The sequence below is a fragment of the Gopherus flavomarginatus genome, chromosome 2, assembly GCF_025201925.1.
Source record: "Gopherus flavomarginatus isolate rGopFla2 chromosome 2, rGopFla2.mat.asm, whole genome shotgun sequence".
NCBI classification, from domain to species: Eukaryota; Metazoa; Chordata; order Testudines; family Testudinidae; genus Gopherus; species Gopherus flavomarginatus.
This window is the reverse complement of record NC_066618.1, coordinates 19,275,858-19,420,036: the sequence shown is the minus strand read 5'-3', so window position 1 is coordinate 19,420,036 and position 144,179 is coordinate 19,275,858. Positions and strand designations below refer to the sequence as shown.

At 43.1% G+C, this 144,179-nt stretch overlaps 1 protein-coding gene across 1 annotated transcript; it reads left to right on the top strand.

The window, feature by feature from the left end:
• The first annotated feature begins 29,998 nt into the window (after positions 1-29,998).
• On the top strand, positions 29,999-126,795 carry PAXIP1 (PAX interacting protein 1). The gene is made up of 21 exons (XM_050940405.1): positions 29,999-30,395; positions 35,818-35,952; positions 40,956-40,999; positions 49,604-49,667; positions 51,066-51,179; positions 60,335-60,970; positions 65,765-66,494; positions 67,175-67,269; positions 75,269-75,364; positions 82,814-82,951; positions 90,424-90,545; positions 91,152-91,336; positions 91,491-91,534; positions 93,366-93,433; positions 96,228-96,330; positions 110,380-110,548; positions 116,114-116,214; positions 117,910-118,044; positions 118,136-118,211; positions 125,013-125,077; positions 126,038-126,795. The coding sequence occupies exons 1-21, from the start codon at positions 30,309-30,311 to the stop codon at positions 126,047-126,049; spliced, it is 3,219 nt and encodes a 1,072-aa protein (XP_050796362.1). The 5' UTR covers positions 29,999-30,308; the 3' UTR covers positions 126,050-126,795.
• Positions 126,796-144,179: the final 17,384 nt, after the last annotated feature.

The following is a 144,179-nucleotide window of genomic DNA, read 5'->3' as shown; positions in this document are numbered from 1 at the left end:
TGCGTCGATCTGGAAGCCTACTTTTGCCATCTCTGACTCAAAGAATACTTTCAGGACAACACTGAACAGCGCACTGATACACAGGTACCCTCCCACCAACAGCACAAGAAGAAGAACTCCACATGGACTCCTCCTGAGGGTCGAAATGACAGTCTGGACCTCTACATTGAATGCTTCCGCCGACGTGCACAGGCAGAAATTGTGGAAAAACAACATCGTTTGCCTCATAACCTAAGTCGTGCAGAACGCAATGCCATCCACAGCCTCAGAAACCACCCTGACATCATCAAAGAGGCTGATAAAGGAGGTGCTGTTGTCATCATGAACAGGTCTGACAACCAAAAGGAGGCCGCCAGACAACTCTCCAACACTAAATTCTACAAGCCACTTCCCTCAGATCCCACTGAGGAATACACTAAGAAACTGCAGCATCTACTCAGGACACTCCCTACAGTAACACTGGAACAAATCAACATACCCTTAGAGCCCCAACCAGGGTTATTCTATCTACTACCCAAGATCCACAAACCCGGAAATCCTGGATGCCCCATCATCTCGGGCATTGGCACTCTCACTGAAGGACTGTCTGGATATGTGGACTCCCTACACAGACCCTATGCCACCAGCACTCCCAGCTATCTCCGTGACACCACTGATTTCCTGAGGAAACTACAATGCATTGGTGACCTTCCAGAAAACACCATCCTAGCCACCATGTCTGTAGAGGCTCTCTACACGAACATCCCACACACAGATGGAATACAAGCTGTCAGGAACAGTGTCCCTGATGATGCCACAGCACAACTGGCTGCTGAGCTCTGTGCCTTTATCCTCACACACAACTATTTCAAATTTGATGACAATCTATATCTCCAGATCAGTGGCGCCGCTATGGGCACCCGCATGGCCCCACAATATGCCAATATTTTTATGGCTGACCTGGAACAACGCTTCCTCAGCTCTCGTCCACTCACGCCCCATCTCTACCTACGCTACATTGATGACATCTTCATCATCTGGACCCATGGGAAGGAGACTCTGGAAAAATTCCACCACGATTTCAAGAGCTTCCACCCCACCATCAGCCTCAGCCTGGACCAATCTACACAGGAGGTCCACTTCCTAGACACCACGGTGCAAATAAGTGATGGTCACATTACCACCACCCTATACCGAAAACCTACTGACCACTATGCCTACCTTCATGCCTCCAGCTTCCATCCCGAGCACATCACACAATCCACTGTCTACAGCCAGGCACTGAGGTACAACCACATCTGCTCTAACCCCTCAGACAGAGACCAACACCTATAAAATCTCCACCAAGCATTCTCAAAACTACAATACCCGCACGAGGAAATAAGGAAACAGATCAACAGAGCCGGACGTGTACCCAGAAGCCTCCTACCACAAGACAAACCCAAGAAAGAAACCAACAGGACTCCACTGGCCATCACATACAGTCCCCAGCTAAAACCTCTCCAACGCATCATCAGGGATCTACAACCCATCCTGGACAATGATCCCACACTTTCACAGGCCTTGGGTGGCAGGCCAGTCCTCACCCACAGGCAACCTGCCAACCTGAAACATATTCTCACCAGTAACTGCACACCACACCATAGTAACTCTAGCTCAGGAACCAATCCATGCAACAAACCTCGATGCCAACTCTGCCCACATATCTACACCAGCGACACCATCACAGGATCTAACCAGATCAGCCACACCATCACCGGTTCATTCACCTGCACGTCCACCAATGTAATATACGCCATCGTATGCCAGCAATGCCCCTCTACTATGTACCTCGGCCAAACTGGACAGTCGCTACGGAAAAGGATAAACGGACACAAATCAGATATTAGGAATGGCAATATACAAAAACCTGTAGGAGAACACTTCAACCTCCCTGGCCACACTATAGCACACCTTAAGGTGGCCATCCTGCAGCAAAAAAACTTCAGGACCAGACTTCAAAGAGAAACTGCTGAGCTTCAGTTCATCTGCAAATTTGACACCATCAGCTCAGGATTAAACAAAGACTGTGAATGGCTTGCCAACTACAAAACCAGTTTCTCCTCCCTTGGTTTTCACACCTCAACTGCTAGAACAGGGCCTCATCCTCCCTGATTGAACTAACCTCATTATCTCTAGCTTGCCTGCATATATATAACTGCCCCTGGACATTTCCACTACATGCATCTGACGAAGTGGGTATTCACCCACGAAAGCTCATGCTCCAAAACGTCTGTTAGTCTATAAGGTGCCACAGGATTCTTTGCTGCTTTTACAGATCCAGACTAACACGGCTACCCCTCTGAGATATGATGATGATTACTTAAAATCTTATTTCATCATATAAAAGAAAAAGTTCTCCTGATCCCAAAGGACCAAGCCCCAGACCCAGGTCAAATGATAACTTAGATCTTACCCAAAATACATGCTTATAGCCAATTCTTATTAAGTAAGCTAAAATGTGTTAGAAAAGAGAGAGAGTGTTGGTTAAAAGATCAATATACACACAGACTTGAATTCAATTCGTAAGGTTCAGATACATAGCAGAGATGAGCTTGTAGTTGCCAAAAGTCCGTTTAGATATAGTCCATAGGTTATAGTCCAATGTTCATATTAAGGGTGACTCCAGTCAGTGACTGGGAATCTCAATCCTTATGGCTTAACATTTCCCCCTCTTGAAACCCAAAGCAGATATGAGATGAAGAAGAATAGTATCCCAGGGTTTTTTATACATTTCCTGCAGCCTTTTGGCCTGAGAAAACAATAGGTTTAACTTGCCTTCTCCTAACCATCATGGCAATTAGCACAGGATAATTTATCCATTAAACAGTTCAGATACAGGTTACCACAACCTTCAAAGAGACATACAGACAATAATACAATTTCCCTCCAGTGTCTTCCTAAATGTTAATATTCCTTTTTTGATCTTTGAATCAAAGCTATAGCAATAGACAAGACTTGTTTGCTTACATCACAAGACCTGAGCAAATTTCTACCCCTAACAATACAGACTTTCATTTCTAAGTTCTATTCATTTACATATCTTCCTAACCAGTTTGGCCATAGGTCAGGTCAGTCTGTGAGTTAATTAACTCTTTCTGGCCCTGTCACCTTTCAATGAGATATTATATTACACTCAGAATGTCACACCTGGTTGTGGGGGCGGGGAGGGTATAAGAACTGTTTTTCCTGCTGAAATTAACTCCTGAGTGGTGTTAAGTACCTGCAACTCTCATTAACTTATCATAGAATATCAGAGTTGGGAGGGACCTCAGGAGGTCATCTAGTCTAACAGACTGATCCCAGACAGATTTTTGCCCCAGATCCCTAAATGGCCCTCTCAAGGATTGAGCTCACAATCCTGGGTTTAGCAGGCCAATGCTCGAAGACTGAGCTATACCTTCCCCTTCTTTACTGGTGGTAGGAAGTGCTCATCACACACAAACCCCTGTGCACATATGGTGATGCTCAACCAGTTTGTGATGAGCCCATAAGAGGCAATTATGATATATTTGTCTCATGATCCTTCTGTAAATTTCCTGCAGGATAAGCCAACTAAAGGCAGACTACTGCTGCACACAAAAATGCACACATCTAAATGCTGAAAGCTGTTGTCCATATTCCTTTTAAGTTTAGTTTTTAAATAGCTTTATTGAAATGAATTATGCTTTTGAGAGCAACTAGCATGCTGGAGGTCTATCAACATAAGTATATTTCACCATGTGTCACTCTTTTAGAATAATAGACACAGAGAGAAATATTAAGAAGAAATTGTATGCAGGAAGATGAGGTATCTTTAGCTTAATACATGAGCTTTGACAATCAAAGCTTCCAGTACAAACTGTCAAGAATCTTCCAGGAAGATGACAGTAGTGACAGGAAATGGATGGATCTGTAAAATGCAGTTGTTATTCTTACCCTTTTCCCTGATGACAAAGTTGTAGAAGAGATTTGTTTCTCACAAGCTTTAGGTGTTTTGGTGGCAAACTGGCATTGGTACTAGTAAATTGTTGAAACTGTGGGAAAGTTTGTGATGTCACTAGACTGCAAATGGACTTCTTGATGTGTGTTCTCCTGAATGTCATTCTGCTTCATCCCAGGCAGCTGATTACCTATATTTATATAAATCCTTTCGGACTGTGACAATGTTCTGCAGAACACCAGAGTAGAAATTATATAAGTTTTAAGACCCTTCTCTAGCCAGTCAAGATGTCATCCTGAAGGTCTGATTTCTTTACCCTTTTATGGAGGATGAAGACAGAAATCATTCTAAATAGTTTTCTGTGTTGGTCTTTGGGGTTCCCCAATGCTCTCGAGTTGGTTTTGTTATTATAACGCAGTATCAACCTGCATAGTAATGAAAGAACCATTGACGTCAGAAGTAAAATGTAGATGTCTTCTAAGGGATATTTTTTCCCCATCTCTAGTCCCTTAATTCTCGTTTCTTGATATGCAATTGAAAGCTTTCTCATTACTTGGCAATACCATTTCCTGAACAGCCACTCCACTATTGCTTTGTTTACCTGCCAAGTGTTTCTGTTGGCATAATCGACTTATCACTGTGCTGCCTTCCCACATTGTGGATTGCTTTCAGGAGAATAATCTGAGATCCAGGAGATGGATCTGAGATGCACCAGATCAACAATCACATTTTTTCCTGTAGCTATGGAATGTGTGCTTTCTTGCTTGACTCTTAAGTAGAGGTTGTCAGTTCGCATCAGACTTATAGATTTCTCTGTTGCAACCTTTTGATATTGTGCAAATTTCTGTTAATTTAAGTAAGTTAAACACTCTGTGTTCTGAAATCACAGTACTGAGACATGGTGAAGTACCTTCATGGATGCATTTCATTAGTGGGTGAAGTGATACCTGGGTAAATTTTGTGAAGCTATTCGTTTAGACATTTAGATCAGTGCCCGCCACAGAAGCAGCTGGGGGCTTTATACAACTAAACCAGTCATTCATAAGCTAACAACATATTAAACTGTAGGGTCTGATCATGCAAACTTTTTCTCACACTGAGTAATAATTGGGTCTAGTGGTGAGTAGAGACTGCTTATACAAGTAAGGGTTTGCAGGACTATGTCTCACATCCATAGACAGTAAATTACAGCTAATTCCATCAATAGATCCATGTAAAGATGTGGTTTTTTCCATATATTATGCATGTAAATACTATGAGACAGATTTCCTTCTCGCACAGAAAAAATAAAACAGGAAAGCTGTAGGGAGAAAGAAAACTCCATAAGGTTCCCAACACAGGGTTCACCTCACACTATCCCATCTGGTGGGAAGGGGACAGCGCATGGATTTTGGAGGCCAGCCCCAATCCCCCAATATAGCATATTTTAGGAATACACAGGGAAGGATATCCCCACTTTTGCATTGAATCTAGAGCCATCCTTGTGGGCCCCTGGAAACACAATTTCTGCTGGAGCTGTTCTGCTATGGAGAAGACCTAAATGGAGACAATACAAAGTGTTAGCACCCACCAGCATTTCTTTGCAGAAATTTTGGATGCAGAGCAGAGGCTAGTGCCATGGTACACTCTCCTGTGCTGCTCCTCCTCATGTCCCCAGCACCCCTTTACACAGCTCCCCCAAAGTGGGCAAATAAGTAGGGCCAGTTGAGGGGACAGTGCTGGAGAGGTGGTTCTGTCCTGCTTCTGCATGGAAGGCGGGGGCTATGTATGAGGAGCTCTTTCTCCAGGCACAGATCTCTGGGAGATTAGACAAGTGCATGTGCGGTTCGATGGAGGCAGATTACAAAAGCCCACAGTTAAGTCAAAAACATGGAGACTTGGGAGAAGGGTTGGAATCTGGAGGGAGCATTGGTCATTTAGCAGGCATAAGGGAGAGACCAGAGAGAACATACAGGGGAAATCAAATCAGTATCTTAGATTTGGGGGGAGGGATAGCTCAGTGGTTTGAGCATTGGCCTGCTAAAGCCAGGGTTGTGATTTCAATCCTTGAGGAGGCCACTTAGGGATCTGGGGCAAAATCAGTATTGGTCATGCTAGTGAAGGCAGGGGGCTGGACTCAATGACCTTTCAAGATCCCTTCCAGTCTAGGAGATTGGTATATCTGCTATTATTATTACTAATCTGTATACTAATGCAAGAAGTATGGGGAATAAGCAGAAAGAACTTGAAATCCTAGTGAATAAATGCAACTATGACATAGTTGGCATCACAGAGACTTGATGGGACAATAAGAGGGGGGGGCGGGAATAACAATAACAGAAAATGTGGAAATGGCAGAAGTGCTAAATAACCTTTTTGGTGAAAACTGAAACAAAAAATGTCATCAGTGACTGGATGACTAACATAGTGAATGACACTGAAAATGAGGTAAGATCAGAAGCTAAAATAGGGAAAGAACAAGTTAAAAATTACGTAGACAAGTTAGTTGTCTTCACGTCAACAGAGCCAGATGAAATACATCCTAGAATACTCACGGAGCTGACAGAGGAGATATCTGAGCCATTAGCAATTATCTCTGAAAGCTCATGGAAAATGGAAGAGATTCCAGAGGACTGGAAAAGGGCAAATATAGTGCCCATCTTTAAAAAGGGGAATAAGGACAACCCATGGGATTACAGACCAGTTAGTTTATCTTCAGTACCTGAAAAGATAATGGAGCGAATAAGCAATCAATTTGAAAACGTCTAAAAGATAAGGTGATAAGTAACAGCATGGATTTGTCAGAATAAATTGTGTCAAATCAACTGAATAGCTTTCCTTGACAGGGTGTAACAAGACTTGTACATAGGAGGGAAGCAGTAGATGTGTACATCTTGACTTTAGTAAGGCTTGTGATACTGTCTCACATTACCTTCTCATAAACAAATTAGGGAAATGCAACCTAGACGGATCTACTATAAGGTGGGTGGGTGCATAACTGTTTGGAAAACTGTTCCCAGGGAGTAGTTATCAGTGATTTACAATCAGGCTGGAAGGGCATAATAAGAGAGATCCCACAGGGATCAGTTTGGAGTCAGTTCTGTTCAATATCTTCATCAATGATTTAGATTAGGGTAGGCAGCCTATGGCACAGGTGCCAAAGGTGGCACGCAGGCTGGTTTTCAGTGGCACTCGCATTGCCCAGGTCCTGGCCACTGGCCTGGGGGCCTCTACATTTTAATTTAATTTTAAATGAAGCTTCTTAAACATTTTAAAAACCTTATTTACTTTACATACAACAATCATTTAGTTATATATTATTGACTTATAGAAAGAGACCTTCTAAAAACGTTAAAATGTATTACTGGCACGCAAAACCTTAAATTAGAGTGAATAAATGAAGAATCAGCACAGCACTTCTGAAAGGTTGCCAATCCCTGCTTTATGGGTATCTCAGTTAGCACCTGTTGGAATGAATGGGGCAGTATTTTTTCAGTAGCTTTGCAAACTCAAGCAGATACCTCTGTATCGGTTATGCTCGCTTCACTGTTTTGAAGGTTTTCTTTGCAATCATAACAGCTAGAGACTTATTTTTTTAATGAAAGTTAAAACTGGAGAACAATAAATACATTTATCTGTGCTCCCGAATAGTCCTTAGCACCCTCTGGTGGCATGCCCCACAAACACTGCATTATAATAATGGCTTAATGGTAGCAGTATTACAAGAGCATAATGGGTTGTGGAGAATCACAAAAAGATGGCTAAGGTGCATCTCACAGACAGTTATTTATACATACAAAGATGGATTGTTTTATGCTTTGGTTATGTATGTGAAATAATCTTAACCATCAATATGTCTTGTTTTGTTTTATGGAAATGCAAGGTAGGTATTCTCTGTGAATATTAATAAAATAATGAGGTTGAGATTTTCAAACAGAATAGGGGATTTGGACATGTCTTCCATTAAAATCAGTAATAGACTATTATTTAAAAATTAATATAAGGCCTCTTATTAAATATTATTATATAAATATATCTAGTTTTTGTATGGCTCTTTTCATCAGCTGATCTAGATGTGTAAATTCCCTAGACTGCTTTGAAGATCTCAACCTGCTATATTTGTGTGAATTAATTTTTGTTTCCTTTAGCGGAATTGTAGGCTTGTGGTGAGAAGACTACATTGCTTATAGCCTTTATCCAATCAGATTTGCAGAGTCTAGGGTGACCAGATGTCCCGATTTTTATAGGACAGTCCGATTTGGGGGTCTTTTTCTTATATGGGCTCCTATTACCCCCAATCCCCGTCCTGATTTTTCACATTTGCTGTTTGGTCACCCTAGCAGGGACTAGGCTGGATATCTACAATATGTTTGACCATCAGGTGCCAGGCACACTTTTCACAGTATTCAAGAGGCATGTGGAGGCTGGTCTTTTTCTAGGAAAGATGGATATTTTTGTATTCCGTGATTAATCTGACCTATTTACACAGGTATTGATCCAAGTTGGGATTGTTATAATTTAATTTTGTGAGCTTTGTTTGTATGGCACAATATAAATCATGGGTAGAACTCTTGGGACAGATGCATATGTTGCAAATAGAAATAAATCAAAATGGATCAGTTTTTCTAAGACCCCGTTTCGGCAAAGCATCTTTATTCAGGACAGCACTGTGTTTAAGTTTAAGCATGTGCTTAAGTCCCAATGAAATCAACAGGAGTTAAGATGTTTAAAGTTAAAAACATGCTTTAGTGCTTTCCTGAATCAGGGACAAAGGTTGGGGAAATGATCATGCAATGAGGGAGACAAAAATCTTATATTGTAGGGAAAATGTGGACATGGAAATTTCCCTTCCCTTTTGGAGGAAAGAGTAGAAATGAATCCAATTCTCTTAGTACGTGGACAAGAAGCACTAAGAAATATACTTTACCACCAATTTAGAATGAGTTAAATCTATTGACAGCCCTGCAGCAGCAGAGAAAAAATATATAATTACAACTGTGAGCAGCAAAGTGGTTTAGCCTAATTGTTAAACATTGATAAGCACCAGAGTGCCTAATAAATTGCAGCTCTCATTATCTGTTTGTTATGTGCATCATGAGATAACTGTTGAGGTTGAAAAGTATAAAAATTTGATTTAATTCACTGACATTTTGGCTACAACGGGGTCAGACAGGTCTTATAGCACATAGCAGCTTGGGGCCTCTGAAAAGAAGTATAACTGAAGATAAGGCTATAGCAAAATGAGTGAAAATGTAAGATAGTTCAAGGATACATTAAAGCAGATGAATCCTACCTTCACACTGTAATCACCTACATGGGCCATGAGGCAAATTGCAAATACGTTTGACACCCAGAAGGAAGATTATTACCGCAGTGGTACATTCTGCCAAATGTTACAATTTCTTCCATTCAGAACTCTTGAGAATCCAGTACCAAACTAGACAAGTCCTTGGGCCCTGAGGCTTCTCTAACTTATTCAGGGTAAGGCTTCGAACCTCCCCAGAATAATTATTAATTTATTTTTTTTTACATTTTTTAATACATCTATAGCTCCACCCCTACTTTAAAAATTACAACATAAACCAAAGACTGCCCATAAATATGTCCACCTTGACCCATGCCCTCTTCAACAACCTTAACAAAGAGGTGGGGAAAGATGGCCGTTGCAACATGCTCCTAAGGCAAAGAAATCCATCCAGACTCTGGCATACCGGAGGGGGGAGGGAATTCTAAAACTGAAGCACCCTCACAGATGACTCCCTGCCAATAGCTCATTCTTGCTTAGATGGGCAAGCTCCTGCCCAAGTGCTTCTGCTGATCTCAACTGTAGCAGTATATCACGAGAGGGCTGATCTCTCAACTAACCTGGTCCTAAACCACTGAGAGTTTTATAGGTTAAATTCAATACATTGAATTCTACCCTGAAAACATTAGGGAGAAAAAAAGGTGACTTAAAGCCAACTTCCCCCTACATCCCTCTCTTTCTTTCTTAATTGCAAGGATGGAGGAATTGAGAATCAGGCCCTTACATTTTTTCATTACATCTGTTGCCCACATATGTTTTATAAAAGTGTAAAATAATTGAAATCTCTGAAGTGAGAACTGCTTTCTGGGACTCTCTCTCTCTTGGTTAATACTATGAACTTGAGATCATTAAACAACGCTTACTTTAGATACCAAATCAATAATTCAAATTTTTGCATTGAGAGATAGCAGATAATTAGTGGCTAAGTGCCCAACATGCTAGTGCATAATGTGTTCTGCTTACAACATAATAAAAAGGCAGTTAGTTTTAGATCTCAGTCTAATTAATTAAGCTAAAATACAGCTCCTACGTCAAGTTACATTTATTGATTTTGCTTGTGGTATATTTTAACCAGATACAATACTATATACTACCATAAATATTTTGTAATAATGCAGCTGAATAATTAGAAGTTCTTGGTTTAAAATCTTTGAGGTAGAGGAGAAACCCCCACAACAATGGAAATCCTGTTCTGCTCCACTATAAATAATTTGTGGTAATATGAAACATTCTTGTTAGTTTAGTACAATAGTGTAAGTTCAAATATCCACTGTAGGCTTCAGCCACTAGGGGGTGACAGATCTGAGCAGCTCTGACATTCTGTTAAGAAGAGGACAGCTGTGCTCATAATAGTCTGAAGGAGGACAAATAGGTGTGCATGTGTGTGCATGCATATTCATCTATGTATGCATAAGCAACATTGCTAGTGTGTCACATTTTAATTTACTGACATACTGCAGGGAAGCAAGAAAAATGAAAAGCAAGAAGTCTTTCAAGCACCCAGTAAGTGTCACTGCACCATCAATATTTGGGAGGGAGGTGAGGGAATAGGGGTCGTGAACCTGTCATTGTGGCTATTTTAGAGGAACAGTTTTACTCTGTTATGTTACTAGGAGGTCAGATCACATGATCATCATGGTCCCTTCTGGCCTTAGAATCTATGAAATCTAGAGAAACTGCACTGAAGATGATCGAATTATTGCCTATGTACACCTGTGTAAATGAGAGCAGAATCTGGTCGTCACAATCATCTTGTCAGAACTCTTTATCTCTAGTTGTAGCACCAGAACTGTGAGTGGGTTGGCTGTCGCTCATTCCTTTACTGTGAGAAGAACAAAGAAAGTAGCCTGGATGATAAGGAAATCTCTACCAGAAAAAAAAAATGATGCAAGAGACCAAATGTGATATAAAGATTTTATCAGCATGAGTTCAGCATGTTCACATGACTCACAAGAGGCAAAGCTGTGAATGAGTTATGCAGGTCATCCCAAATCACATCCACCCCACACTACAGTGTGCTCTGTAACTCCACCATCTTTAATTGAGTTTCTCTGGATTTACATGCACAGAGTTTCACAATAAGCAGAGAATTTAGAATCATCTGGATCACATAGTAAGTTACATGCACAAATGGAATGAAGTTAGTTATTTTCTTGATAAATCCGTTTTGTTGCTTCTAAGTTTCATTTTATTTTTGCAGCTTATATAAATGGCAGCCAAACTTAAAAGCAATCTGCCACTCTGTATTGTTTTGTAGATATTAATTGGTCCATCCGCAAAGTCTCTGAATGCACGAGGTCTTAACATACCTAGAAAAAGAGAGGATTGTATGAAAAATCACTCATCTCCCTCCACTGAGAATTATCACTGAGAAACTTAAAGAATATACAGAAATTCATAATTGTATTAGTAGTAGTAGTAGAAAAAGAGAGCAAAATCAGTCTTGTAAATGATGGCTTCAAATATTGTGACAAGTTAATTTAGATGCATTGCGCCTCAGTTCTCAACTACAGCATTGGGAGAACTCCGAAAACCTTAATTACACTCCTCTCTTCCTCTGTACTCAAACAGGGACAGAATTCATTTTAAATGTATTATGACTTTCAAGGCCTCTGCATCTTACATAGGGCACTTAAGTCATAACATAAAAATCGATTCACTAGTCCGCCCTAAAGTCCACAAACCAACCTTGTGCACAGTAGCATGATACATTTTGTTACACTTGGGAAGGGAGGAATAGGAGCAAGAATTATTTTATAGGCCCATCCAAAACAGCTAAGGGTGATTCTGCTCAGATTTGTAATATTATGTAACCCTTCTGCCAGGCCAATTGATAGCAGCAAGGGCTGGGTTCAATACATAGGGGTTCCTTCCCTACAACGTAATGCAAAACCAGCTCGAGCCCCCACCCAGTGACCTGGGAAAATCTTACACACACCCCTGGGCGCCTCGAAGAGGCAATACTTCCCCTCTCGCAAGCACAGAGTCTTGGTGTAGCAGAAAAGGTTTAATTACATGAGATAAACAACAAGCATTAAATTGGGAAAACACCTCAACTAGAGTTTATAGACCAAACCATGAGCAAAGACCCACCCCAGGAAATTGGACCGTGTCCTTTTCCCTGGGCTCTTGAGTCCAGCAACCCCCAAATCACCCCAAGACTCCAAAGTCCAATACCCCAAAAGTCCCTAGAGTCCAGCAACCCAAAGATCACCCACAGTCCCAAAAGTCCCACAATCCAAAAGTCTCTGTCCCGGGTCAGTGCAGCCCCAGAGTTCGAGAGTCTATCTGCAGAGGTCCCCCCCAGCCTGGGTAGAAAGGGGCACCTTACGTGGTCCGGGGCCAACTGCCCTGCCTCTCTGTGGGGTTCTGCTTCCGCATTCTCCACGAACTGCTCCGCTCCTCTCTGCTCCTCCAGCCATCCTCACAAACTGCTTGGCTCTGCTCTGCCCCGCCAGCTGCTGTGCTCCACCAGCCATCCCGTGATCCACTCCAGCTGTCTCCGCATACTGTTTGGCTCCGCTCACTCCGTGGGCCGCTCCACCCGTCCCACAGCTGCTCTGCTCCTCTCCGCCAGCTGTCCCCACAAACTGCTCAGCTCCACTCACTCCGCTCTGCCAGCTGCTCTGCTCCACAATATAGCTTCAGGCTCCCTCACTAGTTAGCACAGTACTCAGTGCTCTCAGCTCAGCAATTCCAGCTCTTTAGTGATTTCAGCTCACAGTAGGGGAGCCCCAGTGCTAGTGCACCATTAGCCCATAGTGAGTTCAGCTCAGTAACCTGTATCTAGATTCTTAAGGGAATCAAAAATCAACTCTGATATTCCACAGTGGAGAGAGGAGTAGGTGGGACTGGTGCTTCTGGCTCACACAAGGTGCCTACACCAAGAAGTACAAATCCCTCTCAATTCACTGGGTTTTGGAACCCATGTCCCTTGCCTAGCAAGTGCTATTTAGTTGATAGTGAAACCCTTTATCATAAAACAGTTTCGTAGTTCCTCATTTACTTAATCAGGGTGACAACACTTTATTCCTCCTGCCCCAATAACAAAGAAATTGGGGATCCCACAGCTGTGAAAGTAACCATTTTAGGCTGCCATGGGCTATGCTACGCGGAGTGGGTGTGCCTAAGCAAACACGATCAGCCTCTGAAATTCTTTTCCACACTCGCCATAATTCACCACCAGATGTCAGGGTAGAGCTCATCTTGACTCTGCTTACAATTAGATGTGTTTATAAAACATTTTTCCCCAACTATACATTGTTATATTAAGTATACTCCTTGTTCTTTGACATATCACAAGTAATTTTGTATCATCCTTAAAAAAAACCAAACCTGTCATAAGAACATAAGAATGACTATATTGACTCAGACCAATGGTCCACCTAACCCAGTATCCTGTCTTTCAACAGTGGCTGGTGCCAGATGCTTCAAAGGGAATGAACAGACCGGGGCAATTTTGAGTGATCCATCCCCACTTGTCCATCCCAGCTTCTGGCAGTCTGAGGCTCAGGGATACCCAGAGCATGGGGTTGCATCCCTCACCATCTTGGCTAAAAGACACTGTTGGACCTAGTCTCCATGAATTTATCTAATTCTTTTCTGTATAACTAGCTTCCTCATTTTTGTGTAGTTTTGTATTCATCTCTTGGACCAGATGCTGTGGGCCAGTTAGGACTAAATCAAGAATTACCTCTCCTCTTGCGGGTTTCAGGTCTAGCTGCTCCAAGAAGCAGTCATTAATGATGTCCAGAAATTTTATCTCTGCGTCCTGTCGTGAGGTGACATGTTTCCAGTCAATATGGGGATTGTTGAAATCCCCCATTATTATTCTATTTTTGTAGCCTCTCTAATCTGAAACCCGTGACAAACCATTTTCACTGCAACTCTGAAGCTGACAAACAATTGAGGCTGAAAGCATCCGTTTCACATGAGTTTCAGTGTTATAGCACAAATGAAAGACAAATTTTACATTTTATATCATGTTTGCCTGTGTACTGAAGACAATGGAAATGTGCATGTACATCTCAAGCCAGAGTTTAGTCCTGTATATAGATGTTTTTATAGATTTAAGTTCAAATGATTAGAAAAGATTCTTATCAATATTAACTCACACTAAAAAAATAGCTTGCTGACAATATAGGAATCATGCCTATTTTGACAACAGCTCAACAGTTTGAAACTTACAAACATCTTGGATAATATATCATTTTGTGAAAATACAGTTTATTGGGTAAGAGATATCCATCATTTGTGCACACAGATAATTTACTCAAGCAAAGCCATTTGCACATACGAACTGCATGCAAGTGTTTATGCAAATCCTATCAATCACATGTACAAATGCTAGTGTGCACACGTACATGCAAGTATCAGGGCTGGGACATCCGCACTCAGGCCCAGTGCTAAGCCTAGGGTAAGGGGCTGGGTTCCCAAACCTGCCAGGGTTCGGAACTGGAAGCTGAGTTGGTAATTAAGAGTTGGATACCAGGAATCAGATTGAGTCAGGGAACCAGGAAGTCAAGATCAGGATACAGGTCAAAAATCAGGAACCAGGAGCGAGGTCAGGTCAGAGACAGGAGTAGGTAGCACTGGATGAGCAGGGCAAAGCAGGGTAGAGCCTGCTATTTCCTATTCCTCCTTCAGGCTAAAATAGCGTGAGCAGACCAATCAGGCGCTTCAGTGTGTCAGCAATCAGGGCCTGCGGGTAGAACGGTCTATTGAAACTGGACTTCATGGAGTCTCAGTTCTAGTTGATGCCAGTAAGCTGTCAAGTGGATGGGTGAAGTGTGATGACCCCCAGGAACCGTGCAGCCCTGTTTTGGGAGCTGTAGGTCATGACAAAGTGATGCTAAAGCAGTGGTGTTCAACCTTTTATTCATCTGTGGATCTTCTCAAATGGAAGTGCCAACCCCTTTGGAAATGTTAGCCATAGTCTGTGGACCCCCAGGGTCTGCAGACCACATGTTGAAAACCACTGTGCTAAAGTGAAGACCCTTTAAAATGTGGCCATAAATGTATTCATACTTTACATTGGGATTTGATATGTTTCTTATGCAGCAAGTTTGCTATTCAGGGCACATGTGGATTTTGGAAATGTGTACAGTTTTAACTACATTGATGCAAACCCCTAATGTAGACACACCGCACCAGTGCAAAACAGGACTTGCACAGGTGTCACTTACTCTAGTAATTTATGAGGGCATATTACACTATCAGTGTTAAAACCTCACTATAGGGAGGGCCTAAGTCTAATATGTTTCTCGAACAGAGTAAGGTCACTGTTCTGCAAGGTGCTGAGCACCTCCATGGGAGTTGAGGAATCTCAGTACCTCACAAGGGAGCCACTTAGCATTACCAACTCTTATGATTGCTTCAGGCCTTCTTAACAAGTCCCAGCTGGCGTCATGCAATGATACAAGAATTTCCGGTCTCATAAATAAAACCAAGTTTCTAGCCCTCATGATTGAGGAACAAAGCTGGAAAATGTAAATCCTAAAGGCTCAAAAAAACAAAGGCAAATAACCTCATTCCCTCAAAATGTATTACTTTTTAACAAACTCATGATTTTTAAACCAATTTTATGATGGGGGGACGGGGGCCTGAGTCCAGGGGCGGCAAGTTGTATGGGCCCATGATGTCCAGGCTCCAGGAACATTCAGGGCCGGGGGCCCTGCTCCACCAATGTTTGGAGCTGGGTCTCTCCCCGGCCCTGCCTGGAGCATCCCCCTGGGACCCTGGAGTGTCCCTGCCTGACTGAAAGCGGCGTGCAGCTCTCCTTCGTCTGCCTGTGCTGATGGCTGCTGCTGCTGCACCTGAGGAGAGAGAGGAGGCACACACGTACGTGCCTGGCAGCCCCCCCCTTGCCCGGCAGCCACCAGGAGGAGACGCCGAGGGGGCTTCCTGCGGGAGACTTCTGGAGTGGACCTCACTCACCTGAGCAGCTGCTGGGGCTTCAGTGAGTGTTTGACCATGTGATCCATTCCCTAGCAGCCACCACTCCTGCCCCACACTGGGCAAGGGGATGCCCCATCCCCCTTGAGGCTACAGTGAGGGGCAGCAGGCTGCAGCAGGGGAGGAAGGAAACCATGTGATGGCAGTCCCCCCCCCACACCATGGGGGGGTGGGCTTCTGGACCTGAGCAGCTGGGGTTTGGGTGAATTTTGTGACACCCTGCCCTTGCCCACCCCACTCCACCCTCCTCAGCCACCATTCCTGCCCCACACTGGGCAAGGGGCAGCCTCATCCCCCACCCCCAGTGAGGCTATGGTGAGGGGCAGCAGCAGGGGAGGCCACACGTGATGGCAGCCCTCCCACCCCGTACCTAGCGTTGAGGAGGCGAGGGGGCTTCCTGGACCTGAGAGGGTCCCTAGGAGCATGTGCAGTGACAGAGGTGCAGAGTGAGTGTGCTGCCAGGGTGGAGGGGGGAGAGAAGGGGTCCCTCCCCCAGAGCTCACTGCTACTGTTGGGGAGATGGTGGTGGGGGGGAGTCCTCTCTGACCGTAGCCCTGGGGCAGCCTGTCTGCATCCCAAGCTCCTCATCCCCGGCCCTACCCCACCCTAGAGCCTGCACCCTCAGCAGCCCAAGCCTGAGCCCTAGCCCTGAGGCCCCTCCTGCACTGTGAACCCCTCATCTCCAGCCTCACCCCAGAGCCCTCACCTGAAGGGAAAAAACACACAACTTAAATTTGGCAGTCAGTTTGGGATATGATTGTGTTTAGCACAATACTTGATTATTTTACACCCTTTAAAGTATATAATTAGTTGTATACAGGTGTTATGAAGTGGGAATGTTCTTAATGTTTTCTCTGAATACTGTGTGGGTGCCACAGTTTCTCCTATGCATTTCTTAAGGATGTAGGTGGTGGGATAAAGGTGTGTGATTGTTGCAGAGCCCTAGAGGGCTGGTGTGATGCTGTCTGTACAGAGAATGGCCGACACCCTGTCTCCTGGCAGCTGATGGCCTGGACTCTTCTCCTGCAAGGGGCCAACTGAAGGTATTGGAGAACAAAGAGATCAGGTGGCCTCTTTGCCTGGAAAAGAGACAAAGGCCAGAGAAGGGGCTGGACGGAGTGTCAGTGCCTGTGCGGACTCGTTGCAGGAAGCGCACGGTGTGGAAGGGGATGCTGAGATGCTCTGGAACTACTCCATATGCAGTCAGTCAGGACTCTAGGGGAGCCTCCTCGCTCTGAGCATACTGTGTCCAGGACAAGAAGCTTACACCTTCCTGCGTCTGACCTCAGAGCATTCAGCATCCCCTTCCACACCGTGCACTTTCTGAAGCGAGTCTGCACAGGCGGGGCTCCTGGGGAAGCCAGAGGGCCCCGTGCCCCAACTCCACAATCAGACATGACTCTTAGTCAGCTGGTAAAACAGAAAGTTTATTAGATGACAGGAACGCAGTCTAAAACAGAGCTTGTAGGTTCAGAAAACAGAACCCGTCAGTCAGTTCCATCTTGGGGAGTCGGGAGCCCAGACACAAGTTCTGGTCCTCTCCCCATCTCCCCAGCCAGCTTCAAATTGACACTCCCTCCAGCCCCTTCTCTGCCTTTGTCTCTTTTCTGGGCAAGGAGGCCACCTGATCTCTTCGTTCTCCAACACCTTCAGTTGGCATCTTGCAGAGGAAAGTGAGGCACCACACAGGGTTCAGAGAAAACATTAAGAACATTCCCACAACAGGTACAACAAAATATAATATATTGAAGCAGGCGAGTGCTGCTTCTGACTTTCTACTTTTAATTGGCCCTTGTAATCTTGTGGTCAGCGAGTTGTAGCTTCATTTTATCCCAGCAACAAATTCTTGATCATCACAAAAGAAGGGGCTATATTTGTTTTAATTTTAGAAAGTATTTGCTTTTGAGAGTTATTGATCAAAGAGTGCTTGGTTGTTTCTGTATTAAAAAGTTTATTAATAATATTGATATTCTTAGTTAAATATTTTTTTCTTACAATAGTGATATTGTGCAATAAAGGGAAACTGTTAAAGGCTTGCCGTTTCCGGTCCATTTTTACATTATTTAATAAAATATATATTGGCTTACAAGGCAGGGTAGGGGGTGGGGAGACTTAGAGCCATTCTTGGTACCACCAAAAATAATACATACCTGCCACCCCGGCTGAGTCTTGAACATTGGGATTGGCAATACAGACAAACACCTTGAAGGATCAAGGTCTACAAATGGAAATTTAGTACAACACAGGAATACAGGAAAGCCATATTTATTGTCAAATAATCTGATTTAAAGCATATAATATACAAAAGGACTTTTCCCCGTAAATTTTCCTTAATTCCATATATATTAAGCCTGTATGAAATCCTGGTTTCATTGACACCAATGGCAGAATTCCCATTGATTTCAATGGACCTGGATTTCACCCCTGGCATTCATATAGAAGTGATGGCTGAAGTGAGTGAGGGTAGATATTTGAAAATTAGTGTTATTACATAAACAGTTTCTTGTTATGGTGTGTATTATTTGCTTATAATACATATGCAAAATATTATATACAATATATGGTATATATTCTATTGCATGTGTAACTATATATTAATATAAAATTCAACAATACAATTTATTTAATCTGTAAAGATAAATAATTACAGAATGCTGCAACTGATAAGCCTGTTCCTGGGGAAGAAGGAAATCAGTATGGGCTTTGTTTGTAGTTAAAAAATAAAACAGAACAAAAACCTTTTGACTTGATACATGTGTGTAACTTTTTCTCTCCAGATTTGTATGCCTTGTCCACGCAGTCCTGTGTGTACGTTAGCAGCAGACACCAATAGACAGGAGTGAATGGCCACTCATGCCCAGAGTTATTCCTCTAGATTAGGGTTTAATGATGATTTCACTGAATCCTCTTATTGTGAAGAACTGCCCCCATTCCAACTGAAGAAACTTGTAACTCTAACAGTGCTGGAAAGAATATATTTGTTACTGTTATTGACATCATGCTAGGGACACAGATTGGGCATGGTTCCATGTGTTGACCTGTAAACAGAGTTTGAAAGTAATATGTGGTAAATATTTGGGGGAGGGGGAGTGTAATATATTTAAAATCAGGATTTTTCAGTCTAGTTTTCTAGTCTCTCATAAAATAAGTTATAAATGCAGAACTTGATGTTGTTTTTTTTCGCTGTAAACTGGAAAATAACTTGTTGGGAGATGACTCATTGAATATATGCAGTATTAAAATAGGTTAGTTAATTTAATCCCCTCTCTAATTTAGAAACTAATTAAGGGTAGAGCCTGCATATTCTTACTCATAGATTCTAAGACCAGAAGGGACTAATGTGATCATCTAGTCTGACCTCCTGTGTAACATAGGCTAGAACTTCCCCAAAATAATTCCTAAAGCAGATCTTTCAGAAAAACATCCAGTCATATGAGTAATCTTTGTAATGTGAGTGGTCACCTTAAAGTCAATAAGACTACTCATGTGGATAAAGATAAGATATTCATATGTAGGCAGATTGATAGCCCTACTGATATTGAATAGCGCCTTAATTCATAAGTAGTCAGAATGAAATCAGTGGGGCCACTCATGGAATAAGGGTACGTCCACACTACCTGCCAGATCGGCAGGTAGTGATTGCTCTATCGGAGATTGATTTATCACATCTCGTCTAGATGCAATAAATCAATCCCTGCCACGCTCCCCGTCGACTCCAGAACTCCACCAGGGCAAGAGGTGAAAGCGGAGTCAACAGGGGAGCCATGGCCATCAATCCCACGCCATGAGGATGAGAGGTAAGTAGAAATAAGATACGTCAACTTCAGCTACGCTATTCTCGTAGCTGAAGTTGCGTATCTTACATCGATGACCTGCACCCCCACCCCCAGTGTAGACCAGCCCTAGGATACTACTCCACCTCAGTTGAGGTGTCAGTCTCGCCCATTATGAATAATAATTTACAGGATCAAGCCCTATATTTGAAGTTGGAAGCTAGAAAAAAGAGATGTGAGTATCAGGATATAATATTTAGCTAGATTTGTCAGTTGACTTCTCTGACTTCACCATTTCTGGCAGAAAAACCAGCTACAAAATAAGCCTAAAGCAAAATAAAATCCTTAATAACTGTCTGGATGGGATGTGTATGAGAATAACATTTCTTTTCTCTTATAAAAAGTACTGGTAATTTGAGAGGGTGGGCTGGGAAAGAGACTGTGTCTCAGTCATGCTGTGAAGACAGAGAGCCTAATTCTTCCTCACAAGCAGTTTTACTGCAGCACAGAGCTATTAGATCTGTTTTCTAATTGGCTTCAGTTGCATTACTTCAGACTTACACTGGTGTAAAAGGAAAAAAATCAGGCCAAGAATCTCTAAAAATCCCACAGAAATTTTAGTTTATTTCAAACATTTATAAATCTCTATATGCATGCAAAATTAATGAACCTGTCTTAAATAACTTCCTGAACTTTACATATATATTCCATTTTTAAGAGCTTCTGACAGAGACTACTGCGACTGTCATTTCAGAAATGGATTTACACAACTCTGTAAATTAGCTTCCCATGAGTCTCTCAGGCCAGCCCAACTAATAAACGAAATTTAAAAAAAAAATCTCGTATGCTATTAAAAACTCTCTCGTAAAATGCCCTGAGGAATCTTGAATTGAAAGAGAACTACCTTCTACATTAAGACCAGCACTAATGTTCCCAATCTCATAGCGTGATTCTGCCCCTCAGGGTACAAGTAACTCTCATTGACTTCAGTGGGAGACAGATATTCATATATTGTGGGGAAAGAAAGAAGCATTTGCTGACTAGTAAAGGACAAATTCAAACAAATGGAAGAAAATTGGAAACTATTTCCTTTTGCAAAAAATGTATTACAGTTTGCTACCTTCTCGCCCTCCACACACACACTTTTGTTTTAAATTTGATAGCATTCTAACAGAATTGATTAAAAATGGGAAAAAATGGAAGCAATCACTGATGTTGCAAAAGATGGAGAAAAATTTGTGATTCTCTTCCGGTATAATCTTTGGGCCCAATCCTGCTCCATCCCAATGGAGATTTTCTCATGAATCTCAGGATTAAGAACCTGAGCTTTAGTCTTCTGATTTTAGAACGTAATATTTTAGGGACAAAAGCTTTATCTATGTTTAGTTTTTATAACCTGATGGGGGGTATCATAACCTAGTCCCAGATTTGGACCTTAGCGTCCAAAATATGGGGGTTAGCATGAAACTCTCCAAGCTTAGTTACCAGCTTGGACCTGGTAAAGCTGCCACCACCCAAAAAATTAGAGTTTTTTGGGGCACTCTGGTCCCCCCAAACCTTCCCTGGGGACCCCAAGACCCAAATCCCTTGAGTCTCACAACAAAGGGAAATAAACCTTTTCCCTTCCCCCCTCCAGGTGTTCCTGGAGAGATGCACAGAAGCAAGCTCCGTGAATCTAAACAGAAGGATTCCACCCTCCCCGTTTCCAGCCTTGGAAAACAAAAGTACCGAGAGCTAATCTCTCTTCCCCCCTCACCCAGAGGGAATGCAAAGTCAGGCTAGTAAATCTAACACGCACAGATTTCCCCCTGACTTCTTCCTCCCACCAATTCCCTGATGAGCACAGACTCAATTCCCTGGAGTTCCCCACTAAAGAAAAACTCCAACAGGTCTTAAAAAGAAAGCTTTATGTAAAAAGAAAGAAAAATACATAAAAATTGGTCTCTCTGTATTAAGGTGACAAATACAGGGTCAATTGCTTAAAAGAAATATGAATAAACAGCCTTATTCAAAAAGAATACAATTCAAAACATTCCAGCAACTATACCCATGTAAATACAAAAAAAAACCAATAACGCCTATTGTATTATAATCTCAGTACTCACAACTTGGAAACAGAAGATTAGAAAGCAGGAAACAAAAATCCTCCCATAGCCGAGAGAGAGACAGGCAAAAGACCAAGAACAAAGGACTCACACACAAACTTCTCTCCACCCAGACCTGAAAAAGTCTGGTTTCCTGATTGGTCCTCTGGTCAGGTGTTTCAGGTTACTTTTTTTCAGGTGAAAGAGACATTAACCCTTAGCTATCTGTTTATAACAGGGGGAGGAAGTGTTCCTCATTCTAAATATCCAGTAGTTTGGGTTTTTTCAAATGTACCACTCCATCAGGGAGCTATTTTGAAAGAAAAAGGCTTCAGTAGAGAAACTGTAAATTACATATTGGGAAAAACTTTACAACTGTAAGGTTTTTTTTAATGCACTCTTTTAAGAGACTAAAGATTATAAAATAGATTTCTGTCTTTGGTGCAGTTTTATGGACTCTTTCCCCCTTTTTATTCACATTGCATTAAACATCCATGCCCAGATGGAATTAAACTTCATCCTGAGATCTTTATCATAATTGGCCAGGAAAAACAGTTCGGTTAAGACTGACACCTTATTAATGGGCATTAAGTGATATGTCTCAATGATTTAAACATTTGCAGCGCTCTGACCTTGCATAGTTAACATCTGATATTTTAAAGAGGCTGTCAGGTTGATGGGATTTTAAATATCAGGTGGATCTCTTATGCTCCTGATTTGTCTTGCTGAATAAATACAGTAGAACCTCAGAGTTACGAACAGCTCAGGAATGGAGGTTATTGGTAACTGAAATGTTTGTAACTCTGAACAAAACATGGTTGTTCTTTCAAAAGTTTACATCTGAAAATTGACTTAATACAGAATTGAAAATTTACTATGCAAAAGAAGAATGCTGCTTTCCCTTTATTTTTTTAGTAGTTTATGTTTAACACAGGACTGTACTGTTTCCCCCCCATCCCCCGCCCTTTGGTCTCTCTTGCTGCCTGATTGCATACTTTTGGTTCCAGTTGAGGTGTATGGTTGATTGGTCAGTTCATAACTCTGAGATTCTACTATATTGGAAGTGCACAGCTGAGCATGTGGCCCCTTGTCATAAACAGATAGCTAAGGGTTAATGTTCTTTTACCTGTAAAGGGTTAACAAAGGGAACCAAACACCTGACCAGAGGACCAATCGGGAAACAAGACTTTTTCAAATCTGGGTGGAGGGAAGTTTTGGGTGTGAGGTCTTTGTTCTTTGTCTTGGTTCGGTGACCCACTCGGCTCTGAGAGTGATCTTTCTATCTCCAGGCTTTCTAATCTTCTGTTTCCAAGTTGTAAGTACAAGGATAGTAAGACAATAGGTTTATATTGTTTTTTTGTATTTACATGTGTGTAGTTGCTGGAATGTTTTAAATTGTATTCTTTTTGGATAAGGCTGTTTATTCATTTTTTCTTTTAAGCAATTGACCCTGTATATTGTCACCTTGATACAGAGACCATTTTTATGTCTTTTTCTTCCTTTTTATATAAAGCTTTCTTTTTAAGACCTGTGGATTTTTTTTTTAGTAGAGGCTTAAGGGGATTGAGTCTGCAGCTCACCAGGGAATTGGTGGGAGGAAGAAGACAGGGGGGAAGAGAGAATCTTTTGGGTTAGATTTACTAAGCCTGACTTTGCATACCCTCTGGGTGAGGGGAGAGAGAGACTGATCTCTCGGTACTTGTGTTTCAAGGACTTGAAGCAGGGAATATCCTAGAGTACCCAGGGCGGGGAAATCTGGGAGGAGGTAAAGAGGGGGAAGGGAAATGGTTTATTCCCCTTTGTTGTGAGACTCAAGGAATCTGAGTCTTGGGGTTCCCCAGGGAAGCTTTTGGGGAGACCAGAGTGAGCCAGACACTGGAATTCTGGCTGGTGGCAGCGATATCAGATCCAAGCTGGTAATTAAGTTTGGAGGTTTCATGCTAGCTTCTCATGTTCTGAACTCTAGCCTTTTCTAATTCCAGGGCCTGCCGGTAGGTCTCCCTCTGGAGTTCCAGCTGTCTTTGGTGGTCTGCATCTTTAGCTGCTTGCTCTCTTTTGTAGGCTGCCTGTCTTTCTCTTTCTCTCAGCTCCATCTCTTGTAGTTTTTTTTCCATATCTCACCTGTGGTCTGCCTCTTTGATTTGTCTCTCTACATCCGGTTTTGCCTTGGAAGTCATGGTTCCTGTTTTCTTGTGTTGGGGTGCCCTCCGGTGTTTATTGTCTGAACTGCTGGCTCTCTGTTGTCTCCTGGGGTTTGCCTAGCAACAGTGCCTTTTTTTTTCTTCCTCTAGCTAATCTTTTAAATGTAAAGTAAACCAGAAAAACCACTTTATTTGCATGTGTGTTGTGCTGGGTACTTGACTCTCAATCGGAGTGCTATAGTTTAACAAAAGACCCCTTGTCAACCTTAATAGTTCTTTGCTTAATATGCAAGCCAAACTGCAACTAGAGAACAGAAAAAAAATTCTCTCTGGCTCTTTTTAAAACCAAAGCCTTTCTGTCTGCTTAAAAGCCCTAGCAGAGGAAAAGAAAATAATATTCCTACTGGCTTCTGGATTCTATCTTTCCACACCGCTGTCACTCATGTCATAACTCTCCTACTCAGATCTGAACCTTAGAGTTCAGAACATGAGAAGCTAGCATGAAACCTCCAAACTTAATTACGAGCTTGGATCTGATACCGCTGCCACCAGCCAGAATTCCCTCTCTTCCCCCCTGTCTTCTTCCTCCCACCAATTCCCTGGTGAGCTGCAAACTCAATCCCCTTAAGCCCCCACTAAAAAAAAAATCCACAGGTCTTAAAAAGAAAGCTTTATATAAAAAGGAAGAAAGACATAAAAATGGTCTCTGTATCAAGGTGACAATATACAGGGTCAATTGCCTAAAAGAAAAAATGAATAAACAGCCTTATCCAAAAAGAATACAATTTAAAACATTCCAGCAACTACACACATGTAAATACAAAAAAACAATATAAACCTATTGTCTTACTATCCTTGTACTTACAACTTGGAAACAGAAGATTAGAAAGCCTGGAGATAGAAAGATCACTCTCAGAGCCGAGTGGGTCACCGAACCAAGACAAAGAACAAAGACCTCACACCCAAAACTTCCCTCCACCCAGATTTGAAAAAGTCTTGTTTCCTGATTGGTCCTCTGGTCAGGTGTTTGGTTCCCTTTGTTAACCCTTTACAGGTAAAAGAACATTAACCCTTAGCTATCTGTTTATGACACCCCTTCCCTTTTTAAAGACCTGCTGCTCATGGCCTGGGACTAGAGATGACTTGGCTACATTTGGTTGGTCACACTCCACCTCAGCCAGTGTCCATGCATTGGGTGTGTGAGTGCTGCCTAATTAGAGTCCCAGACACCTTGTCTATCTGGGAGCTCTTCTGATCTTCCTGCTGTTTAAGCAGCCCATTCATCCCACAAGCATTCCAGGAGGTGGGGGTGGGGGAAAGCCACATCACAGGTATTCAAAGAGGGAGAGGAGACCAGGGGCAGGCAGGGGGAAAGTGTAACAGACCTTTTGAGCATACAGGTTATACACAGCATACAGATCACTGCTGCTGCTACAACAGGAAGCACAAAAACGAGTGAAAAAGATATATAGGGAGTGGAAAAGTGAATTGATTGGGAGAAGAATAAGGTGCAAAGGAAGGAATAGGAAGGAATGAGAGCAGGGAACAAGGTTGTGTAAGGTCTTGAAAGAGGGGACAAGGAATTTCAGTTTAATCCAGTAAGAGGCAAAATCAGCAAACAGATTCAAGGAATGAAGTGTGTGATGGAAGGATAGCAGAGGGAGAGAAACTTGACTTCAGCAGTTACAAAGGGAGAGAAGAAGTTTCAGCAATCAAGGTGTGGACCACACAGTGTGGCTAGTGAGGATAGGATGGATTTTGATGACACTACAAGGAGGACAGGGCTTAGAGCAGGGGTCAGCAACCTTTCAGAAGTGGTGTGCCGAGTCTTCATTTATTCACTCTAATTTAAGGTTTCGCATGCCAGTAATACATGGTAATGTTTTTAGAAAGTCTCTTTCTATAAGTCTATAATGTATAACTAAACTATTGTTATATGTCAAGTAAATAAGGTTTTTTAAATGTTTAAGAAGTTTCATTTAAAATTAAATTAAAATGCAGAGCCCCCCAAACCGCTGGCCAGGACCCGGGCAGTGTGAGTGCCACTGAAAATCAGCTCGAGTGCCGCCTTTGACACATGTGCCATAGGTTGCCTACCCCTGGCTTAGAGAGTGGCTATGTAGGAAGAGGAGAGAGAAGAGTCGAAGATGACACCAAGATTGTGAGCCTGAGAGATGGGAAGGACAAGGGAACTGTTAATAGTGATAGAGAAGGTAGGTAGAGGAGAGGAATCAGGAGGAAAGATAAGAAATTCATTTCGGTGGGAGGGGGGTGATGGCAGTGAAACATTCAGTACAAGATACTTGGAGATATAAGACTGGATGACAGGGGAGGAGTCATGGGTAAAGAGACAAATTTAGCAATCAGATTTGAGAGACAGCATATGAAGCCATGGAAGTGAGTGAGGTTACCAAGAGAAGAGTATACAGAGAAAAATGATGGAACTAAGGACAGAAGTCTGAGGGATACAGACAGTTGGGGAAGAGGGAAGAATGAGGATCCACTGATGATGCTGAGGGACCCATCAGGAAGGTAGGAGGAAATGCCGTAGAGCAATGGTCCCCAACGTAGTGCCTGTGGGCACAATGGCGCCTGCCGGGGCATTTATGTGCGCCGGCCTAGTGCCCAGCAGGGGAGAGAAGCCATCGCCCCGCGCCTGCCGGGGACAGAGAACTCCAGGGCCCACAGGGTGAGGGCGCCAGTGTTCTCTGTCCCTGGCAGGCACCGGGCTGCGGCTTCTCTCTGGCTTCGAAGCCGCGGCCCTGCCCCTGCCGGGGACAGAGAACTCCGGGGCTGCGGGTGCCGGTGTTCTCGGTCCCTGGCAGGCACGGGGCCATGGCATAAGCTGGAGAGAAGCCGCAGCCCCGCACCTGCCGGGGACAGAGAACTCCAGGGCTGTAGGCTTCATTCTATGTTAAAGTAAGAATAATAAATATATTTGGACCAACAATTCAACAATGTTTTACTTTTTTAAAATACATAAGATGAAAACTGTTTATGATATTTATTTTGTAAAAACTCCTTAATTTTTCTTACAAGTAGATAAAAAAGAGCAAATTCACATGGTAAGGTGAAAGAGTAATTACCAAATAATTTAATTAATACCTTTTACATGTAATATTACCCTTTTTATCTTATGGATTCATATATTATGCAATATTAAATATGATGTTTTCCATATTATTTAATGTACAAAATAAGACTTGCAAAATTGTTGGCACCCGCCACACTCTTCTAAAACATGGATGTGTGCTGCTGGCCACAAAAAGGTTGGGGACCACTGCCGTAGAGTATAGAAACTCATAAGCCAACAGTGTAGAGAAGGCTTAAGAAGAGAGAACAATAAATGGTTTTGATGATAAATAAACGTTTAGACTTAGCCATGAGAAGATTGTTAATAAGTTTGGTCAGAGCAATTCTAAAAGAGTGGAGAGGAGAGAAGCCAAAGTCTACAAACAGCAACATAACTGCTAAAATACTGATTCTTTAAGATTTGTTTTAAATAATATTTAAAAGGACTTACACCATTATAGCCATAAACCACATGTGATTGCTAATTTTGAAGTAGTTAGCATATTGCATGGAAAATGTGAATTTTAAGAAGAAAAATGCATCAGGAAGTTAAATAATCATTTTAATATAAATATTTGGGGGTGACCTGAATACAAATAGCAATTAAACAACGTGGGACAAAACAGCAAGTAAGCGTATAAGCATATCTAAACAATAATTATTTAGGATCCAATTCTGCCTCACTTACTCAAATTGAGTTGTAGCTTATTCTGAGAGAATATTATTCAATAGGGCTACTCCCAGAGTAAGATGCTTTTCAATGTGAATGAAGGCAGAATTGGGCCTTCAATATTTAATGATAATTTTAAAAATTCTCCCTGTAACTGTCCTATGAAATGTCTTACTTCCTTGTATGTTTCCCTTACATTGTATACTGTATATTATGCCTGGTGTATTGTATGTTGTATCCAGTATGTGTTTAATAAATCAATCACTATCTGCAGTAAATTTGTTTTGTTTTAAATTAGCATGCATTTGATATTTCCTACATAGTCTGTAATTTTTGTGCATGTATTCAATAACCTAATAAAATGTAGTGATTGAGTAATAATACTAGCATTATGTCCAGCTTTTCATCCAAGATTCTCAAAGCACCTTACAATCATTGGATTCTGCCACCACTAACTCTCATTGAGCAGCATCTTAATTCACAAGTCGCTTTTTCAATGAAACTATTCGGAGAGAAGTACTGTAATACTGAATGTCAAGGTAGCAGAATCTGGCCTTAAATACTTAACTGTCATAATACTCCTGTGAGGTAGAAATTGTTATTCACAATTTACAACTGAGGAAATTGAGGTCCCAGTTCAGCAAAGCACTTACAAGTTTAAAGTCTCATTGACATCAAAGGGAGCTAAGCAAGTGCTGAAATGCTTTACCGAATCAGGGCTTGAAGCTGAGGAACAGAGAGTAGCAGATCAGTAGGAGACCTGGGAAAAGAACCCAGGAGGGAATACTCTGTTCCCTGAGGCATTTACTACTGGATTGCTTGACATATTTAAAATGGTACAAATATTAATACTCATTACGACATTATCTATAGTACCTGGACTATCATTGCAGGCAATGATTAGTCACTGAATATTGATTAGGTCCCCATGGACAGAGAATGGAGCCTCGAGTAACGAAGAAGCCAAAGGTAACATAGGATTTGAATCTTCACGTGCACCAGCGTTTTAAAATTGAGTAGAGCAGCTCCAATCTCATGTTTACAGATTTCAGAGTAGTAGCCATCTTACTCTGTATCAGCAAAAAGAATGAGGCGTACTTGTGGCACCTTAGAGACTACCAAATGTTGTTAAATTTGTTAGTCTCTAAGGTGCCACAAGTACTTGTTCTTTAATCTCAGGTTTGTAACCGGGACCCATGGAATGCACAGAGCAGGGAGAAGGGCAATAAATGCGCTTGCTCCCTAGTAGCACTGGGACTGGAAAGGCCTGAGTTAGGCCATGTCTACATTAGTACTTATGTCGGCAAAACTTTTGTGTCTCAGGTGTGTGGAAAAAAAAATTGTCATGCTCCAAGTGACAAATTTTGCCGGCATAAGCACTTGTGTGCTCAACGCTATGTCAGCCCGGAGATGCTGAGTGAAATGGTTTTATTATGCGGACGTGAGCGCGCTCTCCGGTGGACAAAACGTGGCTACACAAGCATTCTTACAGCAGCACAGCTGTATCGGTACAGGTGTGCCACTGCACGCTTGTTAGTGCGGACGTGGACCTAGTGCACTCACAGAGAACACTCATTATTCTGGAACAAAGTGACATTTCTGCCAGAGCAGAGTGTCCCCAGGGGGACCTGTTCCGGAATAGCTACTGCCCAGTAACCATTTGGGTCAATTTCCCTGTGTGGACAGGCCCTGAGTGGGTAAATCTCACTGCAGGGGGTAGCAGATCTCAACGTCTGACTACACAGCGGGGAGGGAGACTGTGGGACAGAGCCAGACATCTCCCCCGCCCCCACACTAGGCAGTGTCTGTGTGAGCCGGAGCAAGCCCGGCCCCTGCCTCTGTGTGTGTGTATGGGGAGGGGGAGGGCGGGGGGAGCTGAAGGGAGGGACTTGGGAGAAAGCTGGCGGCGTGGGGCTGCGCCAGGAAGGAGGTGGGGGAGGGGACTGGGGTGCGGAGCAGGGAGAGGTACGGGGCGGACGGGGACATGAGGGAGAGGCGGGGCCTGCGAGGAGAGCGGCTTCCCTCCTCCGTTGTTCGTTACTGGGCAGGGCTAGGCATCCCCGCCGCCTGCGTCGTTCGTTAGGGAGAGTCCATTGAACGCGGGAAGAAGGGGGAGTGCCAGGCTCCGTGGCGTTGTTGAACGCAGGCGCTCGGCCCTGGTTCCGGGAGAGCCCGTGCCCTCAAGCGCGGCCGGGGAGTCCGTAGCGGCCGGGGACGCTGATCGGAACCGCTCGGCTCAATCTCCACGCCCCCCCCGGGTCCCGGCGGGGGATGGTGCCTTCCGCAGCGCGCGCCTTGCTCCCGCGGTTCGGCTGCTCTGACGGGGGAGGGGACGTGAGCTCCAGGCTGGCTCCAGGGAGCGCGGGCTGCGGCTCCGCACGGACGGGACCATGTCGGCGGGCGGGGAGGAGCTGAAAGTGCCCGAAGAGATGTTTAAAGATGTCAAGTTCTTCGCTGTGGGAGACATCGACCCCAAGGTACCGGGTCACCCCCCCCGCCGCTGGGCTCTATGGGTTCTTCCACCGCTTCCCCGCGCGGCTCGCGCCGGTGACAGCCGTGGAAGCTCGCTCCGCTTTAAAGCTCGCCCGCGCAAAGGTGGGGGGTGGGGAGACACTCGCGCGCCCTCTGAGGGGAGGGGGTGCAGCCTGTTTGTACCCCTGCGCCGCAGAAACGGCCGCCCTGGCGCGCAGGCCCCACCGCAGCCTGCCCGGAGCGGCCGGGCCGGGGGAGAGGGACTTCCTGCGGAACAGGGAGGCGGGCCGGGAGCCTGCTGCTGCGCCGGACCGTGCCAGTGCTCCAAGCAACTGGGACAGTGCTGACCCCGGCCCCTTCCGACGGCGCCAGGCCGCGGGCTCGGCCCCCCGACAGTCCCCTTCCTCCCCTCCGGGCCTTCCCGCGGGCTCGCCCCCCCCTTCTCCGGGCCAGCCGCGGGTACAGACCCCCCCACAGCCCTCCCCTCCCTGGGGCCAGCCTGTAGCCACGGCCCCGGGCCAGCTCCTGGGCACTGACAGGCAGCCTCCCCCGGCCCATCACCAGGCGGCCAATATAGATCCCACGGAGGGACCGCTCCTCCCTATGCCCGGTTCCAGGTCACAGCCACTGACCCCACTGATAGTCTTTCCCTCCCTATATGCTTAGCGCCAAACCCTTCCGACCAGGTCCAAGCCATGGGCACTGACTGCTCTGTCTCTTCCATGCTCAACTCCAGGTTGCAGGCATTGACCTCACTGACATACCCCCTTCACCACCCCATGCCAAATTCCAAGCTATAGGCACTGACTCCCCCACTGACACCCCCAGCACCTGACCATGGGCCCTGACCCCAGTGACAGCTCTCTCCCCAGCTCCAGAGCATACTGGTCTTACTTGCTTTTATGCAGAAAGTTAGCTTGTGGGGGATGGAGAACATACGGAGAACATTCTCATTGTGTTCTTGGATTTATAAGGAATACACTTAAATGTGTGGACTAGGCATGTGATCAGCCTGTTTAGTTACTATGTTTGCACATAACTTTGTTAAAACAGGCAGTTATTACTTTTTTGCATGGGAAAAATGTGTTTTGGTGGCTTTTTAGGACTTGTTATAGTTTCATATGATAAACTTGAAGCATTCATCTCTGAAATTATTAAAATTGTATAAAAAAACCTATCGTCATCAACTCCAGTAGTTGGTTACAAGAACTTAGCTCTACTTTTTTAAGTAAATCAGAATATTCTTGCAGTCTAACTTCTTTACAAAGTTTTGGCTGATTGTCAGTAAGTAGCACACAAGGCCCCAATCAGACCATTGTAAGAAATCACAAACATTCCAGGATTGAAAATAAAATTTGAAGTGCCACCTGCAGGGATACATGCTGAGGGATGGTGGGGAGTAGGTGGTGGTGTCAAGGCATGAAGTTTTTTAACGGTAGGGTGCACTTGCATCAGAGACAGAATAAAAAAATGGTAGAGTTTTCAGAAACAGTTTACCTAGATTTGTTCTGTTTTTGTAGTTATAATACTGTTAAACAAAAAAAGTTTTTTTTATTAAAGTAACAAAGTAATAAAGCACCCAAAAGATAGGAAATGCCAGAATTAATGTTGCCTATGCAACCTTAATTCAGCCACCTTGTGCATATGCATTTTGAGAAGTTTTTAATTATACGATTATGTATTATTTTTCCCATGAGAAAACTCTGCCTCATTCCTTGCTAGTATGGATGTTGCTTACTTAATGAGCGGGCTAGTCGGTATTTTGTTTTATCTTCATTGTTCAGTGTGTGTAACCCCATGCCTTATTTACTGCAGACTATTCAGACTCTGTAGTGGAGACAGAATTATTAATTTTCTCGTGGGTATTTCTGTGGTGCCTCTCACTATAGTATTAAAGTGCTTCACAAACATATATTAATTAAATCTTCACAATGCTGCTGTGAGGTGAGGGGTGGTATTATTCCCATTTTACAAATGTAGTCTTAATTTTGTCTTTTCCTAACTTTTGAGTGCTTGACTTTGCAATCTTAATAATGGTATTTCAATATAGCTTTTTATGTGTAACTTTCTAGGTTTTTAAAAAAGCAAACTAAAAAATAGAAATTCCAACATGTATTATATTGACACCCACAGTGGTCATCAGCAGGGTTGGAACCTTTAGATCCAGTGAAGAGATCTCTGTTATTGTTGGAACAGACCTCCTTTATGGAGTAACTAATAGCAGTAGTAGTTTGTCATCCTCTGTGTCAACCAACACCTTTGCCAGTTGGTTTCATAGATATTTGCTGACGATAGAGGAATGGTTAGCCTCAGGAATCATGAGTTCTCGTCCAGCCTATGGAGAGGAATGAACCCCACCAGGCATAGACTCTCTGGCAATTTGTCCCAAGCATGAGCCCATCTATCCTGTCCCTCTTTCAGTCTTGTCTCTTCCCCACCCCTACTTCCTTGTCCCATTCCCATTTTCCTTGCCCTTTCAGTCCCAATCTTCCTTTTTCAGGCTTCTCATCACAGGGTACGTCTTCACTACCCACCGTATCGGCGGGTAGCAATTGATTGCTCGGGGATCGATATATCGCGTCTCATCTAGACGCGATATATCGATCCCCGAGCGCGCTTATATCGATTCCGTAACTCCACCAACCCCAAATGGAGTTGCGGAATCAACAGGGGGAGCCGCGGACATCAATCCCGCGCCGTGAGGACGGTGAGTAATTCGATCTTAGATACTTCGACTTCAGCTACGTTATTCACGTAGCTGAAGTTGCATATCTACGATCGATTTTACCCCTTAGTGTAGACCAGCCCACAGTCTCTCTCCATTCCCACACCTTGTTCCCATTCCTCTTTTCCAGCTCCTCATCTGATCTGTCTCTCCCATCTTCTCACTGCTGCCCCCTGCCCCAGTCTCTTTACCCAGGCAGTCATAGTTCTCCCCTCACATCCTAGCTCCTTGTCAGATCTGTCTCCTCGCCCCATCCTTGTACACAGTGGTCCTACTCTGCTCTCAGCTCCTTCTCCAATCTCACTGAACACCCCGCTTCCACCAGCTCTCTGTCCCAGTCCTCCTCCAACATATCCCTTAACAGCTCTCCCCTCAGTCTGCTTGCCTAACCAGTTTCAGCCTTCTCTTCTCCTCCAGCTCCCAGTCTCAGCAGACTCCTTGTCCCAGTGTACTCATTTCCATCTCCCCTGGTTCAGCTTTTGTCTCCCCTGCATTTGACTCAGACAGCTTCCCTCTCTGTGTTGCCTGGATGCCAGCAGAAGGATGTCACTGAGAGCAAAAGAGAGACAGGCTCCCTGTTTTCTAACTTCCAGTGCTTGGCCTTACTCCAGCCCAGAGTCACAGGGAGCAGCAAGTACAGGGAAATTTTGCTTTGCCCCTGTAGTACTTGTCTGGAGCATGTTCAGTTGTTCTGTGGGGATGGCATATGTGCAGTCTGGTCACATGTAAGAGCTGGGATGGGCTTGAGCATGCTTAGTGAGGAAATAATTTTCAAAGATTTTAGTTGCCAAACTCTTAACAAGTCTCTACTTAGCATATGCCAACTGACATATTTGAGTGGATTTTTATGAAAATGGAAAAACCACATCCCTGATACAGAGGCCATCCCGTCCCAAATTTCAAGTCCTTGCTCCAAAGCGTCGGGACACTAGAGCCGTTCAAATAAAAGGTTACCAGAATGTATTAGTTACTAGTCCAGTTCTCATAAATGGCTTTGCAATGGGACTATTGCTGTTCGACATTCATAAACAATTTGGAAAAGGGAATAGAAGGTGACGTATCAAAGTTTTCAGATGATGGAAAATTACTCAAGATCGTTAACTTCAGTGGTCGGGACCCTAAAGTGGTCAATTACCCCATTTTAATGGGGCGCCAGGGCTGGCTTAGACTTGCTTAGGACCAGGACCAAAGCCTGAGGGCTTCAGCCCTGGGCATTGGGACTGAGGTTACAGGTCCCCTACCTGAGGCTGAAGTCCTTGGGCTTCAGCTTTTGCTGCCACCCTGCGCCCCTCCCCTCTCTCTCCCCCAGGGCTTGGGCTGGCTCCGGCTTCAGTCCCCACTCCTGGAGTTGCGTAGTAATTTTTATTGTCCAAAGGGGGTTGCGGTGCAATGAAATTTGAGAACCCCTGGTTAAGTCCAAAGCACGCTGTGAAGAGTTGCAAAGGGATCTCACAAAACTGGGTAACTGTGCAACAAAATGGCAGGTGAATTTCATTGGTGATAAATATGAAGTAATGCATATTGGAAAACATCCCAACTACACATACAAAATGAATTAACTATTACCACTCAAGAAAGAGAGCTTGGAGTCAGTGTAGAGCTAAGAGGTGAAAACATTATCTAATAGTTCTCTGAAAACATCCACTCAGTGTGCCAAGGTAGTCAGAAAAGTTAACAGAATGTTAGGAACCATTAGGGCAGGAGTAGATAATAAGACACAATATTATAGCGCCACTATATAAATCCATGGTACATGCACACCTTGAATACTGTGTGCAGTTCTGGTTACCCCATCTCAAAAAAGGGTGAGGGTACAGAGAAAGCCAACAAAAATGATTAGGGGTATGGAACAGCTCCCATATGAAAAGAGATGAAAAAGACTGGGACTATTCAGTTTAAAAAAGAGATTCATAAAGGGGGATATGATAGAGGTCTCTAAAATCGTGAATGGTGTGGAGAAATTGAACAAGGAAGAGTTATTTAACCCTTCACAGCACAGAAGAGTTAGGGATCACTCAATTAAATTAATAGGCAGCAGGTTTAAAACATTCATAAGGAAGTACTACTATCACATGATGCACAATCTATCTGTGGAACTCATTGCCAGGGGATGTTGTGAAGGCCAAAAGTATGACTGGGCTCAAAAAAAAGTTAGACAAGTTCATGTAGGATAGTTCCAAGTGGTTATAAGCCAAGATGATCAGGGATGCAACCCCACTCTCTGGGTGTCCCTATGCCTCCGCCTGCCAGATGTTGGAACTAGACAACAGGGCCTATTCTGTTCATTCCCTTAGAAACATCTGACGTTGGCTGCTGTCAGAAGACAGGATACTGGGCTAGATGGACCATTAGTCTGACCCAGTATGGTCATTCTTATGTTCTTATGAAATTTTCCAAAGTGATTCAGCATGAGGCAGAAACTCAGCATGTAAAATTTCAGCCAAATGGTTAAAGTTTGGCAAAGTTATAAGCAACTGAAAACAGGGTCTTTTAATGGGCAGTATTGGGCAAACTTTATGTTAGGCAGTGCTACCAACCTTGCCTACAATGTAATTATATTTTCTATAAGAAAACAAGAAGAGAACTAAGTGAAATATTACTTCTCCAACTCCCAAGGGTTGTTAGTGTTGCTACATTAATATTTTTCCCAAACCAAAAATTATCAAATGACCTTTTCATTTGTCTTGCTCTTTGGTTTTTAGGTTATTCAGCTTCTGAAAGCTGGGAAAGCAAAGGAGGTTTCTTATAATGCACTGGCTTCCCACATTATTTCGGAAGATGGGGACAATCCTGAGGTTGGAGAATCTCGTGAGGTCTTCGATCTCCCCGTGGTAAAGGTGAGTAACTGCTATATAACATGGCAGAAGTGTTAATATAATTGTTTCGCACTGTAATTAATTGTATTTTGGGTTTTAAAGTATCATTCATGTTCATCTGATGTGTGAAGAAAGTCGGGGAGGGCTGTCTAACCTGCTTCTAAATTTGGTGCCCACCTTATTTTCTGAATGACAGTTGTATAGGATTCCAAAGCTTAGTATAACCCTTTTACCATGACTGTGCTCTCCCCTCACCCCCTTTTTTTTTTTTGGTTACTAGTTGCCTGTTTGTTCTCATTGTCCTTCCCACTTTTTTTATCACCTTCACATTTCTTCCTCGGTTATATAGGGTGATGTGGTCCTAGTCACTTTACAATTATTTTTCCTGGAAAAGTCTGTCTGCAGCTGCTGGCAATAAAATACATCAGTTTCTATTATAAAAAGTCACCTTCATATGCATTTCTTCTTCACATGCACATTTTGAGACCTGTTTTTTTAAAAAGTAAAGCCTAGATAGGTTCCATATAAATCTCAGTGTTTCCAGCTTTTGTGATGTTATCATGAATCTTTTGGTGTTTTTTCTTAAAGTGCTGGAGTCTTCTGAATACACCAGAATCTCTGCTTTCATTAAAAAAAAAAAAAAAAAAGGGTGTTTCTTGTTTTCATGTTTGTGGAAGTAAGCTTGAAAATGTGAACCTAATTGTTTAAGAGCCAGGAAGTCAATATAAAGATCTTAGAATATATTATTTTAAAAATTTCATGGTTTGGGGATGAGAGGTAATGACATTTATTTATTTATTTATTTATTTTAATGCTAGAAGTTGGCAATACTGAATTCTGGTGGCTCATAATATGTTGTACAGTAGAACTGCAAAGTTTAGAACACCAGAGTTACAAAATGACCAGTCAACCACACACCTCATTTGGAACTGGAAGTATTCAGTCAGGCAGCAGCAGAGATCCAAAAAAAAAAAAAAAAAGGCAAATACGTTAACTCCTTTTGCTTAAGGTTGTGGTTATGTTCCTGAAAAATACGACTTTAAGTGAAACAATGTTCAGCGAATCCAATTTCCCCATAAGAATTGATGTAAATAGGGGGAGTTAGGTTCCAGGGAAACTTTTTTCACCAGACAAAAAACTATATTATATAGATATACACCTAGTATACGTTTTAAACAAACAATATTGTTCGCAGCTAAGCTGATTGTGAAGCTTGATTGAGGTGGTGAAGTTAGAGGGTGAAAGAGGGAGGGATATGTCCCAGGGAATGCCTTGCTGCTAAATGATGAACTAGCACTCGGCTGAGCCCTCAAGGGTTAACACACTGTTGTTAATGTATCCTCTCACACAAGGCAGCAGGAACACGAGGGAGGGGAGACAGCATAGCAGACAGAGACAGACGCACACCTTGTGTGTGGGAGAAAGAGAAATGCACACTGCCCCTGTAAGTAAGCAGACCCACTCTTCAGTCCATTGTCTTTTTAAGTGGATCAGGAAGTTGAGACAGCAGCTGCTGCCCCAGGCTCTCTCTATTTCTCTCCATCCGTGTCCCCTCCCTGCTCTATATGGTGAAGGGGCAAGTGGGGTGCAGAAGCAGTGGGGAGGGGGGCACCCTTACATTAGCCCTCCCTTCCTTCCCGCCTGCACAGCAAGCAGGAATCTCTGGGAGCAGCTCCAAGGCAGAGGGCAGGAGCAGCACATGGCAGTGGGGGGAGAGACAGCTGACCTGCCCAGCAATTGATAGCCTGCTGGGTGGCTGCAGCACAGGGAACTTAGGGGAGCAGGAAGCTGATGGGGGGCTGCCGATCCACCCTGGTTCCAAGCCCCCACCAGCTAGCTGCAACAGGCTGCTTTTCCTGCAAGCAGTGGACAAAGCAGGTGGCTGCCAAACGACATTAGAAGGAATCGTTGCACAACTTTAAACCAGCATATTCCCTAGTTGATCAGCAGCGTAACAACGAAACAACGTTAACCGAGATGACTTTAAGTGAGGAGTTACTGTTCAGTACTGTATTAAACATAAAGTTTACCCCCCATCACCCCTCAAAAAAAAGGGGGGAAAGCAGCATTTTTCTGCAAAGTACAGTTTTAAAGCTGTCTTAAGTCAATGTTCAGTTGTAAACTTTTGAAAAAACAACCATACTGTTTTGTTCAGAGTTACAAACACCTTGGGAATGTAGGTTGTTCGTAACTTTCAGGTTCTGCTATAGTACCTGAGTTTGCAAGACAGTGTAGAAGTACAAATAAACTAACAGGAACTAGTGGAAGTCAAAAATGAAATGCCAGTAGGAGCAGATTTCTATTTAAACGCAAATCAAACAAGTCCATTTTCTAAGATGTTTTTGGCTCTTTACTTTAGTAATAATGATTATAATACTTAGCTCTCTTACAATGCTTTTCATCTGTGAGGTCATTGGAAGGGGAGTATCATTTCTCCCTATCACATTCTGGAGTGCAATCCAGACTAGCGAGGAGGGAGGGATAGCTCAGTGGTTTGAGCATTGGCCTGCTAAAACCAGGGTTGTGAGTTCAGGTCTTGAGGGGGCCACTTAGGGATCTGGGGCAAAATCAGTACTTGATCCTGCTAGTAAAGGCAGGGGGCTGGACTCAATGACCTTTCAGGGTCCCTTCCAGTTCTATGAGATAGGTTGTGTTACCATCTGCCCTTCAACATCGGGTGCCTCACTATGCTTTGCTGCTGTAGCTCCCAACCTGGGCCCCTAACAAACAGTATGCAGTTCACACCCTGAGCATCTGTATAGCTGCAGCCTTCCAGTCACCTTCTGGTTTCCACCAGCCTCAGTTACCACTTGCAGGATGACCCCAACCGACTCCCAGTCCCAAAATTTCCCCAAAATGTGTGTTCTTCACTGTCCAGTTCTCTCCTGGACAGTTCAGATGTTAGAGGTCTGTTGCCCCTGTAAGGGACCAGTATCCAACAGTTTGCTTTTTAATTGGAGATATCCAAAAGTTCAATTTAAGTACAACACTGGATTAGTTTTGATCAAAGGTTAAAATAATTTTCTTTAACTACAAAGAGAGAGATTTTAAGTGAGTACAAATATAAGGCATTAAAGTCAGAAATGGTTAAAGAGGAATAAAAATAAAACATTTTCTAGTAACTAAAACTTAACAAACAAGACTTAGTTCAAGGTAAAATCCTTACACATGTTCCCAGCAATGGGTCTGACCAAATTCTCAGGTCAGAACCCTTCCAAAGTCCAGAGTCTGGTTCCTTTGTTGTCTTAGGTGAAAGAGAGCAAGAGCGAGATAGGGAGAGAAAGAAAGTTAGAATACCTGGGGTGGTTTTGCCCCTCACTTTTATAGTCTAGTCACCCTTTGATATGCATCTTCCTGAGGATGGAGACATGGAGTCTTATGGTGAGAGGTTCCATGTTATTTGTTAAAATACAGATTGATCTGTTCCTGCTCCCCTCCGGTGCCAGAGAATGGGCACTTGACCAGTGATTGCCAGTCAGCTTTGATGACACCTGGCTAGAGGTGTTAGCTTGTCCTTTGTCTTTGAGGAACAAGTTTAGTCCTCCCAGACTTGTCTGGTAAACACATTTCAGTCAAAGTTTCAGCTTATGTTCATAACTTTAAATGTAATGTTGCTACTCACACTTCACCATGATATTATTGACCAGTGAATTGTTAGATTTCAAATGATACATCACAAGGCATATGTTATGCATGATTATTACACTGATGTGTTGAGTGTAAATACAGAGTTGCATTTGGTCACATGCCCCTCTTCACAGATGGGGGAAACTGGCACAAAATTGTGTGACCTTGAGATACTTTCCTGCCAGTCACAGACAGAGCTGGAACAGACCCCAGGTTTCCAGATTCTTACCATTCCAGTGCCAAGAGGTGGGTTAGGGGTTTGTGGGGCTCTGGGCCAGAGGAAGGGGGGCCCCCCTGCTCCCCCTCTACTCCCACACTCCTGCCAGGGAGCTGAGTTTGGGTGCAGGGGCTTTCCCCGCTCACCCAGTGCTCCTGCCCCATCTGGTACTCCTGCTAAAGAGCGGGGTCAGGGCACGTGGGCTTCCCCCACTCCCCAGCAGGAGCACCAAGCAGGTTGGGGCACGGAGACACCCATTTTTCTGGGGGCCCCCCAGTTGGCCGGGGCTCCTGCTCATGGATTCCATTGCCCAGTGGCTAATCCACTAGACAGTGCTGCTTCTCTAAGTTCTCTCTCTCCTGGTAACTCAGTGCCCCTGCTTTTGTATGCAGTAGATATGGAACTGTTCAGCTGGGGCATTTGCAGACACATTGGATGCTATGGCTGATTGTGTGGAATGCTCTGTGGCTTACTTATGTATGCACAAACAAGGAGATTGCTGTCAGTCTTAGGTGCAGAGGAAGGATTTAGAAGCATTACAGTGCTTTCCACTTTCTAATGGCTTTAATTTAAATAATTTAATTTCATGTAGTAGTACCAACTTTTTTTTTTTTAAACATTTGTCAAGTAGAAGGGCTGGACTTTCAGCTGAACTGTTTAATCTGATCTGATAACGTCATAGTGTGAACTTGTAAATCAAGAAGATAAGCCTCAGTGTGAAGAGAGAGGAAGTTATAGTATGTAGCTAAAATAGGGAAAAGAAATAGAGAAAATGGAAAAGGTAAAGCCTAAAGAAGTTTAAGGAAAATCAAAATAAATCTTTGGGAGTGGGGAGAGGATTAAATCCTCAAAATAAATACATATATCTTGAATTCTATATATCTTTAAGGGAGTCTAAATATATGGTGTTTAAAGTGGGGGACTGAAAGTCAGGAAACCTGGGTTCTTTCCAGTCTTTGCTGCTGCCTTGCTCAGTTTAGCTGTGTTTAAAAGCTAGTAATATCATGTGGGGTGTTGTGAACATTAAGTAGATTGTTTATAAAGCACTTGATGATCCTAAGATGAAAGGTATAGAACTCAAGAGTGTTTTTAAAATGAATACAAACAGAAATCAAACTATTATTTGTGTGTATTGCTGCAGATACTTCACTAAAAATATGTCATTAATTTTGTCTTGCAGCCTTCCTGGGTGATTTTGTCTGTTCAGTGTGGAGCTCTTCTGCCGTATCCTTACAATTTGAACGACTCAATCGGAACATACTGTATGAAAAATATGTCAAAATTAAAGTATATGTTTTGCATATTAAATGCTAAAATCTGTTGCAGCAATATGGGTGCACTGTTAAAGCCAAAAAATCAAGAAATACAGAACATAAGGCCCTCATACTGCAAGCATTTACACATGTGGTTAACCTTACTAATGCAGGTAGTCCCACTGTTACTACCTGTGGTAGTAAATGTAAACCACATGCATACACATTTGCAGTATCAAGGCCTAAAGGTCTAATTATGTCTTCACAATGCGAATAGTAGTAATTCGGTTACACTGTATATGTCTAGTATTATCTATGCCTGTTCTTTCTGATTAAGAATGTAGCTTTATTAGTGTTTATGCTGTAAAATCTGCATCAGACGACACTGTTTGTGCAGGTTGAGTCAATGTTGCTGTATAACCATAACTTAGCACTTCCTTGACTTTTATTTTAATTTTGCAACCTTATCTGACCTAAGTGTTGTATTTTACAATGTATTGCATTTCCATTTAATAAAAAATGAAGAAGTGTGGGGGTGGGAGTCGCATGGATGACTTGCAAAGACAACTTCAGCATTATCAGCATTCAGTGGTTCCAGTCAGGCTTTGAAGTTAAACCTTCAGTGAAGGGCCACGTCCAGACTACCCGCCGTATCGGCGGGTTAAAATCGATTGCTCGGGGATCGATATATCGCGTCTAATCTAGACGCGATATATTGATCCTCGAGCGCGCTTATATCGATTCCGGAACTCCATCAACCCCAACGGCGTTCCGGAATCGACACGGAGAGCCGCGAACATCGATCCCGCGTGGTGTGGACGGGTGAGTAATCCGATCTTAGATATTCGACTTCAGCTACGTTATTCACGTAGCTGAAGTTGCATATCTAAGATCGATTTCCCCCCACCCAGTGTGGACCAGCCCAAGGTGAATAAAGTGGCAAGTTCCCCAGCCTTTGGTTCTACTATTGCCTTGAGACAGTTTTTGCAAGTCTGGGTTAACTCAGTAGCAACATGTCTCTTTATATTGTAATGATTGTATCTTTTGTATAAAGGGGCCAGAATTATTTCTTTTTAATGAAAGTTTTGAATTTGCAGTCGGTTAGCCTATGGAGCAGCCATTTCACAGATGCTGTAAATTGGTTATCCCTTTATTTTTTTAATGCCCTCAATTTTTGGCCGTTCTTTTGCAGTAACTTGTTTTTGTTTCAATGAGATATGTACAGTATCTCCGCAGCAAGTTTTCCAAGCAGCAGCCCACAAGTAGCTACCCCTGTGCATGTCAGATTGGATGGAGAGAACATGCAGTGTTAATGTAACAAAGAGTGGTAGGCCTTAATTAGGCATTGCAGAAATGGTTAGCAGATGCTTGATTTAGTATGTCCAAGGGTGATTTTTTTTTAAATCACTTTATTATGCCAAGTTTTTAAAAACTTGTTCATGGACATATTTGCTTGTGAAGGCTATTAGCGTAGCAAGTTTCAAAACTGAACCATTTGTGAATTATTTGTGAGGAAGGGAAAAATGGTACATTCTTTTAAAATGGGGAAAAGTGAGGATTTTTTTCACTTTTTCAGAGTTTACACTTTCAAAACAAATAATCTCTCAGGAGAGGCAAAGTATGGACATTTCAGCTAAATAACTGAACTTCTACAAAATATGAACATAGAAAAATGGTGGTATAATTTATCTGTAATGATTATTGCCAGGCCTCCCCAAACAGCCAGGCTTGGCCCCGCCTATGCTCCACTGCCAGACCCCTCCTGCCAGTTCCCCTGGCTCAGTACTGTGGCCCCGGGCTGGGGCTGGCACTGGGGCCACACTGTCCACCCAGAGCTCCAGGGCTGGGGCTGTGCCACCCGCCCTCCAGGCACTCAAGGGTGGGGCTTTGAGTGGAAAGGGCAGGACTTGGTGCTAGCCTCCCACAGCCAGTGGTTCACGCGCTGCCTATGTTGCCAGGTGACTTATGAATGCCATTAAAGAACACTAGCATGTGGTAGTGCATTCTCCATGCTATATTATTTCTATGTACTATTTATTGAAGGTGTCATTTAAAAAAAATTTTAGTGTATTTTTCAGTTGGTAGCAATGCCATCCTTTGATGTTATTTTAATGGAAAGCCACAGGCTGCTTAACATTTTGGCTTTTCTGTTAAGCCAAAGATTGAAGGGATGTGGACGCTAAGGCCTTGTCTACACTACAGGGGGAGATCGATCTAAGTTACGCAACTTCAGCTACGTGAATAGCGTAGCTGAAGTTGACGTACTTATATCTACTTACTGCGGGGTCCACCCTCGACTCCCTTTGCCCTTCTTGCTCAGGTGGAGTACAGGAGTCGATGAGAGAGCGACTGGCTGCTGATACATCGATCACCACGTGTTGAACCCCTGGTAAGAGTAGACAAGCTCTTACACTTTTTTAATAGGGATGTCCAGAGAAGGATTTATGCAGTGTTGTAGCCAAGTCAGTGCCAGGATAGTAGAGAGACAACATGGACTAAATACAAGATAGAACAAATTGTTTAGCTTAAGTAGTTACTACATATTTCAAGGGACCATTCAAGTGAAGTGATCCATTAACACCTCTCCAGTCATTGGGAGGAAAGCAGCTGGGGGGTGAGGGTGGGGTGTTGTTTGTGGGTTATAGAATGTTGTAATAAACCATAAATCCATGGTCTCTAGTCAGTTCCTGATTTTTAGTGTCTAGCAAAATTATGAACTTAGGCTCCCAGGCTCGTCTTTTGAAAATATTATGCAGGCTTCCTTTGAGGATGAGTACAGATAGGTCAGATATAGATTAATTGCTTTGTGAAAGGGAAGGATTTGCACATTGGCAGGGCAGTGTGGGGAAGCCCTGCAGCTCCTGCCAATACAGCGCAGTCTTTAGGACATCGATTCAGAATTCTTTACAATCTCTACATTAAATAAAACAAAACCTGCAAGCTGTGGAGACACAAGTAAGCAGAAAAATACCATGTTATCATTATCATTTCTGGATGTTGGTGACCAGATTTTCAGACAGGCCTCTACACTTGTGCATAAGCAGTCTGCATTTGCACAGAGAAACCAGGTAGTTGCCTACCTCACCAGTTTGTTTGTGCATAGCCTGTTTGTGTCCAGGGATGCAGATTGGGTAATGAAGCAACCTTATTGCAAGGTTGAAGTTTGAAAATTTGGTCCTAAGAGACCCTTTATAACAGACAGTGATTCAGGCTGATGGTTCCTTTCTGTGAGAATTCCCTGGCAGATGAGCTCAGAATCTTGTGTTACCTTTTCTTCCCTTTGTACCAGATTCAGGTATAAAAGGATAGAGTTCCTTTTGACTGCCAAAGATGCAGTGAGCTTTTTCTGCCATTTGAATGTTTAAAAGGGCTTGAAATACTTACCAGATAGCTGCTAGAAAACTACTAGTCAGTAGACTATAGCTACTTGCCAGAAGCTGATAAGAAAGTTGAGAGCTGTTGAGGGTGCATCCCTTATGGGTTCAGGGAAGCTGCTAGAAAGTATGAGAAGGGATAATCTGAAAACAGCCTATGATAGGATTTTTAGAAATGCCCAGCATTGGAGTTACTACTTCCACGACTTCACTGGCAGCAGAATTAGGCCAACACTTAATCACTTTTGAAATTCCACCTTGAATGCTCTATTGAAGAGTTTGTTTACTTATTTAGAGACAGCAAGAGCATGTCCTGTATGGGGAGTATCATGTCCTGTATCTGTCCCTGCAGGGCCCTATATTTTATGTCATTCTCGACTTGTCTGATAAGTTCTTTTGGAGCTTGTCATCGTCTTGCTGAGGTCCACAGCACCATTACAATTGGAATTTCAGTCTGTTCACAGAGTAGGGGCAGAACCAGGCCTGTCAGAGACTGGGAGCAGGGGAATGCCCTGCTTTCTGAAGTTCCTTCCATTTTCTTTTTTGCCTCCCCAGCAAAAGGTGGCTCAACCAGATCCCCTGGCTGCAGAGCTTTTCTGAGGAAAATTACAAAATTTATTTCAGATTTTCAGACTAATAATTTAGTTCATTACACTAGATTAATGTCCCAGGGCTGCATTTTACTTTTTGGGAGCTTCCCCTGAACTCCCCTTACCCTTTTGAGGTTTTTCCAGCATCTATAGGGATACCTTAGCTTTCATCAAATGTGGTCACAGCACACAGTCCAGAGGAAAAACCCTAAGGAGCTACATAAGAATTACAGGAACAATTGTATCTGGTTCCCAGTCTCAGCAACCCATGCAGAGGCCATCAGGTGAATTCAGTCATCAGTCATGCTCATCTGGTGATGGATTGCAGCCTGCTCCTCATCCTATTTTTAGCTTCAGAGAACCAGGGAGAAGCAGAGCAGGGCCCTGACTGAGGCATCTAAAGGAGGTTTGTCTTCAGAGCATTCCCATTTTACTATCTTCAGACAATTCTTTGTTTTGCAGATGAATCACAGCCTTCTTTTTTCAACTTCAATCATTTTCATTTGATGTTCCAATGTGCTCCCTGCGGACTCTCTCCAGGATCGTGGTATAAGTAATGCTGGATTTAGGGAAGAAAGAAATTTGCGTATCTTTTTCTAGACAATTTTTCTGATCAGGAATCTGCACAAAGAGAAAGCTGAAGCAAATACACTGAGTGATATGGTTCCTGGAAGATCTTGGATTCAGGACAAATACACGCATATGGTAGCAAGGAAGTCAGTCATTGTCTGGGGTGAGGATAAATATTATCAAGTACAAGGTTTCATCATAGAAGGTGACGATGGCCACAATGGAAAGCAAGTAGTATCAGAAACAAAAATCCAGTTCTTATTGGAGCCTATTATGAATTCTGAACCCATTCACAGGCATGCTTCTGTGATCTAAAGTGTATATGATACCTGGAATTACTGGATAGATATCTCCTCTGCCTCTTACCCAATCTTATCTGTTTTCAGAGATCTAGCTCCAGTTGTATATTCTCTGCCCTTTTTTGCAGTTCTCCTGATTCTTTTTATGGAAGATTCCAGGAAGAGAGAATACAGCATCCACCAGCTAGAACACAGTGATTAATTGAGGTCTCAGAGCACTGTTCCTTCCATAGATAACAAAGTCCAGTCCTTAGGAGCACTGACAGTCTCAGGGCAAAGTAGTCATGTCTCCTATAGAATATTGAGATCTGCTAGACTGCCACATAGCCGTCAATACATAACTTCACCAAATTTTGTATATTGGTCCTTCAGTCTTAGTGAATGCCATTTCCTTAGTTTTGGCAGAAGTCTTTTCCATGCTTACTGCCCAGTGGAAGATGGAGGATATAATATATGCACTACCTCATTTTAGATATCCATATTAAAAGGATTGCCCTGCTTCTAACCCTGAAGGCACACTGCTATAAAAATCCCATTGTAACAGTTCTGTGGTCCTTGGAATGAAGAATAGAAAAATTATCTGTGATTACATGGAAAATTATTTTCTTAGTGTGACGAGGTCCCCAGATCTGGCCCATCTTGCACACAAAGGGATCATACAGAATAGAGATGGCTATGGACATCCAAAGATTTGGGTTTGTTGTTGTTAAGTGCAATTTACCATGCTTTGTAGTAGGAGAAACCCTTATGTTTTTCCTGAAAATATAGTTAACAAACCTACTATTTAGGAAGGTAGATTTACATAAAAACAGCCATATTGGGTCAGACCAATGGTCCCATCTATCCCAACATCCTGTCATCTGACAGTGGCCAATGCTAGGAGCTTCAGAGGGAACAAACAGGACAGACAGTCTTGAGTTATCCATTCCATCATCCAGTCCTAGCTCCTGGCAATCAGAGGCTAGAGACACCCAAAGCATGGGGTAGCATCCCTGACCATCTTGGCTAATAGCCATTGATGGATCTATCCTCCATGAACATATCTAGAACAGTGTTATAGTTTTGGCCTTCACTACATTCCCTCGCAACGAGTTCCACAGGTTGATTGTGCATTGTGTGAAGAAATATGTCCTTTTATTTTAAGCCTGCTACCAGTTAATTTCATTTGAGGGTGGGGGGAAGGAGACAGGTTATATTGTGTTAGGTGTAGTAAATAATATTTCTTTATTCATTTTCTCCACACCAGTCATGATATTATAGCCTTCTATCATATCTCCCCTTAGTCGTCTCTTTTCCAAGCTGAAAAGTCCCAGTCTTTTTAATCACTCTTCATACAGAAGCTTTTCCATACCCTTAATCACTGTTTTTCCAATTCTAATGTATCTTTTTTGAAATGGCTTGACTAGAACTGAAATTGAATTATCCTGGCTGTAGAAGTTATCTCAGCGGTAGGGAACTTAAGGGAACAGAGTATTCCCCTGGTGCCAGCGTCTGACAAATCTGGTTCTGTCCCCAACCTGCACGCAGGCTAACGTACACATTGTAATGGATCTGCTGTTCTTATTACTCAAAGAAAAAAAATATTCAAGTAAGCACAGATCATTTTTCCTATTTTACCATCCTGAAAAGAGGGTCAATTATACTTTCTCCTTACTAGCAACTGAAGAGGCAGTTGGAGGAGTTTCTCTCTTACTGCTCTGACAGAGGGTAGGAGGCAGTCTGCACTCTTCTCCTTCTTTGCTGCTGGAAAATAACGGCTTTACATTTCCCATTCTTTCTTTCTTGTCTTCCACTCCCACTTTTCACACCTTTGTTCTGCTTCTTGTAATTTTTCTTAGAGGCAGAATGAAAAGGATCGGTTCCACTCTTGCTCGGTATACAAGTGAGATCTCCATTGAAACTTGGAAATTGCTGCTGAGTATGCTATGAGCAGCTGCTAATGCAGGGAATAGACCTACGCCAAGTAGCAGAGGATTGAACCTCTGCCTTATATGTTTCTAAGCAGTATTAAAGTGAAACATATAAGAACTTTTCATTAGTCTTATTGCTGGTTGAACTCTATATGTAACAGCAGTAAAACTGGTTATAGTCTTGTAAATTTTAGTGTGCTGTGGCAGTCATTGACAGCTTTCCACTTGCTATGTACGGTCTTTCTTCAGTCCTTGTGGTTAACTTATTATTTACAAGGCGCCATACGTGTTCATGGCACTCTATGGTAATATAGGAATTAAAGGTGCAATCATAGAGGTTTTTGCGTTTTGTGATGTCAGTTACAGTATGTGTATGTGTATTTATATCTATATCATCTGTATAAAATGTCTCAACAATGGTTTTTTTCCTTAAACATGCATGTTGTGGTTAAAATTTGCATAGTGTTATTAATATGTTTATGTCCTGTGTATTCTGTGGTGCTGACTTAATTTGAAGAATTTTCCTTCTGTTGCTTGGCAGTTTCCAGCATTCTCTAATCAGTGTTTTCAAACAGAAACCAAGGCCAGGCAAAAGCTCTAGTGTGTGTATTAAAGGGGAAAAAAGTGAAGCCATGGAGGCATATGAGAGTACTGCATAAAATGACTGTAAATGTTTGTTATCCTCAGAGTTCTGCTGCATGTTGCAAACATTTGAAAAAGAGCTCTTCCAGACAACCTGTTACAGGTTTAGCCAATAGAAATGTACAATAATGGGCATGCTATTGCCATCTTTGAATATGTGGTGGTGTTTTTTTTTTCAGTATAGTACTATTAAGCTGTCTGAAAGTTCTTATAAGTTTCACTTTGATACTGCTAAAAAAGAAAAAAGAGCTAAGGAAGAATCCTCTGCTGCTTGGATGAGGTGTGGTGGTCCAGTCCCTGCCTTAGTAGCTGCTTACAGCATATTGAGCAGCAGTAGCTCAGTAAATAACTTCCAAGTGTCTCATTAGTTTCACTGGTGCCCTCAACTGTACAGAGAACAGGAGTATATCAGCAAGAAGTATACACATACTTTCTGTATAAATTGTGAAGTACAAATCAATTTTTAATTAGATTTTGTTGAACTCTTTACAAAAAGAGCACCATTTCACTGCTGTGTTTCAACTGCTCTGAAAAGACAATGAAATCCAAAAAACGAAATCTTAGTTCCTGTCCAGTTATGATTCCCTTGCCCTTCCAAAGCACATGGTAGGGGCAGGAGAACAAAACTAAGTCAAAATTAAGGTCCTTCTGTACATGCTTAACTTGACACATGCAAGTGGTCCTAATGAGAGTGTTAGTGTTTGTAGGTTCAGGAGCTAAATCATAAGAAAAAAAAGGAATAAAATATCAAGAAGTCAGGCAAAGTTATGTGATTGTGATCCTCCTACATGGAGGGCCCGTGGTTATAAAGACAAGATACATGTCTGAAAAATAAATTGATGGTTTCATGTCTTTGTTGTTTTTCTTTTTTTCTTTTAGTGGGATAGAATGTGCTGAAAAGGCTGTCCAGGAGGAGCCAGGTCACAGTACCATTTAGGGCCCCCGCAGTAGTTTGAAGTAATCTGGATCAGTTTGACTAGAAACTTTTAAATTTTTACTGAAACTTGCAACTTGAAGAAAAAAACCTCTCACTTTGAAAGACTAGCTTTTGTTGGTTGGTTGGTTTGGTTTGGTTTTTTAAATGTTCAAATCTATGCGAAGTGCTGTGCATAACATCATTAATTCTCTTCCGAAACCCCTCAAAAAATTTCCATTTTGGTTTTGTTATGTCCTTGACATCTGTTTCCCAGGGTGAATGGTTTCTCTCCCGAATCATGTCAGATCTTTTTTGGAGTCACTGCTTGTCTCTCTCAGGTGAGAATATAACCATTTTAAAGAAATATAACTTAGAATAATTACAATACATTTGTATACTTCTGTATTCTGATTCTTGTTTTCCTTATCTTTTTACATGTACCATGACTTTTCTTCTTTGGTGTACCACTACCTGAGCAGCATAACTCTAAATACTGAATTGGATATCACACATGAGGATCCACAGAATCATTTAACACTTAGCATAAAAGGGGAATGATTTATATGGCATTCAGCAGTAAAGAGATACTGTAGTATGCAGCGAGCAGCATGTAGGAATTATGTGCCTTTTACTTTTAAATTATTTGCAACTTTTTATTTTGGGGATTTTTTGTTTTGCTTGTTATCCATGCACTAAGCAGGAAAACTTTGCAGAATAACTGATCGCTATGATTATACCTATTCTTCTGTGTACTAACACTTTAGTGGAGGTGCCACATCTAAAATTTGAGACAGGCTAGGCTATAGCCCTCTGAAGATGTATGCACTTGCTTAACTCTGAGCACTGTGAGCATTCCAATTGAAATCAGTGTGTGAACAGGTGCATTCACCTTTACAGGTTGATGCCCTATAGTTTTAAATTGCTGCTGTTGCTGGTGCTGTAAGGAAAAATGTTAATTTTCTGTTGCATACGAATGATTGTCCAGGTTTACCTGGCATGTCAGGCAGAATAGAACATAATCTGTTAGAGGCAACAGGCACTTCTGATTGTCTTCATGTGTTGTTAAATTTGGTCTCTTGGTTTTAATTCTGTTTTACTTTTTTTTAGCATCATTTTCCCTAACAGACATTAATACTTCAGATTTTCAAGGATGAGGATAAGTTCATTTGAAGAATATTGAAGCTGGGATATTTTTTAAGGCTGCGAGTGTCTTGATCATTACAATTACATACGATGCCTAGGAATTAGGTAGCCATTGCCTTGGATAACGAACAGATTTTTGGTTGTTATTCAATAATGACATTCCCTAGGTTGGAGAACATTAATGCAAGTAAAGTCCATAAAGCAGTCCTTTTTTATTATAAGAGGGTTTTTTTCGAGTAGCCAGTTTTGTAAGGTAATGGTTGAAGCTAAATAAACAGGCTGTCTTGAATGAATCTACAAAACTTGATATTGGCATTTAGTTCTATAGTTGTTACTTGCTCCCTCCCCCCACCTTATTTTCAGGTTAGCAAAAGTGAAGAACATCTCTAAAGTTTCTTCTCAGTGTATGGGTTAAGGAATTGTCCTTAGGTGTTTTTTTGTAAACTTTCATACTAATGCTTTATTTAAAAATGGTGCAAAGTAGAACATTAGTCAAATTGCTAAACGGTATTTTACAAGCTATAATAATGCTCTTCAAGCAAAAGAAGTGTTGTTGCATACATCTAAAAGGTTTATTTTTAACTTCCTATTAGATTTCATCTGAAGACCGAAGTGTGCTGTGGGCTTTGATTACTTTTTATGGAGGGGATTGCCAGCTGAGCCTCAATAATAAGTGTACTCATTTGATTGTGCCTGAGCCAAAGGGGGTAAGAGTTTATTACATGTACAATCTTTCCTGGTGGTGTTCTCATTTGCTTCAGAATAACCAAACAATTTTCACCATTCCTGAAGTTCTTTAGAGTCTCAAATTGCTTGCTGGATTTGAACAGCTGAACTGATCATGTTAATGCATTGCAGCTGATTGTCTTATATTTATTTTCCCTAAAGCTTTGAGTTTGATTAATTCAAAAGGTATCTCAGCTTCAGTTTATATATTTCTAATCTGATTTGTAGCTGCATAAAAACTTTAGACAGCAAATAGTTATTTGATAAATAACTGGTTTTACAGTTGCCTTCCTGGTTACTCATATACACTAGTCCCAGGGTCGGCAACCTTTCAGAAGTGGTACTCCGAGTCTTCATTTATTCACTCTAATTTAAGGTTTCGTGTGCCAGTAATACATTGTAATGTTTTTAGAAGGTCTCTTTCTATAAGTTTGTAATATATAACTAAACTATTGTTGTATGTAAAGTAAATAAGGTTTTCAAAATGTTTAAGAAGCTTAATTTAAAATTAAATTAAAATGCAGAGCCCTTCGGACTGGTGGCCAGGACCCAGGCAGTGTGAGTGCCACTGAAAATCAGCTCACGTGCCGAAGGTGGCACATGTGCCATAGGTTGCCTACCCCTGCACTAGTCAGTAGTGCATGTGCATTAGTATATGTCTTTTAAAATTACTTAGTGGCATTCCTGAAGAAAAATTACAAGGCTAGAGTAGAAATACTGTAAAACCACATATTGACTTTATAATCTTATTACTAGACTATCACTGAAAAAAGATTTGCAGTGCCTTCCATTTTGTTGACATTTTAGGGGTGTATGTGTTCGGGGAGAAGAATCCAAAAGGCAACCCTAAATAACAAAATTCCCAAAGGATTTTCCTCTTGGAGGAAGATGAAGGGTTATTTTGTCCCACTAATTACTGCATCATATTTTGATGAAAAATACTGAGCATTTACACAGAATTTTTAATATTCAGAGCTCTTCACAAACCCTAGCTAACCTTCAGATTAAGTAAGTGGTACTGCCTTTATATGGGTGGGGAAACTGAATAATAGGCTAAGGGCTTTGCCAGAGATGGCACATGGAGAAACCACCAGAACCAAGTCTTATAGTGTCCTATTAGTAATGCTCTAATTATGGCAGTTCCAATATAAGTACTTATTTCAGGTACTTACTTTTCTGGGAAAAAAAGTCCTAATGTGTTTGTTCTCAAACCATAATTAAATATTAAAAAAAATAAAAATAAAAACCCAAACCACAAAAAATTTTACTTAAACATTTCGAGCTATCTTATCAGTGGATACAGCAAGGTTGTCTTTGGTGTTTGTTATATGCTTTGGTAACTTAGGCACTGATTCTGCAAGTACTTTAACAGATGCTTGACATTATGGATGTGAGTAGTCTATAAAAAAATTGTGAAGTTAAGCATGTGTCTGAAGGCGTGCTGAATTGAGGGTCTAAAATGTATACTTTAAACTTGTGTAGATCTTTGTCAAGTTTGGAAATTTTTGATTGAGAAATAATTCTTTTATACATGTGTCAGGGTTCCCTCCCCACTCTGAACTCTAGGGTACAGATGTGGGAACCCGCATGAAAGACCCCCTAAGCTTATTTCTACCAGCTTAGGTTAAAAACTTCCCCAAGGTACAAATTCTTCCTTGACCTTGGACAGTGTTGCAGCCACCACCAAGTGAGTTAGACAAAGATTCAGGAAAAGGACCACTTGGAGTTCCTGTTTCCCCAAAATATCCCTCCAAGCCTCTTTACCTCCTTTCCTGGGGAGGCTTGAGAATAATATACCAACCAAATAGGTAAACAAGGTGATTACAGACCAGATCCATGGGTTTTTAGGACACTAAAAATCCAGTCAGATTCTTAAAAACAGAACTTTATTATAAAGAAAAAAAAATAAGAAGCACCTCTGTAAAATCAGGATGGAAGGTAATTTTACAGGGTAGTAAGATTTAAAACACAGAGGATACCCCTCTAGGCAAAACTTCAAAGTTACAAAAAACAGGACTAAGCCTCCCTCTTAGCATAGGGAAAATTCACAAGCTAAAACGAAAGATACATTTCCTTGCTACTACTTACTATTTCTGTAATTTTAGATGTCTCATTCAGTAGGAGCTGGATTACTTGCTTGGTCCCTCTCTTTGTCTCAAAGAGAACAACAAAGAGCATCCCCCCCCCCCCCCGCATTTGAAAGTATCTTCTCTCCCCATTGGTCATAGAATATCAGGGTTGGAAGGGACCTGAAGATGTCATCTAGTCCAACCCCCTGCTCAAAGTAGGACCAATTCCCAACTAAATCATCCCAGCCAGGGCTTTGTCAAGCCTGACCTTAAACCTCTCTAAGGAAGGAGAGTCCTCCACCTCCCTAGGTAACCCATTCCAGTGCTTCATCACCCTCCTAGTGAAAAAGCTTTCCTAATATCCAACCTAAACCTCCCCTACTGCAACTTGAGACCATTACTCCTTGTTCTGACGTCGGGTACCACTGAGAACAGTCTAGATCCATCCTCTTTGCAGCCCCCTTTCAGGTAGTTAAAAGCAGCTATCAACTCCCCCCTCATTCTTCTCTTCTGCAGACTAAACAGTCCCAATTCCCTGAGCCTCTCCTCATAAGTCATGTGCTCCAGCCCCCTAATCATTTTTGTTGCCCTCCACTAGACTCTTTCCAATTTTTCCATATCCTTGTAGTGTGGGGCCCAAAACTGGACACAGTACTCCAGATGAGGCCTCACCAGTGTCGAATAGAGAGGAACGATCACGTCCCTCAATCTGCTGGCAATGCCCCTACTTATACAGCCTAAAATGCCATTAACCTTCTTGGCAACAGGGGCACACTGTTGACTCATATCCAGCTTCTCATCCACTGTAACCCCTAAGTCCTTTTCTGTAGAACTGCTTCTTAGCCATTCGGTCCCTGGTCTATAAGAGTGAATGGGATTCTTCCGTCCTAAGTGCAGGACTCTGCACTTGTCCTTGTTGAACCTCATCAGATTTCTTTTGGCCCAATCCCCTAATTTGTCTAAATCCCTCTGTATCCTATCCCTACCCTCCAACATATCTACCACTCCTCCCAGTTTAGTGTCATCTGCAAACTTCCTGAGGGTGCAGTCCATGCCTTCCTCCAGATCATTGTTCATACACAGGACATTCCCTGCTGACTGGTATTTCTTGTGGGCTTCCTGTGGGCTGTGCTGTATGTTGCGGGATCGAAGCCCTAAATTATAAGCTTTTTTGGGCAGAAACACTATGTTTTATGTTTTGAGCTCGATGCATATTTATAATGTTAGAGAAAACACATTAGCATTTCATATTATTTAACTGTCATTTTTGTGGATTTATATGCACCGTACTTTACATCTTCTCTCTAAACTTTCAGACATATTATTTAATTTTACATAATTACTGAAGGAAAAAGACTGTATAAGATGACTACTCTTGAGTCCTCTTTATCATAATACAATAGAGTACTTCTGTGGAGTAATTTGCTTTGACAATAGCCATGATATCAATAAAGATTTACAAGTCATTATGACTAAATAGGGTGAGATAAAATGAGATGTCTAATACTTGCCAATGAGAAAAGAAAATAGGAGCACATGTCTGTGAATACTTCATGCAACCTGGTTTTATTATATGTGAATGCGAGTTTTGCTTTCCAGAAATAATGCTGGATGACCATTAGCTGAAAAGGCATTTCTCAAAATATAGTTCAAAGGACATTGTCAATTTGTTTTTTTTTTTAAATTGACTAAAAATCCCAGCTTCTGATAGAATGCCTTTTAAATATTACATCCTAAAAGGTTTTTTTAAATTTAAATTAAAGAAATTAATAAGGAGTTTTTCTGCTTGATGAAGTCTGTAAGGGCGTTTCAAGAAAAGGAGATAACTAGTTATAGCACTGCTCCTGCAAACATGCATGTGGGTAATTCATACTTTTCCGAAAGGGGAAAGAGTGATATTGACTGTGTACAGATTGTTTTTACTTTGTGTATTTGAGAGCTAACTGGAAAAAACAATAATACATTTTCCCCTTTGTAACAATAGAAGTACAAAAATTCAGGCATTTTTTTCAAGTTGATGGTGGTCTTTTCAGTTCTGTTTTCAGCTTTTAGTAAATTGCATGGAGGGCTGATACTAAGGTAGGAGTACAGGCCTAAGAGAGAGAAATATAAATGAGTAGAAGAGGTGAGTTTTGAATTTGTGGTCCTGGCTTCCAGCCTGATGCACTTTTCTGTAGCCTAAGGCATGTGTGTCTGTGCCAGTCGGCAAACATGCTGTGCATTAGGCAGGCTAATTCTGCTGAGGTGAGGAACTATGGCTATTAGCCTGAATGGGCAGTGATGGTGTTCCTAGCCTCTGTTTGCCAGAAGCTAGGAATGGACGACTGTGGATGGATCACTTGATGATTGCCTATTCTGTTCATTCCCTCTGAAGCACCTGGCATTAGCCACTGTCAGAAGACAGGATATTGGGCTAGATAGACCCAGGGCCAGCTCCAGGCCACAGCGCGCCAAGCACGTGCCTGGGGCGGCACACGGCGGGGGGCGCTCTGCAGGTTGCTGGGAGGGCGGCAGGGGGCTCCAGTGGGCCTCCCGCAGGCGTGCCTGCGGAGGGTCCGCTGGTCCCGCGGCTCTGGTGGAGCATCCACAGGCACGCCTGCGGGAGGTCCACCGGAGCCGCGGGACTGGCGAGCAGCAGAACGCCCCCCGCGGTGTGCCGCTGTGCTTGGGGCAGTGAAATTGCTAGACCCAGCCCTGGATGGACCTTTTGGTCTGATCCAGTATGGCTGGTCTTAACGTTCTTATGTTCTAATGACCAGCAAAATCTGGTACACCTGAAAATGACCTATCCCCCAGATAGAGCTGTTCTGGCTTCTGCTGGTGAAAGGGGAGATTTGAGAGGCTGAGGATAATATAATAGTACACTTATTAGCATATTGTAAAATGTAATTTAAGTGCTTTAAGCAATAGGATGTACCCACCACTTTCCTTGGAAAGCTATTTCAGTGTCCAGATTTCATTTTGAGGAATGTGTCTGTCTCTCTCCTTTAGTTTCATCGATGTACTTCTTTTAGGGATCCTTCAAATACCCAGGATCTTATGTCCTCTTAGTCCTCAGGACTAATTCAGCAAAATCAGAACCATGGATTGAATATTTGGTGCTAGATTTTTCGAAAAGTGGCATCCATTTTGTGGTTATAATTTTGTGGCCACTATTAGTTGAGGTACAAATTAAGTGCTTGAATATCTGAATGACTTACATTTCTCCTGGAGTTATTTGTACCTGAGAGAGTTATTTGCGCAGTGAGATCCCATGAGGTTTGGAATGAAAATCATGTACTCTGTGTCTAATTTGTTTTTTGTACTTTGAGTCTTAAGTGAGAATGATCACAAAGGAAAAGAGTGCCTAAATTCCATTAATTAGCCTGCTGTTGCTTAAGCCTCCCATGGAACAGGTCAAAGTGTGTCCATTGCAGCATCTTTGTTTTAGAAAGATTGATAAGTATAATCGTGACAGTCTACACACCCCAGAGAATAAAGCAGACTAACTAATAGCAGCATTAAATCTGAATATGGCAACTTCCTGCACAAGTGTGACTGTCCTGCTGATTTGAACAGTTTTATTGGCCACAAACAATAGGATGGCTGTTGCTTAATTCTATGGTAGGAAGTGTGATGTAGTTTAGAGACTCCTTATGGATTTGTCCAAAGGCTTTTTTATTACACATTTGGTCTCTTAACAGTGTGGGCTTAGTTATTTTATAGGTTCACTGTGTTCTTAAGATACTTGCTAGTTTGTTTTCACATAGCAGCGCCACTTGCAGATATTGTCACATCGTTGTTTTGGAATTAGCTGGGTTAATTTGAAAAAAAAAATGATTCCGGCCACATGATCAAACTAATTTTTTCGATTTAAAGGGCTCTTTAAATCATTTTCTGTACTCCACCTTGGCAAGTGGAGTAGCGCTTACATCGAGGTTAAAGGTATTGTGGTTGCAATCCCAGGTTAAAGGTATTGTGGATGCAATTCAACATTATTGGCCTCCGGGAGTTATCCCAGAATGCTCCCTTGTGACCGCTCTGGACAACACTCTCAACTCCGATGCACTAGCCAGATGGGCAGGAAAAGCCCCGGGAACTTTTGAATTTCATTTCCTGTTTGGTGACCATCAGCACAGTCCACCATCACAGGTGACCATGCAGAGTCCACCATCACAAGAGACCACGCAGTCCTGGATTTGCGGACGAGCTCCAGCATGGTCCGAATGGGAGGTACTGGATCTCATCGCATGTTGGGGAGACAAGTCTGTTATGGCAGAACTACATTCCAAAAAAAGGAACGCAAATATGTATGCTAAACTCTCCAGGGCCATGATGGAAAGAGGCTACTCCAGGGACACAGAGCAGTGTCATACAAAAATCGAGGAGCTCAGGCAAGTGTACCAAAAAGCCAGGGAGGGAAACAGGCGCTCTGGGTCACAGCCCCATACATTCCACTTCTACCGTGAGCTCCATGCAATTATGAGGAGTGATGCCACCAGGGCCGGTGCAACCATTTAGGCGGACTAGGTGGTTGCCTAGGGCGCCGAGATTTGGGGGCGCCAAAAAACGCCCCCAAATTTTTTTTAAATGGTTGAGCAGCCGCTGCTGCTGGGACAGAGAGGGAGTCTGAGCTGCCGGCGGCAGCTGGCAGCCCAGAGTGTCCCCTGGGTCAGGGCGCCGCTGCGGCAGCTGGCAGCCCAGGGTGTTCCCCGGGTCAGGGCACCGCCGCGGCAGCCCAGGGGGTCCCCCGGGTCAGGGCGCGGCAGCCGGCAGCCCAAGGGGTCCCCCCGGTCAGGGCGCCGTTGCCGGCAGCCCAGGGCTTCCTCTGGGTCAGGGCACCGTTGCCGGCAGCCCAGGGGGTCCCCCGGATCAGGGCGCCGCCGCAGCAGCCGGCAGCCCAGGGGGTCCTCCCGGTCAGGCCGCCGCCGCTGCAGCCGGCCGCCCAGGGCTTCCTCTGGGTCAACGCGCCAGCAGGGCCGCCCAGAGAGGGGGGCAAGAGGGGCAATTTGCCCCAGGTCCTGCAGGGGCCCCCACGAGAGTTTTTCGAGGCCCCTGGAGCGGGGTCCTTCACTCGCTCCAGGAGCCCCAGAAAACTCTCGTGGGGCCCGGGCCCCTGGAGCTTCTTCTGCTCCCGGTCCTCGCTGGCGGGGGTTCCTTCCGCTCCGGGGCGGAAGGACCCCCTGCCTGTGAATTACCGCTGAAGCGGGACCCGCTGCCAACATGCAGCCCAGTCTTCGGCGGTAATTCGGCAGCGGGGGGCCCTTCCGCTCTGGGACCCGTCGCCAAAGTGCTCCGGAGACCTGCGGCGGGGGCCCTCCACCACAGAATTACCGCTGAAGACCCGGCTGCACTTCGGCAGCTGGTCCCACTTCGGCGGCAATTCGGTGGTGGGGGGGCCCCGCAGCAGGTCTCCGGGGCACTTCGGCAGCGGGTCTCAGAGCGAAAGGGCCCGCCGCCGCCGAATTACTGCCAAAGCGGGGGCCCCCCGCCACCGAAGACCCCAGGCCCCCGGAATCCTCTGGGCTGCCCTGGCGCGCCGCTGGCAACCCAGGGGGGTCCCCTGGGTCAGCACGCCGCTGCCGGCAGCCGCCAGCCCAGGGATTCCACTGCGCAGTCCTGCTTGGAGAGGATGCGGAGCAGAAGTGAGCTGGGGTGGGGAGGTACCGCAGGGCTCCTCAGGCCAGGGGGTGGGTGGCACACTTCAGAGCGGGGGGCTGCTGCAGGGCTGGGGGGGGGAGGCGCAAGGTGGAAGTTTTGCCTAGGGCGTGAAACTTCCTTGCACCGGCCCTGAACGCCACCAGTACCCCACCACTGTCCATGGACACCTGCAAGAGGGGAATTGCACGGAGCAAGGAAGAAGAGTCATTGGAGGACGAAGAGGAGGACAGTGCACAGGTGGCAAGTGGGGAATCTGTTCTCCCTCTCCCCCCCTCTCCCCAGCCAGGAACAACCTCCATTCTCGAGGTGTTTGTAACTTTCAGGTTCTACTATAGTACCTGGGTTTGCAAGACAATTTAGAAATACAAATAAACTAACAGGAACTAATGGAAGTCAAAAATGAAATTCCAGTAGGAGCAGGTTTCTATTTAAACACAAATCAAACAAGTCCATTTTCTAAGATGTTTTTGGCTCTTTACTTTAGTAATAGTGATTATAATACTTAGCTCTCTTACAATGCTTTTCATCTGTGAGATCATTGGAAGGGGAATATGATTTCTCCCTATCACTTTCTGGGGTGCAATCCAGACTAGTGAGGGGGGAGGGATAGCTCAGTGGTTTGTGAGTTCAATCCTTGAGAAGGCCATTTAGGGCATAGGTCAACAGAAGATGGACCACCTGTGCCACCTACCCATCAGCATAGGTAGTTCACCTATGTTGACGTAGCTCTCTCTCCACTGGGGTTAGATTGACTTAACTGTGCCACTCAGTGTGGATTTTTCACACCCCTCAGTGACATGGTTTGGTCAATCTAATATTTTAGTGTAACATAGGCCTCACTATGGTAAGAGAGGTTACTGGATGTTACCATCCAACAGATGGGTATATCTTCTGAATAGTTTGGATCCTTTGGTTCTCATCCTGAGTAATTTAGCACCACTTCTCAGCAAGAATGATCTTTGATTTAAAAACGTCACTGTCACAGTTATTGACAATATATTTTTAAAGCTAGTGGCATAACAAACTAATAACATTTTAGTTGTTATATTGCATCCATAAGTGAATGGATAATTATAGGAGTTGTAGTAGGCTGCATCTGAAAGCGTAAAAGTTGGTTGCTTGAAAGCAGTTGCCTTACTTGAGTTAATCTGTCTGATTACTTTCTTGGTTCTTAGTTTGGGTCTTGTTAATGTGTAAAATTTGTAAATGTTCAGTTGTTGCTGTTTTACAGATTCCAGTGTAGTCATGTGCCCTATGACACCAAGATAAAAGTTGATAGTGATGGTGTCAGCTAAGTGTATATGAAATCGTATTCAGAGCTAATCTTTATTCATACCACTAGAAATAATTAAATCTTGTCTAATTATGTGTGGGAGGGAATATGTAATACATTTTATTTATAGTCTTTTCTTATGTCTCATCCACAGGAAAAATATGAATGCGCTTGTAAACGAGAGAGCATTAAAATTGTGACACCTGATTGGGTACTAGATTCTATATCTGATAAAGCTAAAAAAGAAGAGATATCCTATCATCCCCGTCTAATTATATATGAGGAGGGAGAGGAGGAGGAAGAAGACGACGCAGAAAATGAAGAACAAGATTCTCAAAATGAAGCTAGTACTGATGAAAAATTATCAAGCCCAGCATCATCTCGAGAAGGATCGCCTTTGGGTGACCAGGCTTTTTCACCAAAACCTATTAGTGCTGATAAAACAAAAGGGGAATTGATGTTTGATGATTCCTCAGATTCCTCTCCTGAAAAGCAAGAAAGGAATTTGAACTGGACACCAGCTGAAGTCCCACAGACAGCTGCAGCAAAGCGCAGGTTGCCTCAAGGCAAGGACTCTGGGTTAATTAATTTGTGTGCCAATGTCCCACCAGTACCAGGCAATATTTTGCCTCCAGAAATCAGAGGTAATATAATGGCTTCCGTTCAAGGTACCCAAGGCTCTGAACGACCAGAAATGATGACTACGTGGAGTCCAGCAGTACGGACATTAAGAAACATTACTAATAGTGCTGATATTCAGCAGATTAATAGACCATCAAATGTAGCACATGTAAGTGTTGGATTTTTAATTTACAATATTGGGCTAACATTTTAAAGAAGTTTGTTTCCTTCTGAAATCCTCAAAATATGAGAAAGGGGGTAAATATTCCCAGACTACATAGAGATTAGACACAGCTAGATTAAATTTTGCCCCAGTAGTCAACGTATTCATTAGTATTTTAGCTTCACAAAAGGAAAAAAATTGTGAACTGGTGGAATATAGTGATATTACAAAAATCAAAATTTAATTCCAGCATTTGATATCAAGATTCATATTAGGCACTTTCATTGTTGGCAGGAGCACAAAGTGATTCACAGTCTTCAAGCTAGTTGCCCTATTCATTAAACCAAACTTTGTGTCCTTCAGTACTTTTATTCAGTGCAATAAATTGCCCTGTTCTATACTCAGAAAATTTTGAAGTCGATGATTCTCTCAGACAGCTACAATTTGATATCTATTGTGCATTTGCAGTGTTTAGTACTACTGAGTAACATTAAATTGCTATGCAGTATAGCCAAGGTCCTAACTTATGCATTCTATCTCCAGTGCAATCCACACAGTTTTTGTAAAATAGTTATGGTTAATTTATTTCTTCTAGAAAGAATATGAAATAAGTGATCACGCATTGAAATAAAGACACTACTAGATTTCAGTGAATGCCTGTTGAAAGAATTGGCGTAGGGAAAGGCAGGGTGCTGGTGAAGTTATTTGACTCTTCTAGACAGTGCATTTTATTCAAATAATTGTACTTGAATGTGCAACAGCTAGACCATGGGTAAAACTTCCAAAAGTGCCTAAGGGTATGTCTGCACTTCGGTGTAAGCCCAGGGTTAGTAGAACTCAAGTAAGCAGACCTGGGTTTGTTAACCTAGGGCCTGAGTGTCTATGCTAATTTGTAATCTTGATTCCAAAACTAGGGCTCCAGAGGCTATACTGCATTATACAGGACTGAGTCCAATCATCCATATCCCAGACTTCCTAGTTCTCTCCCAAAATGTGGCTGCTCTAGCCTTTTGCCCATGGTTCAGTGTGGGAAAACTTGACTGTCCATCAATCTTGACTATCCAGAGCACAAAGAAAGTCAGCCTATGGGATTGTGGGATATTTTTGGCAGTCTTCGGGAGTACAAGTCCAGTGGAGCTGCATCTAAACTACAAAGTGATGGGGCTTGAACCCTCCACCCCGATGGGGTCCTGGAACCCTAGGTCTCACCTTTGGGTTAGCACAGTTTATTTGTAGACAGATGTGTGCTTAGGCTTGAGCCTGAGTTTGAACCCTGGGCTTGCTTTGCAGTGTGGACATACCCCAAATGACACATGAGCACACATCCCATATTCAGAAATGACTGAGACACTCAGGAACCTAAATCACATTGAAAGGTCCCGTGTGCCTAAGTCAATTTTGCAAATGGCACAAGGGCTTCTGGGTCACTTAGGCACTTTTGAGAGTTTTGCCCCACATCTTGAAATATGACCTTTGTTTCCTGTGTGTCCTGCAGAGCTTTTGGATTCTGTGCTTGGATGAGGTAGGAATCAGTGTACAGATCTCCTTGCATACTGAGATCCTTCCAAAGCAATCCTCTCTGTGTGTGCTTATATTTTATTTAATGTTTATGTTATGGTCTCTAGAGGCCTCCATGAGGTCAGGACCCGTTGGTGCGAAGTGTTGTACAAACATAGACCATGTAACAGTCACTGCCCCAAGGAGCTTACAGTTTAAAAGATATGACATAATAGGTGGATAAGAGAAACAAATGGGAAGAGACTGAGTAACAAATGTAAAATTTTTTTATGTATGATAAATCCTACCTCAGTGGTTCTCAGTCTTTCCAGACTACCGTATCCCTGAAGCCCAAACCCCGCTGCGTGGGGCTGAAGTCCAAGCTGTGCCATCTTGGGCTGAAGCGTGTAACTTAGCTTAGGGTGTGGGGCCACAGGCAGTTGCCCTGCTTGCCACCCCCTAATGCCAGCCTTGCACTTGCCACCCATTTAAACCTGTCCTACAACCCTCAGGGGGGTTGCAACCCCCTGAGGTTGAGAAACACTGATCTAGATGAGGAGTACTTGTGGCACCTTAGAGACTAACAAGTTTATTTCAGCATAAGCTTTCATGGGCTACAGCTCACTTCTTCGGATGCATAGGATGAAGAAGTGAGCCGTAGCCCACGAAAACTTATGCTGAAATAAATTTGTTAGTCTCTAAGGTGCCACAAGTACTCCTGTTCTTTTTGTGGATACAGACTAACACGGCTGCTACTCTGAAACCTGATCTAGATGAGTTGACGTACCCCCTGGAAGACCTCTGTGTCCCCCCAGGGGTACAGGTACCCCTGGTTGAGGACACTGTCCTACCTCATCTTCTTTTAAGATGGGATCAGAAGGGGCCTCGGATGACTGACAGCCTTTCCATTGGTGGGCAGAGCAGTGCATACCACATAGCATTGCCTATGCAAAATGGAATGACCATGCTAAATTGTCAATTGTTTTTATTTGCAAATGTAAATTAGACCTTAGGGCAAGTTTTTGTGCACGCTTAACTGTTGATTGCTTGAGTAAATAGACACATGGGTGTGTAGATTACTAGGTGTCTCCTTGGCTTCCTGCCTGTGCCAATACCTGGCTTTCAATTGCACATGCATACACAACAATACATGTGCAAGCAGGTTTTTTTAATCATTTGGCCTTTGAAGACACTATGCAACTTTTAAAATATTTTTCCCTCCTTTTGTAGCAGTAGAACAACCAAATATAAATTTCACTTAAGCTTTCATTTTAAGCTACACCTCTACCTCGATAGAACGCCGTCCTCGGGAGCCAAAAAATCTTAGCACGTTATAAGTGAAACCACGTTATATTGAACTTGCTTTGATCCACTGGAGTGCACAGCCCCACCCCTCTGGAGCGCCTCTTTACCATGTTATATCCGAATTCATGTTATATCGGGTCGCATTATATCGGGGTAGATGTGTATTTGTCTGTCTGTCAAATTTTAGCTGATGTTGCTTATACGTATTTCACAACTGTGCCCAGTTATGCAGCCCTTATACAAAGACTACCATTGATATTAATGGGGAACTCGTGTAAGATAGATTTTCTGTGTTTTTCTGTTTGATTTGAAAGGGAAAATCTAATGCTGGCTATGCTTTTAATTTCCCTTCCACTAGAATTCTTCTGTTCCCTCTTCCCCCTGCATTCTGTACAATCTCAGAGATTTTTTAAAAAGTGTTTATAGTAAAATTTAGTGTAGTAAAGACTTTGTGCAGGAGGACATCTGAAAACGATTTGCCTCTAGAAGGAAGGATGGTTCTGTGCTTAAGACACCAAACTGGGGCTCAAGAGATTTAGATTCAGGCACAAGCGTCCCATGCATCCGTGAAACAATTACTTAATTCCTCTATGTTTCAGTTTCCCATCTGTAAAATGGGGTAATTGTGGTTTTGTACATAACCGGGAACTTGGGAGGATAAAATTCATTAATTTAAGTCATTAGCAGTTGATATGTTCAGAATCTACAAATGATGGGCCCACATAACCGTCTCTTTTGGGCAGATCTGCACAGCCTGTTGATCAGTCCTGCCACCAAATAAAGTACCAGCCCTGAGTAGTGTGGCATCTCGTTTAACAAGGGATGTTTGCTTTTGGCTCATGGGTACTGTGATGGTTGCTGGCCCTCATAAACTATCCTGCATTGACTAAGATGGCTGGTGCCATCACAGAAGGAATTTCTGTGTACTATTCTATGGGAAGACTGAAATCACTGAAACTCCAAAAGTGAAAATGTATTAAACAAAAATGAAAGTGGGCTTCTTGACCTTCCTTATTGGTTTTTTTTGGACACAATATCAGATTTTTTCAGATGCTAAAGAACTCTTTTTTTTAATCAGTAAATTCAGATTTTATGTAGTGAAGTAGCTCAATAAACCAATTTTGATTGTTTCAGAATAACTTTTAGATTCCTCTCCTCTTCATGTTTTGAAAGACTTTAATGAAATTGGTAGATTAGTAGTTCATGGAGACTACAGTATCTTTCTGTGGTTTTTTGAAGTTGATTATTAATGTTAGAAAAATATCTGCTGTTTTAGTACACATTTTGGTATTATTGACAGTTTGCATAGTTTTTCTGTTATCTAGTACCTTTTTTTAAACAAAAATATATACGGTATCTGAGCTTCTGTGAAACAATCTTCCTTAATTGTGAACTGCAAAGTAAAAAATGAAAATGAAGCCCCAGAAGTTTGACTGTTGACATTAACAGTCAAAGACTAAATTTAAAAAAAAAAACCCAAACCTCATATTTTAGCAACATTTAGACTTTTTTGTAAAGGATATATCAGAATAGGTAGTTTCATGACATCACAACTTCCTTTGATTGCAATGCAACTACTAGTGTTTGTGCTATTACTGCATGATCCATTTTGGGATGCACACAAAAAATCTTGCCATATGCCATGTAGATTTTTGGAGGGAAAAAGGTGACCTGTGCTGAATTCTCCTTCCCAAACAGCTTAGACAGTTGGGACTTTCTGCACAGATTTTTGGAGTTATTTCCACTTTCATGTTTTCTTTGGAGTTTAGCTATGCCATTTATAGTGCAATTATTCCTTTAAATATGTTCTTTCCATTTTTGAATGCTGTTGTAGTGATGATGTAATAACATATAAATGAAGGATTTTGTTTACTTTGAAAGGTATGTAAAACATAGACATATTATATTCATTCATTTTTTTAAAAGCTAAATATTTTTCAAATTTGTTATTTATATTTTTATATCTTAAAGGTCACAATATTAATCTTTGTTTTCTAGATCTTGCAATCCCTTTCAGCACCTACAAAAAGTTTAGAACAACAAGTAAATCATAGCCAGCAGGGACATACAAACGCTGTGTTGTTTAGCCAAGTCAAATTAACTCCAGAGACACATTTATTACAACAACAGCAGCATCAAACACAGCAGCAGCAGCAGCACCACCCTCTTTTACACCTTCAACCTCAACAACTTATGCAGTTGCAGCAACAGCAGCAGCAACAACCACAGATTCCTCAACAACCTTTCCCACAGCAACAGTCTCATCAGTTTTCACAACAGCAACAGCAAGTTCATCAGCAACACCAGTTTACACAGCAGCTACAGTTTCCACAGCAACAGCTACATCCTCAACAACAACTCCACCGTCCTCAGCAACAGCTGCAATTCCAACAGCAGCATGCCTTGCAACAGCAGTTGCATCAGTTACAACAACAACAGTTGCAGCAGCAACAATTACAGCAAATACAGCAGCAGAACCTTCAGCAGCAACAACTACAGCAGCAACAGCAGCAAATTCAGCAACAGCAGTTGCAGCAGCAGCATTTACAGCGATTACATCAGCAACATCAACAGCAGCAAATGCAAACTCAAGCGCCGCAACATTTGACTCAAACATCTCAGCCACTACAACATCAGGTGCCAGCCCAGCAACTACAACATCACCAGCAGCAACAGCAGCCACAGCTGCAGCAACATCAGCTGTTTGGACATGATCCAGCCATAGAGAGTTAGTAATAATTGATTTATAATCCTGAAAGTGATGGCCAATCATATGAAATGTTTGTTGGGTTAAAATTTGTTCTTGATCAAAAATATAGTATACACACATAAATAACTAGGGACTATCCAGTACTCGATGGAAGGTGAAAGCATTGAGATCTTTCTATTTTCTGGTTTGTGTTTTTCGCTACTACCATCTAAATGTATATATTCTGTTAGTCTGTGTGTACTGTACATATAAAAGCAAAACACAACTTTATTGTTGAGAGGCAGGGAGGGAAATTTTAAAAGAGAGAGAGGTTGGGGAAGAATATTCCAAAGGCTGGGGAAACTAGATGGGTCATGAGAGATATTGATATTCTATTACCATTCACATCCAGATTCCTGTTTCAGCACCTGCCCATCCTGGTATCAGCTGGAAAGTTTTTCCATCAGACTGGTGGTGGTTTATATGAAATGAATAGCATATAATTCTTAGTTGACCTAGTTTTCATTTCACATTGGGGGGAAAAAACACTTCTTGAGCTGTATTGTAGAGAAGCAGGACTTCAGAAAGAAAAAAAATTCAAATTTCATTTGTTCCATAGCTGATAGTGGGAAATTTTAATATAACAAATGTGGTCTGAAATGGTAGCCTCCAAACTGCTTTAGTTTACAGTTTTCTATTTCATCTGCAAACTATTCTAGTTCCAGAAGAATATTTCCTGTTGGGCTGTGTCTTTGCAATTGCTGATTACCCAGAACAGATGTCTGACAAACAGCTGTTAGCGACTTGGAAACGGGTAAGGTTCTACCTTATTCAAAATGTAATATGATTGAAAAGTAAAATAATTAGAAAGCAAAGATTGCAAGTATTGTGGTTTTAAAAACACTACAAACTTTATGCTACACATTCCAGATGTTTTGCTATCTATCTTATGACATAAAGAGTAATATTAAACTACAGAGTTAACCAGACAAAACAGGAATAGAAAATGCAACATATGCAATATTGCTCAGTTAATGCTGCTCTTGGCGGCAGCATGATTTAGCATTTCCTGGCCTTTTGTGTTTTTAAACTTTGCAATCTTAACGTTGTATTATCATATTTTTTTGCATTTTACATCACTATTTAAAAAAAAATGTTGTGCACACATAATAACTTCAGCAGTTAAATGGGCCTAAGTCAGCTGTGAAGCACACATCTGATGGAGGTGAATGAGATGGGAGAGGGATGTAATTTCACCTATGCTGATGAATAAATACTGGCAAAACCCCAACCCTGTTCTTTTCTAATTGAGAAGAGGAGGATCTTCTCGAAGCCTCTGCTGGACAGGTTGTAGTCAAAGTTACCAGGGTCATCCACATAACTATATTTTATTATGCAGAATTCTAACAGTGAACGTTCTGTAGAGACTTTGTGTTTACTATTCAGGCTGAATTGCATGATTTTGTAAGCTAATTTTATAGCTAAGCACAAAAAGAAATAAAAAAGTCCTCAATTTTCTAAAAAGTACTAATAGTTATTTGTTTTTCTAATACTTCTAAAGATGAGAATGCATTTTTCATGGTTCAGCGAAAAAGTGTAAACTAAAGTCTGTTTCTTCCCCTTCGTTCAAATATTAATAGTTCTTCAAGTGCTTGCTCATGTCCATTCCATATTAGCTGTGTGTGCTCGCCGTATGCACTGGGGCCAGAAGTTTTTCCATCAATGGTTTCTGTAGGGGACCGGCTCTCGCACCCTCTGGAGTGGTGCAGATATGCTGCGATATAAGGGATGGCACCGGCTCCCCTCACCCTCAGTTCCTTCTTGCCACCAGTGACAGTTCTGTAACATCTGCTGCTTCAGCTAGCTTTTTTCACTTTGTTCAGTGTTTCAAACTTTTCTTGTAAAATAGTTGTACATAGTTCAGTTTCCCTTACTGTGTTAGTGTTAGAGTGATTTACTTGGTTGGTCCCAAATGGGACTTAGTCTAGGTTCGGTCCCCAGGCTTTAAGCCCTGTGTTTGCTGCAAGAAATGGATGCCCATCAGCGATCCACATAATAGTTGTTTAAGGTGTCTCAGCGAGTTGCATATCAGTGACAGGAGCAGTATCTGCAAGTCCTTCAAACCCTGGACTAAGAAGGAGAGAGACATCCATCTCAAAGCGCTCCTAATGGAATCAGCTCTAATTCCGGCACTGGAGCAGTCGAGGTCCGACTCTGCCCCGAGCACCACAGCATCGGTGTGGAGAGCCCCACTGGCACCGCTGATGGACCAGTGCCGATCCCCCTCCCCAGAACCTGCCAAAAGGCAAAAGAAGACCGGGAGAGGAAGATCCCCTACATCTTGCAAGGGGAACGAGAGGGTAGGAGAGGAGCCAAGGCCCGAGGAGGACAGCTCAATACCTCCTACCAGGAGTCAAGCCCCAGCTCAGGTCGTGCAGTCCAGCTCATCCAACCCAGGCCTGCCACGCTGGACAGTGATGAGGGCCTTCGTCAGTTAGAGGTCCTGTCGATGCCCAAGGCCGTGCAGGCAGCGCAGGATATCCTAGTGCTGCTGGTGCTGTCCACACCGGCTGCAGCAATACCCCGATCTGAGAGTAAATCCACCTTGGGTCCTTCCTACAAGTCACTGTCTCAGCGGCACTGCTCCCCATTGTGGGGGATGTCTCACCAGCGCTTGCCCACACGGAGCCACCAGGCATTGAAGGCAGAGAGGCAGGCTGGGTGAAGCGCACACCAGTGTCCAGACTCAGCACCACCTGCAGGACTCGAGGCGCACCTTGCCGGTGACCTGGCACAGGCCTGTAGAAGTCAGCCCTTCCCAGCATCAACAAGACGAAGACCCAGCCCATTGCTTCACCCATGGCTTGTCAACAGTCGCGGGGCCAAGACAGTTGGTCTCAGGAGCAGAGTCACCAGTTGTTGGCTCACCGGTATGTGTCATTGCAACACAGATCCCCTAGGTTGGGAGGAAGGTGTTCCCAGAGACTGACCCACTGCAGCTCCCATTCCCACTCCAGATCCTGGTACTAGTTGAGCAGCATGAGATGTAGATCGCTGGAATGCCATCGCTGATCCGCCAAACACTGTCGGTCTCCAAGGACCTGCGGAAGAGACTCATTCTGAGTGGAGAGTTCCCCTTCCAAGCACAGTGATTGGCACTTTAGCGACCAGGATCACCAATCTACTTGCTCATAGTAACCTGAGAGCAACCACTTTGCCTGTAGCTCTGGCACTGGACAGGAGTTGTTGCTAGTGTGCCAAAACCTGGCACTGGTGGTCTCCTCAATGTTGGCGGTACTGCCAACTGCCCCAGGGCCAGTGGCCAGCTGCCTGGTACCCATGTAACCCACGGGGCTTTACCCAGACTTCACAAGGGCTCAGGGCAGTGGCAGGGGCCTTGGACAAACCATTGGCCCTCGGTATCCCACCCTCCCCCAGAGCCAGCCGTTCGTGAAACGGGAACCCCTCAGGCTCACTTGGATCCCGGGGATCAGCCAGCTGGACCACCAATGGATGTATCAGACCCCATGGCACCAGCTTCCTTCTCATCTTCGCCTGATGAGATGATTGTGAGGGCCCCTCACCCAGTTCCTCAGGATGATGTTAAGGCTCATCAGGAACTGTTGAAAAGAGTTGCCTCTAACTTAGGGCTCCAGCAGAGGAGCTGGAGGAACCATTGGACTCTCTATTCAGTGTCCTCTGATCAACAACACTGGCCACGCTCTGCCCTACCATGAAGAGTTGTCTAAGATCACAAACGCCCTGTGGCAGATGTCCTCATTTCTGCCCCCCATCTCCAAGAGGGCAGAAAGAAAGTACTTTGTGCTAGCTAAGGGTCATAAGTCCTTATATACCCACCCAGCCTCAAGCTCCCTAGTAGTAGTGACCATTAATGAGCAGAAGAGACAAGGCCAAAGAGGCTGGATTTGTTCGGACACAAAGTTTATTCATCCTCCAGTTGAGGGTGGCCAACCACCAAGCCCTCCTTGGCTGCTATGGTTTCAATATGTGGCAAGCCATGGCCAAGTTTGAGGATTCTCTTCCTGACGACACCAGGAAGGAGTTCTGGGTGATCCTCGATGAGGGCAAGGCTGCAGCCAAAGCAGCCCTGCAAGCAGCCTCAGACACGGCAGACTCTGCGGCATGCACCATGGCCTCAGCCATCTCCTTGCAGAGGGTGTCCTGGCTCCTTCTCTCGGGCTTGTCGACAGAGGCCCAGCCATCAATACAGGACTTTCTCTTTGATGGCCAAGTGCTGTTTGATGAGCAAACAGACAATAAATTAAACAGGTTGATGGCCTCCTGTACTACATTGAAAACCCTAGAGCTCTACATCCCTGGTCTGGCCCGTAGGCGGTTCAAGCTGTAATAGCCCCAGAGTCAAGGGAGCCAACCCAAGCAGGAGATGAGCAAAAGCTACAAATGTCGCCAGAGCCACCAACCTCCGCCCTCTACCCAATCGGGCACCTCCTGCAACAGGCAGGGTGGCTAGCGGGCGTTTTGAGGGTGCACCTGAGAGCAACCAACCAGACTGTACCCCGGCTCCATCCTCCATATGGTTCTCCAACTGCCTTTCTTTTTTCCTCTCTGCATGGACAGCAATAACTTCGGAGTGCTGGATCCGCAACTCAGTGGCCCAGGGCTATACCCTCCAGTTCTTCTACCTCCCCTCCGACTCCCCTTCCCTGTTCCTCTTCAGGGACCCTTCTCATGAAAGTCTCCTCACACAGGAGGTGAAAGTAGCAGTGGAAGAAGTTTCTTGTGAGTACAGGAACAAGGGGTTCTATTCCCGGTACTTTCTAATCCCAAAGGCGGTCTAAAACCCATCCTGGACCTGTGAGACCTCAACGAATACCTAAAGAAGTTGAAGTGCCGCTTGGTCTCCCTGGCCTCCATCATCCCCTCCCTGGATCCAGGAGACTGGTATGCTGCCCTCAACTTGGATGCGTGCTTTCATATAGCGATCCAAGAGTTAGAAACGTCCTGTACTTCACAGTGGGATCAGACCACTACCTGTTTGCGGTTCTCCCTTTTGGCCCAGCGACAGCACCAAGAGTGTTTACAGAGTGCATGTCAGTGGTAGCGGTTCACCTCAGGCGTCGAGGTATTCAAATATACTCCAGGTCTCAAGTCCAAAGGGAAATCGCGGTGCTACAGGTCATATGCTGGTCCCTGGGCCTGTTGGTGAATGACAAGAAGTCAACATTAGTTCCGATGCAAAGGATAGAGTTCATCGGAGTAGGGCTCGACTCCACCTGCACCAGAGCTTTCCTGTTACAGGAGGGGTTCCAGACAATGGTGGACCTCATTGAGGGCGTCTCTGCATTCCCTCTAACCACATCCTGGGTATGTCTGCATCTGCTGGGCCACAAGGCAGCACGTATGTATGTCATCCGCCATGTAAGGCTCAAAATGTGACCCTGGCAGCAGTGGCTGGCAACTGTGTATCCAGCCCCAAAGATCACCTGTGCATGGTCATTACAGACCGGTGATGCTTACCTCCCTGCAATGGTGGACCAATCCCAAGGCTGTCCTGGAAGGAATTCTGTTCGACAGCCCACGCCACTCAGTTGAACTGATATCAGACACTTCAGACATCAGCTGGGGAGCTCATCTAGGCGAGCTACAGACCCAAGGGACATGGTCTCTGGAGGAGATGACATTGCACATAAACATCATGGAGCTCAGATTGGTACATTTGGCCTGTGGGGACTTCCTACCACATCTGTCAGGAAAGGTGGTGAGAGTAGTGTCGCACAGTACAGCCTCGATGTTTTACATCAACAGACAAGGGGAAGCACTCTCGTCAGCTCTCTGTCAAGAGGCTTCTCCAGTTGTGGGATTTCTGCATCAAGTACGTGATGCACCTGGAGACCTGTCACCTCCCCGGCATGACCAGATTGCCTCAGCAGGTCTTTTTTCTCTCACCTCAAATAGTCGCTGCATCTGGAGGTAGCCCAAATGCTCTTCCAGAGGTGGGGAATTTCCCAAGTGAACTGTTCACCACAAGACAGAACAGAAAATGTTATCAATTCTATTCCCTCCAGGGTCTGGGCAAGGACTCTCTCTCCGACACCTTCCTCCTGTCATGGTCAGGGGGTCTGATATACACATTCCCAATGATCACACTCATCAGCAGAGGCCTGTCAAAGATCAAGAGAGACAAGGCCCAAATCCTCGTGATCACCCCGTGTGGCCGTGCCAACATTGGTTCAGCACGCTGATAAACCCAGCGGCGACCACTCCCTGGATCCTTCCTGAATGACTGGATCTGATTTAGCAAGATCACAGGCACCTCCTCCACCCCAATCTCGCCTCCCTCCACCTCACGGCATGGGTGCTGCATGGTTGAACCCAGAGGAGCGGGTCTGCTCTGATGAGGTCCAGCAAGTCCTCCTGGAAAGCAGGAAGCCTTCCACCAGAGCATTGTACCTGGCCAAGTGGACGAGGTTCTCCCATTGGGCATCTGAGCAAAACATCTCTTTGTCGTGATCCTCCTTACAATCTATCTTAGATTACCTGCTTCATTTTAAGAACCAGGTACTGGCCCTCTCTTCCATCACGGTGCACCTTGTGGCTATCTCTGCTTTCCATCCACCGATCCAAGGTCAGATGGTGTTCTTGCATGACATGTCGATCATATTCCTGAGAGGCTTTGAGAGGCTCTTCCTGCCGATCTCGCTCCTGTGCCACAGTGGGACTTTAACTTGGTTCTTTCTAGGCTCACAAGTCTGCTCTTTGAGCCTATGGGCTCCTGCTCCCTTTCCCACATTTCATGGAAGGTCGCTTTCCTTGTGATAACATCAGTAAGACAAGTGTCGGAGATTAAAGCCCTGACATTGGAGCCTCCATATATGGTGTTCTACAAGGACAAAGTTCAACTGTGACCCCATTTGGCCTTTCTGCCAAAAGTGGGGTCTTCCTTCCACGTCAACCAGGAGATCTTCCTCCCGGTGTTTTGTCCCAAGCCACGCAACAGTAGTGTGGAAAGGAGGCTGCATGCCCTGGACGTCAGATGTGCCTTGGTGTTGTGCCTGGAGCGTACCAAGCCCTTCCGCAGGTTGACCCAGCTCTTCATTGCAACAGCAGACAGGATGAAGGTGCTTTCGGTGTCCTCGCGGAGGATTTCCAACTGGATCATCTCCTGCATCCGGACCTGTTATGACAGTGGTGGGCAACCTGTGGCCTGTCATGGTAATCCACTGGCGGGCTGTGAGACAGTTTATTTACATTGATCGTCCACAGGCACGGCTACCTGCAGCTCCCAGTGGCTGCGGTTCGCTGTTCCTGGCCAATGGGAGCTGCAGGAAGTGACGGTCAGCCTGCGCCTCTTCCCGCAGCTCCCATTGGCCAGGAATGGTGTGGCCCGTGGGTTGCCAGTAGCCCACCACTGTGTTACGAGCTGGCACAGGTCCCACCACCACCGATCTTGAGGGCCCATTTGTCCAGAGACCAGGCATCCTTTGCTGGCCTTTCTGGCGCACATTCCCATCCAGGACATTTGCAGAGACACAACGTGGTCTTCGGTTCACACATTCACGGTGCATTGTGCCATCACTCAGCAGGCCAGAGATGACTCTGGGTTCGGCAAAGCTGTGCTGCAATCTACACGTCCATGAACGCCTGTCACGTAGTGTGGGGAAGTGTGGGGGCTCTGCACCCCCAGCTTCCTGCGATTCACCATGACTTTTAGCCAGCCAGTAAAACAGAAGGTTTATTTAGACAACAGGAACACAGTCCAAAACAGGTCTTGCCGATACAGACAACAGGACCTTCTTTAGTTAGGTCCCTCTGGCATCCCTGGGGAGGCCACAGCCCTGTTGGTCTGGGTGCTCCCCCTTTATCTCCCAGCCAGCTCCAAAACTGAAACTTCCTTTAGCCATCTCCTTTCTGGCCTTTTCCCGGTTCCATCCCCAGCCTTTGTGTCCTTTGTCCAGTTTCCCAGGCAGAGGTGTTACCTGGCCTCCAATCCCTCTCCTGGGTTCTTATGTTACATGCTTAGGTATGCTCCCTTCCCCAATGCAGGCAGTCCCAGAAAAACTCCCCTGCAACCTTCCCAGGTTAATACTCCCCGCTCAGCATTCAAATAACACATCAAGAACACTCCCACTTCGTCACAACGCCTACCTGCCTCTCTTTGGTACTGCCTTGGAGTCACCTAATATGGAACGGACATGAGCAAGCACTCAAAAAAGAAAAGACAGTTACCTGTTCTGTAATCGATGTTCTTTGAGATGTGTTGTTCGTATCCATTCCATGACCCACCCTCCTTCCCCACTGTTGGAGTTTCCGGCAAGAAGGAATTGAGGGTGGGGGGAGCTGGCACGGCATGTGCGCGCCACTTCTGAGGGTTCCAGGGCCAGTCCCATATGGATACCACTGAGGGAAAAACTTCCAGCACCAGTGCATGTGGCACGCACACACACATAATATGGAATGGACATGAGCAACACATCTTGAAGAACAGCAGTTACGGAACAGGTAACACTGCCTTTTTTTAAAGTCATACAAAGAGAAGCTGTTCCCAAGTAATGCGTTTTTAAATCATTATGAATGAATGCATTTTTAAAGATGAATAAGCAAGAGAACACTTGTCATATTGATATATGAAAGAACTTGGCTTTGTTTACAGAACTTATTTGCTTCTTGCAAGTATGCCATTGTTTTGGGGTTTTTTTACTGAGGCCAGCACTTAAGATGTAAAAACACTCCACTGACATTAAGTCTATTAAGCAGAAGACTCCATTTGGAACTGTGGACTGGTTAGGTTAACAAACATTTTAATTAAAAATTTGGTTTTAATGGTTTACCAGATCATTCAAGCACATGGCGGCACCGTGGACCCCACGCTTACAAGCAGATGTACGCATCTTCTCTGTGAAAGCCAAGTCAGTAATATGTATGCTCAGGTAAGCAAAATAATAACATAAGTTGGCACATGCTCATGTACTGAAGTATCACTGAAGTATGTCAGTGTTTGCAGGTTTTATTATAAAGAATGAATAACACACTATAGGTCAAGTTCTTCAGTTTTCACTAACATAAAACTTCCATTGCTATTTATGGGAATTTTATCTTAGTAAAGACTGCAAGATTTGTCACTATATTAATAACTTCATAGCTCCAATGGGGAAAGAAGTTGACAGCATATGTGAAACTGTCACAGTTATTAGATTCACAGTGTGGCGTAGAAATACAAAGAATTGGAAAAATTATTAGACCCTGCAATTTAAGACTAGAAAGTTGATTTTTAGAGTAGTTTTACATTAAATATTGACGTTATTTCATTATTTCTTTTTTAACCTGATGTGTGCTTGTCTTTCTGACAACTTGTGATCTGATCCCATTAATTCACCATTTTCTTTAAGTGGAAGTTGTTTTTATAAGTAAGATTACAATGTTCAATATTTCAGCAGATACATGATTTGTACATACAACTGAAAATAAGTGATAAAGTGGAACCATACTGTATAAAACTTATATTCATTTCTGGAACTCCATTACTGTAAAAAAAAACAAAAAAAACCCTACCAGCTAGACTGTATTTGTACATAAAATCCAGACCAATTTATCCTGAAATATACATACATGTTTAAATTATATAAATTGCAACTAATTTTATACCAGTAAAACCTTTGTAGGCTTCATTGGGTATTTGCCAGGAGACATGGGCTGCACCTAACTAGCATTGAAACACGTACGTTTTACATTCTATTTTTAATAAAAAAATGCACACAATCCTAATACTTGCTTCAGGGGCTACAAGAGAAAATCAAACTGTAGACTGGCACTGTTTCTCTCAATCCAGTTTTTAATAGAAATTATAAGAAATGGTCCTACTATTATTTTATTAATTAATGTGGTGGTGGGGGGAATCAAAATTCATAAATAATTTTTAAACAGCTAGTTCTGGCACCCTGAGTGGAAGAAAAGCATGAATAATGTGTAACATGCCTTTAAAATTAGTTTAATCTAAGACTGCAAACAGTAAAATGATTACATATGGTTATTGTGTGGTGCCCATACAGGAGATGGTTGAGCACTTCAGTTATGCATTTCTTAACTTAAAATGTTTTTGATTTCCTTTAAGTGTAACCTCCACTCTGAATTTCCTGGGTTTATAATTTTCAGTTTTGGGATAATTATAACTTGTAATATTTGTTATCCTTAGATTACTCTCAGCCGTAACTGCGTCTTACCATAGTTTTTTGTCTAGGAACAGAATCCATGAATAAGATTTCAATTAATTTTTCTTGTGTGGAAAGTTTGAAGAGTCTGTGTTCTGTTATTAAAATCACATGGGACAAGGAAAAGACTGATACAAATGGTAAATTTTCAGGGGACCTGGTTTTTAATTAATATTTTAACTCATAAGCTACTAATAGATTTATCTGTACTGTCTCAGAAAATTCATTCTCTACTCAAATAGTAAGTGCTGTAAGTTTGGCGAGGATATGCTCTGTTTTTCATAGATTGTCTCTTTAAGTGAAGAATGGAACACATACCTTAACTACAGAGTTCTTCGAGTAGATGCAGCCACATATTCCATTTAGGTGTGCATGCAGCCAGCTCACCGCAGCCGGAAAACTTTGCTTAGCAGTACCCAAAGAGGGGTGGCACTGACCTCTCAGTTCATCACCTGGGGGTTGTGTTGGTTTCACATCACAATCCCCTCAGCTACTGAGAGCTTTCTCTGTATATGATTGTAAAGTTAGTACCCTACTTATTGTTAGTAAGTTACTGTAGTTAGTTGCTTTGGATGATGCCCTCACCACGGTTCAGACACTGCTCATTGTTTTGGGGGAGGGGTAATCCCCATCAGTGATCCCCACACACAGTGCTTTTTCTGTTTGGGTGAGAGTCATGCCAAGGAGCGGTGTTCAGTTTGTAAATTGTTCACTGAAAGGACTCAGGTGGCTAGAGACCTTCCCCTTTAAACATCACCTCCTCGAGCAGGCCTTGAGGCCTGTTTCAGCACTGAAGGCCATGTGGGATCAGCGGTCACCCTTTGGCTTGGCGAGTAATGCCGCTCCCTGCTTTAGGGCTGGCATCTCTCCCAAGAGATGAAGAAGCCGTCTGCTCTGCTCAAGTTCGCTAAGGAAAAGGTCTCATAAGACCAGTCGGGACTGCTCCAAATTTAGAGATTCTTCCTCTTTGTCTAAGAAGAGTATGGACTGGCACTGTGCCACTTCCGGCATATGAGATGAAGTAGTTCCTTCAAACTGCTCACTAGTTCTGTGTAGAGACTTGCAAGAGTTGCCTCTGGTTCTGGCCTGGGGTGTCCGTTGAGTTCAATATCAATGACATCAGTGCCGGCACCAGCTGTTTCCACACCGATGGCATAGTGGGCAGCATCCCATCGGTTTCAGACTCCCCACTCTATCAGTTCTGGACTCTCTGTTTGTTCAGGACTTTACTGGGGTTACAGCATCTGTGGCCTCACTGGCACTGTTTGGGTGTGTTGCAGAATCTCAGGGTCCATCAGCAGTGCAGCGTGGTCCCCCCCTGCCACAGACTCAGATTTGAGGCCATTGCCAGGCCCAGCACTGAGGACCTCCTTGGCACCTGCGTACTCCTCAGCACTGCCATTCTCTTGGCAGCAGATCCTGTCTTCCACCTTGTCACAGCTCCTGGCACCACATGCAACTGTGATGCATTTGGCATTGGCTGTGCCAGTTCCATTGTTGGCAACAGAACCTCTTTCCTACGGGGTAGCAAATGAGTCAGACTGGCTCCTTGCACCATTGAGACTAGCTCCACCACTGTCCTTAGAGACCCAGGTCTCCTTGGGATCCAGATTGGAGTTCTGCTCTCCATCACTTGATCTGCGCCATAGACAGTTTTCAGTGCAGCATCATACTGAGACAGGCCCTGGCCCAGAGCCTACTGGCCATCATTTCCCTAAATGTATCCCCAGTGACCTCCGTGGAATCCATGGGACGCTCCTTGGTCTCAGAGGTTGCACTCCTCATCCCATTCCAGAGCAAGATCACCAGGCATGTCGGTTCTACCACAGGTTCTGTTGTCAGTTGAGCTGTCCTTCTTGGGGCCTCCAGAGTTGTCTGACAGTTTGGGGATGGGACTCATCCCTAGTGCAGCTGACCGTTTCATCGTCATCCCCTGACAATTAAGCATTACCAGGCTCCTCTTCTCCCTCCTTCAAGGCCTACCAGAACCTTTTGCATCATGTGACTGCGACCGTGGGCATCCAGGCGGAGAATAGTCACAAACTGCTGGATATTCTGCAGCCATCTGCCCTGTGGAGGGTAGCCCTCCCTATTAACAATGCAGTCCTGGAGCATTCAAAGGTTCTTTGGAGTACTCTGCTTCACTGCCACCTGCAGTGAAGTGTTCAGAGAAGTGTTATTTGTACCTATGCAGGGTTTTGAGGGCTTCCGTTCCTGTCCGGTCCCTAATTCCCTGGTTGTGACTGAAGCGAATGATAGGACCCAGCAGCGCAGATGATAAAACTGTTCCCAAGGACAAGGAGTCCAAGAGAGTGGACTTAATGGATAGAAAAATCTATACCTCTTCTTCCCTGCAAATGTGTATTGTGAACCAGTAAGCATTGCTGTCCAAGTGTGATTTTATTAATTAGACTGCTATGTCTAAATTTGTAGACCAGGAAGCCTCCAGGGAGGATTTTCGAGCATTGATAGCTGAGGGCTCTTTGGTGGCCAAGACATCCTTGCAGGTGGCTTTGGACGTGGCAGAGAGATCAGTCAGAGTTATGGCCTCAGCGGTAACCATGAGAAGGGCATCTTGGCTGCAAAATTTGGGCATTGCTATTGATGTGCAGCAGACTACTGAGGACCTGTGTTTCATGGTCGAGTGCTTTTTTTCGGATAAGACTGATGAAACCTTGCACTCGTTTAAAGACTCCAGGGCTACCCTATGCGCTCTGGGGATCTGTACTCCAGCAGTTCAGTGATGCCATTTTTACAGTCAGCAGCAGCATCAACAGTGTTGTTTGTGGTGCTCCTTAGGGCTGTCTTTCCCTCCCCTGGGGAAAATAGTCATAGATACCAGAGGCAGAGGTCTTCTGATACTGGTTTCAATCAGTTGACTTGTCCTACCTCGGTGTCTACCAAGCATGTGTTTTGACTTGCTTGTCCAGGGTAGCAGTCCACTTGTGACCTTTATTTCCCCGTCTCCCCAATTTGGAGACAAATTGACTCCTTTTGTTTGTTTGGGGCTTGATTACCACCGACATCTGGTTCCTCAGCACCATCAAATCAGGTTACGCCATCCAGTCCTTTTCCATCCCTTCTCTCTGCCCTTCTATCCCATCCCTCTTCAGGGACCTCTCTCGTGAGACACTGCTCCTCGAGAAGATTCACTCTTTGGTCGCAGTGGGAGTTGTAGAGGCAGTCCCTCTGCAGCACCAGGGCCAAGGGTTTTATTCCCAGAACATTCTGGTTCCCACATTCAAAGGAGGGGTGAGACTGATTCTCAGTCTCTGCAACCTCAACAGATATATCAGATATGTGGGATTTCGGATGGTCACTCTATCAGCTATTCTCCTGTGTTTAAATCAGAATGACTGGTTTGCTGCTTTGGATAGGGTGACCATATTTCCCTATGTTGAATACGGAATACCTGGTAAAATTACTTGTATTCAAGCGAGTTCAATGGCAATCAGAACGATGCAGTACAAACATTCAGATTAACATCAGGTTGACCGAGCCCCTATTAAAAGGAAATACTGCGTAGCTGGATTCTTTTTATTTGTCTTCTTTTCTTTTAGGCTTTAGGGTTCACACAGGGAGGGGTTACACATACACGCGCACACACACCCCTACCCCACCCCACACACACAGGGAGGGGGTGACATATACACACACTTCTGTTCACCTCTCTCACACGGGGGTAATGACTGACCAGCCTGACCCTCCCTACCCAGCGCTCTCCACCCTCCATGCTTGGCTAGGCTCCCGGGATGGGCCCGCCTCTCCTGGAATCTGGCTCTGCGTCTTCCAGAGGCAAAACGCAGGGTTGCATTGCTGGTCAGAATAGTTAGGTTAGGTTTTCTGTCAACATTCTGGAGTTTTGGGTTATTTACAATGCATGCCATGTCTTTCGAGATCATATCAGGAGCTCAGTGGTTCACATTGTTACAAACAACACCACCGCAATGTATTATGTGAACAGACGAGGAGCTTGCTTGACAGTGCTGTGTCAGAAAGCAATCAGGCTGGTGGTTTGCATCAGAGAGAACATTACTCTGGTGGTCGATTGATTACCTGAGTCCCAGATTCACCTCAGCAGGAGTTTCTCCCTGAGCATGAGTGGTTTCTGAAGCCCAGAGTCCTGTGTTCTATCTTTGCATTTTGGGATATCTCTATGATCGATCTGTTCACTATGAGAGACAACTAGAAATACTGTCTGTTCTCCAGGGGGCCTCAGTCCTGGCTTGCTGACCAGTGCCTTTCACCTGGGGTGAGATTAGGAATTCCTGTATGCTTTCCCTCTGATACTATTCATTCTGTAGGTAATCCTCAAACTCAAGTTGGACCATGCCAAGATCGCCCTCGCAGCTCTAGCATGGCTGAGGCAATGTATGTTCTCTAACCTTCTGGTGTTATCAGTTTGGCCTCCCATATCTCTCCCTCTTCATTCTGACCCAGCATCAAGGTCAGACCTTGTGTCCCATGCTCAGCTCTCTACTCCTCACTGCGTAGCTGATCAATAGTTAGATGACGAGGAGGAAGAGAAGGAACATATTTTGGAGGCTGTTCGACAGATCTAACTTAATAGCAGGAAACCCTCCATCAGATTGGCCTATTTGACCAAATGAGAACTTTTTTGGTGTGGTCATTGGCTCTCCAGTTTCAGCTGATGTTGAGTGGGATTCAGGATGCCTTGGAGTACTTGTTGCATCTTCAGCTCTTGCACTCAGTTTGTTGAAGGTGATTTCAGCATTTCATCTGCCAATCCGGGGAGGTTGGTGTTTTTGAATGCCATGGTTCTTGAAAGGAGTCCTTCATCTCCATTTGCCAGTGAGAGAACCAGTTTCTTTATGGAACCAGAATATGGTCTTAGCAGCTCTGATGGGACCTTCATTTGAGCCTTTGGCATCTTCTTTTCCTCTTCGTGTCAAAAGACTGCATTCCTGGTGGCTATAACATCCACAAGGAGAGTGTGAGAGTTGCAAGCTTTGATGGCAGAGCTTCTTTACATGCAGTTCTTTAAAGACAAAGTGACCTTGTGCCCCCACTAAAAGTGATGTCTCAGTTTCACTTGAACCAGTGTATCTACATGTCTTCTGTCCCAAGCTGCATTCAGTCTTGGAGGACCAGCCTCTTCATTTGATGGATGTTAGGTACTGTCTCTCCTTTTACCTGGAGAGGACTAAACCCTTTCATACTTCACCTCTTCAGTTCATGTCATATGCAGACTGGATGAAGGGACAAGCAGTCTCTTCGCAGGCAATGGCCAGGTGGATAACTTCCTGCATGAAGACTGCATATGAAATAGCACGAGCTATGCCCTCTCAAAGGGTGCAAGCTCACTCTACAAGGGCACAGGCTATGTCAGTGGTGTTTTTAAGTGACGTTTCAATATTGGATGTTTGCAGGTTTGCCACTTGATCTTCTGTGCATACATTTACCAACCATTATGCCATTACTGCAGCATCCAGAGCAAATGCAAACTTTGTTAGAGCAGTCTTTCAGTCCTTGTTTAAGTAGCCACCAGGCTGCACCTACTGCAGGTACTACTTGTGAGTCACCAAAGTGGAATACATGTTTGAATCTACTCAAAGAAGAAACAGTTACTTATCGTAACTGTGGTTCTTCGAGATGTGATGCAGATACGTATTTCACAACACACCCTCCATCCCCTCTGCATCGGAGTCTATACTCATGATTTTTGGTGCGAAGGAATTGAGGAGTGTCGCAGAGGTGCTGCCTAGTGGAGCCAGGTGAGGGATTACACCCATGAGGTGCAAGCGCTGCCCCCTCCAATTAGTACTGCTAGGCAAAAGTGTCTGGCTGTGGTGCTCTGGGCGTGTACACATCTAAATAGATTACACATCTGCATCACATCTCAAAGAGCTGTTTTTACAATAAGTAACAGTTTCCTTTGACCAGCTCCTCCATAATAATACATGTTTAATATTAAAAGAGAAATAAAATGTATCTTCCGGAACACCCAGGTCTAGTGTTCATAGTATGTCTGAAGGAGATGTAGTGTGAAAGGGGCACCTAAAGGGCTGGGGGAAAGAATTATATATTGTGAGAGTTCAGAAGAGCAAAATGTCTTTTTAATGGGTTAAGTGTAGGTGTCCTAGCATGCTGTTTTTAATATAAGTTAAAGCTAGAGTAACAACTTCTGACTATAGATACATGTGTTGGTAGGCTGTGAGAGAAAGGAAGAGGTGCATCACAGCACACTGGCTGAACTCCATCTTGAAGAAGAAGAAAATGATACCACCACATCGAGCCCTTCATTTTCCAGTGGCATTCCCACCAGGAGGAAAACCATGCTCTCAGCATGTAAGCAAACCCAACGTTAAAACAACTAGCATTTTCTTTAAAAGCTTAATTGCACCGAGTATTGAATATTTGTTGTATTGAGACTGCATGTCAGTATCCAGTGCATATCCAGAAAATACCTAACTGACTTTTCCCAAATACATGGCTTCAAATACATGTAAATAAAGGATTTTCTCTTGTTCTTACAAGTGGTAGTTAGAACTTTCCACTTGTATGGTGTGTACCATCCATTGATCTCAGTGTTTTATACATTAATGAGTTTTAAACCTTACAATACCCTTTAATAGTTCTTCCTCTTACACATGAAGAAATTAAGGCACGAAGATTAAGCAATTGTCCAAGATTGGACAGCAAGAATCAAGATTAGAATCGAGGTCCCCTGTAGACTGTGATCATTTTTCTCTAATTTCATAGATGCTGATGTTCTTGCAACTGTGGCAGTTTGTATGTTTTGGTTTTTAATGCTCAGTATTGAGAAATCCCAATTTGCAGGACCAAAAAAAATAATGAAACCTGTTCCTAGACTGGTAACTAACCATTCACAAACTCAAGAGATTGAATTTTGATACTTCAGGTTGAGAAATCATATTTTTTCTGAGTGCAGTGGATGGCATCTTAGTTGCACCACTTTCATTAACACTAGTGGCAAAACCCGCTACGAAATATTGAACTTTCCCCATACAGGGCCTGATCCTGCAAACATTTATGTATGAAGTCAGTGAGTAATGTTTACATGATTGGGGCCAAACCAGTAGTTTCAGTTCCTGTAACTTTTATGAGAAGATTTTGAATTCAAATAAGGAGGGACATATAGAATAGGAGATAGCATCATCCTATATACCTTTCTCCTAACTGGACAATGAAAGCTGGAAATTTTTTCAATGAACAGAATTTAATGTTTGCATTGATGCCTAAAGTAGGCTTTGTAAAGGCAAAAAGCAAGCTTTTAATTTGGAAGTTAAAATATAACTTTAATCTTGAGTGCCTTCTCAATGAAGAAAACTTCATGAGGACTTCTTAGAGGTCAGACAGCAATACATCAAGCAGTCAGTCAGCACTGTGCAGTTCATTGCAATATAGAAACTGATCTCATTGGTTCCAGGTCTCAGTTACTGTGGTCGTGCACTTGAGCCAGGAGTATACTGGGGAGCAAAATTAGCTTGAAGTTACCTTTTGTGATCTCCATATTCTGATGCAGCTAGAGTCCTGCTGTGCTCCTGGTGTAAATTAGTCTAGCTTCAGGGCTCTAGGAAGGAGAGAACAGTTTAGTGCCACAGCCTCGGCATGTGGGGGTGGGAGAAATGCTGATGTAGAGCACCTGCTGAAGAAGTGCTCTATGCATGGGCATTCTCAGGAGTCTGTTTCCAGTCCTGTGAGACTCCTTTTTAATGCTAGAGCTGCAGAAAAGGGCTGTAGGTATCTGAGAATTGGGCCCATGTATTATAATATGCATAAATAGCAATTTTAATAATTATACAGGTACAGAAATTCAGGTTTGCTGTAGCCCAAACAAACACCGCAGTTGAAATGAGGTATGTTTCCTAGGAATCCTGGCAATCCTTTCTTAGTTCAGCAGTCGCATTCTTTGGTAGTCTTGGATAGCTGTCATTTCTCACTATTGGTATGTTGGCACTGCATTTTAAAACCTATGGCAGAAAGTCTCAGAGCTCAGGTTGACGGAGTTGGTCTTGTGCTACATGACTAAATACAGCTGTGTAGATGTTCGGGCCCAGGGTGGGCTTCATAGCCTGAGCTGCAATGTCTACATTGCTGTTTTTAGCATCATAGCAGAAGCCCAAGTCTGTAGACGTGGGCTCTGCGACTCGGTACCAGGGGTTTTAAAAGACAATGTAGACATAACCTTAGACTGCTTAGTTGCCAGCTCTCAGAATTAATGGCCTGATTTCAAGAGGCCTGATAGTTTCCTCATTTTGTAACTTGGATCTTCCACACACTCAAACTGTACACATGTTGAGTTGAGGGTGGTTAGAGAGGTTTTATTTCTTTGCTTTATGGTTTCTTAATTTCTGCTTGACATTAACTAATTTACATTCTCAATCTTTAATTCTTTTTTGTGCTTGTAAATTTGATATGTTTTGTGGATTCTTAAAATTACCCCTGTCCCGTCCCCTTATCAGATGTTTGCCAGGCAGCTAATAAAGACATGGACATGGACCTTGCTCCAAATTCAGACATGATGCAACATATGAGGCTCATAGATAGACAAATGAGGACTTGGGAGAGAAATACCAAGGATTGCAATAAGACACAGTTACAAAACAAGGCTTGCACACATCTTGGCAATTTACTGTTCCAGGGCTTCATTATGACAATTATGACCATGTGGCTTTCTTTCAAAAGCGACCAAAACAAAATCTATTTCCCAGAAAAATATATAATTCCAAAGAAGGAACTGAATTGGTAGTTCAGTAGACTTAGCACAAAAGTGAGATAGGAATCCCATTGTTATAGTACTAACTCTGACACTGAGTCCTCCTGTGGCCTTTGGCAAGTCATTCTACTGCTTGGCCATAGTTTTCCCCACCTATAAAGTGGAACTAATTTGTATATTCTTATTCCAGTGCTGGTCCGTGGGTGTATTCCACGTGTGGGTATGCATGCGCACCATGCTCCTGAGTCCAAAGATTTTAACAAGGAGTGTCCATCCACCCGCACATATGCAGTAGGTCTCCTTGTGCTCCTGAGCAAGCGTGTAACAGGAAGTGGAGATTGATGCCTTCTCAGTTCTTTCTTACTGCCAACATGGCCTCACTCAGAATCTAGTGTTCTCTTTTTCTTCAGTTTTTAGGAGAACCTGTAAATAAAATTGTAAATAATTATTCTTCTTAGATTTAGTATTGTCATAGTTTTAGTGTAGTAAGTGTAGTTTCTTCCCTGGAGAAAGCCAAGCCTGAACAGGTGATTTACCCATATAGACACAACCTCCCCAGGGACCAATGGTACTCCATCCCCTGGGGTTCCCCACAAATGGCTCCTCCTTCTGGCACTATTGGGGACTGTGGGATCCCTATAACAGATGCCCAGGACCCACCCCGGAGTTTTTCCACTCTTCTCTTTCTTGCCAACATCTGGATCCCTCAGTGTACGAGGATATTGAACCAGAACCACAGGTACCGACAGTTCTGACAGGAATCTCCTCGTCTTCCCGAGGTGAGGCAGTCTCTCCTTTTTCTCCAACTCCACTGAACAACCATAGGGAATACTAGGAATTGTTGCGAAGAGTGGCTAGCAATCCCCAGATACCTCTAGAGGAAGTTCAAGACCCACACCCCCAACGGCGGCTGAACATTCTGCAGCCTCAGGGCTAACCCTCCTGGTTAACAAGGCCATATTGGAACAGCGAGGTTGGTGTGGCATACCCCAGTATCCTGCGCCCCCACACCTAACAGGGCCAAGACGGGCTATTTTGTCCAGGCAAAGGGAGCCAAATTTATGTTCTCCCACCCTGCCCTCAATTTCCTGGTTCTATAGGCTGCTACAGAAAGGGCTAGGTCACAATACTTTTGGACCACCCGATCAGAGAAGGAATCCAAAAGACTACCTTTTGGGAAATAAGTACCTTCTCTTCTGTGGCTTGCAATTTTGTATTGTCAGTTCCCACCCCTGCTAGCTAAGTACAACTTGAGCAACTATTCTAAACTGGTAGCCTCTCAGGACAAACTTTCACCTGAAGACAGACCCCAATTCCTCTCCCTTCTAAAGCAGGCAAGTTAGTGACTAAAACAGCCCTTCAGGCTGTAGTTGATGTAGTGGATACAGCATCAAGAAATTTAGCCACTGGTATTGTTATGAGAATGGATTCTTGGTTCAATCCTTGGACTTTCCCAAGGAAGTGCAGAATAGTATCCAGGACCTTCCCTTTGATGAGTCGAACCGCTTTAATGAGAAAACTGATGACTCTCTTCATTTGTTAAAGAACCCTCCACTTCCTGGGGATCTATATACCAGCTCCAAGGAGGAGGCATCAGAGTCACACCAATAAACCAAGACCAACTCCTCCTTCTCATGCTTTCTATTACCAGTGTCCTGCCAAGTCTCCATGCAAACAGAAGACTCAGAGGCTCTGCTTTTCAGCCCTCTCTGCCACCATGATTGTGACCGATTCTCAGCCCCCTCCCTGGATCCACGCTTACCATCACTTGTGCCACATACCCCTTCTCCTGCCACTTCTACAGGCCATCTTACTCTTTTTTTGCCCATAGTTGAGAGCTAATCATGACAGGCCATTGGGTCTTGAAGGTCATCCTTCAGGCATACCCTATAAAGTTCTTCTCTTTCCCTCTTTACAAACCCTCTTCCTGGTCCCCCTTCAAGAAACCCTCTCATGAGGTGATTCTTCAACAGGGAGTGGAATCCCTGCTACACCAAAGGGCAATAGAACAGGTCCCACCTCAGAATCAAGGAAGAGGGTTCTAGTCTCTGTATTTCCTAGTTCCCAAAAAAGACAGAGGTTAGAGACCCAGTCTGTATCTTTGGCAACTCAACATCTTCATTCAGAAGTTGAGATTCAGGATTATTACATTGGCAGCAAGAATTCCCTATCTTCAGGAGGAGATGTGGTTCGCAGCTGTCGACATGAAGAAGGTATATTTTCATATAGACATTCATCCCTCCCACAGGAGGTTCCTACGGTTTATGGTGAGTCAAGAGTACTTCCAATTCCAAGTCCTCCCTTTCGGACTAGTGACAGCCTCCAAAGTGTTTACTAAAGTTTTTCTTTGTGGTGATGGCCCAGGTGAGACCTCAGGGCCATACAGTTTTTCCATATCTGGACGACTGGCTCCTGGTAAGATGCTGTCGATGGGAGGTCAGATCAGCTACACAATTCCTCATTCAGCTTCTCGCATCTCTGGGGATCTGTCTAAACAGAGAAAAGTCCATTTTATCCCTCACAAGGATGCTATATTTTATTGGGCAACATTGGATTCTGTTTCTACAAGTGCCTTCCTTCCTCCCTGCAGAAAGATTCCAAATGATATGCAGCCTGATTTCTTTGATATCCTGCAGACCAAGAACTACAGTGAGAATGTGCCTATCCCGGTGAGGCCATTCATGTGACACCCTTTGTCAGGCTTCATCTATGATGCTTATAAGCCTGGCTCAATTCAGTCTACTTGCCCAACAAGGACCACATCAACACCAACGTGACCATTTCTTCCAAGATCATCGCTTCCTTCATATGGCGGTTGAACCTAGAAAAGGTGAGAATGGGAGCCTCCTTCTCCACTCCCACTCCAGTTGATACTATTGTAACAGATGCTTTCCTTCTGGGGTAGGACACCCTCCTGAACAATCACACCAACAGAACACGTGGACCCCACAGGAGGCCAGACTACACATCAACATAACTGCAACTGTGGGCAGTCCGCCTCGTATGCAAGGCCTTCCTCCCACTCATATGTGCCTTCCATATCCAAGTGATGTCAGACAATATCATTGCCATCATCTACATAAACAAACGGAGAAGCAAGATCTCTCCCACTGTGTCTGAAAGCAGTGAGGTTTGGAACTGGTTCATCAGGCACAATATTCCTATCCAGGCAGCATAACTCCCAGATATTTGCAGCTCCTTAGCAGACAACCTCAGGAGGCACTTCTAGGCAGACTGCAAGTGGGAAATCCACAGCCTGTTCTGACAGTGGGACACATCTCCTGGGACCTCTTTGCATCCCAGACAGACAAAGACCCCCTTCCCCTGTATTGCTTCAGGGGAGCCATAGGCTGTGACTTACAAGGTTTCAGTATGCCTTTCCTCCCATTCCCCTGCTTCCACAGGTCCTGAGAAAGATATGTGCCACAAGGCCAGCATCATTCTCCTAGCACCCTGCTGGCACAGACAGTTTTGGTCCCCAGAGCTGTCAATGTCAGCCCACCCTCCAGTCAAGATCCACCTCTTCCCAGAACTCCTGACGCAGGACAGGGGCAGAATCAAAGACCCCAGCCTGATCTCGCTCCAAGGCCTTGTGTTTAGATGTATGTTGGAAGTAGAACACTCTTGTTATTCCCCTGGTGCAAGCTATGCTTACACAGAGTAGAAAAGATTTGACTAGGACTTGCTCTTTAGCTGAATGGAAGCATTTCTCCATCTTTGCACAGCACAATCAGTCTTACCCAGTCACTTCAAGCATCCTGATTGTTTTAGATTACCTCCTTTGTTCTTTTGATTGGCTTGTTATAAGCCCACCTTGCAGCCATTAGTGCCTTCTTCCCTCCAGTAGATGGGCACTCTGTTTTTACCTCCCCAACTATGACACAATTCATGAAGGGTCTCATTGAGGCTTTCCTACCAGTTACTAAACCTATATTGCTATGGGATCTTAACCTTGTGCTGTCAAAATTCACCAGACCACTGTTTGAACTCTTAGCGACATGCTTCATGTCCCACCTGTTCATCAAAGTAGTGTTTCTAGTGGCCCTTACTCTGGCCAGAAGGGTAAGCAAACTGGGAACCATCATGGCAGATCCTCCCTAGAGGTCTTTCAGAAGGAAAAGGTATTGCTTCGCCTCCACCCTAAATTTCTCCCCATCGTCATCTCTCAATTTCACATCCACCAGTGTATTCACTTATCTGTTCTTTTTTCTAAAAACCCCATGCTTCTCCTGAAGAGAAGAGACTTCACTCCCTTGGCGTCCCACATGCTCCGGCTTTTTACCTGCAAAGACTCAAACCTATCAGAAAGTCACCAAAACACTCTATTGCAATTCCAGAGAGATACCGAGGTCAGGCCATATCCTCTCAAAGAATTTCCAAGTGGGTCATCTGTGCAGGAATTCCCATTGCAGGACACAGGTACAGCAGCTGCCTTGAGCTCCATACACATGTTTCCTAGACACTATGCACAAGTCCAGGCCTCTGTTGCAGATGTAGCAGTGGGATCTGCCATATTAAAAGCATCTTTGTTTCTGGCTTCCTCACACCCCCTTCCAGCCTGAGCACTGCTTGCCACTCACTTATGTGTGGAATATACATAGGGACCAGCACTCAAAGAAATGGAAGTTACTTACTGTACCTGAAGTTCTTTGAGATGTGTGGTCCCTATCTGTATTCCACTACCCATCCTCCATCCCCTGTGATTTACGGTAAGAGGAGGAACCGGGTGGGTGGCATCCGCCCTCACTGCCTCTTATACCCTCACTCAGGAGCACAAGGAGACCTACTCTACTGGTGCAGTCCAACGGATACGGCTTGTTAAAATCTCAGGACTCCAGTGCATAGTGTGCATGTGTACCCATGTGTGGAATACAGATAGGGACCATGCATCTCTCAAAGAACTTCCAGTTACAATAAGTAACCTCCATTTCATTGAGACACATTGACAAGTTCACCAGGCTAGAGAAGAATAATCCCTTATTTATTTACAACCTGAGTGTAAATACTGCCTAGTTCTTTTTATTATTATTATTATTATTTATTTATTATTAATTGTAGCTCTTGTTCTTTTCTATGCTAGATTATCTCAGTGACAGGATTTGTTGATAGTGACAGAGATGATCTCAAACTAATGGCTTACCTAGCAGGGGCCAAATACACCGGCTATCTGTGTCGCAGCAACACAGTTCTCATCTGTAAAGAGTAAGTGGTTTATCTCAACAGCATTCACATCTTCAATAACCTATTTCCAGTCTAGATACAAAATGATTCTTGATTATGTTAGTGACTTTCTTGCTATATGTTATTCATTTATAGGTATTTCATGATAAAGGCACTTATGTTTTAATTTATTATTTTCCTGGAGTGATCTAGACAACTGCAGTATGGATGCCCAGTTTTATTAATTATATTACTAAGTCCTGTTATATTCCAATAATTTACAATTTTTTACTTCTGAGTTTAGAAAGCTAACTTTGGAGCCATTAAGTGTAAAGTTATTTCTCTTTAAGAGAGGATGCAGTTATTAGGCCATTTATAAGTAAATGATTAATACTAATTGGTTAAAAGGTCTTCAAATAGTGCCATTTTAGATCTTCTGTTCTGGGCAGATATTCTAGCTCACCAACCATTCACGTCTATAGCAAAAATATCTCTTAGGAAAAGCACTTATTTGGCTGCAACTACCAATAAAAAAAAATCCATAGGGTAGGCTGAGAAGAGAATGTTGGTATTCTAGAACTTACTGAAGGAAGTGCCTTTTTAGTAATGTGTATATTTTCTCCCCCCCCCCCCCCCCGGCACAATAAGGCCTACTGGGTTAAAGTATGAGAAAGCCAAAGAATGGAGGATACCATGTGTAAATGCACAGTGGATTTGCGATATATTGCTTGGAAATTTTGAAGCATTACGGCAGATTCAGCATAGCCGATATACAGTGTTCAATCTTCAGGACCCGCTTTCTCCTACTCAGCATCTAGTTCTAAACCTCCTGGGTAAGTGGGAATTTCCATTCAGATATCCTGTATACCACAGAGATTAGCCTGCTGGATAACATAATTATACTCAGTCATGTTGGACTGTGTCATATCTTTTTTTTGTAACAAATTACTCACACGGTCCTTTATGTTTTTTCTTCACCTCTTGTAGATGCTTGGAGAGTGCCATTAAAGGTATCATCAGAGCTTCTGATGGTATGTTGATTTATTCTTCCAGTTGTGTTTTCAAATAGTTACTGCTAGGGCTTTGTTGTATCTGTGTATGAGAGAGTAGGTGAAAGTCAGGATGGGCATGAACATGTATTTTTAAAAAGCCTCCTTGCTGTATTTGATGATGTTCTCCATGTTAATTTATTTTCATGCTTCAGGTGAGTCGAAGAAGAAAAGAAATCATTTTGCAAAATCCAAGCAATTTTGAGTGCCCACTTGAAACCTCTTAAAGAGTTCTGGTTTTCAGAGGATCATTATTCAGCACTTTCTGAAACTGAGGTCCCTTTTAAGACTTTTCAGGTTGGACAGCCAAAATCATTAGTTACTTTTGAAAATCTTGGCCTTAAATGCATAATATTTATACTGTGCAAAATTAAGGCAGAATTGTTCCATTCATATGGTTTCAAGTACTGTTATGCATACACAATATCAAGTCCCAAAACCATGGACTTGGTACCAAGTGAAAGGCATTTGTAATCTTATTTAAGAATATTATGTTTTAAAAAGTTATATTGATAAAAAATGTAAGACTGTAGTGTAAACTGACAAAAGCAAGGAGATTTAGAGTGATTGTTCCACATATTCCTCATGTTTTCTTGATATTGCAATCCATACTGTAGGATATGTAAAAGTTCTTTTTATTTTATTTTATGTAGACTAATGTAAATACAAAAATTAAGGTTGAAGTGACAACTTCCACTCTGAATTTCCTTGTTTTTGTCAACGTATAATAACATTAACCTATTTTATGATCTTGAAAATTTTTAGACTAGGATTTCTCTAGCCATGTCAGGATCATTCTTTTAACAATTTCACGTCTGACTTGCTTTTATGGTTAATTCAAGTTTGCACCAATGAATATACAGCTCAGTTGTACAGCAGATGGCATTTAGATAAAATTTCACATTGCACACACAATACTTGCCTTACCTCTTCTGTTCTGGATTATTTGTTATCTCAATCTTATTACCATACTCTTTAGTAAGCAAGAGCTGATTAACTTTCTAATTCATTTAAACTTTTTTTAGCTGTCAAAATATTCTAAATAATTCCATTTTTTCAAGCACTCAGCAGTTGACAAAACCAGTACTAAAATATGCCCGACATTTGGCCTTAAGCCTGATGCCATCTTCCAGTTTTTGAAATTAATTTTAGACGCTTAGGAATATGGTCTTGTGTGCCTGCACTATTTGGTACTTACCACAATATTTATGGAGGGACTGATTGACTAAGTAGGCAGCAATAGGATATGCAGCCTCAATTTCTAGGTTGCCAGCTGAAATGTAGACTGTGCTAGCACATATTTTTCATCTGTGTGTAGATTTAGTTGTCTTCATATATTTTAAAATAAGTGTTCTCAACCTTTTTCTTTCTGATGCGCCCACAACATGCTATAAAAACTCAACGGCCTGCCTGTGCCACAACCGTTTTTCTACATATAAAAGCCAGGGCTGGGGCTAGGGGGTCACAAGCAGGGCAGTTGCCTGAGGCCTCATGCCACATGGGGCCCCGCAAAGCTGATTTGCTCAAGCTTCAGCTTCAGCCCCAGTGGCAGGGCTCAGGGCCCCAGGCTTCAGCACTGCACTGCACAGATTTGGCTTTCTGCCCTAAGCTCCAGCAAGTCTAACGGCGGCCCTGCTTGGCAGACCCCCTGAAACCTGCTCGTGGCCTCCCAGGGGTCCCCGGAGCCCTAGTTGAGAACCACTGCTTTAAAATATAGTAGTTAAATGTTTTATTGTGAAACAGAAAAACTAGGATGGTTAAGCAGAAAGTTTGTGCTTACTTCAGACACTAATGTATGGTGGCCTAATTGCAGGGTGTGAGATTGCCCCTGAAACCAAAGCAAAATGAATCAAGTCTTCAACCTTCTTCTAAACGGGCAAGGTAAGAATAACTGGCTACCAGTGACAAAAGCTCATTAACTTCCTTTTGCACAGGACTTCTGTTTCCTTTGTTATTAAAAAAAAACTTGAGAATGTCCACAAAACTGTCCATTAGCTGTCAGCCTGGAACCATCAAATCCCTTACTTACTAAGATGGTTGTATCTGGGAGAAATGGCTACATGTTGCCAATAGGGCTGTCAATTAATCTCAGTTAACTCACACGATTTAACTAAAAAAAAAAATCGCAATAAAAAAATTAATTGCGTAATTGCACTGTTAAACAATAGAATACCAATTGAAATTTATTAAATATTTTTGGATGTTTTTCTACATTTTCAGATATATCAATTTCAATTACAGCACAGAGTACAAAGTGTATAGTGGTCACTTCATACTATTTTTATTACAAATATTTGCACTGTAAAAATGATAAAAGAAATAGTATTTTTCAATTCACCTCATACAAGTACTGTAGTGTAATTTCTTTATTCTGAAAGTGCAACTTACAAATGTAGATGTTTTGTTACATAACTGCACTCAAAAACAAAACAGTGTAAAACTTTAGAGTCAAGTCCACTCGGTCCTACTTCTTGTTCAGCCAATAGCTAAGAGAAACAAGTTTGTTTACATTTATAGGAGATAATGCTGCTCACTTCTTAATTACAATGTCACCTGAAACAGGTGAACAGCTGTTGCATGGCACAGTTGTAGCCAGCATTGCAAGATATTTATATGCCAGATGCACTAAAGATTCATGTGCCTCTTCATGCTTCGGCCATCATTCCAAAGGACATGCGTCCATGCTGATGACGCTCATTTAAAAAAAAATGCATTAATTACATTTTGACTTAACTCCTTGAGGGAAGAGTTGTTTGTCCTCTGCTCTATTTTACCTGCATTCTGCCTTGTATTTCATGTTCTAGCAGTCTCGGATGATGACCCAGCACATGTTCGTTTGAACAACACTTTCACTGCAAATTTGACAAAATGCAAAAAAGATACCAATGTGAAATTTCTAAAGATAGCTACAGCACTCGACCCAAGATTAAGGAATCTGAAGTGCCTTCAAAAATCTGAGAGGGATGAGGTGTGGAGCTTGCTTTTAAAAATTTTAAAAGAGGAACACTGGTGCCAAAACTACAGACACCAAACCACCAAAAAAGATATCAGCCTTCTGCTGGTGGCATCTGACTCAGATGATGAAAATGAACATGCATCGGTCCGCATTGCTGTGGATCGTTATCGAGCAGAACCCATCAGCATGGACGCACGTCTCCTGGAAGAGTGGTTGAAGCATGAAGGGACATATGAATCTTTAGCGCATCTGTCTCCTAAATATCTTGTGACGCCGGCTACAACAGTGCCATGCGAACATCTGTTCTCACTTTCAGGTGACATTGTAAAGAAGAAGCAGGTAGCATTATCTTCTGCTAATGTAAACAAACTTGTTTGAGCAATTGGCTGAAAAAGAAGTAGGACTGACTGGACTTGTAGGCTCTAAAGTTTTACATTGTTTAATTTTTGAGTGCAGGCTTTTTGTACATAATTCTACATTTGTAAGTTCAATTTTTACGATAAAGAGATTGCACTACAGTACTTGTATTAGGTGAATTGAAAAATACTATGTCTTTTGTTTTTTTTACAGTGCAAATATTTGTAATAATAAATATAAAGTGAGCACTCTACACTTTGCATTCTGTGTTGTAATTGAAATCAATATATTTTAAAATGTAGAAGACATCCAAAAATATTTAAATACATGGTATTCTATTATTGTTTAACAGTGCAATTAAGCGCGATTAATATTTTTAATAGGATTAATTGAGATTTTTTTAATCACTTGACAGCCCTAGTTGCCAACTATGCACTGGAGGAGATGGAAAGAAGAGAGCACACCCAGGTAGTGAACTAGAAAGAGAGAGGGGAAGAGAGAATAGAAAGAGGATGTGGAGACATTGTGGGGGAGAAATTAGAGAGGCAGAGAACTAGGGGCAGAGGGAAGAAAGCAGAGACAGTGAAAGGAAATGGGAAGAGAAGTGGAGAGGAAAACATGGAAATAAAAAATAGAAAGCAAAACTGGAAAAAGGATTTAAAAAGCCAATGGAACCATAGAAAAGGTTGGGAGGGGAAGAGAGAATGGACAAAAGAAAGTGAAATGGAAACAACATATTCACATAAAAACATAATTGCAAAGGGCTCTTTTTAAATAAACAAAAAAGTGAACTCATGAGCCTTTCATGAATCAGAGACTACATCGTCTTGTGAGAGTTTTCTTCACCTTGTCTCCAAAACTGGGTCCAGCAATTGAGCAGACACTTCTAAAGAGTTAGCATTCATGGCACAAACAATATGTTGCCTGTTAATATAAATGCTATAATATAAACTCTAAGATTAAAATCATGCTGGATGATTAGTTTGACGTTGGTGATTTTCTCTAGGGAATCATTCTGCCATTCACTGTGTAAAGTCTACAATCCTTTATAATGGTGAAAGTGTAAATAAGAAAAGCAGCCAGGGTATCCGATATGTTTCTGGAAAAGCACTGCAGCTTAGGAAGCCTTTTTGGAGATAGTCTGAGCTCCACTGGGTCAGGACCGTGCTCAGTCTATTCCTTCTTGTACCAACTTAAACACATCTTGTTCTCAGGTTGGCAACCTTTCATCATAAAGCCTGCAAACCTTTACTTGTGTGAGTAGTCCCATGAGTAAAAGTTTGCAGGATTGTGCTTCAGTGGTTTAAAAATAAAAACATTGGTCCTAGTCATCATGATGTCCTGTATTTTTCTATTTTGTAGAATTGAGGACATACCACCACCTACTAAAAAGCTCTCACCAGAATTGACCCCAATGGTGCTCTTCACAGGATTTGAGCCTACACAAGTCCAGCAGTATATCAAGGTGACTTTCATATTTGTCACTTATGCACAATATTTTGAAACATTTAGCAACTTCAGATTATTTTTCCTAACCCATCAAGTGTAATTTGTGTCTACAAGACTTTATCAGAACAAGTCTAATAGATATAAAGAGAGAAAATTGTAGGGAATGGTTTTTAAATAGTGGAGAATATAGTTTGCAGTAAATTGAGTTTTATTTGCTAGTTATATCCAAGTTAGCATTACTCAGGTACTTCATTTCACTCAGGTCTTATTTTTTCTTTCCTAATGTTCATTTTCAAAGGGGTGGGGGACACCTTCAGTACCTCCAATAGCAAACCAAATGACCACATTCAGATGAGGAACATATGAATTACCATATTGAATCAGACCCAGGGTCCATCCAGTGTAGTATCTTGTCTCTTGACTCTGTGCAGCAGCAGATGCTTCACAGGAAGGTGTGAGATTACCCCATATCTGCCTACTCTGTGTTGTCTGTCTCCCATGAATGTTTAATCCTGCTTCTTCACAGACATTGTTTCAAATTTTAAAGCATGAGGCTTTATATTCCTTCCAAAACTTATTAACTGTTAAAACTCTGGATATTCTTGTTACCCATATAAAAGTCCAGTCCCTCTTTGAACCTTGCTACATACTTGGAGCTAGATTCAGAAATGAACTTAGGTGTGGCGATTAGAATCCTAGAGTATCAAGGTTGGAAGGGACCTCAGGAGGTCATCTAGTCCAACCCTCTGCTCAAATCGAGGCTCAGGTGATCTTCAGTGGGATTCTGCCGGTTCCTAGAGCAGGGCGACGAAGGAGTGACAAGATTATGGCGATCAACAGATGGCTCAGGCATTGGTGTTATAAGGAGGGCTTTGGGATGTACGGTCATTGGGAAGCGTTTACGGGTAGACAACTGTTCGCTCAGGATGGACTTCATCTAAGTAAGGAGGGAAATAGAATTCTAGGATGGAGGCTCGCCGACCTCATCAAGAGAGCTTTAAACTAGGAAGTTGGGGGAGATGGTTGGGAGATGTTCAGGAGATCTCCACGCCGGAATATAACCTGGAGAGGGAAGTAAACAAAGTGAGAGGACCAAAGAATTGATCCAAGGAGGAATAGTGGAGTAGAAACCAGAGTAATGGGTGATGCTGGTGATAGAAGGTCTGTGCACGACGGGGGAAAGAATGTCACTGACGCCAAACGCCAAAAATTAAAATGTCTGTACACTAATGCGAGGAGCCTAGGTAACAGGATGGAGGAACTGGAGCTACTGGTGCAGGAAGTGAAACCGGATATTATAGGGATAACAGAAACCTGGTGGAATAGTACTCATGACTGGAGTACAGGTATTGAAGGCTATGTGCTGTTTAGAAAAGACAGGAAGAAAGGCAAAGGTGGTGGAGTAGCCTTGTACATCAATGATGAGATTAACTGTAAGGAAATAAGAAGCGATGGAATGGATAAGACAGAGTCTGTCTGGGCAAAAATCACACTGGGTAAAAAAAGCAACTAGAGCTTCCCCTGAGATAGTGCTTGGGGTGTGCTATAGACCACCGGGATCTGATTTGGATATGGATAGAGACCTCTTTAATGAAGTAAACACAAAGGGGAAATATGTGATTATGGGAGACTTCAACTTCCCGGTTATAGACTGGAGGACAAGTGCTTGCAAGAATAATAGGGGACAGATTTTTCTGGATGTGATAGCGGATGGATTTCTTCATCAAGTAGTTGAAGTACCTACGAGAGGGGATGCCATTTTAGATTTGGTTTTGGTGAGCAGTGAGGACCTCGTAGAAGAAATGGTGGTAGGGGACAACCTTGGTTCGAGTGATCATGAGCTGATTCAGTTCAAATTAGATGGAAGGATAAACGAATGTAGATCTGGGATTAGGGTTTTCGACTTCTCGAGGGCTAATTTTAAAGAGTTAAGGAAATTAGTTAGGGAAGTGGATTGGACGGAGGAACTTGTGGATTTAAATGCGGAGGAGGCCTGGAATTACTTTAAGTCGCAGCTGCGGAAATTGTCGGAAGCCTGCATCCCAAGAAAGGGGAAAAAAACCATGGGCAGGAGTTGTAGGCCAAGCTGGATGAGCAAGCAACTCAGAGAGGGGATTAGAAAAAAGCAGAAAGCTTACAGGGAGTGGAAGAAAGGCGGGATTAGCAAGGGAAGCTACCTTGGTGAGGTCAGAACATGTAGGGATAAAGTGAGGAAGGCTAAAAGCCGCATTGAACTGGACCTTGCAAAGGGAATCAAAACCAATAGTAAAAGGTTCTACAGCCACATAAATAAGAAGAAAACAAAGAAAGAAGAAGTGGGGCCACTATACACTGAGGATGGAATGGAGGTTAAGGATAACCTAGGCATGGCCCAATATCTAAATAAGTACTTTGCCTCAGTTTTTAATAAGACTAGTGAGGAGTTTAGCGATGATGGAGGGATGATAAACGGGAATGTGGATATGGAGGTGGATATTACCGCAACTGAGGTAGAGGCCAAACTTGAACAGCTTAATGGGACAAAATCGGAGGGGTCGGACAATCTCCATCCGAGGATATTAAAGGAACTGGCGCATGAAATTGCGAGCCCGTTAGCGAGAATTTTTAAGCAATCGATAAACTCGGGGGTTGTGCCGTACGACTGGAGGATTGCTAACGTAGTTCCTATTTTTAAGAAAGGGAATAAAAGTGATCCGAGTAATTATAGGCCTGTAACTTGACGTCTGTAGTATGTAAGGTCTTGGAACAAATTTTAAGGGAGAAAGTAGTTAAGGACATAGAGGTCAATGGTAATTGGGACGAATTGCAACATGGATTTACTAAAGGTAGATCGTGCCAAACCAATCTGATCTCCTTCTTTGAGAAAGTGACGGATTACTTAGATAAAGGAAATGCGGTAGATATAATTTACCTCGATTTCAGTAAGGCGTTTGACACAGTTCCACATGGGGAACTGTTAGTTAAATTGGAAAAGATGGGGATGAATATGAAAGTTGTAAGGTGGATAAGGAACTGGTTAAAGGGGAGACTCCAGTGGGTCGTATTGAAGGGTGAACTGTCAGGCTGGAAGGAGGTCACTAGTGGAGTCCCTCAAGGATCGGTTTTGGGACCGATCTTATTTAACCTTTTATTACTGACCTTGGCACAAAGAGCGGGAATGTGCTAATAAACTTTGCGGATGACACAAAGCTGGGGGGTATTGCTAACACGGAGAAGGACAGGGATACTATTCAGGAAGATCTGGACCACCTTGTAAACTGGAGTAATAGTAATAGGATGAAATACAATAGTGAAAAGTGCAAGGTTATGCACTTAGGGATTAATAATAAGAATTTTAGATATACGTTGGGGAAGCATCAGTTGGAAGCGACAGAGGAGGAGAAGGACCTTGGGGTATTGGTTGATAGCAGGATGACTATGAGCCGCCAATGTGATACGGCTGTTAAAAAAGCAAATGCGATTTTAGGATGCATCAGGCGAGGTATTTCCAGCAAGGATAAGGAGTTGTTAGTACCGTTATATAAGGCGCTAGTGAGACCCCATCTGGAATATTGTGTGCAGTTCTGGTGTCCCATATTCAAGAAGGATGAATTCAAACTGGAACAGGTCCAGAGACGGGCTACTAGGATGATCCGAGGAATGGAAAACCTGCCTTATGAAAGGAGACTCAAAGAGCTTGGCTTGTTTAGCCTGGCCAAAAGAAGGCTGCGGGGGGATATGCTTGCTCTATATAAATATATCAGGGGGGTTAACGTTAGGGAGGGAGAGGAATTATTTAAGTTTAGTACTAATGTAGGCACGAGGACGAATGGGTACAAACTGGATATAAGGAAGTTTAGACTTGAAATTAGACGAAGGTTTCTAACCATTAGGGGAGTGAAGTTCTGGAACAGCCTTCCGAGGGAAGTAGTGGGGGCAAAAGACTTTTCTGGCTTTAAGACTAAGCTTGATAAGTATATGGAGGGGATGTTATGATAGGATAGTTTAATTTGGGCAATTGATCTTGGATTATCACCAGATAAGTCTGCTCAGTGGTCTGCAGGGAGATGTTGGATGGAATGGGAACTGAGTTACTGCAGAGAATTCCTTCTTGGGTGCTGGCTGGTGAGTCTTGCCCACATGCTCAGGGTTTAGCTGATCGCCATATTTGGGGTCGGGAAGGAATTTTCCTCCAGGGCGGATTGGCAGGGGCCCTGGAGGTTTTTCGCCTTCCCCTGCAGCGTGGGGCATGGGTCGCTTGCTGGTGGATTCTCTGCAGCTTGAGGTCTTCAAACCAATTTTGAGGATTTCAATAACTCAGTCCTGGGTTAGGGGTTGTTATAAAAGTGGATGGGTAGGGTTCTGTGGCCTGCCTTGTGCAGGAGGTCAGACTAGATGATCATATTGGTCCCTTCTGACCTATGAGTCTATGAAGCAGGACCAATCCCCAGACAGATTTTTACCTCAGTTCCCTAAATGGCCCCCTCAAGGACTGAACTCACAACCCTGGGTTTAGCAGGCCAATGCTCAAACCACTGAGCTATCCCTACCCCCATGTTCAGCCTCAACATGCCTAACCATGCCTAGAGAATCCCTGGGATTCTCAAAGCCTGAATTAGATGCTCAGGCTCCTTATACAATGCATGGGGAGAGATAGGCTCCTTAGAATGCAAGTCACAAAAGCAAGCACATTAAATGGTTCCCTGTCTAAGCCAGCCAGTAAGAGATGCCAAGCAGTGGGGTGTGTCCTAAGCTCCTTCCCTCTGAGAGGAGGACCTCCCTCATAACTTTTAGCCTAGTGAAGTGTATTCCACATATGAGTACACATGTACTTGAGTCCAGAGACTTTTTAGTAGCAGTGTCCATTGATCTGCACATGCACAATTGTTCTTGTGCTCTGAACCAAGGATATGAGGGGCAGTGTGGACTGGAGCCTCTCCAGTTCCTTGGTACCACTGCATGGCCTGAGTCAGAATCTTCTGTGTTCACACCTTCTTCCTTTGACTGCTTCAGTCTGTGTATAAATATTGTAAATAGTTTTACTTCTTTACTCTTTTAGTGTTAAGTACTAGTGTAATTAGTTAGTTGTTTTCCCCCATTCTGGGGAAATCCTCCATGGGAGGCTAGGATTATGCCCAGAGTCCCAGGGTTACAGAATTGTTTCCCACCCCCGGCTTCTTTTCAGTGAGTGACAAACACCAGCACTGCTTTTAGTGCCTAGGTGAGGCTCACATCTTAGGAGTTCTGGGAGAGAAGGAGCAGCAAATGTTGCACTTAGTAGTCAGATCCAGGCTAAGGACAACTCCCTAGACATCAGCTTCAATCAACAGGCAGAGTCCCTCCAAACATAAGCTCAGTGCTCGAGACTGAGACTTCTAAGCTTAAGGTGAAGGCTTCTCATGAGAGTATGGGGCATTGTCACAAGCACAGAGACAACATTCTTCCAACGCTGCCCCAAAGGAAAAGAGACACCCACAACCCCTTCAAAGTTGGGAGACTTCTTGCCTCTGCACCTAAAGATTAAGGCCAAAGTAAATCTCCTCAGCAGGAGAAAGTGGCACTAAGGAGAGTGGATCCATTTGTTCCAGTACTGGTTCTGTACGCTGACAGTAAGACATTTATCGCCACTCCCTTTAACATCCAGATCATACTCTGCCAATAACGTCACAACCCTGGAGGGATCCAACTTCAAATGTGACCGGGGAAACACTGGATCCAACAGGCCCACCAGCTGATTCTCCCCATACCCCAAGATGGTCTGAGACCTATGTCTCTCTGGAAGACATTTTTGCTCTCACCTGTCCTCACTGTCCACTACTCTGAGGTTCACCTTTATTCACAGACATAATTGATGCAGAAGAAGCAGCTATTCTGAGGTCATGGGGTCTCTCTCCTCTCCCCCCTTGAATCTGGATACCATATCACTGGTTCTGCCAGAAGTGGAGAATCCAGCATTTTCATCTGATGAGTTAGAGGTGTCAGAAGAGCCCCTACCCTATCATGCAGAACCGGGATTAGAGAGAGCAGGATTCCATCCTGCAATCAAAATGGGTGGTACGCAGTGCCATGGGGTTCTCAGCTGGTTTGGCCTTCATACGGGCATTACCCAGGATCAGTACATGAACATTTCTTGCCATCTCCTGGCCAACACCAGCTGGCCCCATCGGAATATGTAGAAGACTGAGCTGAACTGGATCCAACAGTTCTGATGGTTTGGGGAGCAATTTCATTGTCTTTCCCAGATGAGGCAGCTATCCCATCTTCACCATCTCTGCCTGATAACTAGAGGCAATATCAGTAGCTCCTACAAAGGGTGGTGTCCAAGCTCCAGATATAGCTTGAAGAGGTTCAGGAGTCCCAACATAGATTGCTGGATACCTTGCAACCTTTGGGTCCCAGTTGAGCAACCCTCCCTATCACCAAAGCCATCATGTATCCAGCTAGAACAGTGTGGCACACTTCTGCTTCTTGCACTCCCACCCCAAAGAGTGCTGAGAAGCACTACTTTGTTCCATTTAAAGTGACAGAGTTTCTGTTCTCTCACTCATCATCCAACTCTGTGGTGATACAAGCAGCCACTGAAAAATCCAGGCTGCAGCACCCCAAAACTACACCCTCGGACTGGACTGCCAAGTGACTAAGTCCTTCTAGGAGAAAAGGTGTTTGCCTCTCTTCAATTTAGAATTTTAAATTATGAGGCCCTTCCTCCTAAATTCGATGTTACTAATTATGCAGCGTTTGTCGGATTTTAAGGACAGGCTCCCTCAGGACAGTAGAGGTCAGTTCCAGTCCTTAACTGATGAAGGAAAATTAGTGCCCCAAACTTCTCTCCAGGTTGCAGTAGATACTGCAGGCTGTGGCCATTGTCCTGAGGAGAGATTCCTTTTGTTTATTAAATAGTTTTCCCTCTTCCCTGGAGGGAGTTATTGATACCAGTGTGACCATAATGAATTTTAATTTTCACATGGACAGTCTTTCATATAGACATTTACCCATCCCACAGAAGGTTCCTCAGGTTCCTCTTTGGTGAAGACAATTACCAATTCAGAGCCCAGTTTGGGCTACCTATGGAACCCCAGGTCTTTGCAAAAGTCTTTTCAGTGGTGGCAGCTTGGATGAGAGGAAATTGGTTTTCCATCTTCCTGTAACTTAACAACTGGCTTATGACAGTGTGGCGGGGCAATGACTCACTGGTGCAGCACCTCCTGCTGGTCGTCTCAGGAATTAGCTCTTCTTCTTCGAGTGCTGTCCCTGTGGGTGCTCCACTCTCAGTGTCGGTGCATCCTGGCACCGTTGATCGGAGATTTTCGGTAGCAGTGCTTGGTCAGGACGCAGGCACTCAGATGGTATCTCCCACCTTGTTGGAATCTTCCTGAGCACCTGCGTCCCGCACCCCCCTCAGTTCCTTCTCAGCCGTCCCCGGCTGAAGACGAGACTTGAGGCAGTGCTGCTTCTCTTCCCTGGTCTTTGTAGGAACAAAGTAACAAAGAATATAGAAATAGTTATTAGTTACATCCCAGTTGTTTCCCTTCCTTTAGCGTAGTTACATAGTGACTTAGTTTAAAAAAAAAAATGACTTCAGACTTGTCTCTCACTGAGACACTCTCCCCTGCCATTTCTAATTCACAATGCCAGGGGCTTCAGGATTCAAAAGGTGTGTTTCCTGTATGAAGTGCCTCTGGGAAGCCCACATCCCCACAAAGTGCCTCCACTGTATGAGCCTCAAGTCAAGGGCTCAGCGCAACAGGGACCTGCGGCTTAAAATGCTTCTTATGGAAAAATCCCTGCAGCTGCTTTCAGAGATGGGGAAAGTTAAATCCGCTTCCACATTCTCCCCAGCCAGATCTGAAACTGTGGGGAGCGTTGCTTCACCCTCTCTGCAGCGGAGGCATGAAGCAGAGCAGTCTCATAGGAGAGACTTTAACAAGGTAAGGGGTCTTCTGAGAGATCCCTATCCTCTGTGCTGACAGCGCCAAAGGCAGGTGCCTCAGCCCCGGCTCACACCTCAGCTACAGCTCCCACAGACCGTAGAGACAGAAATTCAAGCTCCCAGACACAGAAGGATTCCACGGCACTGAGTGCCTCAGCACTAAAAATAACCGTGAAGCCGTCTGCACGCTCTGCCCCGGTGCCAACAAAGATGTCGGCACCGTACGCTTCAGGGCTAAAAATAGCCACGGTGCCGACCACGTGCTCTGCTCCAGTGCCAGGAAGAATGATGACACCGAGCCTTCCTCCTGCCCCCGCACTAGCAGCGGACCCTTTGCAGGGCACCTCCAGCTGACCCATGGCACCGCTCACACTCTCACTTTCGCTTAACACGCTAGAGCACAGTCCAGGCTCAGCACAGCCCAGGGAGCAGGAACAACACTTCTTCACTCAGTGACCTCTCAGTGCCACCTGAGCCTAACTCTCTCCACTCCTAGATACACACGGCTTACTCTTCGAACAGCCACTCTCACCACCTGAACTGGCCACCTTCACTGAGAGTGAACCTGATCTACAACAGCAAGCAGAGTTCTCCACACCTCCCTCTCCTCCCCCACCAGAGCCTTTTCCACCTCAGCCTACGGTCCGCAGCCACCAGCCTCAGTTTCCCCTCCATGAGCGGCACCTGAGTTTTCCTACCCTATACCTTGGCCTCAGTGGTACCATTTGCCACATCCTCCTACCTCTCATCATCAGACCTCTTCCAGGAAACCACTACCTGCTTCTGTGCCTCAATCTCCAGCTCTGTCAACTTCTAGAGTACTTGAACCCCCTCCTGAGAACATGAGTTATGAACCATATCCAGACTCACCAAACCCTAACACTCCATCTGCTCCAGACAGAGCCCTCTCTCCCCAGCCCCCACAGAATGTGGACGACTGTAAACAATTTCAAGAACTTTTCAAGAGGGTGGCATTCAGTCAAGACATCCCCCTAGAAGAGGTTCAGGAGACACAACATAAACTCCTCAGAATCCTTCAACCCTCTGCTCCCTCAAAGATCGCGCCCCCTATAAATGAGGCACTCCTGGAACTAGCTGACGCTCTCTGGCAAACTCCAGCTTCTTTTATTACCAACCTGCAGAAAGGCCAAACGTAAATACTATGTTCCTGCTAAGGACGCTGACTTCCTGTTTTCTCACCCACAACCAAACTCTCTCGTCATCGATGCAGTCGCACAAAGAATGAAACAGCCACAGTATCAGCCCCCACTGCAAGACAAGGACCTTAAACACCTTGACGTCTTGGGTCGCAAGGTTTACACATCCTCCACTCTACAATTCAGGATTGCAAACTACTGTGAACTCCTTGCCAGCTACGACTTTGATAACTACAATAAAACTTTTTGAATTCACCTCTTACATTCCAGAGGACAGGAGAGCGGACTTCAAATCAATTCTGAATGAGGGCCAATTGATTTCCAGAACAGCCCTACAAGCCTCTTTAGATACAGCGGCCACAGCAGCCTGTACCACTGCAACAGCTGTGGTTATGTGCAGATCTTCATGGCTTTCTGCATCTGGCATCCCTAAAGATCTGCAGAACAAAGTGGAGGACCTTCCCTTTGTAAAGAGAAACCGTTTTCCAAAAAACTGATGAACTACTTCACACAATGAAAGATTCTAGAGTGACACTGCGCACCCTGGGCATTCACCCATCTCTTCCCAGAGGACAACGATACCAACCCTACCAAAGACCACGTACACAACAATATTATCGGCCTCAACCCAAGCCATACAACGTAAGTAGGAATTGCACTAGACCCCCTAAGCGCAGACAAAATCAAGCTCAAGCAACCACTTCCCATCCATCCGGGAATAAACAACAATTTTGAAAGTTTGGTCGAGGGTCTGTGCCACCACCCCTTGATTCCACAGCCTACTTGCCCATTTGGCTACTGCCTCCAGAGTTTCCAACATGCCTGGCAGCAAATTACATGGACCGCTGTGTCCTCGAGATAGAGTAACCGGAGTGAACTATCCCATTCATATCCTATTCTCCAACTCTTCCCCTTCCCCGTCCCTCTTCAGGGACCCCTCTCACGAGCACCTGCTTTGCTCAGAAAGGGCTTATCTTCTACAGCCAGGTACAGTGGAGCCTGTACCGATGCTACATCAAGGGAAAGGTTTCTACTCCCATTACTTCCTGACCCAGAAAAAGACCGGGGGATGGAGGCCTATACTAGACTTACGCCGACTGAACAAATTCGTGAGAATACAAAAATTCAAAATGGTCACACTGGGCACAATAACTCCTGCACTGGATCAAGGGGACTGGTGTACAGCCCTCCACCTACAAGATGCCTATTTTCATATATCAATTCATCCAGTTCACAGATGCTTTCTACGCTTCACAATTGGTCACAACCATTTTCGATACAGAGTTCTTCCTTTCGGCCTCTCCACAGCACCGAGAGTCTTCCAAAACTCTAGCTGTGGTCGTGGCTCACCTCCACAAACATGGGGTCATGCTTTTCCCGTACCTGGACGATTGCCTCATCAAGGGCAACTCCTATGGCGAGACACTCTAAGCTACCTGTTTAACTATCGCCCTCTTTCACAGTCTAGACCTCCAGATAAACATCCAGAAATCCACCCTGACACCTACACCACAGATCGAGTTCATCGGAACTCATCTCGACTCAATCTAGAGCAGAGCCTTGCTCCCATATCACAGATTCCTCGCTATCACACAGGTCATACGCACACTCTCTATTCGTCCAAGTACACAGGCAAGACTCTGCCTACAGCTCCTTGATCACATGGCAGCCACCACCTTCGTCGTCCAGTACACCAGGCTCAATTCCAATTTCAAATCCAACAGACACACCTTAGGGATGCTGTTAACTCCTCCCAACGTTCTAGCTTCCCTACATTGGTGGACAAGACCAGAGAACCTCTGCACTGGGGTTTCCATCCAGCAACGATCCTCAATGCTCATGTTCACCACGGATGCTTCCCTAATCGGTTGGGGAGTGCACCTAGGGGGGACACAGGGCACAAGGCCGGTGGTCCGCGTCAGAGACACGCCTACACATAAATCTCTTAGAGCTCAGAGCAGTGAGACAAGTGTGCCTTCACTTTCTTCCCCGCATAAGGAACAAATCTATTCGGGTCTTAACAGACAACATAGCATGTATGTACTACATCAACAGACAAGGGGGAGGCCAATCACGTTCTCTTTGCGTGGAAGCCATCCGACTATGGAATTGGTGTATACAACATCAAATACAGATCACCGGTTCCTACCTATCAAGCTGCCAAAGCACTACTGCCGACGCACTCAGCAGGCACTTCTCGACAGAACACAAATGGGAACTGCACCCCACAATACTTCAACAGCTCTTCTCCCTCTGGGGCACCCCATCAATAGACCTCTTTGTCACAACCCAGAATCGAAAATGTTCCCGGTTTTGCTCCAGAGCGGGACTCGGAACTGCATCCCTAGGAGACGCGTTCCTTATCCCGTGGAACAACTCTCTCTTGTACGCCTTCCCACCAATCCCTCTGCTACACAGGGTTCTTTGGAAGATCGTAGACCACAAGGCCCGGGTGTCAAAGTTAGACTCAGGACTCACAGTTTGTCAGACCACTCTGTTTTATTAGCACAGCGCTCTGCTAATAACATCCAGATAATGTGAGCACCATGCAAGACACAATCTATCTTATTTATACAGATAAAAGAGCAGGAATTAGACAAAGGGACAAAGAAAGCAAAACAGTAAAATTCACCTGGGGCACAGCATGCATATCCTACTTCCTTACTAACTCTTATCGATCTAAGGCTAATACTTCACCAATTGCCCTTAAACGGTGCAATTGATCTATGTTAATGTCTGTATTCCTGACACCTGGATTGCAGCATTCCAACAATTTTGCTTAAAGGTACAGAAAGCATTTCTTTAATCCTTTCTATTTTCACAATATAATTCATTCTACTTTCACATGGGTCATACTTATTACCCCGGCTTGGCCAAGACAGACATGGTATCCCTACCTACTCCGCATGTCCTCCCATCACCCATGGACTCTCCCCAACAGGCCAGATCTCCTTTTCCAGAACAACGGATGAGTTCTTCACCCCCAGCTCCAAAAGCTCCACCTCACAGCGTGGTTCCTTCATGGTTCCAAACCCATGAACTAGCCTGTTCCAAGCAAGTCTGATATGTCCTCCTGCACAGTAGGAAAGACTCCACTCGTAAAACCAACCTGCAGAAGTGGAAGCATTTTACCCTCTGGTGCTCACATAATCACTTAGCGCCCAATACGGCGACCCTCCCTAACATTCTAGACTACTTCTTGAAACTAAAACAAGACAGACTTTCGCTCAGCTACATCAAAGTCCACCTGGCAGTGCTTACCACCTCCCATGACCTCTTAGAAGGTTATTCACTCTTTACCCACCTGACTATGAAATGATTTCTCACAGGCCTGCAAAACCTCTAGCCTGAAATTTACCCAACGGCTGCTTCATGGAATCTTAACCTCGTTCTACACGCTGTCATGAAACCTCCATTCGAGCCCTTGGCGACCTCCTCTCATCTCCATATGTCCATGAAGGTGGCTTTCTTAGTTGCCATAACATCGGCAAGGAGAGTAGGTGAAATGAGCACCCTGATGGCCCACCCTCCCTACACAATCTTCTCCAAAGACAAAGTCACTTTGAGACCACACCCTAAATTTCTTCCTAAGGTGGTATCTACCTTCCACCTCAACCAACCTATATGCTTACCTACTTTCTATCCCAAACCTCACAAGACTCTGCAAGAGGCAACCCTGCATACTCTTGATGTCAGGCAAGCAATCGCTTTTTATTTAGACAGGACTAAACCATTTTGTAAGTCCCCACTACTCTTTGTTTCCATTACCGAAAGATCAAAGAGTATGGCTATCTCTAAACAACGTCTGTCCAAGTGGATATCTGGCTGCATCAGATCCTGTTACTGCACGCAAAATCTTCAACTTCCCGAAGGCATTAGAACTCATTCCACTCGAGCTATGTCAACATCTGTTGCCTTCCTACACAATGTTTCCATTCCTGACATCTGCAAAGTGGCTACATGATCATCTGAATGCATGTTTGCAAAACACTGTACTCTCATGCAAGACACCACGGCAGACACCATAGTAGGCCATACAGTACTATCTACAGTACTCATTGCCACATCTCCAAAGTTCCACCAACCATAGTGGGTACTGCTACACATTCACCTAGAGTGGAGCACCCACAGGGACAGCACTCGAAGAAGAAGAGAGTTACTCACCTTGCAGTAACTGAAGTTCTTCAAGATGTGTGTCCCTGTGGGTGCTCCACTCCCCATCCTCCTCCTTGAAATATTTTGATGATTCTAAATCATTATTTTAAACATTTTCTTCTGCAAGAAATTTCCATTTTAAAATGTGGAATTTCCCATTTGATGGAAATTCAGTTTTCCAACCAGTTCTAATAGATACAGGAATGAGTTTATGATGGACCTCTTGTTAATGTGCATTTTAGACAAAACCACCAATATCCTATGTTTCTTATTTAATTGGTACCTCATTTGTATTGCATAATATTGCTGTTTTTCATAATGATGCTCTGGATGAGATAATGTTTAGTTTTTAATGAGTATTCAGTTCCTAGGTTTTTTTTTAAATTGAGGCGAGCAACAGAAATGATACAAGGAGTAGAAAATCTGACCTGTGAGCAAAGGTTAAACAATTGGCATGTTTAGTGTTGAGAAGGAAGACTTGGTTGGTAGAAGGGAGGGAGCAGTCCTAATAGTCTTCAAATATATTAAGAGCTGTTATGAAGGGTCAATTGTACTGCATCTCCACTGAAGATAGGACAAGAAGTAATGGGCTTAATCTGCAGCAAGGGAGATGTAGGTTAGATAGTAGGAAAAGCTTTCCAAGTATAAGGATAATTAAGCACAGGAATAGTTTTCCAAGGGTGGTTGTGTAATCCCCCTCATTGGAGGTTTTTAAGAACAGATTAGGTACTCTAGATGTTCTAGTTTTATTTGGTCCTGCCTCAGCAGAGAGGACTGGACTTAATGACTTTTGAAGATCCTTTCTAACCCTACATTTCTATAATTCTATGATTCTAACTTTCAGAAACTCTACATTCTTGGAGGTGAAGTAGCAGAATCTGCACAGAAATGCACACATCTAGTTGCCAGCAAAGTGACTCGTACTGTAAAGTTCCTAACAGCAATTTCAGTAGTCAAGCACATAGTAACTCCGGAGTGGTTAGAAGAGTGTTTCAAATGCCAGAAATTTGTTGGTAAGTGAATACTAGAATCACTCATAGAGATAAACTGAACAGTTTTTTTTAAAAAGTATTCAAGGGTAGTACTTATATTTGAACAAAACATATTTTGTGGTGGTTGACTTTGTTTAGACAGCTATTTTTGAATGTGATATTAGGCTTTCAGTTATTGTCTGAATAAATTGTACGTCAGACTTCAAACTTAGTTCTCCACATAGTTGACAGCTAAGACTTTAGCGGTCTGTTTTGTATTTTAGAACCGACAAAATGTTTAATTTTTAAAAAATATTTCATGGTTGATTTGAATAAGGGTTCTGCTATCAGTGTAGTGTTATCATAGGAACAAAATTCACTTTGGTTTTCTATTAACTTTTTCTCCTTCAATTAAAGCCCTCTGCCTTCAGCTCTCTGCATGGTTTAATACCAATTACTTCACCCAAAGGAAAGAAAACTAGTTCCTTTTTTCTTAACTTATAATAACATTCATTTTTTTAAACGTTCTGAATTATCAAATAGCATAGTATGCACTAATATTACTTAAAGCCTTCATAAGCCTCCCCCCCTTTTCTTTATTCCTGTTCTCAGTATAGCCAACCATAATTTTAACTAGTGCTTCATCCACTTGCACTTCTGCTGCATTTTAGGTGTCTAGGTTGGTTGGTTGGTTGGTTTGGGTTTTTTTGTGGGGAGAGGGAGATGATTTAAAAAAATGCACATTTTATGCATTATGTTGGTAGGCATGACTGTAATGTAGACAAAGAAAAATAACTAATGTTGATCCACCCCTTTTTAAAAATTAAATTAAGAGGTGTGCTTAACAGGAATTGTTCTGAAGTAGAGATGAAAGCTTGAGTCCAATGCACTTGTGGGTAAAAGTGCATTTAGGACTGGATGTGTGTGTGTGTGTAATCATAGCAGGTAATCATCAAGTGATCCATCCCCCTGTCGCCCATTCCCAGCTTCTGGGAATCAGAGGTTAGGGACACCATCCCTGCCCATCCTGGCTGTTAGCGATCAATGGACCTAGCCTCCATGAATTTACCTAGTTCCTTTTTTAACCCTGTTATAGTCGTGGCCTTCACAACATTATCTGGCAGAGTTCCACAGGTGGACTGTGTATTGTGTGAAGAAATACTTCCTTTTGTTTGTTTTAAACCTGTTGCCTATTAATTTCATTTGGTGACCCCTAGTTCTTGTGTTATGAGAAGGCATAACTAATACTTCCTTATTTACTTTCTCTACACCCATCATGATTTTATAGACCTCTATCATATCCCACCTTAGTCATCTCTTTTCCACACTGAAACGTCCCAATCTTATTAATCTCTCCTGATATGGAAGCTGTTCCATACCCCTAATCATTTTTGTTGCCCTTTTCTGAACCCTTTCCAATTCCAGTATATATTTTTTGAGATGAGGTGACCACATCTGCACACAGTATTCAAGACGAAGGCGTACCATGGAGTTATATAGAGGCAATATGACATTTTCTGGTTTATTATCTATCCCTTTCTTACTGATTCCCAACGTTCTGTTAGCTTTTCTGAGTGCCACTGCGCATTGAGTGGATGTTTTCAGATAACTAGTCACAATGACACCAAGATCTCTCTCTTGACCAGTAACAGCTAATTTAGACCCCATAATTTTATATGTATAGTTGGGATTATGTTTTCAATGTGCATTACTTTGCATTTATCAACACTGAATTTCATCTGTCACTTTGTTGCCCGGTCACCCAGTTTTGTGAGATCCCTTTGTAGCTCTTTACAGTCTGCTTTGGACTTAACTATCTTGTGTAGTTTTGTATCATCTGCAGTTTTGCCATCTCACTGTTTACCTGTTTTTCCAGATAATTTATGAATATGTTAAATAGTATTGGTCCCAGTACAAAGCTCTGGGGGACATGATTTACCTCTCTCCATTCTGAAAACGGACCATTTATTTCTACCCTTTGTTTCCTATCTTTTAACCAGTTACCGATTCATGAGAAGACCTTCCATTATCCCATGACAGCTTATTTTGTTTAAGAGCCTTTGGTGAAGGACCTGGTCAAAGGCTTTCTGAAAATCTAAATACACTATATCCACTGGATCCCCCTTGTCCACATGCTTGTTGACCTCCTCAAAGAACTGTAATAGATTGGTGAGGCATGACTTCCCTTTACAAAAAGCATGTTGACTCTTCCCCAACAAATTATGTCTGACAATTCTGTTTTTTGTTATAGTTTCAACCAGTTGGCCTGGTACTGAAGTCAGGTTTACTGGCCTGTAGTTGCCGGGATTACCTCTAGCCCTTTTTAAAAATTAGCGTCACATTAGCTATCCTCCAGTCATTTGGTACAGAGCCTGATTTAAACGATAGGTTACAAACCACAGTTAGCAGTTCTGCAATTTCACATTTGAGTTCCTTCAGAACCCTTGGGTGAATACCATCTGGTCCTAGTGATATATTACTGTTTAATTTATCAATTTGTTCCAAAAGGTCCTCTAGTGACACCTCAATCTGGGACAATTCCTCAGATTTGTCACCTAAAAAGAAAGGCTTAGGTTTGGGCATCTCCCTCACATCCTCAGCCATGAAGACCGATACAAATAATTCATTTAATTTCTCCGCAATGGCCTTATTGTCCTTGAGAGCTCCTTTAGCATTTTGATCATCCAGTGGCCCCACTGGTTGTTTAGCAGGCTTCCTGCTTCTGATGTACTTAAAATTTTTTTGCTATTATTTTTTGAGTCTTTGGCTAGCTGTTCTTGAAATTCTTCTTTGGCCTTCCTAATTACATTTTTACACTTCACTTGCCGGAGTTTATGCTCCTTTTTATTTTCCGTACTAAGATTTAATTTCCACTTTTTAAAGGATGCCTTTTTGCCTCTCACTGCATCTTTTACTTTGTTGTTTAGCCACAGTGCCACTTTTTTGGTTCTCTTACTACGTTTTTAAATTTGGGGTATATATGGTGTCTTTACAAAGTTTCCATGCAGCTTGTAGGGATTTCACTTTTGGCACTGTTCCTTTTAATTTCTGTTTCACTAACTTCCTCATTTTTGTGTAAAAAAGAACAGGAGTACTCCTGTTCTTTTTGCAAATACAGACTAACACGGCTGCTACTCTGAAACCTGTCAATTTTTGTGTAGTTCCCCTTTCTGAAATTAAATGCTACCATGTTGGGCCGCTGTGATGTTTTCCCTGCCACAGGGATGTTAAATTTAATTATATTGTGGTCATATTATCAGGCGGTCCAGCTATATTCACCTCTTTAATCATATCCTGTGCTCCACTTAGAAACTTTATCTCTGCATCCTGTCCTGAGGTGATATGTTCCCAGTCAATATGGGGATAGTTAAAATCCCCCGTTATATTGAGTTTATTTTTATAGCCTCTCTAATCTCCCTGAGTATTTCACAATCACTATCACCACCCTGCTCAGGTGGTCGGTAGTATATCCCTACTACTATATTCTTATTATTCCAGCCTGAAATTACTATCCATAGAGGTTCTATGGTACAGTTTGGTTCACTTAAGATTTTTACTTCATTTCATTCTACCCTTGCTTTCACACAGTGCCGCTTCCCCACCAGCACGACCTGTTCTGTCCTTCTGATATATTTTGTACATTGGTATTACTGTGTCTCATTGATTATCCTCTTTCCACCAAGTTTCTGTGATGCCTGTTTTATATCAATATCCTCATTTAATACGAGGCACTCTAATTCACCCATCTTAGTATTTAGACTTCTAGCATTGATATATAAGCATTTTAAAAACTTGTCACATTTTAGCTGACTGCCATTACATGATTAAATTGAATGGGACTCTTTTTCATGTAACTGTTTCTCATCATATCCTACCCATACTTTATCATCATCCAATCTCTCCTCATTAGGATATAGAGAATCTTGATTTATAGATCCTCCCCTAAGGGATGTCTCTGTCTAAATCATGTGCTTCTCTACCCCTGTTGGCTTTCCCCCAGCTCTTAATATACAAACTGCTCTACAACCTTTTTAATTTTAAGTGCCAGCAGTCTGGTTCCATTTTGGTTTAGGTGGAGCCCATCCTTCCTGTATAGGCTCCCCCTTTCCCAAAAGTTTCCCCAGTTCCTAATAAATCTAAACCTCTCTTCCCTACACCATCATTTTATCCACGCATTAGGACCCTGCAGTTCTGCCTGTCTAAATGTCCCTGTGCGTGAAACTGGAAGCATTTCAGAAAATGCTACCATGGAGGTCCTGGACTTCGATCTCTTACCTATCAGACTAAATTTGGCTTCCAGGATCCCTCTTCTATCCTTCCCTATGTCATTGGTACCATTGTACAACGACCACATATAAAAGCTCACAGTACCATGTATGATTGAAATAGATAGATAGATATTTGAGATTTTTATTTATTTGATGAGTTAAACACATGGTGTTGCTGCCAAACCACTGCAAAGACTTAAAACTATAGATAAGACAATACTGTAGACAATAAGTAGGAAATCTTTTCTTGTTTATAAATGTGAGGTAGAGTTTTATCTCCCTTGGTCCAGCCTTATCAAACAAAACAAACAGTAAGAAAGCTCTTAGAAGGTGTAACTAAAATGTGTAAGGAGAAGCTGACGTTTTCATACTGAGTATAGAGTTGAAGGGAGACTATCACTTTAAAATCAGATCAGCTGTAATGAAGGAGTTATGTATTTTCAGGTACAGTTTCCATCCCAGAATGGGGGATAGCTCAGTGGTTTGAGCATTGCCCTGCTAAACCCAGGGTTGTGAGTTCAATCCTTGAGGGGGCCATTTAGGGATCTGGGGCAAAAATCTGCCTGGGGACTGGCCCTGCTTTGAGCAGGGGGTTGGACAAGATGATCTCCGGAGGTCCCTTCCAACCCTGGTATTCTATGATTCTAAGTCACCCTACCTGTCTTTTTGATTTTACTATCCTTTTAAAAAAATTTTTTTTTCCACTCTCCTATTTTGGTATGTGGGTGGGGATGGGATGTGAGCGAGAGACCTGAGGGAAGAAAATCCCATACAAGCAAAAGGAAATGCTGACTGACTTTGCAGGGGAAACAAATGAAAAGATTGCCATGTGGATAAGGCTGTGCACTGGGAGTCAGTTCCATGAGCTGTCACAGATTTCCTTTGTGTCTTGGGCACAATTCAGTTAACCACTTTGTGCCTTTGTTTTCATAAATGGGGATAAATGCTTTAATGTGGCTTGAAGCTCTCCAATACAGAAGTTTTGGAGCCCCTATAGGTTAGGAAATACTGTCAAATGTACAAAGTAAACAACAAAAATACAGAAATATATTAAGAACTTTTGTCAGTAATTTTGGTTGATCCTCAATAATAATAGTAAAATTAAATAATATATTTTATACAGGGGTCGTAACTTTTAAAGGGACAACATTTTTTAGTAGCTTGACTTCAATAAAAGGCAGTTTTTTATTAAAAGCAATGAGATTATGCTCATTTTACCAAATTTTTTACCATTAGTTTTTTACAATAATTTGAAATAAGGTTTTAATGTGGGTAAAGGGTTATGTTGACATATTTTCTTCCCTTGTCACATTTGTAACATTTATATTTTCTTTTCCAGATGAGCAGAACTTCATGCTCCGAGATGCAGAAGCTGAGGTGCTTTTCTGCTTCAGTTTAGAGGAGTCTCTAAAGAGAGCACAAGTGGCTCCACTTTTTAAGGTACACACTTTTTAATAACCTGCGTAAATACATATATTTTTTCATTGCTACAGTAAAAGACAGAACATGCTTGGTCACTCATTTGATCAATCTTGAATGTATTTTTCTGATAATTATCAATGCTTTTCCCAAACATGTGTTTAAGTAATAAAACAGCTTTCCTGGTAGGCATGCGCATATGCAAGAAGGCAGAGTAACACAAAAGGCTAAAAGCTTCAGTGTCTAAAACCAAATGAAAGAACTCTCTAGAGTGTGTTATTGCTATTAGCTGAAATGTATACATGTACTTATAGGGGAAACAATCTTGCATATATGTTTTCTGCACAATGCTGATACAAGTGTGACATTTTTATTGTTAGCATTGAATTAGAGTTCCACTTAGAACCAACGTTTTAATGCAGTTTCATAATCTTTTAAAGCAGTTTAACTTCTTAGTAGAAAACATATATGCAAGCTAGTTTCATCTGTATAATCACTTTACTTTCAGACTCCTGTTAAGAGCAGAATGATATGGATTCTTCTAAGAATATTTGTATAGGTAGATTTCTAAATATTTCATGTAAACCTTACAGTGAAATAACCTTAAAATTACTAAAATCATGTGTCAGATAGTATTGCTATTGGAATACACTACATCTATATACTATTGGTTTTATTCTTATACGTAAAGAAAAAGTTGGCCTTTCTGTGCTATGTTTTCACAGCAAACAAGAAAACCATTCACCTTTGTCCTGAGAGCAATACATAATGAGACATACCTCATCTAAAAGATGACTTTCCTGAACTTTGTCCCAGGATTGTGTATTATAAGAAACAATTTTGGATTTGGAGTAGAAGTGTTGTTTTAACAGAGACCAATTTACTTAAGCATTTTTTTTTTAATCTGTCACTTGAGGCATGCCAAAATAACTCTTTAGGGATTGAGCATAGAAGCTTTTGCACCTGGCATAGTTCAGTCAGAAATTCAGAATTCAAAAATAATGTAAAATTTCAGTTTTTTTTCTGGAAGTAAAGTTGGCTGGAGGATCAAAGAAGTTAAAATAGCATCTCTTTACCAGTTCAGATGGCAAGAATACATCTTCCCTCTAGCAAGTAGGAATAGATAAAATATACTTTATATAATCACCTATATTAAGAGTCTCAAGCAGGCAGAAAGCTAGTTGCAGTTTTGTTGGCAGACAATAGAAACTAGTGGTTATAAACTGGACAATAAGAAATTGTCAGTGAAACTAGATAGATAGAAATTAGATAGAAATAGAAATTTAGTGGTTATAAATTGGAAAATAACTCACCTTTTCTTTGTAGAAGTCCTTTTGCAAGCCATTGGCCAACCACACAGTTGAAATAGGGTATTTCTTTCTGCATCCTTACCAGACTGCTGTTTAATATTCATTAAGAAAATATTTATCATTTGAAGGTTTTATGCTCATTGTAAGTGTCACAGAAAGATTTGAGGTAAATAGGGGCAGATCTTCAGCTAGTGTAAGTTGTAATAGCTCCATTAAGAGCTATGACAGTTTACACCAGCTGAAGATCTGCTTCATAATTTATAAAATGACCTTTGCATTATAGTGGATATCAGCACTATACACAGATGCTAACGGATCAAAAGTTGTACTCTTCACTTTCCCTTTTTTACATTTTATTTATATATGTGTATGTATGTATTTTTTTAAAAAAGATTTTTGTTTTTAGGGGAAATATTTTTACATTACACCTGGAATTTGTCCTAGCCTTTCCACCATGAAGGCAATTGTGGACTGTGCAGGAGGAAAAGTATTATCCAAACAACCTTCTTTTCGAAAACTTATGGAACACAAGCAAAACAAAGTGAGTACAAGATCACTTGGCTTTCTGAAAATTATGTATAAAATATATTGTTCTTTCTTTGAACTCATATTTAGTATTTTTTTTAATTTAGAGTTTGTCAGCGATAATCTTGATATCCTGTGAAAATGATCTTCACTTATGTCGAGAATATTTTGCCAGAGGCATAGGTACGTGTGAACTGCTAATAGAATTCCAATTCATAATTTGCTTACTGTATTTATTTTTCATTGTATAAGTACATACACCCAATACTGGTAACAGTCAGAGATTAAAATACAGTTAAAGGAATCAGATGTGATGAAGCACCTTTTTAATAGTATGTCCTCAGTTTTAAAATAAAATATATAGGGCTTTTCTGCTTACTTGCTGATGTTTGAGCAGGCCTGTTACTGTCGCCTTATTCTTCCTGCCATCTTGATATGCAAATTTTCTGCTGCCTTTCAGTTTCAGCTCTGCTACTGCAAAATACTCTTCCAGGACCAAAAAGACTGCATGTTAGTCATCATACCAATTCATAAGACAGGAAATGCAGTAGACTACCAACAAATGCACAAGCCGCATATCTTTCTCTGTTTTAGGTTTATTTTCTGATCTTTGTATCTCTCAGAAAATCATTATAATTTAAATAGTAGGTACAGCATTTTCAGATGGAAATGTGATTTTGAAGTTGTCATTGTCTCCAAGGCAGAGTAATCAACAGTTTTTCTTCAAGTAGTGTCCCTACGGGTGCGTCGTTCTAGGTGCGCTTGCTTCTTCTGCACCTGTAATTGGAGATTTCACATAAGTGTCCATTTGGCCTGTGCATATGTGTCACCCAGTCTCATGCTCCACACTGTGATTATATAGTGTTCTGTGGGCGAACCACCCTCAGTTCCTTCTCAACTGCCTCAGTCTGAGACAGAGCCTTAGCAGTCATCTGTATTGATTTTTACCTCAACTGTGACCCCATAGCTCTTATAATAGTTAGTTTATTATAGTTGTTAATGTGTAGTAATATATAACTACACTAACAACGACTATTATATATATGGGTATGCCTGGTTATCCTGATTTCAAACGCTACCTATCATGGCGGGAAAAATGCCGGTGTGTGACAGACACTCCCAGCACATCCATTGCCTTAGGGAACCTCATATATCCCAAAAGTTCAACTTCTGCCTGGCATTAAATATCTAGAGCCAGAAAAAAATGGGATCAGACTTCAGCTCCTCATGGAGAACTCATTCCACCAGGACAAGGGACCCCCTCTATATGTTGGTCTCCGAGTAAGTGGGCTACCTCTACTGTCTTCCAGCTGCACTCTTTAAGGGTATCTAAGAGGAAAACCCATGATTCCTCTCATAAGTCTTCCAAGGATAGTGCCTTGAATTCTCCAGGTAGGAAATCTACCTTAGAGAAGCCGCAGTGGCCAAGGACGCCAACCAGTTCAGCACCCATTGGTCTTCAGAGCATTTGAGACACATAGTACCCTCAACTCCCTCAGCCACTGTTACTTTGGCTCAGGCCATTGATGTGGTACTGACAACACTCTCGGTACTCCGGGAGTTTTGTTTTCCCCAAGACCTCACTATGTCCAAGATGCCTGACTCACCATTGCTTGACTCTGATCTGCTGTCGGTACCAAAGACCTGCAGCTCTCTTGACATCTGTCGGGTACAGACAATTTTACCTTCTGTTTCTTCCAGTGCTCCACCACTCCAGAATGATCTGGAAGAGGAGGATTCTGATGGAGATCTTGCCTTGGTCTCTCAAATATCTGTCCAAGGCTGTCCTCTCCACCCTTATAAAGGCATTTTTCCAGAAGTCTGAGGAATTTAATCTCATTCATGAAAGATGAAGCCACCGTCTCACTGGTACAGGCACCCATGGATGCCTCCACCCATGCTATATGTGCCACCCCATTGGCCATACTGGGCCCCTGAGCGGCCTACCATCAGCAATTCTCTAGGGCCTCAAGTACTACCTGTCATAGGGATAGGTAGCCTTCATCACCCTCTCTCTCTGGGAGACCAGAATCTCAGGAAGAAACTTTTGAGGAACAGGAAGCTAGGGCTGATGAAGAGGTCTTTCCACCAGCCAACATCTCTTCTTAATCCCTGGATAAAGCTGTTATGCTACCTCCACCATCCTTGGCAGAAAATTTTAGGCAGTTCCCGAACCTTATCACCAGGAGAATTGTTGATTCTTTGAAGATCCTTCTTGAGGAGGTTAAAGAGCTATATCATAAGCTTCTTGACATCCTTCATACAACTTCATTGGCCCACATCACCCTGCCTATTAACGAGGCCCTCCTAGACCCTGCAAAGCTTATCTTGCACACCCTTTCCACACTTCCACCTTGTGCAAGAGAGTGGATAAGAAATATGTCCCCTGTAAGTATTCAGAATTTTTATTTTCATATCCCTCTCCTAACTCCCTGGTGGTCCAGGTGGTTAATGTACATGGAAGGCAGCACCACACTAAATGTATGCTCTGTGCTAGAGATCATAAACATCTCAATTTGTTCAGTAGAAAATCTTGTTTGTCAGATACTTTTCAGGTCAGAATTGCCAACTGCCGGGCATTGATGGCAAAGTACAACTATACAAATTATACCAAGCTGAATTCCTTTGAGCATCTACCAAAGAGCAAAGAGAACAGTTTCAAGCAATTATTGCAGAAGGCCAGCTTCTTGCCAAAACATTTCTGCAGGCCTCTGTCGACACTGTTGATACAGCTGCTCGTTCAGTTTCTACAGCGGTAGTTATAAAGAGGGTCTCCTGGCTGCAGCTCTCCAGATTTCCAAAAGAGGTCCAGAATATGGTCATAGACCTCCCTTTTGACGACACTAAACTGCTGACAGCACAGACAAATCTCTGCATATGTTAAATGACTCTAGGGCTACTTTGTGTTCTTTGCGGATTTATACATCTACCCACAAGAGAAAGTTTAGTAAGTTCCACACAGTGCAGAGATTCTGCCCTGCCCAGTTCTCAAGCTCCCAGAGATCATATGAATCTTAACACAAGAAAGAGATTCCAGAGGAAAAAACTACCGATTTCCCAACCTTTGACCTCTCACCCTTCCACCTTGAAACACTAATTTTGACAGGGAGGTCAAGGTGCTGAGCTTCCATCCCCATTCGTACCAACTGCAGTGATTCACTTGTGTTCCTCCCTTCGGCAACTGCCTTTACCGCTTTCGATGGGCTTGGGAGTCTTATCACTACGAACAGGTGGGTTTTGGAAATCTTCTACGTTCAGTACTCCATCCAGGTCACTTCTCCCCCTTCCCCATCCCTCTTCAGGGAACCCTCTTGTGAGCCCCCTTCTAAAATAAGAAAGGCTCTCTCCTACTCTTGGGTGCTATAGAACCTGTTCTCATGCAGCACAGAGGGAAAGGTTTTTATTCCAGGTTCTTCCTGGTTCCAAAAAAAAAAAAAAAAAAAAAAACGAATGGCACTTGGAAGCCTATCCTAGATGTAAGGCAACGCAACACATTTGTGAAGGCACAAAATTTCAGAGTGGTGACACTTGCGGCCATAATTCCATCTCTGGATCAAGGGGATTGAGTCTGAGTCTTTGACTTTCAGGATGCATATTTCCATATAGCGATCCACCTATCTCGCAAAAGATTCCTATGTTTTACTGTTGGTCATCACCACTTTCAGAACCGGATTCCCTTTTGGTTTCTCATCTGCCCCAAGGATCTTTTCAAAGGTTACATCAGTAGTAGCAGCACACCTCCTCAGAAAAGGAATTCTGGTGTTCTCTTACCTAGACAATTGGTTTCTGAAAGCCTGACGATGGCTTGCTCCCATGACAAAACTTCACTGGCTACTTGCAAGGCCATGAACCTCTTCCTCGGACTGGGCCTACAATTGAACATTCAAAAGTCCTTTATCTGTACAAGGGTTAGAATTCATAGGAGCTAATTTTGATTCAATAGCAGCAAGAGCCTACCTCCGAATTTACAGATTCATGGTTCTATCCAACATAGCACAATCCAGAACAGCCCACAGACTCCAGTCAAGAACGGTCTACAGCTGTTGAGACATATAGCAGTTGGCCCTTTCATTTACAGATCATTTAAGAATGTGAATGCATTGCCTTCAAGGGTGGCTCAGGACTGTTTATTTACCAGGCAAACACAGACTAACGACATTACTTTCCATACCCACCTTTGTTGAAGGAATCTCACAATGTCTACATAGGAGTCCCTTTTGCCTACAGTTCCTCAATAATTGTTATAACAAGCAATGCATCCCTGCTAGGTTGGGGAGCACATCTGGACACGCACATGGCCCAGACCAGGTGGACCCCTCAGGAGGCTTCTTTTGACATCAACCTCCTAGAGCTCAGGGTAGTCAGATATGCCTGTCTCCAATTTCTACCATTGATCAAGGCAAACACATAAAGGTCATGATGGACAAAAAGTCATGCATGTTCTGTTTTAACCATCACAGCAGCTTATCTTCCAGGCGCTCAGATTATGACTGCGGATACACTCAGTAGGCACTTCTCAGGAACATGAGTGAGAAATAGATTCCATTGTATTTCACCACATATTTTGGCAATGGAGCATCCTTTGAAAAGACCTGTTTGCCACAGCCAGAAACAAGAAATGTGCTCAGTTCCTCTCCAGAGGTAGGCAGGGTCAGCAATCCTGTCACCATCAGTGGTCATCAGGTCTGTTGTATGCGTTCCTGCTGACACCTTTAATCTCCAAAGTTCTGCTCAAGATGAAAAGGACAAAGGCAGAGTTATTCTAAGAGTTCCAACCTGGCCCAGAAAGTCATGGTTTCCTTACCTCATACAGCTGGCTGCTTGCTCACCAATCATTCTCTGGACCATTCTTTATCTTATCTCCCAAGAACATGAGAAGATCGTTTGCCCCAGTCTCTTAAGTCCTTTGCCTCAAAGCATGGCTAGTCGATTGTTCACAGGTTTAGAGACAATCTGTTTGGAGGGAGTAAAAAGAGTACAGTTACACAGCAGGAAGCAGTGAGGGCGCTACACTTACTTGCAGAAATGGACAAAATTTCACTGCTGGCATGACCTTTCCACTGGCAACCTCATTGCTGTCAGATACACTGGAAATACATCCTAGAAGTAAAAAAAAAAACAAAAACTTGGGTTTGTCGCTGAGCTCCACTAGGGTCCACCTAGCAGCCATCACAGCCTTCCACTACTCAGTAAAGGATTATTCCATGCTTGCTTACCCAGTTACAATGAGATTCCTCAGGGGATTCCAAAATCTCTTTCCGCAAGTCAATCATCCTGCTCCAATTTGGGACCTTAGCTTGGTTCTTAAATGTCTTATGAGAGCTCTGTTCAAACCACTGGCTACATGTATACTCCTCCATTTATCGATGAAAATGGCTTTCTTGGTAGCCATCACATCAGCTCGACGAGTTGGGGAAATAGAGGCCGTTATTTCGTACCCCCTCTTTCACTATATTTTTCAAAGATAAAATCACATTACAACTTCTCCCTGAATTTCTACCAGTCAGAAGATCCCTGGCCTTCTGTCTTGACGGGACTAAATCTTTCAGAATTGCCCCCCACTATCAACAGTTATGTCACTCTGCTGTGTATGGCTCTGTTATACTTTATTCAATATGGACTCAACTCTGAAGCCCCTCCTCCTTAAGGGGAACTGCTCAGTAGTCGCCTAGAATGGAGCACAGACAGAGACACTAGTCAGATGAGAAGAAATGGTTATTCAGTGCAGTAACTTGTTCTTTGAGAGGTGTTTCCCTATGGGTGCTTCACTATTCGCCCTCCTTCCTCTCTACTTTGGAGTTGTCTGCTATGGAGCTTCTCAGTAAAGAAGGAACTGAGGGCAGTTCTGCACAGTGCTATATGCAGCGCTCGGTGTGGAGCATGAGACTACGTAGCATATGTGTAGGCCGAACGGACACTGCTATGTGAAATCTCTGAACAAAGGCACAAGGCATTCAAGTACACAGAGTGGAGCACCCATTGAGATGTGTCCCCCTAAAAACCACATGGTGAGAAACCATTTCATAGACCCACCTATGACTGATAAGAGGCCATCATTGAAGGGCAGGGCTTCAACACTTCACTCACTCACTCATGCCCGTCACCCCAATCGATACATGGGTCTGTGTTTATTGTGAGGTGGGGGAATTGCCTTGGTACCAATTCTGAAAGATCCAAAGACAATAAATTTGTCAACAGGACAGAAGAACACTTCAAACACTAAAACTAATCCTGCACTAGAGAGGGGATAAACAGAGAAGTTCTAAATCTGCTGCATGTAGCAGGGAGGACTGTATGCAGTTCCAACTCGAAGCCATAGGCAGTCAGAGAGAATTCACTTTCAGTTGGGGCTGCACTCCCTTTTATGCCCTCAGGTTTGGGGAACTGGGACATGCAAGGTGCATGTGCAGACCCAGTTGACACTGCTGGCCAAACTTTCTGAACCTGCATGTATGAGATGCCCAAACACCAACAATGGGATCCACACAGGCAATACTTGCACATCTACATACAGTAGCCACAAAATATGGACCCAGTGTAATAACCAACATTAAATCACACTTCAGACAAAAAAAATCACACAACCTTCCTAACCAAAGCTTTGATCCTGTGCTGAACTCCATGTGGAGAGCCTCTCTCCCCTGCACTCCTGTAATGCTTCATTGACTGAACTGCACTCCTATGGTGCTTCAGTGATTTACAGGGTTCTTCTCAAAACAAAACTTTGTGCAGGACAGGGCCCATTTCGGGCAAGTGGTCAAGCAGATAGGCCAAGTCAGTATACTTGAGCTGTGCCTCACTGGTAGAGGAAATAGGGTCAAACTAAAACAATCCCACTGAGAATGTCTGCCTTCCAGTTCTTCAGTGTTCAATTCTAGGTCTGTCAGTGGACATATGTCAGCTGATCCCCCATGCTCCTTGCGATGTAGAGTGAAGGCGGCTCTCTGTAGTATATTAATCTTACATATTTTTAAATATTTCTAGATGTCCATAATGCTGAGTTTGTTCTGACTGGAGTACTTACTCAAACACTGGATTATGAATCATATCCTTTTTATATGAAAACCAAGAAATGTGATTGTTAGGAAAGGTTCTATGGTTTTACTAAATGTATTTATATACTAGGAAACAAGGTAAGTTACTACGTTATTCTGTGGTTTCTGGAGATGTAGGTTCAATTTAAAGTGAAATGGATTTGGTGACTTTTTTCCAATCACTCATACGTGTAGTATCCTCTGTCATATTCATCCTCCCTTTTTGCACAGTTGAACCTATCTAGACACTGATTGCTTTGTCTTGAATTTAAGATTTGGGTGGATTTGTGGAGAACATACTTGCTGTTTTCCCAGTACACCTCGACTCTGATGTAACACTACCCAATATAACACAAATTCAGAAATAATGCAGTAAAGCAGCGCTCCGGGGGGACGGGGCTGGGCACTCTGGCAGATCAAAGCAAGTTCGCTATAGCATGGTTTCATCTATAACGCAGTAAGATTTTTTGGCTCCCAAAGACAGCATTATATCAGGGTAGAGGTGTACTTGACAGATTACTTTGGATTCCCCTGAAACAGAGAACCCTATGGGGTAGTTGAGTTGGGGAATGATATGAATAATTAATTTTAAATGACAGATTTTATCCTGATTACTGAAACTAAACATTTTTGGATTGCAATAATGTATTAACGATGGGTAAAGAGGGTACTACATAAATACGATGTAATTCATTATGGGGGCGAGGGCCTTAAAAAATGTGTGGCTTTTTTGAAGTATATTCTAGAAAAGATTATTACTCTGAACAGAAAAAAAGTAGGTTGAACATAACAATAGCAACACTTTAAGCAAAAGTATGAATTCTATTTGTCAGTGGTTTCTAGAAGTAGCAAATAGCTCATCAGTAATATTCGCCTAAGAAAAGCAAATATTATACTACTTTGAGTTAGTTTTATGTACATTTTTTTCTGCACTAATTTTTCAGAGTTGTTTTCCCTTAACAAAAACTTACATATAAATTTACTTGATGGATTGTAAAATGCCTTATTGCTTCGGAGTCCTTGGAGCATTAAATCTAGCTGTTCCAGCCACCATGTAAAGTAACTAATACTTCCTGTGAATGCTGTTTTCCAGCCATGTTCCTTGGGATGATGAGCAGTTCAAAGCAGGAAAGCAAAAAAACTGCATCTTTTTTAGGATGTGTACTTTTATTATGAGGAAACATAATTTACTATGTTTTGTATGATACTACTGTTTTAAAAAATCCCATTTTAGATATCATAATTAGTTTGCTAGTTTTTAAATATTTTAACTATGGTACTTCAACCTAAAGGAAAATTTGGATGTGAAAATAAAAATAAGGGATTGCTGTCTCTTAAGATTGAAAATGTTTTGTACTTTATTTTTATTTCTTACACTCTATTTTCTTTTATATTGGTGTTTTGCCCAAGTTTTAAATAAATGTACTATAAATGTTTTACTCTAAATTTTAGTGGTGTTTTTTTAAATATGGTGCAGTTATGGCACTCTGGTAAAAGAAAGTGAATCATTTTTCCACATGGTGTAAGATTTTAAGTTTATTTTTGGGGGTATGTTAATATATAAAAGCCAGGTAAATTAAACGGAAATTCTTGTAAGTGTATAAATGTGTTCCTTCCAACGCATTTATAAACTTGGAGGAGGGAGTGACTACAGCCCACACACTCATAACTCTGTTGTGATAACTTTCTTCTGTATAATCAATTTTATGAAATAAATTTTTAAAATCTCTCAATTATTTTTAACTTGTATTTTATCAAAAGTGAACTGTTCTTACAATACACATGCCATTACATCTACTTTATCACTTTAGATTCTTAATCCCGATCAACAAATAGATAAAAAACCCAGTCTGAGAGGACCTGCATTTTGCTTAATCAGCAAACAATTATGTTAAACTCTTCAGGAGAGAGGCATTCTGTTTGCTTGTGAAGGACCATGCATGCTGACCCAGTGTAACTCTTGCATTTAAGTGTGCTCTGTAAATTGCTCAAAAGTATTTTGAACAGTATCTAACCATGTTTTTTAGCAGGTACTATATTCTTATTTAGACACCACTTGTTGAGAAGATTTTGCAAAGATAGTAATATCAAAAAGTGAGCAAAGCTGATCTTCAGTTTGTCCATAGAAAGCTCAGTTTATATCATGCTATTTAATTTATATAAGTATTTAAAACTATGCATTTTGTGTTTTAGAGAATGCATTAAATCTTTGTGGTAATTGACTTCTTTCTCTGTTGCTTCCCTTCTGGGAATGTTTAAAGTTGGGCATATGGTTAAGTACCTTGCTGAACTAGAGTTCTGCACTCTTTAATGTGATTTCTTAAGCATTTTTTTGCTCCTCCTTCGGGTAACTATAATACATGAGATCTTCAAACTATACAGTCTGTTTACTGCTGATCTTAGAGCTGGATAAAATTTTGAGTTCAGAATTTTTTTTTTTTTTTGCCAGTTCAAATAGTATCTATTGGAATTTTTTGTTGAAACTTGTTTAATTCAAAATAAATATTGATTCTTCATTGAGAATTGCCTCTGCAAATTCTCACTCTTGAGCATGTGTACATTGTCAGTAAGAGCTCTGAAACTGTTTAGAAAGCAGTCAATGTTGGTACACTGTGTACATTTCTAGAATTTGAGAATTAAGTGTGAGGATATTTAAGGAAACAGCCCTGTTGTCCTTTGTTGTTTTCTTACCACCATAGGCAATGGGTCCCTGAACTATCACTTCAGTTTTCTTTAGCATTGTAGTTTTCACTTCATATCTTTTTACTCTGAGTAGTGATTTTTATGTGTGGGATACAGAAAATACATGATGGTGACAATGGTGACAAAGGTTTGATCAGCATGAGTTTTGGTATGGTTGCCCTATCACAAGTGACAAAGCCATGAGAAATAAGTTGTCTCTTGCTTCAAGGCAGGTCAAGAGGCTGAAAGGGAGCAAAAGTTAGCCAGGATCAGAACAGGAAAAAAATGGTGAGACTTTCCAAAGTTCCACCTCCTTGTGACCCCAAAATGGGATGCCATTCAGCAAGTTGTGCAACTCTTCATAATATGATCTCTTTCTTGCAGGGTTTGATCAGCAATGAAATAATTCTCATTTTTGACGTTTAAATTATCAACCTTCACAGAATTTTTTTTGTTTTTAATTTTAAGACTTCTGGGAGTCAAGGAAAGGGGTGGGAAAAAGCAGCAGGAGTCAACTGGCTGGGTATTTCTGATAGGTTATTGTTTTCATTCAAGCAGTAAGGAACTTCTACTGTATATTGGCAGTTTTTCAAAGAGACATTATAAAGGCAGAAGAGCAAACTATCCCACTGTGTAGGAAAGATAGGAAGTATGGCAAGAAACCACACTGGCTTAATCAGGAGATCGTCAATGATCTGAAACTCAAAAAAGAGTCCTACATAAAGTAGAAACTCGGACAAATTGCAAATGATGAATATAAACAAACACCACAAGCATGTAGGGACAAAATTAGAAAGGCGAAGGCACATAATGGCCTGGCCTACAATGGGGGGACAGGGGGAAGGATTGATTTAAATTACACAACTTCAGCTACATGAATAACGTAGCTGAAGTCGATGTACTTAGATCGACTTACTGTTGTGTCTTCACCGTGGTGAGTCAACAGCTGCCAATCCCCCATTGACTCTGCCTGTGCCTCTCTACGAGCTGGAGTACAGGAGTCGACATGAGAGTGCTCGGGGATCGATTTATCACGTCTAGACTAGACGCAATAAATCATTCCCCACTGGATCGATCGCTGCCTGTCAATCTGGCCGGTAGTGAAGACATACCCAAAGAGACTAAACTAGCTAGAGACATAAAGGGTAACAAGAAAACATTCTACAAATATATTAGAAGCAAGAGGAAGACCAAGGATAGGATCGGCCGATTACTCAATGACGGCGGGGTTGAGGAGTCAATACCAGAAAATGTGGAAATGGCAGAATTACTAAACTTTTGTTTCCAGTTTTTACCAAAAAGGTTAGCAGCAATTGGATGTCTGACACAGTGAACGGCAGTGAAAATGAGGAATGATCTGAGGCTAAATTAGGGAAGATAAAAATTGCTTAGACAAGTTAAATGTCTTCTAGTCACCAGGGCCTGATGAAATGTGTCCTAGAAACCTCCTCAGTCAGCTGCCTGAGTAATCTGAGCCATTAGTGATTATCTTCGAAAACTCATGGAAAATGGGAGAGATTCCAGAGGACCAGAAGAGGGCAAATATAGTGCCAATCTATAAAAAAGAGAATAAAGACAACCTGTGGACTTACAGACCAATCAGCTTAAACTTCAGTACCCAGAAAGATAATGGCGGAAATAATCAAGCAATCAGTTTGCAAACACTTAGAAGATAATAAGGTGATAAGTAATAGTCAACATAGATTTGTCAAGAATGAATCATGTCAAACCAACTTAATAGCTTTATTCACAAGATAACAAGCCTTGTGGATGGGGGAAGCGGTAGATGAAGTATATCGTGGCTTTACTAAGGATATGTCTATACAGACAGTGCTTCTGCAGCGCAGCTGTACCAACGGGAGGGAGCTCTCCTGTGAGCATAAAAAACCCACCTCCATGAGCGGTGTAAGTTATGTCAGTGGGAGAAGTTCTCTTGCCGACATCGTGTGAACAGCGCTAACGCTTATGTCGGTGTAACTTATGTCTCTGGGGGAGGGTGGCATATTCACACCCTGAGCAACTTACGTTTTGCTGACATATGCTGTAGTGTAGACAGCCTAAGGGTTTTGATAATGTCTCACATGACTTTCTTATAAACAAACCAGGAAATAAAGCGTAGATGGAGCTACTCTAAGGTGGGTGCATAACTGGTTGGAAAACTGTTCCCAGAGACTAGTCATCAGCGATTCACAGTCAACCTGGAAGGGCATATTCAGTGGAGTTCTGCAGGAATCTGTCGTGGTTACAGTTCTGTTCAATATCTTCATCAATGATTCAGATAATGGCATAGAAAATACACTTGTAAATTTTGTGGACAATATCAAGATGGGAGGGATTGCATGTGCTTTGGAGGCTAGAATTATAATTCAAAATGATCTAGACAAACTAGAGAAATGGTCTGAAATAAATAGAATGAAATTCAATAAGAACAAATGCAGGGTACTCCACTTAGGAAGGAATAATCAATTGCAAACATACAAAACAGGAAATGACTGCCTAGGAAGGAGTACTGCGGAAAAGGGTCTGGGATTAATAGTGGGTCACAAGCTAAATATGAGTCAATAGTGTAACACTTGCAAAAAAAAGCAAACATAATTCTGGAATGTATTAGCAGGAGTGTTGTAAGCAAGGCACAAGAAATAATTCTTCCACTCCACTCTGCGCTGATTAGTCTTCAGCTGAAGTAGTTCTGAGCGCCACATTTCAGGAAAGATATGGACAAATTGGAGAGAGTCCAGAGGAAAGCAACAAAAATGATTAAAGGTCTAAAAAAGGTGATATCCAAAGAAAGATTGAAAAAAAAACGGTTTATTTAGTCTGGAGAAGAGAAGAATGAGGGAGAACCTAGTTACGATTTTCATGTACATAAAAAGTTGTTACAAGAAGGAGGGAGAAAAATTGTTCTCATTAACTTCTAAGGATAGGACAAGCAGCAATGGGCTGAAAGCTTCCTAACTGTCAGGGTAGTTAAGCACTGGAACAAATTGCCCAGAGATGATGTGGCATCTCTGGCACTGGAGGTTTTTAAGATTAAACACCACTCAAACGGTCTAGTTTTTACATAGCCCTGCCTTGAGAGTAGGAGACTAGACTAGATGATCTATTGAGGTCCCTTCGAGTCCTACACTTCTATTATTCTATGGTTGTATACAAACTGTTTTAAATTGAATGGGGTAATATTTCCTTTTGGTATAGTGACTGTATTGTTCCTGAAATGTTTATGAATTTCACAGAATGTGATATAAAAATTAAATCTGATGGGTTAGCTATTGTATGTTGTTTAAAAAGCATTTTCTCTGTGCCATGCATCAGTTTGTGGGGATTAAGATGCTTTTCGTTATACAAACAATACTGCTTTTGTTGCTCCTGGCCTTGCATTTAAAGCAATTGTTCTGAAGCAGAAATATTTTCAGTGCGAAATCATTTATGCCAGTCTGAGTTCTAGTACTTAGCGCAGTTATAGAACTTCATGTCTTCACAGTACATTACAAAGATTAATCTACTAACAAACTTAGGCCCTGATCCTGCAATTCATAGGTTCATAAGCAAGAAGGGACCACTATGATCCTCTTCTAATCTGAGCTCCTGTATAACACAGGTCATAGAACTTCTCCAAAAAATTGCTAGAACAGATCTTTTAGAAAAAAAATCCACTCTTTATTTAAAAATTGTTGGTGATGAAGAATCCACCGTGACCATTGGTAAATTGTTCCAGTGATTAATTAGAATTTACACCTTATTTCCAGTTTAAATTCATTTAGCTTCAGTTTCCATCCATTGGATTGTGTTATACTTTTCTCTGCTAGACTGAAGAACCCATTATTAAATAATTGTTCCCCATTGTGACAGAGTGCTAAGGGCTAGCATTTAAGGCAGCACTACTAGTCACTATTAGTATTAATTAGGTTCCCCTGGAGAAGGCCTAATTGGACAGAAGTGTACTTGATTACCAGGCCAGATTGGGCCTAATGAGCCAATTAGCCCGTTAATAGGGAAGCTGTACAAAAGGGCACAGGAAAGAGTGCTTGGGGGCGGGAAGAGAAGAAGAGAAATAGAAGGCTAGGAGAGCCAGTGACACCTTACCACATACTCCTTTTGGAGGAGGGGTTAGAAAGTTGAGATACAGTGTGTAAAGGTGTGAGACACCACTATGTATGAGAGGAGAGATTAGAACACTAAATAAACTACACAGTGGTGTTTACAAACAAGAAGGTCTCAGTGCAGTCTGTGCTTTTGGTAAAGGCAGGGCTGCAGCCCACAGCCCCATCACACCCACGTTAGTACTGATAGATTGTAATCAAGTCACCCCTTAACCTACTGATCTAACTACCGTTATATCTCTTTATACCAGATATTGAACCATTTAACAATGACAGGCTGGTTTTCACCCGGGTCAGTTATATACTGGACAGCGTCTGACCATGTATCAAAGATGGATATGAAAAGGGATTGATTACAGAAGCGGTGTTTGTTGGTTTCTCAGCCACCTACGATACAGTCCATCATCATGGGCTCCTTGCCAAGGTATCAATGATAATGAAGAGCCACCACTTCACAAAGCTAATACAGACCATACTGGAGAACAGAAGATTCTTCATGAACTTTTGTGGCAAATGGAGCCAATGGCAACGACAGAAGGATGGGCCCCCCATAAGGTAGTGTCTTAGCACCTACATTTTTCAACATCTACACAAATGACCAATCAAGCTACCCTGCACAAGGTATCTAGGCAGAAGATCTATGTGAGACACAGTCTAAGAAGTCTGGCATATTAGAGAGTATTCTGGTGAATGCACTTAACACCCTAGACAAATAATATACAGCCAACCAACTGCATGCAAACCCAGTAAAGTCACAAGTCAGTGCATTCTGTCTCAAAAACCGAGCACAAATGCAAAGAAATTTACTCATTCCATAAATATTTTATACCTCAGTGTTACTCTCAACTGCACACTCTCCTGTAGAGTTCACACTGAGAAAACTAAAGCACAGGCTGGCATTCGAAACAACATTATCAGTAAGCTGGTTACATCAAAGTGGGATGCTGACCTGTCCATTTTCCAACCAATAGCACTGGCCCTTTTCTACTTCTCTGCTGAATAAGTCTGTGCAGTGTGAACCCAATCCCCTCACGCTGCCTGCTGCGATATTGCAGGATGCCTTAAGCCTACTCACTTCAACAGCCTCTACATCCTTGCTGATATTGCTCCTTCTTATAGATGCCACGAAGTCGCTAAGAGTCAAACGCACAAGGCGATGCACAGATCCAAGACATCCACTGTATCATATAACAGGATGCTGAGGCGACTGAAGTCACAACAAAGTTTTCTTGCCACCATTGAACGCCTAACATTGTCACCCAGACGAGTTCAGTTATGGCAAACAAGAGTAGAGGATAACCCTGTAGCCTGTGTGCTCCAGCTTCCAACAGTTGAGCACCTTCCATTTGGTACAGATCAGTTCAGGACTATATGGTGTTACCTTAATCAACTCTGCACTGGAGCTGGCCAGACTAGAGATGCGATGATTAAGTAGGGCTACACCATTGGCCCCAATACCTGGACTGTGGCAGAGAGCTTCAAAATATGAAGCATCTCCTGCAGTGCCATCTGCTTGAGCATGAATGCTCTTCCAGTGACCTGGTGGAGTGCACTGATTGGGCAATCATATGTGCACAGATATAGCAAGAGGCAGTATGAGGACACAACAAAAAGATCCCTTAACCTCTTTATTAGACTCTAGAAGCTAAAATCTATTTAGCTTATCACTATAAGGCATGTCTTCTAATCCTTTAATCATTCTCATGGCTCTTCTCTGAACCCTCTTCAGTTTATCAACATCTTTCTTGAATTGTGCGCACCAGAAGTGGACACGGCATTGCAGCAGTGATCGCACCCAGTGTGAAATACTTGCTCCTGGTGGTTATGAACTGTCAGGCTTCCTGTCTGACTCCCTCTCCCACCAATTTTTCTTTGCAGCCAACTCAATTCTTCCTTCCTGGTGTTTCCTGAACTTGGTTGTCTAGGAGCTCTTCAACAGTGTCTCAACTTGTCCTCCAGTTCAAGAATCTTTTCCTCCAGCACAGCCACCTGTTTGTGCTTCAGGCACAGGAAATTCTGGTGTCAGGCAGGAAAGAGAATATGACAGGGCTGGCACCTTGCAGCCTTAGCAAGACACTGATCAAAGCTCCAAGGTCTTGCTCAGGCCTACAGCCCAGCTACACAGCCTGTATACAGAGAACAACAAACAGCCCACAGACCGACCATTCACCAAGTCCCTCTACCTCCGAGCACAGAATTTGCTGCTGGAGCTACCACCTCTGAAACTCTCCTGTTAGCTGCCTCTGTTCATGTGTGCTTAACTCCTCATGGCAAAAATCAGTGGGACTACTCACTGTGCATAAAATTAAGCACATGCATATGCCTTCACAGGCCTGGGATCTTACCGCTAAAATTGTTAGAGCTACTTACTGCAGCACAAATCCTGTCATCTTTACTCAGGCAAATGTAGCATTGAATGTGAGAAATTTTGCCTAGGGATTGAAATAGAACTGCTGGATTTGGCCCTACTTGTGTCTCCTTTTATAACTGTCCTCACCTTTAGGATTAATTTATTCTATCTTCAGCAGCCATGCTGTTGATGTATTACTATTTGACAGAAATATCGAACAGTGAAAAAGAGGTGAATGTCATAGCCTCTTCAAGGTAACACCATTCCATGAAAACTATCCAAAATACTGTCAGGTATTGCATAGAGTAGCTTGAAGAAAAGTGAACGCAATGATGGAACAAATGAACCCCCTGGGAAATGTGAGCTGTAAAGCATCTGTTTCATCATCAGTGGAGACAGTGTTTATGCAGCCAACACACAATATGAAGGATTTTGATTAACCTTTCAATTAGAGTAAAAACAACAATTAACTGCCAAGAAATAGTCCTTCAAGAACCACAGGAGCTGTCCAGAGCCAACTGGTGTGCACAGATGTTGTGTATATGATTGGTGGTCAAGGGAGGATTTGACGCAGGATTCCAGTATTAGATTTCTAGAGAGTATTTTCAAAGAATGGTGCATTTTGTGGAGGTATAGTTACTTGGGGGATGTCTATACCGCAATGTAAACCCAGCTTTTGAAGTCAAGCTCAAACCTAACCCCCTTTCCATCTACACACAAATCTATGCTAGTCCAGAGCTTAGAACCAGGGACCCAGGACCCCAAGGGGGTGGAAGCTCTGAGCCTGAGTCAAGTTGGATCCCAGGGTTCAATCCCTATTGCTTTGCAGTGTAGACACAGCCCTACTGGACTCATGCTCTGGGAATGTGCGAATAGTATTCCACAATCCTACGGACTGACTTTCTTTGTCCTCTGGACAATCAAGTTTGGTAGGCAGTCCAGTTTTCCCACACTACACCAAAAAAACCCAAAGGGCTAGAGTAACCACATTTTGGGATGGCACTAGGAAGTCTGGGATATAGGTGGTTGGACTCAGGCCTGCATAATGCAGTGTAGTCACTGGAGCCCCAGGTTGAGGCCCAGGGTTGAACAAGTCCTAATCTAGGGTTACAAATGAGTGTAGACACTCAAGCCCTGGGTTAACACACGAGGGTCTGTTAACTCAAGTTCTACTAACCCTGGGCTTGCATTGCAGTGCACACATATACTTAGTGTCTGACTTGATCCTAATGGCTCTTCCCCTTCTGAGGACAAAGTGAGCAGCTTGTTCCCTTCTAGAACAATGTAAACAGCAACATGAAGCAGACATTTTTAGCTCATAACACTCCTGTGTATTCTTTGTAAAAAGTCTTCATTCTAACTTTTTGGTTCTGAGAATCATTTATCCCTCACATATGTTGACAATCCAGTTTTCTATCTCTCTTTTAGGTATTTATATGTCCCCCATCACTGTAGTATCAGAGTGCCTCGCAATCTTAAATGATTTTATCCTAAACACCCAAGATCACATGTCTGGCGGAACTGGGAGTTGAACATAGGTCTCCCATGTCCTAGGCTAGAGCCCTAGCCACTGGAAAATCCTTCCTCACACAAACTTCAAATACAAGGTATATGCACAGAAAGACTAAAGAAATCCCAACCCAATTGGGCTAAAGGAATAACACAGAGTAATCATTAGATACAATACATAAGAAGCACATATGGATGAAAGAAGAAGAAAACATACATGCTAAAAGGGAAATTTACTGTACATCTCAAATAAAGAAAAACTTGGAGTGCTGATCCGGATGTGTATTCCACATGTGGGTATGCGTCTGCTTCATGAGACCAGAGATTTGTTGCAAGTAGTGTCTGTTGGTCCATATATGCAGTTAGTTGCTCTCCTCATGTTCCAAACGAAAGTAATAAAAGGCAGTACAGATTGACTCCTCTCTAGTTCCTTCTTACTGCCACATGGCCTGGGTAGGAATTCTGTGCCCACTAAAATTTTTCTATACTTCAATTCCTGTAAATACATATTATAAATAGTTTTTATAGATAGTGTAGTCTTCCCACTTCTGGGAACTTCTCCCCAGACTATGCCAAGAGTCCTAGGGTTTATGAATTATGTCTCCTAGTCCAACTCTCACCAGTGACAAACACCAGTGCTGCCTTTACTGCCTTGGAGAGACTAATGTTGCCACCAAGTGCTGTATTTGCTGTCCCTTCCTCCCCTCAAATGCATAAGGGACAAAATCTTCATCTGCAGAAATACTTCATGGAAAAGGCCGTGAGGCCCCCGATGGATCAAGGCTAGGGAGACACCCCATCCCCATATAGTAGCCTCAGACTGTGAGCAGCATCATTCCATATACAGCCCAAAACAAGTCTTAAGAAAACCTCCCACAAGAGTAGGGGACATTACCATTGTCATAAGGATAGATCCCTGTTGAGATCTGCCTTTAAGAAAATGGATCCCTCCCCATGTTGCTCCAAATCAGGTGAGTATTAAGGAATTAAGTCTACACAAACTTTCCATCCAAGAAGTGTCCTTATTGCCTCAAGTTAACTGCTAGAACAAGAAAGGCTAGAGACTTGCACCTAAAATTCCTTCTCATGGAGAAGTCTCTCAGACTGGTGTCTGAGCCTGAAGCCCAGACCCCACCTGGACAAGTCTAGCCAACCATGGCTTCTGGCAAGGGTCCCTCCTCACCTAGAAGCCATCATCCAGGCTTCTGACCAAAAGTTTCCAAAAAGCAGGTAACCACGTCCTCAGTGCAGGAATCGGCCATGAAATGCCATTCCACCAATGGGCAAATAGGCTCGGCACCAACTGCACTGGCCATTCCGAGACAGCAGGACCATCCAGCACCGCCTGTACTGCAAGAACTAAAGACTCTAAAAGAGCCAGCTCAGACACAGGCACTGAGGAGGAAATTAGAATCCCATGCCTCAGCATCTACACAGCCGAAGCCGCAATCAGCACACAGCGGTGCGGCACCAATGCAGACTGTGGCTCACTCTTTGACCTCCACTCGGTACACACTCCGGCACAACCTATGGTACCAACATATACACTGTGGCTCGCGGCACCAAGAACCATGCAGCCTCCAATATAGATCATGCAGCCACCGCAGCAGTTCTTACGGCACAAAGTTCTTAGTTTGATCTACTCCTGACTCTTCCATTCTCAGCATGGATGCAACCCTGGCACCGAATCTCCTTGCGACTCCATCGCACTCCACTCCTCGCCTTTTGAGTGATGAGGATGAGGAAGGGGAAATAGACTCTTCTCCACAGTCTCTTGCCTACCATGAGCTGCCCAAACTGGGACCTCCCTCAGGGAGCATATTATACAGATCCCAGACATCCAACAGTGGTACGGCCAACCCTGGGGCCCAGCCGTGACCTTTCCACCCCAGTGGACATACTGGAATCTGTGGGTGACATACCCAACATAACAGGGACTGCCTACCACATCCAGACTAAGCACACAGCAATCACTTGCACCTTCTGTACCTCGACCGTCAGAACTGGCAGAGGAAGGAGATGAAGAGGAGGAAGAACCCTCAGACCAGGAAGAGGCACCACCTCTCATCATCCTCCCCAGAAGACACTGTCATGCCTTCTCCCCCTAATATGGGGGATGATTTCAAACAATTCCAGGACCTATTTAAAAGGGTGGTGAGTTCTCTGAACATCTCTCTGGAAGAGGTCCAGGTGACATAACACAAACTAGTGGACATCTTGAATACATCCTCTTCTTCCAAAATTGCTTTACCTATGAACCATGTGATAATGGAACCTTTCAAAACCATTTGGCAGACGCCTGCAACTGCTCCTCCAACCTGCAAGAGGTCTGACAAATAATATGTGCTAGCAAAGGACACGGAGTTCCTCTTCTTCCCATCCAGCACCCAATTCACTGGTGGTCGACGCAGTCCCTGAACGTGGTAGATAACAGCAGGCCAAGAACACACCTTACGATAAGGACTGGAAAAGTCTCAACCTTTTCGGCCACAAGGCTTACTCCTTGGCTACACTGCATCTCTGGATAACCTATTATGAGGCCTTGCCATGCAAAGTATGATTACAACTACACAAAAAGTTTTCTGAATTCATTGATGTTATTACTGAGGATAAAAAAAGAACGATTTACACCACTTGTATCAGAGGAACAACTCATATCTAGAACAGCCCTCCAAGCTGCACTGGACTCCTCAAACACAGCTGCAAGATCAGTGGTGACCGCAGTGGTGATGAGAAGGGCTCCATGGTTCCATCTCTCTGGCTTCTCTAGAGAACTGCAATCCACGGTCAAAGACTTACCATTCGAGGGACCCAAACTTTTTGCCACAAAGACTGATGACTCTCTCCATACACTCAAAGATTCACAGGCGACATTCTAGTCTCTGGGGATTTATACACCTAGAAAAGACAAAGGACTATGCCCCTCAGTGCTACCACCACATTCTGTATCCACAACAACAACGGCAATACGAGTCACAGGCAGGGCCGGCTCCAGGGGTTTTGCCATCCCAAGCAGCCAAAAAAAAAAAAAATCGCAATCGCAATCTGTGGCAATTCAGCAGGAGGTCCTTCGCTCTGACTGGGAGTGAGGGACCCTCCGCTGAATTGCCGTGGAATAGCTGGACCTGCCGCCCCTCTCCGGAGTGGCCGCCCCAAGCACCTGCTTACTAAGCTGGTGCCTGGACCCAGCCCTGGTCACGGGGTCACAAATAGACCATCGAGAAGTCAACAGCCTATTCCTCCAGAAGCTGTGTTACAGCCATCAATATCCAGGCAACAAATTCAAAGCCTTGGTTGAGGGCCCGAGAACCCCATGTCTTTTTATGCTGAAGACATCTACTCTCTCCCAACCATTCAGAGATCCCTGAGTTCCATTTTATCCAATCTGGAAAACCATCACATCTGAGAGATGGGTTCTAAAAATCATACAAACTGGTTACTGCACCCCCTCTTTTCAAGCCCCTTACCCACGCTCCCTCCCCATCCTTTCTGAGGGACCCCTCTCACTATCATCTACTGCGTCAGGAGATAATCCACCTCATACATCTAGGAGCAGTGGAACCTGTTCCAACAAGACACAGAGGGAAGGGATTTTATTCCCACTATTTTCTCAAAAAGAAAAAGTCAGGCGGGTGGAGACCTATACTCGATCTATGGCGACTCAAGTTCGTGAAGACCCAGCGCTTCAAAATGGTTACACCAGGCACTAGAAAGAGGGGATTGCACTAGAAAGAGGGGATTGCTTCTCAGCCCTCGACCTCGAGGATGTGTATTTTAATATAATGATCCATCCCTCACATCGGAGGTTTCTCTGATTTACTATAGGATAGGAATATTTCCAATACAAGGCCCTTTCTTTTGGCCTATCCACTGCCCCCTTGAGGTTTTTTGAAGGTACTAGCAGTGGTTGCAGCCTACCTCTGCAGAAATGGAATCATGATATTCCCGTACTTGGAAAACTACCTGTTGAAAGCACCAACATGGAAAGCAGCATTACAAGCCACCAAACAGATGGTCGCCCTATTCACAAGATTAGGTCTCCAAATAAGTGCACAAAAGTCCACTCTAACACCAATGCAAGAGTGGAAGTTCACTGAAGCCCATGTCAATTCTTCTGAGGCCATAGCCTCTCTACCAGAGCAATGCTTTCTCACTCTCACTCTAACCAACCTGATATCCACAACATGAAACAGTCCACAGGTATCTGCCAGGATCTGCTTGCAACTTCTCAGCCACATGGCTGCCACGGCATTCATAGTCAGACACATGAGATTACACGTGCATTGCCTGCAGCATGGCTCTATATAAACTATGTCCCACACAGACACAACATAAACAAACACCTCACGCTGCCAGACAAAATAAAGAACTCCCTACTCTGGTGGACACAACCAGACAACATCTACACAGGTGTGCCCTTTGTTCAGAAGACACCAACACTGACCATTACCACAGACGCTTTGCTCTTCGGCTGGGGGGCACACCTGCATCTGCATTCCATCCGGGGACACTGGTCCCCGCAGAATCCCTTCTCCACATAAATCTGTTAGAACTGTGCGCTTTTGCAGCGTGTGCTCCCGCTTCTTGCCGAACATCAAAAGCAAGGCCATTCAGATCATTACAGACAATGTGGCTTGTATGTTTTACATAAACAGACAAGGAGGAGCATGATCACACTCCCTATGTGCGGAAGCCATGAGATTCTGACAATGGTGCATCAGGCACAATATCCATATCACAGCATCATACCTACCTGGATGCCAGAACACCAAGGCAGATACCCTAAAGCAGGCACTTTTCTCAGGACCACGAATGGGATCTTGACAATCACGTCCTCCTACACGTATTCCAACACTAGGGGTTCCCAACGTTAGACCTCTTTGCAACAATGCAAAATACCAAATGCGCCCTGGTTTTGCTCCAGGGCAGGTCTCAGCACACAGTCTCTAGGCAACATCTTTCTCATTGAGTGGAATGCCTTCCCTCCCATCCCCCTCCTGGCTCGAGTGATCCACAAGGTCAGATAGGACAGAGCCACAGTAATCCTAATAGCCCACGCTTGTTCTTGATAAATCTGGTATCTTTACCTTCTCAGGATGGCTGTGCTTTCACCACGCATGCTCCCGCTTCTGCCTCATCAGCTGTCCTAGGACCCAGGTTGCGTCCTGCATCCAGATCCACAAAGACTCCATCTCAAAGCTTGGCTCCTCCATGGCTCAAGAGATCTGAGATGACCAGCTCAGAAGTTGTATGAAACATATTGTTAAATAGTCATAGAGCAACTATCCGCTGCACATACCTACACAAATGACAGCGATTTGATGCCTGGTGCCAGCAAATACAGACGGCATCCATCTCAGCCTCCTTCTCTTAATATCAGACCAGGGGCAGCTCCAGGCACCAACACTCCAAGTGCGTGCCTGGGGCGGCAAGGCGCAGCGGGCGCTGTGCCGGTCGCCACGAGGGTGGCAGGCAGGGTGCCTTCGGCAGCTTGCCTGTGGAGGGTTCACTGGTCCCACTGCTTCAGTGGACCTCCTGCAGGCATGCCTGTGGAGGGTCCACTGATCCCGCTGCTTCAGCGGACCCTCCGTGCTTCGGGCGGCAAAATGACTAGAGCCACCCCTGTATCAGACTACCTCTTAGATCTTAAAATGTCAGGCCTTTCCATGAGTTCAATAAGAGTACACCTCTCCACTAGCAGTGTTTCAGCACAAAATAAATCAATTATCTATCTTTGCTCACCCGCTCACCAAACATTTCCTCAAAGGCCTCACCAACATCTACCCAGAACTGCACAATCCTACTATGTTTTGGGCCCTCACCAGTTCCCCATTTGAACCCAGAGGGAGTTTTGGTCACACAGCATTAGTTAACCACCAAAAGCATCACGAGACTGGTACTGTGCATGTGTGACCCAACCGGGCACTGCTACCAGAAATCCCCAATTATGAGCGCAGGGGCACCCGAACACCTAAAGTGGATCACCCACAGGGACACACATTGTCTGCAAAGAACAAAGTCAACTGGGAAAACACTATGTTGCTACAGCAGATCAATCGTGAGGACAAGCATTATTGGTTCAGACACTCTTTAAGTGGATCTCTGGATGCATCACCTTGTTATCAGTTGGCACATATTCCTCCCTCAGATGGGGTGAAAGTCCACTCTACAAGAGCACAAACAAAATCAATGACATCTCTTCAGTAAGTACCAACACTAGACACTTGTAAGGCAGTTACCTGGAGCTCTGTGATACCCGAGGCCAGTCTCTTGGCAGAAGCAGCTGTGGGTACAGCAGTGTTACAGACATCCATACCAACTGCATCCTCACACCCTCCTCCTATTTGAATATAGCTTACAAATCACCCACATATGGAATACACATAAGGACCAGCACTCGAAGAAGTAGTGGGGGTTACTTACCTGTAACTGGAGGTTCTTTGAGATGTTTGTTCTGTATCTTTATCTTTATTCCACTACCCTTCCTATCTGATTTGTGGTCAGAGAAGGAACTGGGGAGGTATCAGTGCACGCTGCCCTTTATGACCTCAGCTTGAGCATGAGGAGAGCAACTATGCATGTGCAGACCAACAGACAGTATTTGCTAAAAATCTCCAGTCTCAGGTGCATGGAGTGCATGCGTCTTCACATGCGGAATACAGATAAGGTCTACTCCTCTTGAAGAATCTCCAGTTACAGGTAAGCAACTTCCATTTTTACAAGTGAGACTAAGTTTTAGTAGCCTTAGAAGAAAATTTTTCATATATTGTTCCATGGAAAAAAAAATACAGAAAATAGCATTTGGTGACTTTCATTGCAACAGAGCATGAATTTTCAAATATATGTTTTTACTTGCAGACTACACGGAGCAGGTGAGGTAATCTCTATAATAATTTCACATCTAGGATTCAGCCACTGTGGAGTGGAGTGGTGCACTGGCATCTCTTTCATGTTGCTGCCTTATTCTCCATAACATAAGCTCTCATGTTTAAAAAAAAAAAAAAGTCTCTCTAGCTGTGATGGTTGTTTAACTACACTCGGATCACATTTTCAAATCCAGCTCCATTGTTCAGCCAGGGAACTCTCACCACTCCCTCTTTCAGGGGCATCCTGAATGGTTGGAAAACCAATCCCAGAAAGTAGTTATCAGTGGTTCAGTCAGGCTGGAAGGGCATACTGAGGGGTCCCAAAGGGATCTGTCCTGGATGTCCGGTTCTGTTCAATATCTTCATAAATGATTTAGATAATGGTACAGGGAGCACACTTATAAACTTTGTGGACGATACCAACTTGGGAGGAAATGCACATGCTTTGGGGGATAGGATTAAAATTCAAAATGATCTGGACAAACTGGAGAAATGGTCTGAGGATGAAATTCAAAAAGGACAAATGCAAAGTACTCCACTTAGAAAGGAACAATTAATTGCACACATACAAAAATGGGAAATGACTGCGTAGGAAGGAGTGCTATGGAAAGGGATCTGGGGGTCATACTGGATCACAAGCTAAATGTGAATCCACAGTATAACATTTGCGAACAAAACAAAAACAAAAAAAAATTCTGGGATGTATTAGCGTGAATGTTGTAAGTGAGACAAGAAGTAATTCTTTCACTTTACTCCACCCTGCTAAGGTCTTAACTGGAGTATTGTCTCCAGTTCTGGGCACCACATTTCAGGAAAGATGTAGTCAAATTGGAGAAAATCCAGAGGAGAATAACAAAAATGATTAAAGGTCTAGAAAACATGACCTATGAGGGAAGATTGGAAAAAAAAATGTGTTTGTTTAGATCAGAGAGAAGACTGAGGGGGCAATATAAGTTCTTAAGTATATAAAAGTTTGTTACAGGGAGGAGGGTAAAAATTGTTCTTGTTAACCTCTGAGGACAGAACAAGAAGCAATGGGCTTAAATTGCAGCAAGGGAGATTTAGGTTGGACATTAGGAAAAACTTCCTAACTGTCAGGGTGGTTAAGCACTGGAACAGATTGCCTAGGGAGGCTGCAGAATCTCCAACATCAGAGGTTTTTAAGAGCAGGTTAGACAAACACTTGGCAGGGATGGTCTAGATAATATTTAGTCCTGCCATGAGTGCAGGGGACTGGACTAGATGACCCAGGGGGTGGTTCTTTCCAGCCCTACATTTCTGTAATTCTATCCCCTCTGTAACGGGGTGGGACTCACAGGTGTGGCGCCTCCTGCTGATTGTCCAAGGAATTAGCATTTCCAGCTTCCAGAGCCCAAGTCTCTCCTGGACCCCCAGTACCCCTTTTAGGCCAGGGTGTTGCCCCCGGGCCATACCCCCACAGATCTGGGTCTGCCCGCCCCAGGGAACCCCCACTCTCTATCCCCACCTCACCTCAGTCTATGACCACTGCCAGTCATCAACCAGCCCCTGTTCCCTGGGGTCACTGGGAAGGGGGGTTTGGACCTGCCACCTCTGCCTAACCCTTGGGCTGCCCTCTGCAACCCCAATAC

What these genes read in the sequence shown, in the direction of transcription:
- PAXIP1 (XM_050940405.1), top strand. Translation starts at nt 30,309, where the DNA reads ATGTCGGCGGGCGGGGAGGAGCTGAAAGTGCCCGAAGAGATGTTTAAA. An exon ending in TGTTAGCGACTTGGAAACGG is followed by an intron (nt 67,270 to 75,268) that starts GTAAGGTTCTAC and finishes ATGGTTTACCAG; the next exon opens with ATCATTCAAGCACATGGCGG. An exon ending in AAGTGGCTCCACTTTTTAAG is followed by an intron (nt 116,215 to 117,909) that starts GTACACACTTTT and finishes TTTTGTTTTTAG; the next exon opens with GGGAAATATTTTTACATTAC.